The sequence below is a fragment of the Mangifera indica genome, chromosome 12 (assembly GCF_011075055.1).
Source record: "Mangifera indica cultivar Alphonso chromosome 12, CATAS_Mindica_2.1, whole genome shotgun sequence".
Lineage (NCBI taxonomy): Eukaryota > Viridiplantae > Streptophyta > Magnoliopsida > Sapindales > Anacardiaceae > Mangifera > Mangifera indica.
Window position 1 is genome coordinate 8,470,165 of NC_058148.1, and position 140,328 is coordinate 8,610,492.

At 32.4% G+C, this 140,328-nt stretch overlaps 16 protein-coding genes, 1 long non-coding RNA gene, 1 other non-coding gene and 1 pseudogene across 31 annotated transcripts; 15 read left to right on the plus strand and 4 right to left on the minus strand.

Annotated features, from left to right (window-relative positions):
* The first annotated feature begins 469 nt into the window (after positions 1-469).
* On the plus strand, positions 470-5,052 carry LOC123193622 (dolichyl-diphosphooligosaccharide--protein glycosyltransferase subunit 1B-like). The gene is made up of 8 exons (XM_044606681.1): positions 470-715; positions 1,110-1,154; positions 1,538-2,169; positions 2,636-2,783; positions 3,050-3,229; positions 3,345-3,413; positions 4,026-4,115; positions 4,544-5,052. The coding sequence occupies exons 1-8, from the start codon at positions 485-487 to the stop codon at positions 4,664-4,666; spliced, it is 1,518 nt and encodes a 505-aa protein (XP_044462616.1). The 5' UTR covers positions 470-484; the 3' UTR covers positions 4,667-5,052.
* Positions 5,053-10,588: 5,536 nt separating this feature from the next.
* On the plus strand, positions 10,589-16,365 carry LOC123192695 (protein ENHANCED DISEASE RESISTANCE 2-like). Its single transcript, XM_044605339.1, has 20 exons — positions 10,589-11,004; positions 11,931-12,005; positions 12,114-12,167; positions 12,256-12,321; positions 12,395-12,456; positions 12,671-12,789; positions 12,867-12,913; positions 12,997-13,097; positions 13,345-13,440; positions 13,506-13,570; positions 13,661-13,732; positions 14,019-14,165; positions 14,255-14,556; positions 14,675-14,735; positions 14,848-15,023; positions 15,109-15,210; positions 15,309-15,503; positions 15,593-15,688; positions 15,771-15,872; positions 15,958-16,365. The coding sequence occupies exons 1-20, from the start codon at positions 10,849-10,851 to the stop codon at positions 16,048-16,050; spliced, it is 2,187 nt and encodes a 728-aa protein (XP_044461274.1). The 5' UTR covers positions 10,589-10,848; the 3' UTR covers positions 16,051-16,365.
* Positions 16,366-27,002: 10,637 nt separating this feature from the next.
* LOC123193406 (GATA transcription factor 8-like) lies at positions 27,003-29,935 on the plus strand. The gene is made up of 3 exons (XM_044606385.1): positions 27,003-27,223; positions 27,935-28,219; positions 28,706-29,935. Exons 2-3 carry the CDS (start codon positions 27,992-27,994, stop codon positions 29,501-29,503), a joined length of 1,026 nt encoding a protein of 341 aa, XP_044462320.1. The 5' UTR covers positions 27,003-27,223; positions 27,935-27,991; the 3' UTR covers positions 29,504-29,935.
* A 9,939-nt stretch (positions 29,936-39,874) lies between these two features.
* Positions 39,875-43,264, plus strand: LOC123193679 (auxin response factor 16-like). Of its 5 annotated transcripts, none has more exons than XM_044606745.1 (4): positions 39,875-39,973; positions 40,391-41,573; positions 42,022-42,917; positions 43,024-43,264. In XM_044606745.1, the coding sequence occupies exons 2-4, from the start codon at positions 40,461-40,463 to the stop codon at positions 43,091-43,093; spliced, it is 2,079 nt and encodes a 692-aa protein (XP_044462680.1). In that variant the 5' UTR covers positions 39,875-39,973; positions 40,391-40,460; the 3' UTR covers positions 43,094-43,264. The 5 variants fall into 5 exon arrangements, with proteins under 5 accessions (XP_044462680.1, XP_044462678.1, XP_044462676.1 ...); XM_044606743.1 differs by having other exon boundaries at positions 39,889-40,192; positions 40,388-41,573; XM_044606741.1 differs by having other exon boundaries at positions 39,889-40,192.
* Positions 43,265-48,075: 4,811 nt separating this feature from the next.
* LOC123230354 lies at positions 48,076-48,391 on the minus strand. Its single transcript, XR_006505078.1, has 2 exons — positions 48,323-48,391; positions 48,076-48,234 (listed from the first exon to the last, which is right to left on the minus strand). It is a non-coding gene; the product is annotated as an uncharacterized LOC123230354 (long non-coding RNA).
* A 2,013-nt stretch (positions 48,392-50,404) lies between these two features.
* LOC123193324 (ubiquitin-like protein 5) lies at positions 50,405-53,324 on the minus strand. The gene is made up of 2 exons (XM_044606224.1): positions 53,010-53,324; positions 50,405-50,672 (listed from the first exon to the last, which is right to left on the minus strand). The coding sequence occupies exon 1, from the start codon at positions 53,233-53,235 to the stop codon at positions 53,014-53,016; it is 222 nt and encodes a 73-aa protein (XP_044462159.1). The 5' UTR covers positions 53,236-53,324; the 3' UTR covers positions 50,405-50,672; positions 53,010-53,013.
* Positions 53,325-55,802: 2,478 nt separating this feature from the next.
* Positions 55,803-61,461, plus strand: LOC123192916 (phosphomannomutase/phosphoglucomutase-like). The gene is given in 19 exon segments (XM_044605622.1): positions 55,803-55,892; positions 55,895-56,026; positions 56,296-56,359; positions 56,658-56,841; positions 56,993-57,045; positions 57,482-57,570; positions 57,756-57,992; positions 58,129-58,193; positions 58,644-58,704; positions 58,780-58,897; positions 58,976-59,057; positions 59,152-59,224; positions 59,298-59,359; positions 60,203-60,298; positions 60,426-60,580; positions 60,662-60,758; positions 60,927-61,004; positions 61,087-61,193; positions 61,260-61,461. Coding segments are annotated over 19 exon segments (1,845 nt in total). The 5' UTR covers positions 55,803-55,804; the 3' UTR covers positions 61,264-61,461.
* A 622-nt stretch (positions 61,462-62,083) lies between these two features.
* LOC123192917 lies at positions 62,084-65,410 on the minus strand. Its single transcript, XM_044605623.1, has 3 exons — positions 65,172-65,410; positions 64,403-64,796; positions 62,084-62,514 (listed from the first exon to the last, which is right to left on the minus strand). The coding sequence occupies exons 1-3, from the start codon at positions 65,311-65,313 to the stop codon at positions 62,226-62,228; spliced, it is 825 nt and encodes a 274-aa protein (XP_044461558.1). The 5' UTR covers positions 65,314-65,410; the 3' UTR covers positions 62,084-62,225.
* Positions 65,411-68,137: 2,727 nt separating this feature from the next.
* LOC123193276 (mRNA-decapping enzyme subunit 2-like) lies at positions 68,138-75,321 on the plus strand. 4 transcript variants are annotated; one of them, XR_006497042.1, is made up of 10 exons: positions 68,138-68,451; positions 69,102-69,253; positions 70,134-70,261; positions 70,950-71,045; positions 71,703-71,855; positions 72,078-72,181; positions 72,269-72,336; positions 73,229-73,567; positions 73,792-74,016; positions 74,297-75,321. XR_006497042.1 is itself a non-coding variant. In XM_044606152.1 (8 exons), the coding sequence occupies exons 1-8, from the start codon at positions 68,369-68,371 to the stop codon at positions 73,411-73,413; spliced, it is 969 nt and encodes a 322-aa protein (XP_044462087.1). In that variant the 5' UTR covers positions 68,138-68,368; the 3' UTR covers positions 73,414-73,760. The 4 variants fall into 4 exon arrangements, 1 of the variants encoding a protein (XP_044462087.1); XR_006497043.1 differs by having other exon boundaries at positions 73,792-73,877; XR_006497041.1 differs by lacking the exon at positions 74,297-75,321 and having other exon boundaries at positions 73,792-74,112.
* An 8,838-nt stretch (positions 75,322-84,159) lies between these two features.
* LOC123193039 (probable aquaporin PIP2-5) lies at positions 84,160-86,861 on the plus strand. The gene is made up of 4 exons (XM_044605802.1): positions 84,160-84,546; positions 84,651-84,946; positions 86,193-86,333; positions 86,421-86,861. The coding sequence occupies exons 1-4, from the start codon at positions 84,258-84,260 to the stop codon at positions 86,538-86,540; spliced, it is 846 nt and encodes a 281-aa protein (XP_044461737.1). The 5' UTR covers positions 84,160-84,257; the 3' UTR covers positions 86,541-86,861.
* A 3,535-nt stretch (positions 86,862-90,396) lies between these two features.
* On the plus strand, positions 90,397-94,040 carry LOC123192030 (annotated as a pseudogene).
* A 315-nt stretch (positions 94,041-94,355) lies between these two features.
* LOC123192969 (WPP domain-associated protein) lies at positions 94,356-100,302 on the plus strand. 3 transcript variants are annotated; one of them, XM_044605699.1, is made up of 8 exons: positions 94,356-97,006; positions 97,207-97,333; positions 97,436-97,537; positions 97,699-97,803; positions 97,953-98,247; positions 98,527-98,655; positions 99,425-99,571; positions 99,811-100,302. In XM_044605699.1, the coding sequence occupies exons 1-4, from the start codon at positions 94,416-94,418 to the stop codon at positions 97,762-97,764; spliced, it is 2,886 nt and encodes a 961-aa protein (XP_044461634.1). In that variant the 5' UTR covers positions 94,356-94,415; the 3' UTR covers positions 97,765-97,803; positions 97,953-98,247; positions 98,527-98,655; positions 99,425-99,571; positions 99,811-100,302. The 3 variants fall into 3 exon arrangements, with proteins under 3 accessions (XP_044461634.1, XP_044461633.1, XP_044461635.1); XM_044605698.1 differs by having other exon boundaries at positions 98,072-98,247; XM_044605700.1 differs by having other exon boundaries at positions 98,211-98,247.
* A 1,962-nt stretch (positions 100,303-102,264) lies between these two features.
* Positions 102,265-105,064, plus strand: LOC123192031 (protein disulfide isomerase-like 1-4). Its single transcript, XM_044604507.1, has 5 exons — positions 102,265-102,656; positions 104,346-104,475; positions 104,584-104,749; positions 104,834-104,899; positions 105,018-105,064. The coding sequence occupies exons 1-5, from the start codon at positions 102,265-102,267 to the stop codon at positions 105,062-105,064; spliced, it is 801 nt and encodes a 266-aa protein (XP_044460442.1).
* A 3,397-nt stretch (positions 105,065-108,461) lies between these two features.
* Positions 108,462-112,997, plus strand: LOC123193615 (protein disulfide-isomerase A4-like). Its single transcript, XM_044606672.1, has 12 exons — positions 108,462-109,001; positions 109,212-109,341; positions 109,545-109,710; positions 109,806-109,921; positions 110,679-110,986; positions 111,150-111,279; positions 111,442-111,607; positions 111,688-111,803; positions 111,878-111,955; positions 112,178-112,273; positions 112,445-112,519; positions 112,765-112,997. The coding sequence occupies exons 1-12, from the start codon at positions 108,475-108,477 to the stop codon at positions 112,861-112,863; spliced, it is 2,007 nt and encodes a 668-aa protein (XP_044462607.1). The 5' UTR covers positions 108,462-108,474; the 3' UTR covers positions 112,864-112,997.
* A 1,827-nt stretch (positions 112,998-114,824) lies between these two features.
* On the plus strand, positions 114,825-115,642 carry LOC123192032 (protein disulfide isomerase-like 1-4). The gene is made up of 2 exons (XM_044604508.1): positions 114,825-115,351; positions 115,570-115,642. Exons 1-2 carry the CDS (start codon positions 114,825-114,827, stop codon positions 115,640-115,642), a joined length of 600 nt encoding a protein of 199 aa, XP_044460443.1.
* Positions 115,643-122,411: 6,769 nt separating this feature from the next.
* LOC123192470 (V-type proton ATPase subunit G 1-like) lies at positions 122,412-124,569 on the plus strand. Of its 2 annotated transcripts, XM_044605039.1 has the most exons (5): positions 122,536-122,558; positions 123,400-123,515; positions 123,818-123,884; positions 123,985-124,085; positions 124,208-124,569. In XM_044605039.1, the coding sequence occupies exons 3-5, from the start codon at positions 123,836-123,838 to the stop codon at positions 124,349-124,351; spliced, it is 294 nt and encodes a 97-aa protein (XP_044460974.1). In that variant the 5' UTR covers positions 122,536-122,558; positions 123,400-123,515; positions 123,818-123,835; the 3' UTR covers positions 124,352-124,569. The 2 variants fall into 2 exon arrangements, with proteins under 2 accessions (XP_044460973.1, XP_044460974.1); XM_044605038.1 differs by lacking the exon at positions 123,818-123,884 and having other exon boundaries at positions 122,412-122,558.
* Positions 124,570-124,795: 226 nt separating this feature from the next.
* Positions 124,796-127,414, minus strand: LOC123192469 (tyrosine-specific transport protein 2-like). Of its 3 annotated transcripts, none has more exons than XM_044605035.1 (8): positions 127,265-127,414; positions 126,935-127,166; positions 126,456-126,846; positions 126,238-126,375; positions 125,969-126,128; positions 125,567-125,720; positions 125,184-125,324; positions 124,796-125,067 (listed from the first exon to the last, which is right to left on the minus strand). In XM_044605035.1, the coding sequence occupies exons 1-8, from the start codon at positions 127,384-127,386 to the stop codon at positions 124,873-124,875; spliced, it is 1,533 nt and encodes a 510-aa protein (XP_044460970.1). In that variant the 5' UTR covers positions 127,387-127,414; the 3' UTR covers positions 124,796-124,872. The 3 variants fall into 3 exon arrangements, with proteins under 3 accessions (XP_044460970.1, XP_044460971.1, XP_044460972.1); XM_044605036.1 differs by having other exon boundaries at positions 127,258-127,366; XM_044605037.1 differs by having other exon boundaries at positions 124,935-125,067; positions 125,171-125,324.
* Positions 127,415-127,802: 388 nt separating this feature from the next.
* Positions 127,803-128,017, plus strand: LOC123193786. The gene has a single exon (XR_006497148.1). It is a non-coding gene; the product is annotated as a small nucleolar RNA U3 (small nucleolar RNA).
* A 6,633-nt stretch (positions 128,018-134,650) lies between these two features.
* On the plus strand, positions 134,651-140,304 carry LOC123193175 (patatin-like protein 6). Of its 2 annotated transcripts, none has more exons than XM_044605971.1 (3): positions 134,651-136,199; positions 138,009-138,293; positions 139,637-140,304. In XM_044605971.1, the coding sequence occupies exons 1-2, from the start codon at positions 135,072-135,074 to the stop codon at positions 138,276-138,278; spliced, it is 1,398 nt and encodes a 465-aa protein (XP_044461906.1). In that variant the 5' UTR covers positions 134,651-135,071; the 3' UTR covers positions 138,279-138,293; positions 139,637-140,304. The 2 variants fall into 2 exon arrangements, with proteins under 2 accessions (XP_044461906.1, XP_044461905.1); XM_044605970.1 differs by having other exon boundaries at positions 134,652-136,199; positions 139,660-140,304.
* Positions 140,305-140,328: the final 24 nt, after the last annotated feature.

Here is a 140,328-nt window from a genome sequence, read left to right on the forward strand (position 1 = left end):
CTCTGAACGACTCCATTTTGTTCCTCCGTCGTTGGTCAAATATTCATTGAAAAAAGTGGTTAGATTTCAGGTTTAGTATTTTAGGGGAAAAAGTGAATTTTTTAAAACTTAATTAGGAAAAAATGTTATTTTTCCAAACCAATAGAAGAAAATGAAATATAATTTTAACATTACTGATAAAATAATGATTTTACCTTTTAACCCTACCAAAAAAATTGTGTTTGTGTCATAATAAATTAAAACTTAGGTAAGTATTTGAGTTTTTTTATCTCTCACAGGTATATATTTGTTATTTCACCAAAACTTGGGTGGGAATTGTGCTTTTTCCTTTCAAAAAAGAAATAGAAGCATGATCTAAATTCAGCACATAGATCAGCTAGCATGCAATCAAAAGGATAAGTGTAACCTTGTAATACAAAATCTGTGAACACTCAATGGTAATTGAGTGTCGATGAAATGGCCTACAAGCAAATTAAGGCCCAAAATGAAGCCCGCTGGCCATTTCCCAGTCCTCATGTACAAATACAATCGGTCTCCTCTTCGCAGTTACTCGTCAACTACTCGAGAAGGAGAAGAAGAAGAAGAAGAAGAAGAAGCTGCATCAATGGGCTCTCTCTTAATTCTCAGACTGACCCTAGTCTTAACAGTCATATCCCTTTTCTTATTTATCGTTACATCTTCTCAAGAGATCCGTATCAACAGTGCCGAGCGTAGAGTAAGCTCGATTTTTCAAGTTCGCCTTTTCAATTTCGTATTTTTATCTCTATTTTCTGGATACTGATTAGGCTTGTAGTTTTTATCTAAGTGTGTTTTGTATGCGAATTTGTTTATGCTTGATTGTGAAGTACCCGATTAATGTGTGTTATTTATTTGTTCGAGCCAGATAATTCTCTTTTAATCGTGGACTTTAGTTACTAGTTCGTCTTGCGTTTTTTATCTGATGATACGTTTGATCCCCGGTGGCTTTTGATTTAGAGTTGAACATCACAAGACTTATGTATTGTCTTGATTTTTTTGAGGCTTATTTTTTTGTGTAAGGTTTTTCTTCTTGAATTGAGCAATGATTCCTTGTTCTGATTATTGCTATTATACTTTTAATTATTATGCAGATTGATTTGACTACGCACATCGTGAAGGTCTTTTTGACTCTGAAGGTAATTCTTAAGTTACTGCTATACTAAATTTATGTGGATATAAATGCTATTTGAGGTTAAATTTCTTGTTTAGTTTTTATCATGTTGCTTCAAGAGTATTTCCTTGCTGGTATATTTCCTTCTTGAGTAGTTCCAGGCCTGAATCATCTTTCTCAGGTTTTGTTTGGATTATTGAAGCTTCGCTTTGAGTGGTATCCACCAAATTCACTTTCAAATTTTGATGCATTTGTATATTTAATATAGCCATCTTAGTTGCTAAATATCAAAGTTGTTGTCGGGATGATGTTTGACTGATTAAATTTCTCAGTCTATCTCTTTCATAATTTCATCCTACTAATTGCATACAGGTTAACATGTATGTCAAATTTATTGGTCTCTTTCAGGTTGAGAATACTGGGACAGCTGCTGCTTCAGAAATCCTTCTTGCTTTCCCACCTACTCAAGTTAATCACCTAGCATTTGTTGAAGCATTAGCAACTACAGGAAAACGGAAGAAGAAAACTTACATGCCTCTTGTTGTTAAACCCACAGAGCTACCCGATGCACCGAAGGAAACTAAATATTTCAGCATTTCATTGGTTAATCCATTGAATTCAGGTGACACTACAACACTGGAAGTGCTTTATGTATTTACTCACTCTCTAGAGCCTTTCCCAATGGAGATAAGCCAATCAGAATCTCAGTTGGTATATTACCGTGATGGTGCACTAATATTGTCACCCTATAATATTAGGCAACAGACAACTTTTATTAAGACGCCAAGTACTAAGGTGGAATCGTTTACTAGGGTGGATCCTACTAACCGAGCTGGTACTGAAATGAAGTATGGGCCCTATGAGGATCAGCCTCCATATTCATATTCCCCAATTCTTATTCATTTTGAAAATAACAACCCATTTGCTGTTGTTGAGGAGCTTGTACGAGAAGTGGAAATATCTCACTGGGGCAGCATTCAGATTACAGAGCATTACAAGTTGATCCATGCTGGCGCTCGACATAAAGGCATTTTTTCAAGGTACAGTATTATAGTTGGCTGCAGCTTTGTGGTCATATGTGATGTTTTTGATTATTATTCTTCTCTCTTTTCTGTGAGTACTAGGCCCTGAGCTTGGCTCCAGGATATATTATAGTTGTTGCAAATGTCAAGGCCTTAGTATAGTATGTATGAATAAATTTAAAGCCTCACATATTTTATGCTAAAGCTTTGTTAGCTGTTTTATATTTATCCCCAATGGGCGGTTGAGGTGACAACAAGTTATAAGGTGTTCATACTTTATTAAAATTTTCTTGAACTTGGATCTAGGTAACTTGTTGATGAATCTGCCCAAATGCTAAACATTAAGTACTGTGAAGCCATGCTTCAATTCTAGGAATGGGGTATTAGCAGATTGGAACTTTCAGATGCACATTTGTTAGATAATTAAGCAATGCAATTTTTCTTATTAACATTAATATTCATATTTTGAAGTTATTTTTGGCAGGATTGAATATCAATCTAGGCCATCTGTTAGTGGTGTATCCTCCTTCAGACACCTCTTGGCAAGACTACCCCCTAGAGTTCACTCTGTCTACTACCGAGATGGAATAGGAAACATTTCATCGTCACATTTGCGCACTGATTCTCAAAAGGTACTAAATTGTGTTTGCAGGTGTTGAGCTGTGTTGAGCTAAATTTTACTCTGCTTTCACCAGAGCAGTTTTGTCATGATAAAGAACTGCAGAAAGATTTTTGTGAAGTTTCCTTAATGCATGTTCAGTATAATGAAACTATGTTGTATTTTAAGCAAAGGCTAAAATCACTGAGTATCATAGTTTTGAAATTTCTCTCAGTCCATGCTGTGGAAAACTGCTCATTTTAATGTCCATGGATGTTGACCAATGTTTGCTTTTTGCAGTCAGATCTAGAGATAGAACCCCGTTATCCTTTGTTTGGTGGTTGGAAATCCACTTTTGTCATTGGCTATGGGGTTCCATTGCAAGACTTCCTTTTTGAGTCACCTGATGGCAGGCGATACCTGAACTTTACTTTTGGGTGCCCTCTTGCTGAGACAGTGGTTGACAAGTTGACCATCAAAGTAAGTTAATTGCTACTGGGTTGCATACCTATTCGATTGTTCTGCATTGTTGCTTCTGTCCATTCACAGATGCTGGAATGTAAATTTGCTAAAACAGGAACTATGTTGTTTTCAGGTTGTGCTGCCAGAGGGCTCAAAAGATCCTTCTGTTGTTGTTCCCTTTCCAGTGGAGCAGCATCTGGAGGTAATTATTCCTGATACCAAGTTTGAACACAGACAGACTCATGTGTAGGGATGGCAATGGGAAGAGGCAGGGAGGGGATCTCAATCCCCATCCCTACCCTTGTTATGGGGATGACGAAGATTTTTCATCCCCGCAGGGAAATATTCCCTTTCTGTACTCTTGGAAGAAAATTCTCTCTCCATACTTTCTAAACAGAATATAAATACATTAAATAACAAAATTGAATAAAATTAAAATCAACCCACTATTTTAAATATCATATATTAACCGCTTTAATATGTACAATAAAAACATAAATAATCTAAAATTATAAAGATATATAAGTATTTTAAGTAAATATATTAATATAAAAGGATGAAAACTGGGGAGAGGGGGCACACATGTATTTCCATCTTTGATTGCGGGAATTTTTTTTTTGTTTCCTTCCCTGTTAAGGTCGGAGCCCTTAAATTCAAGCCGAAATTTTCATCTCTACTCATGTGCCCAAAATCCTATGTTTTGAATATTGACTATAGTAATTCAATGTGGGATTCTTTTTTTTTTTTTTTCCTTTTGTGTAGTCAATATCATATTTCATGGCTCAGATGTGTCTCTTCATGTCTTTTTTGGCAGACCAAGTATTCTTACCTTGATGTAATAGGGAGGACTGTGGTGGTTCTGGAAAAGGAAAATGTTGTTCCTGTGCACAATGCTCTTTTCCAGGTGATTTCTCAACCCATTGTGTTATGATTGCTCCTTACCAAATATTCATTATTCTGTTGCTATGCCAATTTTCCTTCGCACATGACGTACTGGTGGATTAAATTGATGCAACTTCAACGAATGTTTTAAATTTGTCTTGATCTACTTTATAGGGACTGGTTTTAGGCATTGCAACATTGACATGATTTAACCTTTATTTGTGGTGTTTTAATTAATGGATGCAAACTAGAATATTAGAGTCTACTTGTGGCTTTTGATGATTCAATTTCAAGGATGGGTGGATGGTCTTTCTGGATGCTTGACCGCTTGTGGCTCATGATACTTGTGCTTTAATCCTGATGGACATTCCCAAATTGCTTCCTGCCAGTTTTTTAATATTTCAGGAAAACTGTTGACTTATATTTCTTTTCTCTTTTTCCTTTTGGCAGGTGTATTACACATTCAATCCGATATTCATGCTTGCAGAGCCATTAATGCTGGCATCAGTTTTCTTCCTGTTTTTCGTGGCCTGTGTAGCTTACCTACACATTGATCTTTCTATTCGCAAGTGATTTTACGTAACGGTATATCCCAGGGGTATTCTTATGCAACTTTGTAGTTGCACGTTACACATGATATCTTTTACTCAGTAGCTTGGAGTAGCTGATTTCTTCGATATTGTTAACCCATAGGGAGTGAGCTTATCAGGAACTAGAATACTAAAAAGGATTTTGAGACTGTTACTCATGTAATAGAAATTCTGTGGTATCCACTGTCTCCTTAGCAAGATTCAAGTTTGGCACTTGAGGCCATCTGGGCTTTGGGGATTATACTTCTGCCGCAAGATATAAGAAATATGTAAGGTCGATCTTACATTGAAATAACATATTATAGATTCTTCTGTGGCATAGAACTTAATAAGAGGATCATTGAAATGTTGAGACCTTGAATCTTAAAATGTTTGGGCCTTGAGCTACCAAAACATTCCCTTCTATCCGGAGGAGAGTTAGAAATTACAGTGATATCTGCCTGACAAGTAAATCAGTAACTACTTATTCAACTCTTTCATATGGAAAATAAAAAATGGAAAGAGTAATATTATGTGTACTCATTTTGAGTATACAAAGAGATATATAGTTATATGTGTTATCACGTGATTATGTATTATTTTATTTTTAGATCAAAATTATTCAATCATATGATGATATTTATTAGTGTATATACATTTATATACCGAAAGTGGGTACCCATTTGTGTAAAATAAGTGGGTACCCATTTGTGTAAAATAAGGGGGAAGCTTCTTATGGATGAGAAAAATAATCTAAAATCCAAAATTACAAAATTATTAATAAAATTTTATTTATTAAAATATTTAAAACATTATAGATTAAAGTAGTGTTAGACCCAAATCGAACTGATTCGAGTTTGAAAGTTCGTTAAACTCAATTTAATTCAATTCGATTTGAACCAAGTTTGAGTTAAGATATTTGACTCATTTTGAAATTGAGCTAAATTCAAATTAAAAGGAGTTTAATTTAGTTTAACTCATGAGCTTGGTAGATGGTTTAATTTGGTTATAATTTAACTTGTGGTTTAATTCAAATTATATTGAATAATTATTAAACGATGTCATTTTATTAATGAATTACAAATTCAAACCATAATTTGAGCCATATATTCAAATTATATATTCAAATTAATTTACGGCAAATAAATAGGTACATTCAAGTTATTCAAGTTAAATTCAATCGATATCATATATTCAAATTATTCGAATTAAATTATTTTCATTTAAATCAAATTTGAATTATTTTTAATATTCGTTTGATAAATTTGAGTTAAATCATATTTTATTCAAATCAAACTTTAGTTAATAAAAGATATCTAGGCTTAATTGGATTCAAATCCACACCTTAATTAAAGTCAATATTAAATACGGCTGGCCCAAAGTAGGTCACGGCTTGGCCCAAAGTAGGTTTGTGTGCCCATCCAAAATATTAAATACGGGTGGATAATGGATAATGTCAGACTTGCTCTGCAGATAAAGATATCTCATTCAATTAATTTCATAGCTTCAAAATCTGACAACTGTGTTGACCTGCTACAAATCTACAGAATTGCTAAGTGGCATTGTTGGTCTTCTGCATTCCAGGCATCTTTAGACTCGAGGCTACAGACTAACATCTGGGTTTTCCATTTCAATAAAATTATATATTATATAATTAGATAATTTTAATTTAAAAATAAAATAATATTTAATTATATAAAAACACATATAAATATATACTTATTTATATATAATATTACTTTTTTGCATATCTATAATTAAAGACCATATCTTAACAAAATATATATATATATATAAAATATATTTAAATCGATAATTTCAAGGGATTAGGTCAATTGTAGATGAAAACAATGAAACAAAGGAATTTTTTGTTGGACAGGCACAAATATAATAAGCGAGTGTGAGTGAGACTGACACTACGTAGAAATGACAAATTCTCAGTCCTCTAAGTCCAACAATATATTATTAATTTTTTCATTAATTTCTCACTTTAAAAGATATGCAATGCAGGTTCTAATAAAATTATATATACTTAATTTTAAATATTAAATTAGAACATCAAATAATATATAGTATTATGTTATTTTAAATTTAAGAGTAAAAACCTATTATTTAGATATAATTTAAATAAAAAATAATTATAATATAAACTAAATTAGAGTTAACAGATTTAACTTATTTTAAAATTGAATTGAGTACGAATTAGAGAGAGTTTAGTTCGATTTAGCTTGTGAGCTAGATGAATAACTCAATTCAATTTGAATTTAGCTCATGACTCGGTTTGAATTATATTGAGTAATTATTAAACAATATTATTTTTTCAATAAATTACGAATTCAAATCATAAATTTGAGTCATATGTTCAAGTCATAGATTTAAATTATAAATTTCATTCAAACTCAAACCGAACATGAACCACTTTTAATGTTGACTCAACAGATTCAAACCAAGCTCAAACTTAGCTATTTTTTATTTAAGTTGAACTTGAACTAAAGGGTGTTTGGACTCAGTTTAGTTCATATCTACCCCTAATTTCTTAATTAATTCATCAATTTGACAACATTTTGATACAAGAAAGACCAAGGTCAAGTATATTATTGTTGAACATATTTAACATTAATATAATTGGATATTATTTTATTCATCTAACTTAAATATATTTTCATTGGTATAAATAAAGGCCAAAGGACTTATTTCTACCCAAAGTATCCTCTAATCTCAAGTTTTCATCATTTAACTATGAAAATCTCAAACACTTACCCAATAGGAGTTAAGTCTAATAGTTTCAAGGATAAAATCGTTATTTCATCTATAATATTAAAAAAAAATTTAATCTTCTTCCTCCCCCCCCCCCCCCTCAGGGTTTAGTTTTCAAACTCTTACATCATTGTCGGTGGTCTCTCTCTCCCGAAACTTTCTCTCACCTCGACTATCTCCCTCCACCTAGCTGGATGTTCGATTAGTGTTGAATGAAGCTTAGGAGATGAAAACAAAGATCTCATCTTCGTCTGGAAAGACGATCGTCTTCCTAGACATCTTCTTCTGAGAAGACAAAAAGCTTGTCTTCCAAGTTTCATTCAACGCTGATCAAGTATCTAGCTGAGTTGAGAGAGATCGTTGAAGGGAGAGGTCATCGATAATGACACTAGAGATGACGTCAGAGTTTAAAAACTAAACCTTAGAGGGGAAGTGTCATTTTTGAACACTTGACCTATGAAAGAAATTGTTAATTTTTAAGGTTTAGGAGAGAAAAGAGATACGATTTTAAAATATTAGAGTTTTATTAATTTTAATTGTCTATAAATGGGTAAATAAAATTTTCAAACTTAAAAGATAGAAATTTGATATTAGAGGACTTTGGCCCTATAAAGAAATGTCAAAGTCATGCGCCAAACTGTTTATTAATTTTAATTGTCTATAAATGAGTAAATAAAATTTTCGAACTTAAAAGATTGAAATTTGAGAGTTGAGGACTTTGGCCCTATAAAGAAATGTCAAAGCCATGCGCCAAGCTGTCTCTTTCATGATCTTATAGTATGACTGCGCTTTTGGGTAGGCTTGACTTGACCGAGTGAACCTTAATTGGATTTTGACAAATCAAAAGACAATTATACCCTTTTATTTTTCTTATTGATGGGAAATTAACTACCCTGATTTATTGTTAAAAGATTTGATAATTATTAGTTGGGAAGATTAACAATAACTAATTTGCACTGTTTTTAGTTTACCATATTAATTACTCTACCCAACATTCGTTGACAAAGCATTAATAATTAGTTCAAAGAGTAAATTGCATGTTCCCACCCAAAGTTTGATCTAAGAACTTTTTACACCTTTGATGGCATAAATCATATATTTTTGCCCAAATTCTAACATTGTTAAGGAAAAATGACTTCAACACATACCATGTCTTCATCTTTCTTCTCCTCCACCATTTCCCTTTCTTCTTCTCCTTCCTCCTTGTTCTTCTTTTTCCCTTTCCTCATTTCTCCTCTGACAATGGCTATCAAGAAAGGGGAAAAGTAGCAGCTTCAAGCTATACCTTCCAAGGCGATCTAAACACAAAATGGTGGTGGCCAAAGTCAGCCTGCAATAGCAATTTTCATACTTAAGGAAACAAAATGAAAGCAAATTGATCATAACGTCAAGAAGAAAACACAATTTATTCAATCTCTCTAGGGTATTTGCATGTCACAATATCCATCCCTTTAGGGCATCATCAATCATCGCAACAAGTTAAGATGATCACCCTACCACCTATTCCGTTTCTAATATTTTAGACAATCTTCTTATATCAAGATTATTAATTACAATCACTTGACAATTTTCAATTCTTTTCTTCTTAATTTGATCATGAATTATCTTTATTCTATCAATTTAATCATTAATCTTTATCGTGTCAGTCTTATGACTATCATAATAATAACATTTGAAACCACTAACTTTATTGTCAATTAACATAACTTTGATACCATTATTCTTAAATTTATTTTTTGATCTAACAATCTCCTCTCTTTTGGATGAGCTTACATGTTTATTCAATGACCAATTTTTTAGTAATGAGAAATTTTTATTTAAGTTAGATTGTTTAGATTTGATAACCGGTTTCACAATTACTACATCTGATAAGTTAAAATTTTTATTTTGATATGTTATCAGTGAGTCTCGAACCCATGCTCTCACATTTAAGAATTTCATTTCTTTGTCACTCAAACTACTTTTTAAGAATTTAATGACCTTTTTTGATGAGTCTTATAGTTATCTTCAACAAGCATCACTTAGAACACAAACCACCCATAACTCCAAACAAATAAATAAGTAATAATCGCACAAATAATCAATACTTCATCTTTACAAACAAAAATAATTAGCTGAAATCAATCCTAAACTTGTTAAAACTCTTCCCCTTTTAATCTCCAAAAACAAGAATTAATTCAACACTAATCTTCAATCATACTCTCTTTCATAAAACAATGACTAAATTATAATGAAATTAACATTATTGGTAAAAGAATACTTAATCAACAAGAAAGGGAAAAGGGTTTGTATTTCACTTTAGACAAATAATAATGGGGTTGGAAATTTCTTATACATTATGGAGACAATTTTGCCAGCAAAGTAGATTTTCTCGATCAACATAACAAATCCACTTTCACTCTCTTTATGATCATTTCACTTTGTTTTTCTCTTTTTAGACATAGTTGAAATAACTAATAATGAAACAATCATTATCAACATGTTTAGGGTTCGATGGTGACAGAAATATTAAATGAGAGTTATTTTTTATTTTTTTTATTTTAAAAAATAAAAATGATTATTTTATCTTTTTACCGTAAAATTTTCATCAACAAAGATAGAAATAGGGTGAAATTGCAATTTATGTGATTAAAGAGTTTAAAGCATTTTTAGACCAAAACTAGGGCAAGAAAATTAAATTCACTCTTGTTCAACTTAATTTATTAGATATCTAACCTGTCAATTCTAAAATTAAATTGTTGGTTATAAGTTGGAGTTTAAATTTTTTTTTTTTTAATAAGAAATCCTAATCGAAGCAGACCATTACGTTATATATAATTTTATTATTACAAGAGAATCAGACACAGCTTCAAAATAATTATAGAATATATATATATATATATATATATATATATATATATATATAGCTCACTTAAATTTTATGGAAAAAAGGCATAAGTTTTTATTTTTGACATTTAAATTCCTTCGAATATTAAATTTATTCATTTATTACAAATTATAAATAAATATATTCAGAAATTTAAAAAATGAAAAAAGAGAAATATTTAGTTAAGAGGTGGAGGGTATATAGGTAATTTATTTATTGAAAAACAGGTCCCGAATCTGCGTCATAAAGGCTAAAATAAAAAACTCGAAAATAACAAAAGATTTTCTGCAATTTGGTTCTTTGATTCCCTTTGGTGGGAACAGAGGGCCATTTTGCTTTTTCTTTTAGTCAAAAATCTTTCTTTCTCGATTCAACCCGCATTAAATTAACACAAATATAACATAAATTTTTGTTATATTTGTGTTAATTTGTAAAAGTTTTGAAGAAGAGAAGAAAAGATTCAGGAAACAGAAAAAAAAGCACTGTTATAAATCACTGTTTATGAAAAATTTATAACACGAACCAATAAAGTTTGGTTTTTGTATTCATATATTTATAGATACATGGATGCCACAGGAGAAACTAGTAATAAAATGGAAGGATGGTTGTATTGCATTCTTGTTAATCACTTTGGCCGGAAAATCTCACGTAAAAGATACTTCATTCTTCAAGATAATCACCTCAAATGTCACAAAACAACGCCCCTTTCGAACACAGAGGTATGTGTAATGTAAATTCTTTCTGAATTTATTTTGTTTTTTACATTGCATGCAAATATTTGTGGTGTTGCTTCAATTTTGGCCTCATGGAAGAACTCTTCTGGCAGTTTTCTTTTTTTTTTTTTTTTCATAAATAATTGTGATGCGTTTTGAATTCGAGGTTTGTTTACGGTTGTTTCTTTAAATATTGATCTTTGTAGGAATAATGGGGTTCTGCAATATCTCTTTTCTTCTCTGTTTTTTTGTTTTTTGGCAGATAAATAGGTTTTGTTTTGTTTTGGTGAGAAGTGGTGAGCTGACATATGCATATGAAGATATATATATAGGCCAATTTATGATGTGTTTCGTTTTTGTTTGGAATTGCATTTTATAATAGTTTTGGCCTTTCTGAATTTTTTTTCATGGTTAAAAGTGTAGAACTGACACAAGAAAAACAGGAAAGAGGGAGGAATTACAGGAATTGGGCTCTCTATATTGTATCCAGAGAGAAACTTTTTCCTTTTTTTGTCACAATTATAAGAATATGTTCTTCAAGGTGATCTATATTCATATTTACAGCTGGGTTGTGCTAAACTGGTGTAAGAACATAGATAAGAGCGTCCTGTGGTTTCCTAATTGTAAGATGAGTTCTAGGCTTTCTGTGATACAATCAAAATATGATGTTGCTGTGGAAGAAGTAGTTGCTTTTTAGATCATTTAGGAAATTATGTTTACCACCATCACATCATGAAGCATGTCTAGTATATCCATGATAAACTTGGAAATAATAAATAAATACTAACTTAATGCAGAAATGAATTTGAACTTTTTTACTATACTTTTCAATGGCAATAAGTGGAGCTTTGGTTAATGAGTAAATGAATATTGATGATAATGAATTATGATAATCTCTTTAAATGGAATAACTGAAATGTTTCACCTGCCAGGAACCAGTTAGAAGTGCAAAGATAGACTCCTGCGTTAAGGTTACCGACAATGGAAGAGAGAACATTCATAGAAAAGTATGCTATATAAATCCACTGATTTGTCGATTTTTATAGGGCTCTGTGAAGATTATGTAGGTTTTTTTTTTTTAATTTAAAATCTATAATATTGTTTAAAATTTACAGGTTTTGTTCATTTTCACGATTTATAATACTTCAAATCAGAACGAACAGCTTAAGGTGTGGGGAATGATATTTGAATGATACATATATATGAATGGTATTTGTATATATTGGTTCATAAGCCTTGAAAATAATTTTTTCTTAGTTGGGAGCAAAAAGTTCAGAAGAGGCAGCAAAATGGATTCGCTCCGTAAAGGATGCTGCAATGAAGGTTTAAAAAATTGTATCCTGGCAGTATGTTTAAGTGTAATCGTGCAAAACTTCACATTTAAGTATACTTTCAGGAGTGTCCGAGGCCAACAGGGGATCTTGTAGCTGTTTCTAAAAAGAGATGGCCAACTTTAAGGTATAGCAGTTGGTCAGCAGCATCTTGATTTCTTATCTAGAGGACTTGATTATCTTATTTTATGTTTGAATATGTTCCTAGGCAGAGTTAAACCATTTTTCTCAGGAATGTATGATATTCATCTGCTTTGTATTTGCTTTACTATGTGTGTTACAAGTTCTGGAAATTCATTGGAGTTGTTTAGCCTCTTTTCTTATTAAATTTAGTACTGTAGGCTGCATGTTTTCAAAAGGAGCAAAAGTAACTGGCCGGTTAGCTCATCCATTCACACGGAGGCAATGACATCTGATGTAATTGCACCTTCACCTTGGAAAATTTTTGGCTGTCAAAATGGTAAGACTTTTAACTTCGTTTCCTGCATTCCAAGTGGGCAAGTGCATTCATATTTGATAATTTTGTTTCACATACAGGTCTACGGCTTTTCAAAGAAGCAAAAGATTCTGATTCTGGTGGGAAGGTAGGTTGCTTTCCTGGCTCTAGTCATTGATAGTATACTATGGGATTTTCTTTCGAGAAAATAATAAATTTTTCTTTGATCAGAATTGGGATGATCATCCAGCAATAATGGCAGTTGGTGTGGTTGATGGAAATTCAGAGGCCATATTTCGGACGCTTATGTCACTTGGTTCCTCAAGAACAGAGTAAGATTGTTGATAATCTTGAATTAAAATTATGGTACAACGAAAAAGCCTGGCAACAGTCCAAACTCATTATATTTCTGATAGTTTGTTTACAAATGTTTTATACATTCTTTCTCTCATTCATGTACAGGGTAGTAGGTTCATTAATGTAAGCAATCCAATTGATGAGGTTCTGAAAACCTACGTTGTGCTATGTCTGGTAATGGATTGGTTTTATTCCAGAGGTTGATGTATGAGTATTTTGCAGATGGGACTTCTGTTTGTATCGTGGTACCGTGGTTGAACACCTTGATGGTCATACAGATATTGTTCACAAAGAGTTATACAATGAATGGCTGCCTTGGTAAGGCTCATAACTTCAAGTAGAATCCATTTGTAATATGCTTTTATTAACACATTATTATGCAGGGGGATGAAACGAAGGGATTTACTGGTGCGTCGGTATTGGAGAAGAGAGGAAGATGGCACATATGGTACCAATGTTCTGCAGCCATTTCCATACCATGAAGTGTTGCAATTCATTATTTGCATACTCTAACATGCTCTACTTGTTTATGTTGCAGTAATTCTTTACCATTCTGTGCGTCACAAGAAATGTCCACAACTGAAAGGATATGTTCGTGCCTGCATTAAAAGTAATGTATGCTATGACTTTGGAAATTTGATATGTTCACTCTTAGTTCTGCTAGTTCTTTCAACTTACAGCAGGATATATAAGAAATATGCCTCATCCCTTCAAAATTTTATGAGTTATAGACTGACTCAGACATAGCCCTTAATTATTCATCTTGTTTTGTCAGAACTGCTAGGGATTGAAATGTGAAGAATAATCTGTAGTTTGCATGCTCGATTATACATAAACATTGTTCATTTTATTGTTCAAGTTAATTATGTTTTTCATTTTATTTCCTGTGTATGCAGGTGGCGGATTTGTAGTAACTCCTGTGAACAATGGACAAAAATCGCTTGTAAAACACATGCTTGCTGTTGATTGGAAATTCTGGAAACTGCATATGAGTCTGTCGTCTGCTAGATGCATAACAATTCGTATGCTCGAGAGAGTTGCAGGTACCCTCTAAAAATAAGAGAATTACATGTTCTTTTCATTTTAATTTTTGTAATTTGGAATTCAGCCACCTTTGATTCGCGTTTTGCAGCATTGAGGGAGCTATTCAGAGCGAAAGAAGGAGACAGTCCCTCCGAATATTCACATAGAGAATTTGCAAGAAATATTGAACTCCTTCAAGATACTGAAGCAGCATTGAAAAGTGAAGACGAAAAGGCAGAGAAAGATGTTGCAACCATAGATGAATTGGAAAAAGTGTCTCCTCCTCGTGCAAGTTTGATGAGCATGAATGATAACTCAGATGAGTTTTTTGATGTTCCTGATGCTAGTGAAGCACCATATCAATTGGAAAGTGATTGGTCTTTAGAAGTTAGTCCTGAACCTAGCTCATGGGTACTAAAACTCTTTGCCAAGATTATCTTTCCTCAGCTTTTAGCTGCCACTTTTTTGAAGCAAGAATTGTCAACTGGCAACATTTCCTAAAATTGTTTTATGAAAATGATATGTGCAGCATACGTCCCAGCCTAGATTATCGGCTGCAAATTTTGTGAAAAAGTTGCATGATCTTGCTGGTGAGTCCTGTAAATCCATCTCAAGTCCTCTTAATATGATTTCAGGATGTTATGCATAAAATTAGTTTATTACATTTACTGAGAAATGCTTCGGAACTTTGTCATATGGCAGTTCAGAAAAAGGGTTACACAGACTTGCAAGAGGCGCCTAAGGATGACCTGACGTCATGGTCCTATGGAAGCAGTCTTCAAGAAGACTCTAATTGTAATTTGCCTTGCAGTTGGTCCGCAGGCGATCCTTCTGCATTTTTGATACGCGGGGAAAATTATTTAAAAGATCATCGAAAGGTATACTTCAGTTTTTGATATCATTTCTAAATTTTCTATACATAACAATTTTATTCATTCTTGTTGCTTGATATGTTACCTCCAGATCAAAGCAAAAGGCACATTGATGCAAATGGTGGGTGCTGACTGGATAAGATCGAATGAACGAGAAAATGATCTTGGCAGTCGTCCTGGTGGTCTTGTTCAGGTTTGCTCTAGAATAGTCCATTGTCAACAATCTTCTCTATAAACTTTATGAAAACACTGCTTGTAAATGTGCTCAAACATTGAATTTGATTTATTCAGAGATATGCAGAGCGAGATGGACCAGAATTTTTCTTCATTGTTAATTTTCAAGTTCCGGGCTCAGCCATGTATACATTAGCACTATATTTTATGATGAAAACACCAATCGAGGACAATCCCTTGCTACACAGCTTTGTAAATGGAGATGATGCCTTCAGAAATTCAAGATTTAAGCTGATACCATACATTTCCAAGGTAAATTATACTTTTTTTCAGACCACAGAAAAATAAAAAACACAAGTGCTTTTCAAATGTGACATGTTTGCTGTGTTTTGGTCTATCAGGGATCATGGATAGTGAAGCAGAGTGTAGGAAAATCAGCATGCCTTCTGGGTCAAGCACTCGAAGTAAATTATTCTCGCGGCAAGAATTACTTGGAGGTAGATTATAGACTAATATATATATATTTTATAACAGGATGTTTTCGGTGTTTTAAGATTTGAAACTACTGCAAATTTCCAGGCTCAGGTAGACGCTGGATCATCGACAGTGGCCAGGGGGGTGGTTAGTCTTGTTCTTGGATATCTGAACAATTTAGTTCTAGAAATGGCATTTTTAATACAGGTAAAAATCATTTAGCTTGTTATGCATATAAACTGTAACAATTTTGAAACAGTTTAGTCCTTAAAATCTAAATGACATTTTGCAGGGTAACACAGAGGAGGAGCTCCCAGAATTCCTGCTAGGAACATGTAGATTAAATCATCTTGATGCATCGAAAACCGCCAAAGCAAATCCTTGATTTCAACAGCCAGAAGAAAAAATAATCAATTTGCTAGGTTGAAGTGCAATGCAGAATGAAGTTGAAAAAATACATATATACACAAAGGAGCAGTGCATAAATTACACTGTTGAAGAAATTTGTTTTGTTCCCAGGAAATGAGAGTGAGATTGGAAGTATAATCAGAATGTGATCATCAATCTTTGATGAGAGAAAATAAATTGTATAGAATTTTCTTTGATAATTGTTCATCCTTCTAACAATGGCAAAATTGTATTATTATATCTATATATTTATATATATAAATTAAAGGTGAAGGGAGAATTAGTTTAATTATTTCCTGATTAATTCAGTTAAAATTTTGTTAAAAAATACCATATTTTTTAGAATAATATTATGCATATACACTTTGAATATACAAAATAGTATATAAATGATCTGTTATCATATGATTGATTGTCACTTTATTCTTAATTCAAAATCGCATTATCTGTATATTTATTTGTATACTCAAAAGTGTATTCACATAATTTTGTTACATCTTTTAATACCTTAAATTTTTGTGGGTGTAAAATGTTAATTTTGTTATTATAATACAATACAAAATAATTCTAATATTTAGGTCAGAGAAGACGGCTTTTTGGTCCAATGAAAATAGAATAAAAAAAAGTAATATTATATATACACATATTTTAGTATATAGTTAAATACATTAATGATGTATCATCATATAATTGAATATTATTTTATTTTTAATTCAAAATTATTTAATTATACAATAAAATAGTGTATGTATATCTAATTCTATATTTAAAAGTATGTCTATATAGTTTTATATTTTCAAAAATAATTTTGTTATTTAAAGAATTAATAAAACTGATAGAGTATTAAAACTTTTAAGGTAAAGTTTTGGATTCGAATTTCTGTTATGTTTTTAAAATCTTGTCTTATCTAATAAATAGTTTTGAATCCGATCACTATATTTCAGATTTATTTATTTAATAAATACAGATATAATCTTCGATTATGAAAAAAAAATTATGATAATAACATTCTTTAAAATGCATTTTCTATAGTTGGATTGGACCATTCATGGGCTTAACATTGGGCCTTCTGCGGTGGTAAATAAATTTAGAAAATGGAACTGCTTTCCCAAATATAAGCCAAAAATTTAATTAAAAGGGAACGACATGTCGGTGTTCGTTTCATTTGACACTGGCATCGCTTGCTTCCAGCAATTGCCTTAAAGAAGCGTGGGATGCCATTCTCCATGAGGGAAACATTCCCACTATACCATCCCAAAACACATCCAAATTCATGCATTCCATGCCCAAATTCGTCATTCCATCATTTCCCATAAATTGAATTCTCATCGTCGCGTTGTGACCAATGATTGAGGCACCCACATGTCACGTGGCCTTACTGCAATAAATAATTTCATTTTCAAGGACTTTGTATTATATTAATTAATTATACTCAAATATTTTATTTTGTTTAACTAATCTCACATGTAATGTACCATCGCTTTCATGGCCAAATAACTATTTCCCACCAAAGGTTTGAGATATCATTTTTCTTGTAAGTTTAAAACAATGAATTTTTCATCTATTATCTATTTATGTTAATAAATTCTATTTAGATTTCTAAAAATAACTAACTATTTTACCTTCTCATTTAAATTTCAAAGCTATAAAATTTAATTAAAATCAAATTATTAATATATCTTTATCAATTTAATATTAAAATATTGTGTTTTATTCTTTTGTTTGGAATATAATTATCATTTTGAAACTATTGAGAACATATTAAAATTCTATAAATTTAAAAAACACTCCCAACTTTTTGAGTTGTAAAAAACACTTAAAAGTTTTCATTAACACCTCTAATATTTTCAAATATTACAATTCACCAATTAAACATCCATCATTTTGAAAAAGAAAATGGAATAGAAAAATTTATACATTATGGTTCTTTCACTCTTTCACTTAATTGCATTCACTAACGGAAATAAATGATGGATGAAAATCTAACTTTTAAAACTTAAAGGGTGGAAAGTTTATTTCAGCAAACCTTGGGTGGGAAACAGCGTTTAGGCCCATTTTCATTGTCTTGTCCCTTCCCCGCGCTTCTGACGGGTGGGTCAAACTCCAAACCATCGTCACGATATTATTCGTTAAATATAAAAAGGCCACGTGGCACCATCACATGCTGCTTCTCTACGATACAGCAAGCATGTTACCTGACAGCATGTCGTGAGAATGAAGAATTAGTGCACATTAGATTATTTAAATAAAATTTAAATCCCTTATCTATTTATTAAATAAATAATTAACATGAACAAACCACTCCCTCCCCAGTAGAACTTTCCATTTAAATAAGGTATTTTAATAGTAAAACTATTTCTATTCGGTATTTTTACAGTAAACATTTATATATTTTAAAATAACATTATTATATTTATATATTATTTTATATATAATATTAAATCATATAATTAAATATTAATTTATCTTTAATTTAAAATTATTTAATCATATAAATTAATTTCAAATTCTTTTCAAAAGTCTAATTTTGCATCTTCGTACATAATATTACCGTTGAATTATTAATCATGTGTTTAATTGTATGTTAATCCAATAATTAATGTCAACGGTTGATAATGCAGGGAGGTGGTAACGTAAAACCGTTCTGCGGAGTGAGACAATTAAGAAGAGTAAGAAATTAACGCACCGACGCTGCTTTATATACTGCGCCTTTTTGGGAGTCTGGGTTGGGTTACCTTCCGTAGCCGGTAAATCAATTCAGTGTTAGCCCTTTACATTACACCTGTTACATTCGGTAACTCTGTCGGTGCAGCATAGTGTCGGCACCGACACGCCAGATTTATTCCCGGTTAACATTTTTTTTCTTTTTCTTTTTTTAGTGAAATACATTTTGTCGCGCTTACTTGGCTGAAAACAAATCTCATCCGTTAATTCTACTGGACAACAAATTTTTACTTAGAACTGAACTTTTGACTCGATAATAAACGTAAATTATTATATTTCTTTCTATATATTAAAATTTTAATTTTTTATATTAAATATAATATTACATAGTATCATTTTTAAAAAATAAAATAATAAAAAATATAATTAATATCACTATATATATATCTATATTTTTATTACATTATTTTTTAAAAATATTTTAATTTATATCAATAATATATATCATAAAACATATCTCATATTATAAGATATATTTATTATATTTTATTTTATTAATTTAATATATTTTATGATATATATTATTTTTTATATATATTATATTGTACTATAAAATAAATATCAATAGAATATAATATTGATAACTATAATTATATTATTTAAAGAGTAATACTATACATATTTATTTTAAATACATAAATATATACACATTTATATATATAATATATTATTATATGATTATATATTATTTTATTTTTAATTTAAAATTATTTAATCACATAATTATATATATTTATATATTTAAAATAAATATATATAATTTTATTATTAATTAATAACTGATACCGTCAAAAAAAAAAACCCCTTAAACCCTATCCATCGTAATAATTTAAACCACAGGGTGAGTATTCCTAAATCACAAAAAATAATAATAATAATAATAAATTAAAATTTCACAATACTTAAAATCAAACAAAATCGTCCTTTGAGCAAAATAAATAAATAAAGATGAAAATAAAAAAATTCAACATCGATCCTTGTGACTTTACAACGGCAATCATCAAATACTCAAGAAAATAAATAAATAAAAATTAAGAATAAAAAATAATTGAAGGCTCTTTATGTTGAACTCGTAAAAAGTGACATAAGCAACCGTGATTAGAAGACGTTAATTAAAAGATTCATTAAAATTATTAAACACAAAGAAAGTATGATTGAGTTTTTATTTACAATTTAAAATAATTTTTTATTATATTTTATTGTTGTCCTCGTAAGTGGTACTGATAATGAAAGTGATGACATTAATAGTAGTATCATAATAATACTACTCACGATTCAAGTGATAGTGGTTGAATTTTTTTTTTTAATTTTTTTTAAGAGTTATAATTATGGAGGTTGGCAACGATGTTGATGCCAGAGATAGTGATGGAAATGTGTTGGTGCTAGTAGTGTTAACTATGTTTTGTTTAGTAAAAAGTGTTATTTTATTTTCAATCAAAAGTCTATTTTTTACTCGAATTTTAATACAAAAACAAACACATAGTTGTGAGAGATTACAAATTTAAACACTCATTTATGAACTAATTTTTATTAGATATAAAAATAAAATCATCATTTTATCAATAAATCCTAAAACCTTAAAAATTTATATTATTTTCTTTTTTTAATTTAAAAAAATAACAATTTTTTTCAAAAATTAAGTTTAAAAAATTTTACTTTCTTCCTAAGTTTTTTTTTCTTGCTTTCGTGATCGAAGAAAGTTCCCATTATCAACAAGCCTTCCTATCACGACTTTCTTCTATTATTGATCTTCCAACCATAAAAGTTTCGTTAAATAAAAATAAATCATTTTTATCTAATAAAAAAACAAAAATAATTTATCATTTTTATCATTGTCATTCGACCGATAAACCGACATTAAATGAATCCTCTGCCAACATGGGGTGGAAGAACGTTATTCACTATTTCGCTTATGTAGACACTGAAATATCTTAAGTTCATGACGTAGGTTTTTTGGGCTTGTGCAGGGTGGTGCAGCTGCTTGTGCGAAAGAGCAAGTACACGAGGGAATTAGAATGCCTAGATTGAGAGGTTACTGAACAAGAATACGCATAATTTGCTTGGTTCGGTTTGGGGGTGTGGGACCAGAGTGTCGATTTAGGTTAATTAAGTAGGAGGGGCAGGTGACTTAAATGCCCTGTTAGTGACTTACAAGTATTTCTCCTTCTTGCGATATTCAATGTAGTTCAATAAATAATTAAGTTGAGTAACAATGAAGCCTTGCATTTAAAAATAAAAATTTTCATCTTGATTATTTATTTTTTTGAAACTCCATATTTAATCAACAAACTTTTATTGGAAACCTGGTTCAGCACTGAAAAAGGAGATTTTATAATATATTAAAATTTTAATTTTAATTTACTTAATTCAGTTGTTATAAGGTCGTTTATTGGATTCAGAATTTATTTTGTTCAATATAATTGGTTTTAACCCAATGTGATAGTTCAATTTGAGTGAAGTCGCTCGTTAAAAAAAAAAAACTTAATCTACAAATCAAAATTTATAAGTTATATATTTATAATAAAAATTTTAAAATTTTATAAAATAAAAAAGGGTATAAATTGTAATTTTACTTGATTATTTTTTGAAGATGCCTTATGCCTCTCAAAGATTAAGTTTCTTTCTCTGTATTGTTGAGATTATACTTGAATTTTGTCTCATATATATTTGTTTTTTTGGGCCAAATTTGGTTGGGGTTTTTCCTTAAAAAATTATTTGTTCCAGACTGATTTTCTAATTGATATCTAAGAGAACTTTTCCCTATAAATAGACCATTTTGTTTTAGGCTAGGCTATGTGCGGAAAATAATATGAGACATCAATAAAGACACACCCACTAATTTTTTAAAATTTAAAAGTTTACCCAAAAATTAATTTTTTTTTGTTAGAATTGAGGATTAAATTATCATTTTAATAATATTATTAAAAAATATATCATACTTTATATTTTTTATCCTAAATTTTAAAAATAACAACTTTACCTCTACTTAAAATTTTTAAAATTTGAAAAATAATATTTCTTCTCTAAAACCTGAAATTTAGGTTTTTTTTTTTCTTTGACTATTATCTCTAATGCGACGACATTTTCGACCGATTAAACTCTATCTACCAAATTATTATCTCTCTGATAGACTTTCTCATCAATAAAAATGTGTTAATTCATCTGAATCGATTAATTTATTAATTTATCGCTTTAGTTATACCGAACCAAATATTTAAGTGTTTTGTTTTGGAGTTGCTCTGTGTTACTTATGGGGGGTTCGGGCGTTCTGACTCACTGAGTACTTACCCACACTTCTCATTGCATATATATATATTCAATTTTAAAAGAAATAAATGTTTTTTATTATTTGTGGCGGTTAAGGTGTTGTGGCTCACTAAGCACTTCACCCAAACTTTCCATTGCATTTAAAAATAATATTTCAATTTTGTGAGAAATAATTGCTTCAATTGTATATTTCCCTTCAAAGGTATATTATATCTTTATTTTTCTTTCTTTTTCTTTTAATTAACAAATAACTTAATATTATAATTTGAACAAATTATTACAACCATTCATATATCTTAATTACTTGAAAATAACGTATAATCAAGAGTTACACTTACTATGATACTATAAAAAAAAATTATTAAAATTATATGTATATATTTTTTAATATATAATAATAATAATAATAATAATTATTATTATTATTATATAATTAAATTATTAAATTATTAAAAATAAAAAATAAAAATTTCCAATTATATAATGATATAGTTATATATAGTTATCAATATCCTATTATATGATATATTACATATATAAAATAATATGTATTATGAGATGTATTAAATTAATATGATATAGTGGATATATTATATGATATAACGGATATATTATATGATACATATTATCATATAGATCAATATACTTTTAAAAAAAATAATAATATAATGGAGATGTATATAAAAATTTTTAAATTTTTAAAAATATTTATGATATTTTTTAAATTGGTGATATGTTAATTAGAGTATTTTATTTTTTTATTTTTTAAAAATTATATTATAAAATATGATATAATACATAATATATAATATAAAAAATAAAAATTTTAATATATAATATAATATACTATTTAACTACCAAAAATATATATATACTCAATTATATATTTCGCATGCCATTATGGGAAAAAAAAATTGAATATTCACATTCCAATCACTGTCAATGGCAAAGCATAATCAAAGGCCAACGGATCATTCTAATTCTCCTCCATTGTGGACTCATATTTGGACTAATCTCCCTACGCGCTCTGGCCCCACATAACTCTCACAGATGTACACTAGTCAGCCCCACTTTGCATAATCTGACCGTAGATATTTTTCCTCATCACGGTGGGCGGCAAGATGAGAAGGCAGTAAAAACAATTCCTGCGGGACACTTTCCTCATCCAAAAGTCAGCGATGCTTACGTGTCGGTGGATGATTAGTCCAAACTGGGAAAAAGTAAATAGCGTAATCATCAGTGAATCCCGAGACAAAAGTCACGTGACTATGGCCCCACGTTTCGTGCTGTTCGTCACATGACGGTACTTAGCTGGACCTGAGCAGGTTATGATTCTCTGGCGTGGGCTCCACGCTAACACGGTGAATCAATTCCCGCCACGTTTTTGAACGTGCATCAGTAGGCCCCGCTTTGAACATGGGCTTCGTTCTCCTACTTGCCCGCACGCACGATGCACATGCCAGTCTTCTCCGCTTATTACGCAGGGCTCCGCCACGTCAGCATCACATCGAAATTACCATAATGCCCAACCAATAATATAAACAATTTAGAGGTATCAAAATGGTCAACTTTTCCATGTTTCAGAGTGATTCTTCTTTATTCAAACATCTTTGAAATAATTTCTTTCATGATTTAAAAAAAAAAAATCAAATTTATTTTCAAAAAATGGTTTCTAGAAAGAGCATTTCAAAATTGCAACAGCATGTTTCTTATTTTAGACAAGTATTAAAAGCAGACACGATTTAGTTACCACGCAATTAATATGTAATAAAACTAAACAAGCAAGGGTAAAAATGGAATTAAAGAAACGAAGGTTACAATGTCATTTCTTTCATCAACCTCATAATGTACGTGACAACCAACATGTAAATCAGTGTTTAGTTTGAAGACAGCGAGAGACCAACCAGGCAAATAAATATTTTTAACAATAAAATTATATATATTTATTTCAAATATATTAATAAATATATATTTATATATATCATCTTATGATTAATTGATTAATTTTAAATTAAAAATAAAATAATATTTATTTATACAATGATATATATAAACGAGTATATAATTGTATATTTTAAATGAATACACATAATACTATTTTTATTTAAAATATCAAATCCAATTGATATATGATACTCAAATTACCCAACACCATACTCTAATTAAAATACGAGAAATTTGGCACGATTGAGCTACAGTGACATTCTTAAACAAATTATAATTCTATGTCATGTTTGCCCAAATAGGGCGCATACCCATGTGACATTCCTTCACCGACACTTGCTCCATGCCCGTCAGCCACAAATTTCATCTTATTATAATCAATAATCAAATATTGATTAAGATTTATTGACTATGACCCCCTATGATCCCTGAACACATAATATTCTTGATTGAAAGATGTTATATTTATGATATGTACGGTTTATTTTGAAGGTTCAACTTTTAAATTTAATTTATATATAAAAAAAAAAAAAGAAAAAAGAAAAGAGAATTGTGACCTTATTTATTTGGAAATGTGTCGGTGCTAGTTGTTCACTCTTTTTACTATATAACATGGTTTCCACATATTTTAGGCTGTTATTTATTTATTTATTTATTTTATATAATAAGGTGTCTGTTCAACCATGATAGACACAACACCTTTCATCCACTTAACTTTGAAGGAAAGAAATTTTAAGAAATCATAATAATATGTTTGTTTGTTTCATCATAATATTTATAAATTGCATTAATTTTAAAAATTATTGAGTTTACAAATATCAAAATCAATAAAATTATGTGTATCTACTTTTGATATATAATTCGTATACACGGATAATGTATCACTATGTGATTGAATAATTTTGAATTAAAAATAAAATAATACTCAATCATATAATGATATATCATATATGTATATATAAATTATGCATAAAAAATAAATACACATAGTATTACTCTATTGAAATTGTTTTCACATCAGTAAATTATTGAAAACTACCAAACTTTGGACTCGGATTACTAATTGAATGAAATCGAATTTCTAAAAGTTCCCACAACCCCATAATAGTAAACATTACCCTAGCACACAATTGGGTTTTCCCCAAATAATAACTTTTTCAAAGGATTTTTTAAGAAGTGATTCAAAGTGTACAACCCAAGCAATAAATATAAAAAGAAAAGTTTTCATGAAACCCATAACCCATTTATAAGTATTTTAGAAGGAATTGATACAAAGAGTAAGATTTAAGTTAGTTTGAAAGAAATGTGAGGGAACTCATGAAATTTTTTATAGGCTAAGACCGAACATCGTTCTGGTATGCAATTGCAATCACTTTTGTCAACTTTTAAAACCATTTTTTAACCTTTTGCGGACGAGAAACCCTATACATTTTAGAGTATTATATTGAAACCTAACAAACTATATCAAACAGAACAAATTTTAAATTTAGTGATTAACCTCACAACTATTGAATTAGATAAATCACGAGTTTGATTTTAATATATTTTTAGAAGAAATTTGAATTCATACTCTCTTATTTTTTAAACTTTTTCTTTTGCTATTCAAATTATCTATTGAAATTTGTTTTATACATAATTTGATACTAAGATAATTTGTTATATAATTGAGTAAATTTAAATTAAATATAAATTAATATTTAATTACATAATAATATATTATTTAAATAATTAATTTTATATTCAAAACTGCATGCGTGAGGTTTTTTTATAGTTTAATTTATAATCAAAATAATTTGGTAAATTTAAACAAATTGCGGGAATTAATCTTTTAGTCTGTTTGGCAAAGTGGGGATAGTGATTTTATGATTGGGAAAATGACCCACCAACAATTATTTGTAGTGACCCAAAAAGCAAAAACTTTTAGATTTTAACCACAAAGTGAAGATTGTATGCAGTAAAAATTTAAAATTGTAACCATTAAGAAAAGTTAAGTGGGGCCCTTCTGCTTATTATCAACAAATTGATTAATCAATGATCAATTGAGTGGCTACAATTACAATTACTTTTTCACTCTGTTGCGCTCTTCTACCACTGTAAAAAATAGAGAGAAAAAGTTAAATGCTTAACTTGATTCTATTTATGAGTAAACCCAAATCAAGTTAATTTTTCAAATTAATTTAGATTTAAAAATTAGTTCGGTTTAATTTAAATTAGTCTATTTTAAATATAAGTTTAGTTTAAGTGAAAAAATTTGACTTATTTTAAAACAGAGACAAATTTTAGTTATAGAGAGTTTAATTCGATTTGATTTATAAGATAGATAGATAATTTGATTCGATTTAAATTTAACTTATGACTTAATTCAAATTATATTAAATAATTATTAAATGAAATCATTTAGTTAATAAGTTATAAATTCGAACTATGGATCCGAACCATATATCTGTGTAATAAATTTAAACTATAAATTTCAATTAAACTAGTTTTATTCGAATAAAACTTAAACAATCTTTAATGTTTATTTGACAAATTTAAACTAAACTTAAATCAAACTATTTTTTATTTGAGTTTAGGGTCATTTTAGTTTGATTCGATTCGTATTCACCGTTGATTCCAAGCAGATAAAAACAAAAATAATCAAATTTAAATGCGGAGAGGATAAGGTTAAAGTATATCAATGATATTTGAAAACAAGCAGAATCTTAATTATGAAGGCAAGGTATCAGTAATGTGAAGCAGCGTTTTGCTTTTGACTTTTTTACACGTTTACAGCCGATGGTAACGCTGTACCACTAGTATTCAGATACGCGTATAAAATACGCGGAATCGAGAATTTTAGCAATTTTTTATTTTATTAAAAAAAATAATTTGATCGGCGGTGAGAAATAAAAACGGTGGGGGCAGAATGGGGCCGGGCGAGTAATCAAAGGAAAAGAGAGAGAGAAAGGGCAAACTTCAACATCAAGACAGTGAAGGGATAGTAAAAGACAGCTAGCAGCGAAGGAATAGGTTCACCTACCACACACACACACCATAACACCACCACCACCACCTCCATCTCTTCTATGGCATTTTCTCTCTTTAATTCCATTCCTTTTTAGCCTCCTCTCCTCTTTTGTCGTTTCATTTCACTTCTCTTCAAAAACACCAACAGCTTTCACTACTACTACTACAACGCCAACAACATTTCTCCTCCTCCATCTTCCTTCGTCAAGGTTTGTATCAATTGTCTCTGCAACATGGATTCAGATTTTCAGATTACATTTCTTTTCTTCTATTTCAACTCTACTCTTCTTCCAATTCTTCGTTTATCCTTCAAATTTCAAACCAATTTGTTGATTTTTGCTTTTCAATTTCCTTTTTGTTCCTGCAAACTTCATATTTTTTTAATTAATTTGTTTTTTTTCACAATTCAGCTTGTATTATCTTTTTTTTTTTTTTAATTTTCCTCAATTTGCGTATATTATTCCATTATGGAACTTAATTGGCCTTTGAAAATTGGCCAATTTGCAGTTTCCGTGAATATGAGCTATCTGGGACTATCCTTTGCTATTGTACGCCGAATCCTACTGTCACTTTTTATTTACATTTCACCTCAATTTGCGTACCCGAATTTAAAAGAAATTGATTTTTTTGTGGGCCTGCATTCACCTTTTCAAATACCTCCAAAATGTTCAAAACTGAATTATAAATTACAGTAATTTATTTCTACTTTTTCGGGAAACGAAAAAAAAATCATAATAAATGATATTCACACTTTAACGTACATTATATGATTGCATTGTGCTAACATGCGCCACACGGCTAATGCGCTCTCCTGACTTTCGCTATTTTATTTCTGTATTCATATTTCACAAGCATTGCCGACTGTTAACTCCTATTATTTACAACTTTTCTTCTTTTCTCACTTCCTATCAATTTCTCAGGAAAATTTCTTCGTACAAGTAACAAAGAAAGAGGGAAAAGAAAAAAAAAAAGAAATCATGATTGGACCAAACTTCATGGATGAGATAGACTGCGGGAGCTTCTTTGACCACATTGACGACTTCCTTGATTTCTCTAATGAAGATATCGATGCTGGGTTAGCTGCTGTCGATTCTAAGTCGTTCCCTAGTCTCTGGCCAACTCAGTCCGACTCATTGCCCGCTTCCGACTCGGTTTTCTCAAACAACAGCTCCACGACAGACCTCTCCGCTGAGCTCTCCGTTCCAGTAAGTTCAATTCTCAACCGTTGGATGCGTTCGTCATGACGTTCTATGCTGTATCTCTTAGTTGCCACGTAGAACAGCCTTTTTTGTGACATATTAAAAAAACTGTTTATGGCATGTAGATATATTTTTTTTTTAAAATTGAATTTTGAGATAAGGGTATTTAGGTAATTTGAGATCTTTAGTGTCGGCCTTTGAGTGGAAGCCACATGCGATGAATTATTTGGCAAATAGAATTGTTTTTTTTCATTTCAAGTCACGTGGTTGCCCACGTTACTACTTAAAAGTTAGTCGGTCATATAGTAGGCAAAAAAATTGATGTCTTGATTTTGCTTCATGTTTTCTATGTCATGTAATTGGAATTTGTTCAACCACCCAATTTAATTCTATACACTTAATAATAATAATCATGATTATATATATTAATGTTGTAATTTATTAAAATTTGGGACCTTTAATCTGATTCAATTTTGTTAATTGTTCTTGCAGTATGAAGACATTGTTCAACTTGAATGGCTTTCAAACTTTGTTGAGGATTCCTTCTCTGGTGGAAGCCTTACAATTAATAAACAGGTTTCATCCTCCATTAATAAGGATGAGTCATCCCTTAGTCAGTTCCGGACGTCGAGTCCAGTTTCTGTTCTGGAGAGTAGTAGCTCCTGCTCAGGAGAGAAAACTGTGTTGAGCAGCCCCGAAACACTTGCCCCAGGAAGACATGGACGTGCTCGCAGCAAGCGTCCTCGCCCTGCAACTTTTAATCCTCGCCCTCCTGTTCAACTTATCTCACCGACTTCTTCAGTCACTGAGGCGCACCAGCCCTTTGTTGCCCCTAAGATACCATCCGATTCTGAGAATTTTGCCGAGTCTCGCCTTGTGATCAAGATACCAAAGCAATTTAACTCTGAGCATAAGAAGAGAAAGAAGATCAAATTGACAGATCCCCAAGATTCTACTGAGAACAATCAAAACCATTCAACTCAAGCAGTTAGGAAATGCATGCATTGTGAGATAACAAAGACACCGCAATGGAGGGCAGGACCGTTGGGGCCAAAAACCCTTTGCAATGCGTGTGGTGTTCGTTACAAATCAGGGAGGCTCTTCCCTGAATACAGGCCTGCCGCTAGCCCAACCTTTGTTCCATCCTTGCACTCCAATTCACACAAGAAGGTTCTTGAAATGAGAAGCAAGGGTGACCAGAAGCCTGCAATTGGTGGAATGGAGAAAATGATAACCAATTCTCCAGAGTTGATTCCAAATAACAATAACCTTGCACTGGAGTACATTTGAGGGAAATGATACAGAGGGCAATATTCCTCTTCGACTTCCCTCACTTATTCTGGTCTTAATATGCTATTTGCTTACTGTTATTTCATTTCTTCTTTCATTTGATTTTGTACAGGGATGAAATGGGGGGAATTAGGAAGCCGTAGATGACCAATATTTTAGCTAGTAGAAGGGAAGAGAAGAGAAGAGAAGAGAAGGATTGTAATGAGAGAACTGAAACATAGAGAAAGGAAGATTTAAGGGTAGTAGAGTTTAGACTTAGTGATTTGAGTTAGGCCCTTGAGGTCCCCTTAGATGTTGAGTTATTGTGCTTCCCTTTATTTTTTTCTTGTATTCTTTTTGTTGTTCTTCCTTTTCACTGGGAATTCTTTTTGCAGTTCATTTGTTAGTAGAAATTTCTGAGATCATGAGTAATGCAATTTGAGAAGTTTGTTATATTGGTTACACCTTATAAACCCCATGAAAGATTTTGGTTTCATAGAATTAAAGAAGGGAAATGGGTCCTGGACAATTGGTTGGTGGGGTTGATGATGGGTAGGGAGTTGGCCAAACTTGTCAATCGGACCAAATGAAATCAAGGGAATTATTTTAACTTGATCGTCAATCTTAATAATGACGAGTGTAATGGAGCATCATATCAGTTTTCATTATTATGTTAAATCTGATTGCTGCTTTAATCTTTGGTTATAATTTTCTTTTGAAGGCATGCTTTATGTTAGGTTATACACGCTGTATTGATAGATAGAGACGGTAAACAGCATCCCATTCCCCTCCCTAGCATTGGATTAAATATTTAAAACCCATTCAATTCAAATTTGATTCAGTTGGATCCAATTCATTTCAGGTTCTAAAAGTGGATTTGCAGCTCGAAAAACCTATGTATATTCAATTTTGAATATATGATTGAACACCCAAGATGAATTAAAGAAAAAATAAAATTTAATGACATGATTATATATCATTTGAGTACTTGATACTCCAAATTAGATGTATATAACATTATTCTTTACAAATAATTATGTTTAATATTATAGTCAGACGTAATTCATGTCTAAATTAAAAGTATATATCCGTATTCACGTTTTCAAAAACCCATTTGTATATGAAGTATAGTAATTAGATCTATAACCACTGTATCAAGTGAGTTAAAGTTTCATAGGTGTAATAAAAGTTCAAACTCAAGCTTTTTCCTTGAAAATTCTTATACTCTATCAATTTTGCTAATCTTGATGTCGGTGATAATATATTCCTTAAAAAAATTCAATTAAAATGTAAAATGAGAATGAAAGTTTTAACCTTCGCCTCCCACCAAGCCCATGAGGGCTTCAGAAGTTGACCAAGTGTGGCCACCACACCAGGAGCAGATGGAGAGGGATGCCAGCAGCCTCCGCCTGTATTTGTGTTGAACTTCAACACATGTTCCATTTAAACTATTACCCTTTCGGCCTCCTCCTCCTCCTCCGGTCTCTCCTTTTGTTTTATATTCCGCCAAACCCATATACATAAATTAAATTATACCTTACACAATAAAGGTGTATTGAATTAAAATTATTTCAGTGTATAAACCAACCAACCAAATTATACATATTTATTTTAAATATACAAATAGATATATATTTAACATTTTTTCTTATATGATTAGATAGATATGAATTAAATATAAATTAATAATTAATTATATAATAATACATATAAATATATATATTTATTTATATATTCAAAATAAATATATATAATATTGCTCTCAACCGACCCAAATTGAATGAAGCTATTGCAAATTAAATACCCAAATCACAAACCACTCGTCTTTATTGATTCAATTTTTATTATCATCTGTCCCTGGTTTTAATTTTCTGTGGAAAAAAGGGAGGTACTGGCTGTCATGTAAAATTTGAGGCTAAAAACAAGGGGGATTAATTAGGTATAAATTGACCAGAAATGGTGACAGATGGGGTGGTTTCATAATTGTGTGTCTGGTCTGGTGGGTAGGAAAAAATAAATGGACAAATTGATGATATTGTTTGATTAAATGCCGTGGCTCTGGCAAAACTAGTTATCATAATTTCTCTTACACTTTCCTCATGGGCCTTTATTCTGTCAGTTCATTTCATTGGGTCCATAATCATCAATGTTTTGAATTACCAAACTTTATGTCATGCATATTTGAAAAGAACAATATCCCAGGTGTCTGTTTTAAATACACAAATAAATATATATTTATATATGTTATTATATAATTAAATATTATTTTATCTTTAATTCAAAATCACTCAATCATATAATAATACACATAATTGTATACTTATTTGTATACTCAAAATAGATACGAATAATTTTATTGATTTGAAAATGGGTAATTAAGTGAGAATTAACCTTATTTTAGGGGGTTATTTTAGCCAACACCATGTGTTTATATGAATATGACCATTTGAATATGATTGGTCTTTTACTCTAATATATAAAATAGATTTTGATTGAAGTTAACTCATATTCAAACTGAAAACTGTCAAAGATAGAATTTTCAACCAAGAATATTCTTTGTCAAGGGGTTTTTTTTTTTTTAACATAATGGGTTTAAAAATTAGTCCCAAGTGTTTATTTATTTATTTTTTATTTTAGATTTTTTTGTGTGCTTGTTTTCAATGTTAATGGTTTATTTTATGTGTTACTCTTTCAATTAAATTATTGGTTAGTTAATTTTTGTTGATACATGCAATGTTTTTTATTTAAAATTGATGCACCGTTTGATGAAAAAATGATTTAGAAAGGCTGGATTTTTTTTTCTTTAATGAGATATTTGACATTGAAATGGACAAATCATTCATATATATGTGATTTTGATAAAAGGGGTCAAATACAATTTTTTAGGTAAAGGAATTTAGGGACAAAATATAATTTTATTAGGCGAAATTATGTCTAGAGAGAGGATAAATGATATTTTTTAATAAATGAAATGTGAAAGTTAAATAATATTTTATTAAGAGGTAACAGTGATGTAGATTTTCAAAATTCAGTAAATTTTTTTATAATCTTGGCATTTGAGTTTTAAAGAGATAAATTAATAAAGGGAAGGCCAAAAGACTTATTCCAACTCAAGTTTTCTATTAATTGTAAGAGTAAAAAGATCATTTTATTAATAATATTAAAAAATATATAATTTTATCCTATTTTTTCCAAGGTTTTGAAATTTCACCCTCACATCAACTTTTCTATTTTTGAAAAGCGATTTTTCTCCTCCATCCCAAAGGTGTTTTTTTTATTCTCTCTTTGCTCACCATCTTCGTATTCGATGATTATCTTTTTCCACCTTAAATCATCACTAGCTATCTCTCTCTGTCGTTGCACAAAGTCGAAGATGAATTGTTTTCATCTTCATTGACGAAAACAATTCCTCTTCATCTCTTTGTCAATAGAGAGAGACAAATTGTTCTCATCTCTCTTCATCAACGAAGATGAACAAAGAGACGAAAATGATTTATCTTTGTATGCTAACAAAAAAAGACGACCACTGAAGGTTTAAGGTAGGAAGAGACAGTCGACAAAGACAGAGACGGTGATTGTATAGGGAAGAAAAAAAATCCTAAATATGGAGAGGGAAAGTTGCTTTTCAAAACTGGAAAAGTTGAGACTCATGGGTGAAATTATCAGTTTTCAAAATTTAAAAGAGAAAATAGGATAAATTATATATTTTTTAATATTACTGATGAAATGACTTTTTTACCCTAATAACTAATATAAAACGTTAATAAAAATTGAATAACATGTAAGTATTTAGATTTTTGAAAAGTTACATATATCAATTTGATAATAAACTAAACATTGAATAGGAATAAGTCTTTTGGCCAAGAAAGAAATGGTAAGGAGTAATAGTGATATGGTATTTGGAAGAGTATGGGATCAAATTTGATGTCATGTGATAGTTATGAAAAATGACAATATTATACGTATCTATTTTGAGCATGTAAATAAATATATATTTATATGTATTATCACGTGATTAAATATTATTTATTTTTAATTCAAAATCATTCAATTATATAATGATACATATAAGTGTGTACCTATTTGTATACTTAAAATGAACACGTATAGTTTTATTATATCATAAAATTAAAAAATAATTTACTAATTGCAAGTATATTTTTAGAATTTGACGTTGAATTGACATAGTGAGAACAATTTTCTATGGAATCAACTCTTATCGTAATACAATAGAACAATTATATATGATCCACCATTATGATTTAATTTTTTAATTTAATAAATAATAATGATGATAAATGAAAAAATAATAACTCTTCTATACCCAAAATATTAGATAGTCTCTACTATAATATAAAATAGGGTTAAATTCAAACAAAACTCATTTGAAATAGACTCGAACGAGCCTGAAATGAGTTAATCTCAAGCAAGCTCGAGCCTACAACTTCAAAATTTTCGAGCTTGAGCTTTAGAGTATTTAGCTCGTCAATCTTGCTAAGTAAAAATTTTGATATAAAATAACGTCGTTTTGATCAATATGTATTAAAACGATGTTATTTTAATGAACTAGTTAAAAATTTGAGCTTGAACCAAACTCGAGCTTGAAATGAGCTAAGTTTGAATTTATTTGAAGTGAGCTTGATAAGCCTAAGCTCAAGTTCAAACTCAATTATATGCAAATCAAGGTAAACTCAAACTTAACTTGACTTTAATCTAATCCTAATGAAAAACAAAGGAAATCTTTAATTTCATATATAATAAAACTATTTTTATTACATAATTGAATAATTTTATTATTTAATAAACTAAATAATACAACATAATTAATAGAAAATAGATTAATAGAATAATAAAAATATTTTTGAATCCAATCAACATATTCAATAAGAGAGTGTTGTGTTTGAGAAATGTTTTATTACTTAAAATTAAAAGATTATCTTAAAGATAGATTTGTTTAAAGATTACCGATAATAAATTATTACTATATTTAATAAAAATATATAAATATAAATAATTATTGTATTTAATTAGAGGTAATAAAATAATATTAGTATATTATTTTACTTAAATATCTTTAAATTTAATTATTCTAAAATATTTTTATATTATTTGTTATATTAATTAAAAATGAGATTATTTTTACTTTAAAAAAATTAATAAATAAAAATAAAAATATAATAAAATCTATACTACTTTGATAATCTTTTAATACTTAATATAGAAAAAATAATTAAATAATTTCTTATATTATCTTATCATTTTATCCTTAATAATAAAAAATGTCATAATTTTTATTATTTATAAATTAATCAAAATAATATAAATAATAAAAAATATATTACTGTATTAATCTTTATTTCTTCTAAAATATGTATATTTTTTCAAAAATTATAATTAATTATCCTAAGAGTATTTGTAAAAAGAAACGAATATAAAAATCCAAGGGTAAAGACAGAGATTCGAAGTGGGGCCGAGGGGTAGATGCTACACGTCACATCCTATAATTTTAATCTCAGAGCGGGTAGACTCAAAAGGAACAAAAACAGATGATTCATGACACGTGGACGATTTGATTGGAGTGGTCGTGACAGAGTTGTCTTCTAACTGTCAATTTAGCGTGATTTGTTGGTTTGTCAGTAGCCAACGGTTGCGATTAAATCAAAGACAGACAGAGCTTTCAGTGACGGGTAAATTTACTTTTTGTTTGAGACAAAATGTTAAGTTGGTACTAATGAACAAACAATGCATTATGAGCAAAAGGCCACCCATCCATGTGTCGGCAAATTTCATTTGTGGACAATCACTTAAAGCCACTCTTAATTATCACCCCCCAACTTATTTTGTGCTTTTTAAATTCTAAGTCATTTTCTTAACAGAAAAATTGTCACATCCATAATAAATAACTTTCATATTTGACAAAGACTCCAAAGTTAGAGATAAAAACTCTGGAGAAAACGAAGAAGGGATAAATAGTCGTTTAACAGAGATAAGATCGTCAAAAGAAAAAATGATTAGAGAAACTTGTTGAAAAATATAAAACCTAACAAGAAAAAATGTGATTTTTCAAATTTTAATTTTTGAGAAAAAATTATTAGTTTTTTAAACCCAGAGAGAAAATAGATAATATTTTATTATTTTTAATATATTTCTGATTAAATAATAATTTTATCCATAAAAATAATTGTTTATGTTAATTTTAACACCTTATGAGGTGAAAATTTGAGTTTTTAATACTTAAGGATATCAGTTTGAGTTTGCAATGAACTTTGGGTGGGACAATGTCTTTTGGCCTTTGATTTATAAGTGAAAGATATTAGGGTAAAACTTAATATCAAGCTGAATTTGAAGCCAGTCTTTGGCTTTTTGGCCACGTTTTTGTATAGGTTTACATTTGTGGATTTGTCGGGCTTTAACTTGCTTTTGTTATCCTTCTCTTATTAAGAATGAGTTTAGATTATTCTCGAATTTTTTATAACTCATTGTTTTTGTGTTAATATATACTTAATTATCAGAAAAAGAAAATCCGAATTTAAAGCCATAAAAAAAACTGAAATAACTTCACAAAATAATTTCATTGTGTGAAAATCTAAATTGGTAAAATTTTAAATTTGAAAAAAAACCAAACACAAAAAAATTCTAAAATCATTTAAAAAATGAAAAGTGACGGATTCTTATTAAAAAGTAGAAATTAATATCAAAATTGATCAATCGTTATAATTTTATAACCTATTTAATCGGTTGTAGTGTTAGTTATAATTCCGGTTCCTTCTAGTATTGTTTAAACAAACAATTTTTTTTATTTCTTTCTATCTTCCCCATCTGTGTGTTCTAAATCTATGTTCTTCTTTCTTCTCCTTCATCTTCTCTCTCCCTTACCTTCCTTAGGTAGGTGCTCTTTTTACCTATTTTATTTTTTCTTCTCTGGTTCTTTTCCTTTCCTTCTGGAGCGAGGGTGATGCTGGCTGCTAGCGTCATCATGGTGCTTGTCAGGGTACAACTTGCATGTCTAGAAATCTTTTCTTCCATTCTCTAATCTTCAATCATCAGTGCAAGAACTATTGTTGATGTCACTGAACAAAAATAGTTTTGATGATCAATATCCAATATTTCCGTCACTAAACATTCTTATGGCTGTATTTGTTCTTGAACTTCTTGTAAATCAACATTTGATTTATGTAACCCTAACATTTAATAAAACTGATAGAGTATAAGAATTTTCAGTGGAAAAGTTTGGATTCAAACCTTTGTTTTGCCTGATTTTTGTGGGGTGATTGTAGGAGGCTTGTGACTCGTGAGTGAGAGGATCAATGCCCATTTTTCTTACTTTCTTTTTGATGTGAGTGTTCCAATGGTTCTTGATTTCATTACCAGTTCTCCTAAGAAAATTAGAACCAATCTTAATCCTGTAAATTAAATAACTTGATTAGTATTAATGACACTTAAAAGCCTAGGTTAGAATTAAAAAAACTTAATTAAAATACATATGTTAATTAATGACATTTGAAAGAAGAGGTTGGAGTCAGCCTGATCTGAAACACATTAAAAAAGTACAACCTAAAAGAGCATGACTTGTTATTGTAGTCTCTAGGTTGAAATTTGTTGGGATTTTAGGTGTGGGGGAGGAGTAGGATGTAATTAGATATCCAAGTTTTTAAGTCGTTGAAACTAGAATGGTTGATTCAACAAAAATTCAGTTAAAAGTCTAACAATTTATTTTTCTTTGAAATGATTATCTTTAAATGATACTTTTTTTATCTTATAAGTAATCGTCACATGATAAAAACCCATTTGTGTCATCTTTTCAACAAAATAATAACACCGAAGACATCATTGTCATCCTCAATTTGTACGTCATCCCATTGATGATTTCTCAAACTTCATGGGTATGTAAATACACTTTCACCTTAGGTCTATATGTAAACATGAGCTCAATAACTCTACCAAACTTCAATACGATATATTTTTTTGTTTTTCTCTTGTACTTGTTATCATGTTGTCATCCACTGGGGCTCATTGCCCTCCATACCCAATCAAAACTACAACTTTTTATATTTTTTTAAATTTTGAAACAGTAAAAATTAAATTAAATATGTAAAATTCTAAGTCAATTATATCATTCCAGCCCATAATAGTTTTCGTAAAATACTGTATAAGTATATCCGCATAATTTCATATATCCCCTGTTTACCCATAAGATGTAAACTAGCAAAACACCCCAATTCACGTAACAGAAGGTAAACAATATTTCAGTCCAGTAGACATAAATTTGCTCACTGGGGGAGTTCACAGCTATCTCTTCCATCCATCTGGTTTATATAGTTTCAACATAATTTACCTTAGAATCCTATTAATCATTAATAAAAACAACTAAAAAAACAAATATATAGTTAAATATATGAATTCAAAGAAATTTTCTATTTGATTTTGTGTTTTTCGAGTGAGAGATTAATTATAATCTCGTTAGAAGTGAGAGTCGAATAATGAAGAGTATTTTTCAAAGTGTTAGAACGGGTGAGGACATATTTGTTTTTTATTTGATATATTTGACAAGATTTTATGACTCTCTCTATTGATTAAAATTAGCCGAAAGATTAATTCTCGTTTAAAGAATATTATTTTCTCAAATTTTCATTTTTTAATTTTAAAAATCACATTTAATCCTTTATGATTTATTAAGTTTGTTAGTTTTAAAAGTAAAATTATTATTTTATCTATAATATTAAAAATAAATTAAAATTTTATCTTTTTTTTTAATAATAATTTCTCTTTTAGTCAAATTTTAAAAAATTACTTTCCCTTCAAGGTTTAACTTTAATCTCTGACCACTTCCTCTGATGATTTTTTTCTCTCGACGATTTCTTTTCCTTTGATAGTTTATCTTAACGTTTTTTTTCTCTCTAATAATCGTGTAATGCTCGTTTGAGGAGATAATTTATCTTCCCAAACAAAAACAAAGAGTTTCATTACCAGTAACAGAAGAGTCATGAGTTGACCAGAGTGAATGGAATAATTTGACTTAATCAGGGTTAATAAAGTAAACCATGGTTAGTTTCGAAGAGTCGCAGGATGAACTTACCACGGTCAAATGAATCTGGTTAGGCTCCCTCGATTTCAGCAAAGTACGAAAAAGTCGCGAATTTTTTTTTAAAAATGTCGCGATACGAGTTAAAACCAAAATCTCCTTTTTTGGGGTCATTAAAGTAAATTCCGTGTTCTGTTTTATTTTTACTAATTGGAGACTTCTTGTGTGATTCTGTGGGGATCCGCCCCATCTCTCACCACTACTTTCTTTCCTACCGCGTGATGTTTACACTCTTCCATATACTTTAATTAATTTCTTAATATTATAATTTATGAAGAAATTATTTAGTTATATTACAATTTTAAATATTGATAATAGGAATTTATGAAAATAAAACTTATTTATTTTTATCATTAAAGAATTAATATTTGATTTATTTTATTATGCAATGAGTTAATTGAATAAAATAATGGATGAAAATTAAATATACAGTTAAATAGAAATAAAAATTATAATATCCTATTATTTAAACTACTATTATCATATAGTTAAATTACAATGTCATAAATAAGGGTGAACAGGTTCGGATATTCTGTAAAAATTTATGAAATTGAAATCGAAACTTGAAATTTACAAAATTAATCTTATAAGTTTCAGATAAGTTTTGATTTCTACCCAGAATCTGTATTATATTTCAAATTTTATTTTGCATAATTCTATCAAATGTGCGGCTTTCTTTGATTTCAACTTTGCAATACCCATAATTAAAATAAGACCAGTTCTTATGCCAATTCTAAGCAAAAAAATGAAATAAACTAAAATTTCAAGCAGATAAGAGCAATAATCATATATTAATAGATAGATAAAAATGTATACTATATTGTGTTTATTCTTATCTCCTAGCGATTATGGCACAAGAGAATCAAAGAAAGCTGAATGCACGATTTAAACTTTGATCGTAATATTCTAAATATTCGTATTAAAGCTATTAATTTTATATTTTGACTCTGATTCTTTAGAAAATAGACTCAGAGTTGGAATTGAAAACAACTGATTCCGCAAAATTAAAACAAAAATCTACTTGTAATAAGTCAATTTCAAATAAAAACTGAAATTAAAAGGCAAACATCTATAAATTAGTTTTGTTTCGGTTTCTTTTTTTATCCCTAGTCATAAAACGTCATTACCTTATGGTGGTGTAAGCACGCGCTTAGTGAGGAGGTGGGTGAGAGATAAATCTGGTTACGAAGATCAGGTGAAATCACCTGAACTTGGCTTTAGGCTTTAGCAGTGGACTGAAGGGAAGGGATCCAAAACAAGAAAAAAATTAAAAACAAAAACAGTTTTTGTTTTGGCATTATTTATTTCTTTTTCTCTTTCCTCAACAAGCCTCTCTTTTTAACACTTGGAGTTGAGTCTGGTCGGCAACCCAACGAAACGAAGCTTCACGCCTCTAACACACGCTCACTGTCTCTCTCTCTCTCTCTTGTTTTTCTTTTTTGAACTTTCACTATTGACCCACTTCACGAGAGGCCTCCCTCACTCCCTTTTCACACACAAAAGTGGATTTCTGTTAGGAAAAATTTTGGTTTTGGTTGTTTTTTCATATGAAATACGCTGTTTCTTCTCTGAACATTTTGGTGATTACTTCGGAAGAATTTTCGTTGCAGAGATTGGGTATAGGGATTGTATGACTTACTTTTTTTTTTTTTTTATGGAATTTTCGTTTTGCTTGATGGGTTGTTGCGAAAATTGAAGAAAAAGTTATTATTCTGCTGTTGATTTGATCATTCTTATGATAAAAATCTGATCTTTCTGAATTTTATTATTCTTATTTTTTTTTAGATGTAGCTGACAAATTTTTATATTCATTCGTGTTCTAGCAGTGTCTTGACTGACGGCTAATCTTGAGCGAAGTGGAAAAAATTTTGTATGCTTGAAAGGCTGTAACTAGCAATGGTTACAGTTATGGATGCGGCAAAGGACTCGTTGAACAAGAATACAACAACAGAAAGCTGTTTAGATTCACAACTATGGCATGCTTGTGCTGGTGGTATGGTTCAAATGCCATTAATAAACTCTAAAGTGTTTTATTTTCCTCAGGGTCACTTAGAACATGCTAAAGGGAATATAGAATTGTCAAATCTTAACCTTCCTGCAATGATCCCGTGTCGCGTAACTGCCATAAAGTATATGGCAGATACTGAAACTGATGAGGTTTTTGCGAAAATTAGGATGATTGCTATGAAAAACAATGGGTTAGATGATTTTGAGGATTTGGGGTTTGATGGAAATGGAGGAATTAATCAGTGTAGTGAAAAGCCTGCGTCTTTTGCTAAGACTTTGACACAATCTGATGCAAACAATGGTGGGGGGTTTTCTGTTCCACGTTATTGTGCTGAGACTATATTTCCAAGGTTGGATTATAGTGCAGAACCTCCTGTTCAAGCCATTCTTGCAAAGGATGTGCATGGTGAAGTATGGAAGTTTAGGCATATTTATAGAGGAACACCTCGTCGTCATCTTCTTACGACAGGTTGGAGTAATTTTGTGAATCAGAAGAAGCTTGTTGCAGGAGATTCTATAGTTTTTCTGAGAGCAGAGAATGGGGATCTATATGTGGGGATTAGAAGGGCAAAAAAGGGAGGAATTGGTGGTGGATCTGATTATTCAGTTGGCTGGAACTCAGGAGGTGGAAGCTGTGGCTTTCCTTTTGGGGGATATTCAGGTTATATGAGGGAGGATGAGAATAAATTAAAGAGGAGAAATTCTATTGGTGATTTGAGGGGGAAAGTGAGGGCTGAGTCTGTTGTTGAAGCTGCAACTCTTGCTGCTAATGGACAACCCTTTGAGGTTGTTTACTACCCTCGTGCAAGCACACCAGAGTTTGTTGTGAAGGCCTCAGCTGTGAGAGCTGCAATGCAAATCCAGTGGTGTTCGGGAATGAGATTTAAAATGGCTTTTGAAACTGAGGATTCATCTCGGATCAGCTGGTTTATGGGAACCATCTCTTCTGTGCAGGTTGCTGATCCCGTTCGTTGGCCTAATTCCCCATGGCGGCTTCTGCAGGTACACTTGTCATTATTTCTAGTAGTAATATATATATTTTTCTTTATTTTTAATGATTGTGGTTATGAATTTAATAATTTTCTTTCGTAAGTGTGGGTTTTTTGGGATTGAAAAATTGTTTAATTTAGCATTTCTAGACCTATTTACAGTAGCTTCTTCATTTTTCTAAAAAATAGCTATAAGAAATGAAATCTAGTAAAAGGAAAGGAATTTCACCCATGTCCAGCGCATAAATCGTGGCAAATTACCCTCTGAAGTAAGCAGCATAAGCATGCCTCTAACTAGGTTTTTATTGTATATGATTTCTGAAGCTGTGAATTCCTTAAAGCATCTATATTGCTGAGAATATCTGCCGAATTTTTCATCAAGCATTCATCTATTATCTGGAATCTTTTTCTCTTAAAATATGCTTGATTCTAATATTTTTTTGCAAATAATTATGTTTCAGGTAGCATGGGATGAGCCAGATCTGCTCCAGAATGTGAAGCGAGTTAGCCCATGGTTGGTTGAACTGGTATCAAGCATACCAGCTATCCATCTCTCTCCCTTCTCAACACCAAGAAAGAAATTGCGGCTTCCTGAACACCCTGATTTTTCTTTGATTAACCAACTTCCAATGCCACCATTTTCCAGAAACCCCCTCATGACCAGCAGTCCATTAAGTTGCATTTCAGACAATACTGCTGCAGGCATACAGGGAGCCAGGCATGCCCAATATGGACTATCTTCAAATCTCCACTTAAGCAAGCTGCAGTCAGGTCTATTTCCTGTTGGTTTTCAGCAGCATGATCATGTCGCACGACCTGCTAGAATCTGTGGTGGCAATTTTCTGAGTGACACCAGAAATAATGAGAATGTGTCTTGCTTGCTGAGTATGGGAAATTCCACCCAGAATTTTAAGGACAACAATGAAATAAAAACTCCTCACATCTTATTGTTTGGTCAACTCATTCTCCCCCAGCAACATAGTTCACAAAGTTGCTCTGGTGATACCATTGGAAACAGTTCATCAGATTGCAATCCAGAAAAGACAGCAATGTCTTCTGATGGCTCTGGTTGTGCAGTTCATCAGAATGTTACACTAGAAAACTCTTCTGATGCGGGGTCTTCTTGGTGCAAAGATCACCAAAAATCTGATATTGGTTTGGAGACTGGTCATTGTAAAGTGTTCATGGAATCAGAGGCTGTAGGCCGAACCCTTGATCTGTCCGTACTTGGGTCATACGAAGAACTTTATCAAAAGTTAGCCAACATGTTTGGCATAGGAAGTTCTGTAATGTTTAGTAATGTGTTGTACCGGGATGCTGCAGGTTCTATTAAACACACTGGGGATGAACCCTTCGGGTAATTTCATCTTTACTATCTTGGTCATCTTCCTTATGTCTTACCAATCCTTTTTGTTGGATGTCTTAATTTTCAATTATAATTTATATCTGTTTTGACATTGCAGTGAATTTCTGAAGACGGCGATAAGGCTAACTATTCTGACAGATTCAGGCAGTGACAGTGTGGGCAGATAGAGATGGAGGATGTTTGTCACTTGTGCAGTTACTAAGTACTCTGTTTCAACTTCTGCTTGTTAGTTTTTGCCTTGTGTTTTACCTTTTTGGAGTTGTGGAGAAGTCTACTTCATCCAATTTTGCAATATTGTAGTTCGAATTTTGTTTATACAGATTCAACTTTGCCCTCAATTTTTTTTATTGTTTATCCTATAAATCAGAAGTATTTATCAATAGATAAAGCGTTTCCCAGCATGTATGAATCACAGGGCTGCAAAATGTTGAATACACAACTCTTTCTAGCAAAGTGGCCTTATCCACCTCATGAAATGGTGCTGTGTTGTCAACTTCCAACCGCAAATGTTGTTCCATATTGAGTGGTGCAACAACCCTCAAAACAAACTGCACCTACCATTTTATGTCTTCTGTGGGAATTGCCTTTTTCTGAAGGCTCTCTCATTATCAGCAAACAGTACAGAAGAATGCTTACACCGTGAATCCATTGCCACGTCTTGGAAAATAGCTTATATGCATATAGCAACAAAAACAAATTGATGGTCACTTATGAACTAACAGATTCATTAAAAATAGGAAAGCGAGACGAACTAGGCTATCATAATCCAAACCAAAGCATGTCTAGAGCCTAGGCTGAAACTCAATTTGTTGGCCTTTTTCCTAGATTTTGCACTTCTTCTGCCTACGCACCACTCTACAAAGCTATTTTCTTTCTATTCATGAACAATATAGCACAACCAAATCCAAAACAAACTTTGAAAAAATCTTGGATCTTGTTGCAGAACAGGACCAGAGATTGTGGGATGTTTTTGTTGGGATGATGACAAGATTTGATGCAACAAACAAAAGCCCTATCCGGGTCTAAGGAACTATTCGCTGAAATTTCTCCTAAAAAAAAACAGTTAAAAATCACAGACTGTGTCTCCAATAAGCGCTTATAAATGAAAGAACTTCTCAAATGTAACCATTAATAGCAGCCAGCTCTAACAACGGTGGAGATACATAAAAAATAAGATAAAAGAAAAAGATTATGAATATTAATTTCATGGGGATTTGGAGAGATGAGGGGATTAACCATGGTTAAGAGGGTGGAGGTCAAAGGTTTGAAGTGGGTTTTAATTAAGTTGCACGAGGCAGACAAAGATTCGTGAGTCAAGGGAAGGCAGTATTAGGGTTAGGGTTGTTGGTCCTTGACTTGCATGTATCGTTGCATTACAACAACAAGCTTTTATTGCACATGAACCAAGTAAGGTCGTGCACCATTGTTGCCTCTGTCAACTTACAGAGCATGTACTAAGGATCTTGGTCCCATAATTTTGATCTTCAACATCCCTTTCTTTTTTTTCCCTTTTCCCATCTTATTTGCACAGGAGTAGTAATACGTGCATAGCCAATACTAATATATGTATAAATAATAATATTTTATTATATAATTAAGTATCATTTTATTTTAAATTTAAATAATTTAATTTTATAATAATATATTATCGTTTATATGTATTATTTATGTAAATAATTTTATTATTTATTCAAAACTGTGTCATTTACTTACATTTTCATATTTTTATTTGTTGCAACCAATCTTAATTTTTTTTGGAATGATATTACATTACTCATCTTTTAACATTTAGTTTTGGCCGAAGGACTTATTCCCACCCAAAGTTCATTGTATTCCTAAATTGATATCTTTTAATTATTGAAAACCTAAACACCCACCCATGAACAATTAAAATTAACAGAGTAAATTAATATTATCTATTTCCCTCTTAAGTTTAAAAAATTAATAATTTTTCCTCATATTAAACTTTGAAATATTATATTTTCTCTCTAAGATTTCTTTCTTTTTCTCTCTCCATTTTCCAGCATCATTACTGATTGACATCTCTTTCTTTCCCTTTTTGATCCCATTTTCGACACCTTTTCCTCATCTTCGTCACTAAACGAAGACAAGGAAAAGGTGACAGAAATGGGAACAAAAAGGGAGGGAGAGAGACGCCGGCCAATGCTGATACCAAAAAATGGAGGGAAAAATTATAACGTTTTAAAGTTTGACTCTAAGAGAATTATTAGTTTTTTAAATCTAAGGGGGCAATGGTTAATGTTTTGTTATTTTTAATATACCGCTAGTTAAATTTATGAATTTTCTCTCAAAACTTAACAAATCTAATTAATTTTAACCATTTACAGATGAATATTTGAGTTTTTAATAATTAAATGATACCAATTTGAAAATGGAATGACCTTTGGGTGGGAATAAGTATTTCGGCCATTATTTTTGAGTCCATCCTTCATAATATTTATATATTTTCAAGTGAATGGCACTCTCTCTTCCACGTTTTGAAATATTTTTCCTCTTTTGTGATATAATAACATTTTTTTGACTTGAAAAAAACTTCGCCAATAGAAAATATACAATTAAAAGAGATAAAACATTTAACACATCTCTTCTTCCTTCACCAATCCTTCAACACATCATAAACCGAAACCCCTTTCTGCTTCCTCACCAATCATCTCATCTCTCTTTCTTATACACCACTCGCCATGAAACCTCACCAAAACACCATTACAAGACAACAACTTTAACCCTTGTTTCACCCAAAAGCAACTCGGATGTTGGAGAAAGTTTTCCGTTATCAGAAACTCAGAATTTTTTTTTTTAATAACCATGGACTCCGTCCGTATTTGTTAGACGGATAAATTTATGACACAGTGACTAGACCCATAATTACTATACCAAGCAAATCAAGATTTACTTTAAAAATTCTAATACTCTATTAATTTTGTTAACCTTTAAGATCGCAATTCTAAAATTACAAAATTACAAAAGATAAATAAGTAAATGATGTAATAGATTTTGAGCAACTTTCTAGAATTGAAGGGTGATTCATTTGTCAAATAGATTAAACTAATAGAAAGTTGTTGCTAAAAGCAGTATAGTAAATGTTTGATTTTCTTCATTTCATTCTAAAATTGGAACAAAAATGGTTGTTGCACATGATAGTCGAATTGCGTATCGTATCATATTTCAAAAAACTAATTTTTTATATCGTGTATTGACTATTATATTATATTGTATTATACGACATTTAAAAAATAAAATAGTAAAAAAATCTAATGGATACGCATTATTTTGAAAAATATCACAAAGACTCTTGAAAATTTAAAATTTCTCATATACACTTATATTACATCATCATTTTTTCTAAAAAATGTTTCAATCCATATCGGTGATATATATCGTATCATAGGATACGTATCATATCATACAATCGTCTACTATATTATATTAATGTGATAAATCTCATGATACGTATCATTTTACATTTGTATTATATTGTATCGTAAAATAAATATTATGTATCATAAGACACTGATAACTATAGTGTTTTAACTCAATCATAACCATTACACTAGTATTGCCAAATAAAATAAGATTGAAAAAAAATATATATATCAATGGAGCCGGGAGAAGGTGTATATGTGTGTGTGTGTATATATTTGCATATATATAGTAATTTAAGTTTTTTGTGCTATGTTCCATTATACCTATCGTAGAGGTTATATATTTTGAGGTAAAAAAAATTATTTATACTATAAGTGGCAAAAAACTATTTTTGGATCAACATTGGGTAAAAAAAAATTAATTATTAATTTTTTTACGAAGATTTTGATTTAATTTTTGAGCAGATAATATAATCTGCATATTTTGAAATCAATAAAACTATTTATATCTATTTTAGATATACACATATACACATATTTATATATATTATCATATAATTGAATGATTTTGAATTTCTTAAACATATAATATGGTAATCAAATCATATATTATATTATATATTAAAAACCTCATTTTTTTGTATTATGTCCCATATCATATAGAATAATATAGCTTTAAAGAATAAAAAATTATAGTTAACATATCATTATTTTAAAAAATATCACAAATACCCTATAAATTTAAAATTTTTATATATGCCCATATAACATTATTATTTTCTTAAAAAATGTATATCAATTTATATCAATAATAAATATCATATTATAAAATATATATTGTATCATATGATATATATTATATTATATTAATTTAAAATATTTTATAATATATATTATTTTTTATTTATATTATATCATAAAATATGTATCATATTTTATAATAAGATAAATGAGCTGCGAGTTGCCGTTTTGATGTCGGAGCCTTCTTTCTAAGAATGAATCATCATAACGATCATAATTGTTCAACATTGGCATTAAAAATAATGAAATCAATAATATGAAATGAATGACAATAATAATAACATCCACAATATGGTATAATTACGAATTGAATTCAAAGTATGAATTGTTGAATAATTAGATAAAAAGTTTTTATTAAAAAAATAAAATAAAAAATTGTTGCACGAGATTTTAACGAGATGGGAAAATAGCGTTATGAGAAGAACTCGCAGGTGATTATTAGTTTATTAATTAGAATTATTTTAATGAACAAGATCCAAGAATTTTCGTAAATATGAATGATGGCAAGTCAACTCAGAAAATCAGATTTCCGTTCCGACATGGGAATTGGAAATCTCCAACCTGTTTTTTCACTGGTATAAATTTGAATGTTTCTAGAACGTAACAGGTAATTTTATTAACACATTTTTAATTTAAAAAATATTTTAAATATTTTAAAAAATATAAAAATTTTTATTATATCATATTTTTTTAAAATATATTAATTTATATTAATAATATATATCGTATCATAAAATATGTATTATATCATATTAATTTAATATATTTTATAATATATATTATTTTTTATCTGTATTATATCATACTATAAAATATGTATTGTATATTGTATAATATTTTGATAATTATGCTTCGAAACATGGGGTAACTTAATGTAATTTGTAAAAAAAACATTCACCCTATCATTTTGTAGTTAAAAATTTAATCAGACTACATTATGCATCCTCAACTTAAGGGGAATATGATGAAATGAATTTACCAAGTTCTTAAGTTGAATAGAAATTCACTCATTTATTTGTCATAAAAAAGATGTAAATGAAAAAAGGATTCAGTGTGAATTTGGAAGGATTCAGAGTTGATTAATTTGGAGTACGGTCGGTCAAGATCAACCATAAGTTGAGGACCTGAGTAATCATGAAGAAAATCAAATGGTCATCCACGAATACGGATGTTCAACGCCCACCTAATTTGATTTGACAGAAATCCTCTCACCTTGTCTTGCAATACGTTTATGGAAACAGTAAAAATGTCACAAACAGAAACTAAATGTCCAAAACCTGCGAAGAATGGGTCAAAAAATAAAAAATAAATAATAAACAATCCGTAAGAAATCAATTGACATGAATATTCATTGCAAATCTCGAATTTGTACGGCATCTATGCCTATGCACAAAGCGAATTGAACCTTGCAATGTAGCTTCTACACAAATGCTTTCTAATGTACCACATACATTTATGGTAACCAGAAATCTTATCCAAACTAGATTACTACACCAAATAAAACAAAATCAAAGTTTAATGATCGATTTTATAATCATTAAATTAGATAAGTTAAAAATTTAATCTTAAAAAAACTTAAACTCATATTCTCTTATATATAAAATCTCATCTTTTTTAACTCAAACTATCTCTTAAGAATTTTAATGTACAACATTAATGTAGGTTTGGTATCAAGTTTAAAACATGTCTATGCAAAGGATGAAGCTTCTCTATCGAAGATTTTGACAAGGGAAAAGGATTATTTTTCATTCATTTTTACCTCATTCTCAAACCTATACACACCACAAATCAAAAACCACTTTTCCCATCTATGATCAAACTGTCGTCTATTTTTTTTGTTAAAAGAAGAGGTAAAATACTCATTTTACTGCTTATATTAAAAAATTATAAAATTTATTACTTTTTATCACCCATAGGTTTTACAAACTAACATTTCACCTTTACCTAAAGTTTTTAAACTTTTAAAAGTAACATTTTCACCCACAAACCTAGGGTTTCTATATTTTTCAAAACACAGGCGCCCCCCCAAAACTTTCACAAATAACAGTTTCACCCACATTCTTCAATTTCATCTTCTGACGTCGTCTCCGACATCGTCACCGGCCTCCTTCTTCTCCTGATGCGACGACGGTGGTGCGATGAAGAGATCCACCCAGACGACGAAAGATGACGTTTCGTCGTCCTTTGTCGCGTAGTCCAGACACGACGATGAAGCGTCATCCTTCGTCTGTTTTTTCAGATCTGGACGATACTTTGTTGTCCAGATCTAAGCGTCATCCAGATCTGAGCGAAGAAGGGTCGTCTTTGTTGTCCTTTGCAGTCGGAGATGAGAGATCAGTGGAATTCGTCGACAGTCGGTGGTGGCCCAAGAAGGAAGCAAACCCTAGGAGTAAAATCTAAACTTTTCAAACTTTTAGGATGGATTGAGATGTTAGTTTTTAAAACCTGAAAGGGAGAAATGGTGAAATTTTAAAGTTGTAAGGTTTATAATTAAAATAATGATTTTACCCAAGTTTCTAATTGAAAAAATAGACAACAATTTGATCATAGGTGAAAAAAGTGATTTTTGATCTAGCGTGTGTATAGATTTGAGAATGGGATAAAAAATGGATGGGAAATAGTCCTTTTCCCTTTTGACAACATGTCTACCAAGTTTAAAACATAACTCACTTAACTGTAGAATGGGAAATTAACCAAATTTTAAAGGCTACAATAATGACAACACAAAGAACCAAGCACCGGCCAAATCAAGTCTGCAGCCCAGTCACCACCCAAGGTAAAACATGAAAGGTTCCACCATTCTCAATCCAATCTCAGATCAGGACCTCCTCAACCGTTAAGAAGATATATGGGGTTCCTAGCACCAATAATATTAATAATAAATGTGGGTGTGAGCATGCCTGTGAGAAAAAGATGTACCAACTGTAGAGATTACTTCAACAATGACGCTAAACCTATCTCTTCCGGGCCAAGAGGCAGTTTGTTACAACTTCACAACAGGATTGATCAACCATCACCTCAAACATAGACTATAATCCCCTGGGGTGTAAATACTCCAACTACTAATGAATAAATGATGAAAATACTATCTACTCTTTTGACAGTGAATGTACATGTCAACTGTATAAGGTATCAGGTATGACAAAGTTCAAATCTAAACAAAATCACAGCACAACCAACAAATCAGCCCTACATATTTTGCGATTGATCTGGAACTGGAAGTTGAATAGTTGTTGGTAAGTCATAAGTCAATACACCATAGCAAACAAAAATAAAGCGTGCAAGCATACAACATACCACATAAAGCACCCATACTACTTCAAAATCCCAAATACAGATTGAAGAAAGATCCACATACCAATGAAAACAGATTAATACAGAAAAGAACCATCCACATAAAACAACGTGAACAAGCTATTACAAGTTTTCAGGAGTATAATATGAGCCATCATACAAGACATTAATTATAAAGTTGGCCCTGCTAATATTATTTAACAAGACATTACTAGCAAAGTTGTCCTTCCCACTTCCAACATGCCTTGCTTATTATATCATCAATTACCTGAATATCAAAATTAAAAAGAAAAAAGGCAAATAACAAAGATTAGTTTCAGCTCAAAATGTTTGTCATGCTTGAAAACATCCATATTCTTTAAAACTAGAAGGACGATTTGCACAATGTAACAAAGTTACTCCTGAAGGGAAAGTCCAAAGGTATCAATTCTGTAAAGAAAAGAAACAATTCCTTTATAATCTGTAAAATAACTGTTATGTTTAAGGTTTAATATGCCATACCCAAAAAGAAAGAAAATGAAAATAAAAAATTAGCACCAAAATTTTCTATTCTTTCTTTTCCTTTCCTTTTTAAAATGAAATCATTACTGCTTGCTCAAAGGCATAAAAAAAGATACTCAACCATGTCAATTTGCCCATCTACAGATGAACCAAGAAATTATAATCTACTTAACTGGTGATGATCACCAACTTTATAATCCATTACTTTCTTTCCCCCTCCCTGAAGATCAAGATCATTCACTCAAGTTTGATTTGGTGATAAACAACCTCCTAGATAGAAAGTAGAATTTTTGTGAATAAAATTTAAACTTAGCAATTCTGAAGTTATATAATTTTAAATGATTATCAAAAAGAAATTTTGTGGATAGAGCAGAAACAACAGTGGTACTAGTAATTCACAACCAAAAATAAAAAAATGGTTCAGCTATAGAGGATAAGCATTCATGAATAGAAGTTTCTTCATTATCACTTTTACTTTTGCAATACTCTTAGGATCTAGGGTGCAGGGAAAGAAGCATAGGAGCAAGAGTAGAGAAGAAATGTCTCTTGGCGAGGTGGATCAATCTAAGCACAAAGGAAACATGTGGGGAAGCATGGAAAATGGGTAGAGTGGGGACCAGGCAAGGAATATAAAAAGTCTTGCAAGGAAAGAAAAGGGACAAAGAAAAATCGAGAAGAAATTAGAGAGGGAAGCAAAAGCCTTGGGGGGCCAGAACATTTCTTTTATTTTGTCACTGCCCATTCTCCATTTTTGCTTTTGATTTGGTGGGATTGATTGGTGTTATTTGAATACTGGAAGTATATATACAAAATTTAGTGTTTGTTTCATAAAATCTCTTGACTACATTGAGTAGATCCACCATAAAATTGATTATGTGTTTTGATTTGATTGCGGAATTGAATTGAGTTACCAGGTTTCTATCAAATACAAATCAAAAGTAGATGAATCCCTCATAAGATAGCAATCAATTCAAAACAAAGATGTAGCATACACTACTCTCTTTTCCCAAAATTTTCTTCCTCTTCACACAACTATGTGTTAGACCAAACCACCAATTCAAATAGACCACTAGGATTAGGATAAACCAAAATCATATAAAGTAAAACATACAAGGTGTATTTATCTGAACATCAACTATAAATGTGACAACAACATATGTCCGGCATGTTTTGCTTAAACTAGTCAATGACAGAAAGTAGAATCAGTGTTTTATAAGCTGGACTACTTAACCGAAAGACTGCACAAAATCTGATCTGTCAATAAAGTGTTCCATCAAAATCAAATTTATATCAGACTAAATCCCACTTTCTTTGGCCTGATTGCAGTGGAGTGGTGTGACAACACTTACCCAAAAAAAAAAAAAGTGGACTAATAGTTGTGGCTCTATAAATGACTTCTTTCACTTAACATTAAAAACCATTAATCCACAATCTTCAACAAAAATAACAAGAAGCACAAAAATCACAACCTCAACCAGAACTAACAACGATATAAAGCGAAATACATTAAGCCATGCTTAGATGAATTACAATCTGATCGCTATGGTTCCAAATTCATCAAAAAACTCAGTAGACCAAGTGTACGTTCAAAAAAATCTGATAAGGATTGTTCATTTTGGAAAAGCTCCTCCTAAAGCACCTCCAAACATTCTCTCAAAAACTAATAATTAAATTCTTCGAAAGACCAAAGAAGAGAAATTTCAAACAACCTTTAAAAAAAATTATAATATCTTATTCCAGAGAGTGTTCGTTTAATTGTACATTATAAACTAGACAAAAAGTGTTTTTTGACGTCAAAACACTCCCGAAAAAAACCATAATATCCATAATCCACGCAAGCAAAACAGAAAATTAAACCAAAAAAAATCCAGGAAAAGAAGAATCAAGAGGACAACCACCACTGGTTTCCCAACTTCTTCAGAAACCTACGTTTTCTCGAGTTCAAATCAAGTTAGACATAAGAAGATAAAACATTCCAAATACTACGTAATTCCAATAACTGCTTTATATATTCAAATATCATCAACAATAGGAAACCCTAACAATCCATAATTCAAACAGACAAATAAAAGTTATAAACAATAATCAAGGGAAAAAACTTAACAGGTTTAGCTGTAGTAGAGCTCAAGGCCCATGCCATCATGGATCTCATAGTCCTTAAGCGTGATGTGGTCCTTGTAGATGGTATACCACTTCTGAATCCGAATCTTATCAGCTCGAGTACCGGTTTGAGCGGCCACCAGCTTCTTCAAGTCGCCAATGGTGTCGTCATCGTTGCACTTCACGCGCACCTTCTTCCCCAGGCGATCGTTCAACACCACCTCAATCATCTTCTCTTCACTGTCTTTCTATTTTTCCTTCGTCTCTTCCTCTTGCTTTGTCAGCTCCTTTTATAAAATAAAATTATCTTAGCCGCCCTCGTGCGTAGACATAAAGCGACTGCATTTTTATGTTTGACTCAAGTCAAAAATCAAAATAATCTCAATTATAAATAGAAAATTAAATAAAGGGTATTTCAGTAAATATATATAATGTGTTGTGTTGTTCTAATTTCCTCAAAATTACACGTCATTATACGGAAAATTATCAATAATAACTCTTTTTATACGTGAATAATAATATTTTTGGAGGAAAGTGTTACAAATTTGCCCTCTTAAAATCTTATTAAAGTCATGACCTACGTCAATGACTGAGGCTTAAAAGGCGAAAACTTCTCCTATAATATTTTCCCAATTAACTTTCCTTCTCTAGCAACTATAATGTATAAGCCAATTCGAAACTTTCCTAATTCTTTTCGATACTTCTATATATATCTTGATGTCACATTTTCTTAACAGGTTTTGATGGTAGGAAACTGTGACAATGGGTTTTAATGATGGGATACTTTGGTGGTGGAATTTAATGGTGAAAATAAAAAATATTTTTACCTTATTTATTTTATATTATTCTTTGTTTCCTCCATCTTTCTTTTAGGCCGTGCCCATCATTGTTTTCCTCCAAAATCTCACCATCATCGCATTGATCTTGCCCACCTTTACTCGATGCTATCACCGCCCTTGCATCATGACCCTTATATGTTCATTCCCCATTAAGATTCGTTGACCCTAAGCATCATTTTTGTTATGAACAACTAATTTTGTGATTACTTTCATCTATGTTAATCGTAACCTCACCAATGTCAACATCCATTAACCTTCTCATACGGACTATTTGATGAGTAATTCTTGTTAAGTCATGTCTTCTATCTATGATATGCATAAACTTGCTTGAATGAGATATAACATATTCAGATCAAATTTGTAATAAGTGTAATGGTTACAAAAAGTCATGCACATGGGTGTTACAAAATTTACAATTTTTTTTGTGAAAAAATATTATTTAGTTTAAATAAATTCAGAAAATATTTTTATCTTTTCATAAAATTTATAATAAAAATAATAAATTTAATAAATAGGTAATAAAATAGATTTTTATAACTAACAGAGAAGCTAAAAAGCTTGTTGAGAAATATTATTCAGCCTTTGTATTAAGATATTTTTATAATTTTTTAATTTGGCTATTAGGGATAATAATTTTGACTCAAATTTAGGGTTTTTAACCCTTTTTAACATTAATAAAGATAAAGATAGCAACAAAAAATATTTTTATATTTTTGTTATATAAATCAAAATAATTAATATATATTATTTATAATATTTAAAATAGAATAATTTTAATTTTAATTAATTTTATTATTCAATATATTTATAGAATATAAAAAAATAATTTTTTTTATCATTAATACGTGGAAAAGAAGAAAATTTGTTCTTGTGAGACAGTACGAAGAGACTTCGTTTCCGTAACCGGGATGGCCTGGAGATGAGAAATTCTTATCATCTCTTCATGGGGATAAGATTGAAATCTCCTTTCAGAACAGAGATGGAGAATAGGATACCCGGTCCGGTTCCTCTATATTGTCATTCCAGTTGGATACTATTAGCATAAGCTACTGCTGAACCTGAAATATCTGTTGGTGACTAGGAATAAATAGTGATACCGGTCCGATGCTTACCCAGATTCGTAATTTACAAATTTTAAGCGAATAATTTCTACTGAAAAAGCCCACTGCCACGTGTTCGTTTCAAAGAATATATTTGATCACGACCCCCCTTCGTCTTCTTCCGCAGTGTTCTATCAGTTTCTCCGTCGCACTCTTCTTCAATCTTCGCCCAACACCGATAACATAAAAAGAAATGTCAGGTAAAATTCTAAACTCGCTGTATCATTCATCGTCTGTTAACCATCCTACAGCTTCATGAATTTTGAGCTTGTTAATTGCTTCTAATTATTTTTCATTTGCTTGTGAAATTTGGTAATGTGTGTGTTTTGCAAATGCTTTAATTTTAGAGCCTACGGTAGCACAACAATTTACATTTTATTTTGTTTTAAATGAGCTTTTACGATTAAATTATATGAGCATAAACTGCTGTGAATCAGTGGAGGTAGTAAATGCTTGTTCTACCAAGTTTAGAAAAGGTCCTGTAGCTACAAAAGTAGGAGTCGAGCCAATTATATCAATCATTTCTGGTAGGTAATTGTTAATCTACAATAACTAATTTCAGTATCATATTTATTTATTAATTTTCATCACTTGCTTTTTAGTTGTTATATATTCCTGAATGGAAACCATTAATGTATATCAAGTATTCAGTAATTTTCAATGATTAATATTAATGTTCTAGTAATAATATTTGTAGTTTACCATTCAGCTATTGTTAAGTTTAGTCTGAAATGATCAACTGGAGAAAGAAAAGAGAAATCAAGGGTTTTCTGCGGTAGAAATGACTTTAGTGATTCTAGAAGTTTGATTGACCAATGTTAGACGGTGAATCTGATGAAGGTTTAAATTCTTATGCAGCAATGTCAGGGAAGATTGTTCAAAATGTTTTTGTAGCACAGACCTACCAAAAGAATTGGAAGTTCAGGACCCAATACCGAAGGGACTGTTGTGCCCTTGTTTGTGCAACTTACTTCCCTTTCAACGAGGGAAGTTGGCATGGACTGCCATGTCTTCCATGCAAATGCGCAACCCATCCAAATACCAGAGTGGTTTTAGTAACCGAGGAACTGTTTACTGCAATGGTCCGTTCTAGACTCTCACCACCCAGGTTGATATCAAATGCAATGATTGCATTTGACCATAAAATGAATATTAAATATTTCTGCCATCATCAATATGCATCAAACTTTATGTGTGTTTAAGAATCGAAGTGTGTTTTGTTTTGTTAATATGGGATAATTGTTCTGTTTGTGGGATGATATTGACAACTTTGATTTACTATCAAGCAACTTTTACAGATATATAACTTGTTGCACCTTCTTATGAAATTCTTTTTGGGATTTTGTTGCAGCTTCATCTACTACTGCAGCACCAGCACTTGACAAAGTTGATTTTCTTAGACTTCAAAATGGCAGGTGAAGAATCCTTCCCATTATAGCATGAATTTATGTCTACTGCTGTCTTATTTGGCAGTTCCTGTGATCAGTTCACATATGCTGCTATAGTCCTTTTTTTCTTTTCCCTCATTAGTAATGATGTCTAATCGATTATTAGTTTTATGTTTTAATGTAATCTCTGCATTGATTTTCAACTACTCCCTGAATGTTCCGATCTCAAAGAAAATGTTGTAAAAATATACTCGGGTTTATAAAATTCATTTCAGGCCATGTTGATTATAGAATGTTCCTGCTGATTTTTTTCATGGGAATTCAGTGATATTCGTGGTGTTGCTGTTGCTGGTGTTGAGGGAGAACCTATTACTCTCACTGAACCAGTTACAGAAGCAATAGCAGCTGCTTTTGCTGCATGGTTATTGGACAAGAAAATGGCTGATGCCTCCCAACATTTGTGTATTTCAGTTGGTCATGATTCTCGCATATCTGCACAAATGTTACAGGTAGTCTTTTATTTCCTTGTAAAATTAAGTTTGAGTCTCGTGCAATTCTAGTGAGTAGTTGGAATTTTCTCTTTTACTTGATCGCAACCAAATTATTGGAGCAGCTTTCTCCAGGAAGCCTATGCTGTGCTAATTTCCTTACTGATTTCAGGATGCAGTTTCACAAGGCATTGCTGATGCTGGTCTGGATGTTGTTCAATATGGGTAGGTCATATTTTTCAAATGTTTGTTACATTCTTTGCCCTGTCGGATGATGTTAATGGTGGTAGATATTTTCTAGTGAAGTATATGTCTGGTAAATGTTGAGGCAGGCTTATTTTGCGTAATTGGCTGTAAACAGGTTCTCAATTGAATCGATGCAAATTGCTGTAACTGTAGAGGCTTACATTTTGTCTTGGATATGAAATGGCGGACTGTATTGCGTCGATTAGCGATGCTAAGTTTTTGCTTTTATTATCATCTGATGAAATGCTGCACTTCTGTTGATCAAGCCATTTCTTATATGGATTTATCTTTTCCTTGTCTTGCATATATATAGTATATATACTATGCATTTAGTATTTAGTATCATCTACACACTTGCTTCCATAATGAATACTTGTAATTGGTCATCTTTAATATTGCTATTTGCCCTTTGTAGTTTAGCATCTACACCAGCAATGTTTTATAGCACGCTCACGGAAGATGATGCATTTATATGTCCAGTTGATGGGGCTATTATGATTACAGGTAGAGTATTATGCTTCAATTAGCTTAGAGCGTTTAATCTTAAGAGTAGACATGTGCAAAATTTTCCCAAAGGTTTCCATGGCCAGAGATTTAAGTAATTTTTTTTTTTGGTGGTGTTGGAAGATATATCGTTTTAAGATTAGGTGAAAGTTTTCACCTCTTGAAACTTTTAATCTTGTGAGCAGCTAGTCATCTGCCTTACAACTGAAATGGGTTCAAATTCTTCACAAATGCTGGAGGGCTTGGGAAAGCTGATATCAGAGACATCCTGGAGCGTGCTGCACATATATACAGTAATTTTACTGAAGAAGGTTTATTGAATTCACAGAAGAAAGCCTCCACATCTGTTAAGAAAGTTGATTACATGTCGGTGTATGCATCTGATCTGGTAAAGGCTGTCCGCAAAGCTGCTGGAAATATAGGTAATGATAGCTTACTACTAGTACAATCTTTTGCATATGTTATGTATCTGCTGCTATCACTAGTACTTATTTTGACTTTGCTTTCCATGGTGGTTTATTTATTTTGCTACTTGCTGTTTGGTTTTGACAATTGTAGAGAAGCCGTTGGAGGGATTCCATATTGTTGTTGATGCAGGAAATGGAGCAGGGGGATTTTTTGCTGTAAGTATTATTTTAATCTTATTTTGGGATTGAAATATTATATTGTAGTGTCAGTGCTTAGTTTCTATCAATAAAGCTATAGTTTCTCTCGTATTTGTTTCCAAAATATTAGAATGTAGGGATAGTGTTTCATTTCCGTTATGAGAGCTTTAATTACTTTCATATTTGTTTCCATATGGTCTCATTTCCTGTAGAAACATCTAAAGAGCTTTTCATTAGAATCTCCAAGATTGTGGAATTTGGGAATATAGCAAAGTTCTGCTAGAGATCTCTGGTCATCTGATGTCTAGAGCATTAGTAAAGAAATCTGTTACTAACATAAGCACCTTGGACTTTTGGTTTAATAATGTGAATGCATGTTATTTTGAATGAAGTGTTTTATGCTCTTAGGAATTGTGGAGTTGCATCAATACCACTTCTTGATACTGGAATTTTTTTATGGTCTGTCAGGCTAAGGTTCTTGAGCCTCTGGGTGCTATAACTTCTGGCAGTCAGTTCTTGGAGCCTGATGGTAATATATAATTCTTGAAATTTCTAGTTGGGCTTTGATATTGGAATTTTGAATGAAATTTTTCACAAAAATAAGGTTTGTTTCCTAATCATATTCCCAACCCAGAGGATAAGGTAGCAATGAAAGCTATCATTCAGGCAGTCCTTGATAACAAAGCTGACTTAGGGATCATCTTTGACACTGATGTTGACAGGAATTTTTTTTTTTTAATTTTTCTCTAGTTTTAAAACCTAATATCTTCAATTATTAGTTTTTGATGCTCTTTTGAAAGATCTGCTGCTGTGGACTCAACTGGTCACGAATTTAACAGGAATTGTCTAATAGCCCTTATGTCTGCCATTGTTCTTGAGGAAGTAAGATTTTCTCATTCTAGCATATTTATCTTTTTTCCTACACATGAACTTTTTTGTAATCTTACCCATTTGGTCCTTTTGTTTCTTCGTTCAGCATCCAGGAACAACTATTGTTACAGATAGTGTGACTTCAGATGGGCTGACAACTTTCATTGAAAAGAAACTTGGTATAATGCAAAATGAGGTAGTTTCATGCTTATTTTCTGTAATGAATGTGCTAATGATGTGAGATTTCTATAGGAGGAAAGCACCATCAGTTCAAAAGAGGGTATAAAAATGTCATTGATGAAGCTGTTCGTTTGGTAAGATGGGTTTTGGCTTATCTTGTTTTGGGTTGGTTAGTTACAAATACTTTTGTCTCAAAAGACTTTGAGGACACATTTTTTCCTTTATCCATCTTACTTGGTTAGGGTTAGTGAGATGATTCTTGTTTTTAAGATTTGTCCATACCATAGCACTATTGGGTTTGTTTTTGCACAGGTTCATGGTACTCTATGTAAAGCTTTTAGCCCCTTTTTGGATGGGCTAATTCCATAGTAGTAGATTTTGGATCCACTATCTATTTTTTTTCTTTTCACATTTATATACATTTCAATGTTTCCTATCAAAACAGAAAACAAAAAAATTAATTATAGCAATGTAAGAAGGTGTTAGATGAGAGAAATCTTAGATCTGTCAATGCTTCAACTGGGTTTACATAACATGGTGCCTACATTATATCTTACATTTTTTTTCAGCCCTCAGGGAATAGCTAACTAATAATATCTCTTGTTGCAGAGTAAGAGATCTAGAGATTGATCCTGCTCATGATAGTCTCGAGGAATTAAATTTAGTTTGTGCTTTGTCGCTTGGGAGGTGGAGAGGGGTGTGGTAAAAGAAAAAATATAGTAGTAGAAGTATCCATATAAAGTTTAGCTGAAGTTATCTAACTGAAAACCCAGATAATAGCGTTCTGAACATGCAATTCTTTTCACTCAATTATGAAATATCTAGTTGTTGACATCAGGCTGTTTTGCTATGACAACATTTGATACTTTAGTGATTCTTATTGGAGATTATAACCTGCATGACAAGTTGTTTAGTCAATTTTATTTTGTTTCATTTTTTTAGATATTTGAAACTAACTAATAGCAAAACACTGACAGAATTCTATTGGAGAGGAAACACATCTGGCTATTGAAACCAGTGGCCATGGAGCTCTCAAGGAAAATCACTGGCTTGATGATGGGGCATATCTCATGGTATGCTTTTAAGGCAATATTTTGGTTCGGGTGTTTTATCATGTTAAAGTAGTTATTCATGAATTAATAAAGTAACCTATGTGGCTGGGTATGAATTTCTTCACTGATTTCAATGTTGTGAATGCAGGTTAAACTCTTAAATAAACTTGCTTCAGCCAGAGCTGCTGGAGTTGGTGGTGGTAGCAAAGTTTTGACTGATTTGGTAGAGGGTCTTGAAGAACCTGGATTTGCTGTGGAATTGAGACTGAAAATTGATGAAAATCGTCCAGATCTTAAAGGAGGGTATGTTGCTGTATATGTTCTGTATTAATGGTTGTTCATTTGTCATTGCACTCGAATTGTATGATAAATTGGTATTTGCAGATCTTTCCGTGATTATGGGGAGGCTGCGTTGAAACATTTAGAGAACTGTATAGATTCTGATCCAAAGCTTCAGAAAGCTCCTATTAACTATGAAGGGGTAAGTTTGAATTGACTGTTAGAAACAATGTTATGCAGACTGTATTTGAAGCATTCATATATGTCACCTTAACTAATTGAGTGTACTGTATTGCCAATAAATCCGAATCTTTTTCTTCTAATATATTCCAACAAATTACTAATTTTTTCTTATTTTTCATGTAAACAGGTTAGAGTTTCTGGTTTTGGTGGATGGTTTCTTCTAAGACTCTCTCTTCACGACCCTGTTCTTCCCCTTAACATCGAGGTAGAAAAGTACTATCCAATAATGCAGAAATTATGCAATCATTTGCAAGGTCGAAACTAACATAAAACCACAAAAACTGTAGGCAACTAGCTGTGAAGAGGCTGTGAAACTTGGACTTGCTGTGTCTGCTGCCGTTAAGGAGTTCCAAGCTTTGGAGACATCTGCCTTAGACAAATTCATCCAAGCATCGTAAGTGGTACTGCAGAATGACTACCCTTGAATGTCAGTGTGGCTGATTCACAACTATGGTGGCAGGTAATTTGGAGATGATGCGTGGCACAACTTTTGTAAACTCTTAGTGGGAAGGCACCGAATTTCCCAGGTTCAGATGCAGAGAGATGAGTAACATAATAATACATTTGCAGTATTGTGTTTGATGTACAATTTGAAGTCTATTAACTTGCAACCAGATGCATATGAAATCTGCAGCCACAGCTATAGTCAGATTTCCTCTTAATCGTTTGCTTTTGGCTGCCCATGTGCTGGAGGTTACTCAAAAACAAGTACGCGTAGCATTGTTCAAAAATATATGGAACGACTACTCAGTCAATATCTGAGTACTTGAAAGCAGCAGCAGCCGAAAGATTGTAACGGAAGAAAAAAAAGCCCGAGAACATGGTAAATCTTCTGAAATTCTCATGGGCGACGTTGACAAACAAAGCAATTTAAACTGGGATAAATGATAACGATAATAATGATAGAAATTTTCAAAAATCATTTTATCACCAAAAAAGTTCGAGAAATATTTTTCAGAAATTTAAAGAGCTTTACATAAGTGTCACCTATTGCACAAGAAGTAGGGGATATACCTGCAAGTGCTTATTCGATTAAAACAAAATAATAAAACATAAAAACATAATAAAATAAAAATCATTTTGTTAATAGGGGTTAAAAAATAATCCAAACCGAAGAGTCCAAAAAATCTCATTTTAGACAATTTGAAGAGTTTGGGGTTGGTCATTCGAGATGGTATGACCTATTATAATTAACTAAAGTGGCTGCCCTCAAAACTAAAATGTCTCACTATTTTTTTTTTTTGAAACTAAATTCTTTTTCTATAATAAAAACTATCTTATGAATTGAAGACAAGAATTATAATCCTGACATAATACCATCAAATTTACAAAAATATATACAAGAAACTAGTTTAAATTTCTACATTTCCATTTCTTTTTCTTCATTTTTCTCTCATAAATAATGGCTTTGGTGTTTCCTAAAAAGCTAAGCAGGGGAAGGGGAGTTTAGAAGCTTCATCATGAAGCTGAACTTGATATCTGGAGAGGTCCTTGGCAGAGGCCAGTTCGCTCCTTCCGGAACCTTAATACTTTTGAAACCCTGGCCTTTGTATAGCTTTGTCGCACCAGGGTTGTTCAAATCACAGTGCAGTGCTATTGCTCGGCAGCCCCAGGTCCTGGCTATTGCCTCAGCTTTTGCAATCAGCCTTTTCGCTATTCCCTTCCTCCGAAATTTCTCCCGAACTGCTACATTGGATATGTACGCAATTCCAGTCCTGAAAGCAACATTAACATTTCAATGTCGAAGTCAGAATTTCTGTCTAACCCCTCAGAAGTTTTCGCCTATCTTAGTGATATATCAGAAGGTTGTGAGTAGTGATCCTCAGAAGTTCCACTTCTAACATTTTCATATAAATCTGTTTAGTGCTGGAGATATCTCCGAACACTATGCAGGCGTCACCAGCATTCTCACTTAGTTGTTGATAGGACAATAATAAGACGCTGCAAGTATATCTCATCTATTTCATTTTCAATAATGTGTATCATGAGATCAACAGACAAATAAGTACAGAACTATAGACATAGACATCAATCTGGGCACTTTTTCACCATCAAGTGGCTGAAAAGGGTTCAGGTTCAAATATAGAAACTATGACCTAATTCGGAACATAGAACAAGGACCATTGATCCACGTTTTGAGACCAAATAAGAACATACAGCAAACTATATTGACAGAGAAGCGACACGATTACATAAACAGCAAATCTGACAATGAAGAAGAAGTCTCATGAATATATCTTATAGTACTCTTCAGAATTCAGATTTGTTGCACATAAAGAACTGATGAAAAGCAGGACACAAAATAAAGCATCATCTACACAACAATATATATACAATATACAAATGGACAATGATCAACGTATCTGAAGAGTACTATAAGATATATTCACAGAACTTCTTCCTTTGCTATTTATGTTAACAAGGTTTATGGTTTCTCAAAATAAACCCAATTAAGAATTCTAAAGTTAGGTTTAATGAGGGGCATGTTAGGGTTTAAAGTCCTCATTAAGTTACTACATAAAGTAACTTATGTCATCCTAACGCAAAACATGTATCTCACCACTAAGGAAGAGAAAAACACACAAAATTAACAATCCTAGCCGCAAAATACAAACCTCCCTTACATAACCTTAGCCGTTCAAGCTATCACTTGGTCTTAGAATCCTTGACTTCTTGGCACTTCTTGTTGTCTTTGATGCCTTCGTGTGTGCAATTAGCAACTCCTCTACGCTTAGCGAGATTTGTGGAAATGATTTATAGACTCGAAAGAGTCATCAATGCAAGTATTGTTTCTAAACATCCTTGTTAACATGTATGCATCTGCATCTTAACCCTAATCTTGGAAAGGATTTTGAGAAAATTTTTAATTGTATTCCACTAACCTTAATGCATGTTTGTAATCCAAAATCCCTACATTTTGTGATCTAATACCATCATAATTACACTACTTCTAACAACCGTAAACTGAGTAAGTTTTTATGCAGTAATATGTTAAGCTCGAAGGTGTATGAGAAGAGATATAGGGACTCAACCAGAGGAATTTGCCCTTATGTTGAGGTGGCAAATTCAATTGGAGACGAACACATGGAGAATGAAAAGGGTACTGGCGGAGGGAAACACAACTATAAACAGGGAGATGTGATAGAAGCAAATTATGGATTAAATTGAAAGGTTTTCGAAAAAGGCGTTAGCCTTGTGAAGGATTCTGGCAACCCAGCTGCCAGGGCAATTTGTTATTTACTTTCCTCTTATGTTACTTATGTCCATTTCCAGTTCTTTATTGTCTGTTGTTCTTGCTGGACATTGTTGAACTATGAAGCTTGGTCTAATAATCATATTTCAGATTCTTGAGTTCATATTAATCTGTCATTGTTCGTTTGTGGTGAGATTGGTGGAATTGTTTTTTTAAGTCAACCAGGTAGCTATCATAATCCAAAAGAAATATTATTCCCAGTGTTAAGACCACAGACAGCATGATTCGCATTTCATTAACAATTTGCACCAAGTTAAAAATTATGATAATTTCTAAGATTAGCAGAGATAACCTAAGAAACAAACTTGCGGATTGCCAAGTACTATCCCTAGAGTATATAATCAACTTACCTTCTCAGCCGAAGAGGTCCTTTCCTTGGAAGAAAATCGGCCACTGTATCCACTGTCAATATCCCGGTAACATAACCTCTATTCAGACTGAATATTCTATCAAGACCACCAATTTTGAAATCTTCACTTCCAAAAAAGGTTTGATCAACCGAGCTACCGTCAACGGCTACCAAACAAATTCTCCTACTACCATGCTGCACAGTGAATCCGGATAGCATAGCCAACAACCTGTCGACGCGCAACACCAAATCTAAAGGAAATGAATATTCCGGGAAGAAGCAGCTGCAGTGAGTCTCTGCCACTTCCCAACAATCCTCCAACCTTGCCTCCCTAACAACAATCTCAGGAGACACAGTCGGAAATAGTTCAACCACTTGACTGGCTCTGCATACTCCTGCGATCCAAATTGCCAAATCAATTCAAAGTCTAACGACAACGACGAAACGAGAAGTTTTTGTGCTCCGGGCACCCCCATTTAGACACTAATACACATAATTATCAAAATAATACCCACATCCAGAAATATACAGAATACCAACATTTGACTATCAAAGCAACAACTTTACAAATATCTAAATAGACCCTTCAGATAGAATGAACTTTATTTTTCTGGGTATTACGAAAAGATGATAAATCTAGCTAATAATATATGAGTTCCACTAATGCAGCAGCTACAAAGTGAGAAAATCTAAACTTCATGGATGAAATATTAGATCCAAAGCAGAAATTAAGCTAACTGGGAAATCATAAAGATAGAAAAGAGAAGTACCGAATTTGGAAGGAGAAGAAGAGGTCTGATGAGAAAGAGAAATCCTGGAAGATGAAGAAAAAAAGTAAGAGTGTGTCGATTGTTTCTTGAAATTAAGATTGTTAACGGGGAGAGAAGAGGCTCCCAAAGGTAAGGTTCGCATATTAATGGGAGAGTTTTTGATTTTTTCTCAACTCTGCACGACAATCGGAGGGGGGAGTGGAGTTTCTTTTTGAGTTCTAGTTTGCAATGACAACAAAACTGTGGGAACGTGGACTTGTTTATACTCGGTATATGCACGTGTGTTTTGTGCCCACTGTTTTGTTAACTTGCGGGCCGCCGTTCCTTTTTTATTTTTTATATTTGTTTTAATGGCGAAAGCCTATGTCCCACCCAAATGTTAATAAAAAATAAATGTATATTCATAAAATTTTAAAAATTTAAATACTTACTCATAAATTAATTTATATTAGAGATAAAAATAAAATCATTACTTTACTACTAAACTTCAAAATCCTAAAAATTTATATTATTTTTTTCTTAATTTAAAAAACTAATAATTTCTCTTATGATTAAATTTTGAAAAACTGTATTTCTTCGTAGTTTTTTCTTCCTTCTCTAATGATTTGATGCCATTCTCATCATCGACTGGTTTTCCCACCATCTTCTTTTCCCACTATTGACATTTTCACTAGACCAATTTTGTCAAATGAAAACAAATCGTATTTCTTAGATGAAGAGACGAAAACGACTCATCTAACAAAGTGGTTCATCTTCGTCCGATAAATTGGTCTAGTAAAAATGTTGACGACAAGAGAAAAAAAATGATAGAAAGGTCGACTGACAACGAGAATGACATCTAATTGCCAGATATGGAAGAAAAAACCCTAAGATAAAAATATAATTTTTAAAAATTTAATTATAAGAAGAAATTATTAATTTTTTAAACTAAGGTGATAAGTTATATAAATTTTTAAGGTTTTTAAGTTTAATAATAAAATAATAATTTTACTTTAACGTAAGTTAATTTATAGTAATATTTAAGGTTTTAAACTTTTATAAGTATATATTTATTTTTATATTAAAATTTAGATAAGGAATAGCCCCATGAACTTATTTTAACACTTTAAACTTAAAATTTTGTACTTGTCTGAGCAAAAATTTTATTATTATTATTATTTTCTTTGGTGCCGGCACCACATAATTGGTATCATAGACAAATTGTATTTCGTTTCATTTATGGATCATTAATGGAGTTTGTGGGTTAATTTCCATTATCTTCCCAAAGTGAACTCCCAATCACAGCTGACACCCCATTATTACAGTGAAATGTTGGCTGATTTTATAAAAACCTTTGAAATAGGGAACTTCTTGTTCCATATCTTATGTGTTTCAATTTTCTTTATAAATGTATAATACATTCTAGATATAAAATGGTTCAATTTTTCTAAGATGGGTCTTTAACCATAAACATTACAAGTTATATGAAAAAATTATATACTATATTCATTTTTTATTTTAATAGGACAACTATTATTTTATATATTTTTAAAACTAGTTGATTTTTTTAACTATATCATTAATGTTTAATTTGATCTCATAGAATTGTGACTTTTCTGATGTTTTAAATTAGGTCCGTCGACTCATAAAATAATGTTCATTTTATCTTCAATTAATATTAAAGTTAAGAAAAAATTATTATCATTCAAGTCGTGTATGATGTTATACTATCACCAAACATATGTCCGAATTATCATCTTTTGAATGTTTCAATGTTGAAGGTTATATTATTTTTAGAATGGCCAAAAGACTATTTCCCACCTAAAGTATGCGGTCTTTTTCGAAGTTTTTCCCCATTAAATTTGAAAATCTCATTTACCCACCCATGGACTATTAAAATTAACAAAACTCTAACCCCTGAAAACTTTATCTTATTTTCCCTCCTAACATTTTAAAAACTAACAATTTTTTCCCAACCAAAGTTTTAAAAAACAACATTTTCCCCCTTAGGGTTTTCAATTTTTTAGAGTTAGTTTTCCAACGTTGTTTCTTCCTCTTCGACAACCTTCAGGTGAACCCTCTTCCTCTTTGGCGCGACCTCCTTCTGGCGATTATCTTGGGCGTGTTGGTCTTCGTCAACGACTGTGCCTAAGACAACTGCCAGAAGGAGGTCGCACTGGAGAGGAAGAAATATTGCCTAGATGTCACCAAAGAGGAAGAAATGATGTCGAAAAATTAACTCCAAAAAATTGAAAACCCTAAGAGGGAAAATGCTGTTTTTAAAACCTAGGTTGGGGGAATTGTTAGTTTTTAGCGTTTAGGGGAGAAAATAAAATAAATTTTAAGTTTATTTTTAATAATACAGATAAAATAACGATTTTACTTTTAAACCGTTAATTTTAACTGGCCATAAGTGAATAAATGAGATTTTCAAAGTTAACGGGAGGAAACTTGAAAAAACAACATACTTGGTGGAAAATAGTCCTTTGGGCTTTTTGAATTTGCATATGCATATGCAAATCAATTAAAAAAACAAATATAAATATATGTAATTTACATTTGCAAAAGTAAAAGTAATTATAATAAAAAGGATTATGATTTGTATTTTATAAATAAAATAATAATAATAATAATAATTAAAATATCAATAATTTATATTTTATCTATGAGTAACAATATAATTAAAATATTTTTTACAAATAAGATAATAATATAATTAAAATATTCATAATCTATATGTTATAAATAAAAAAATGAGATTATATAATAAAAGTGTAGTGTTAGTATATAATGTAATATTAGATAATTAAAAATAAAAAATAAATTAATATTAATTCTAAAATAATATAACATTATTTATATATAAAATTAATGTACGTAATTTTATTTTATTGAGAATAAAAACCTCGTTACAGCAAATATTCAGTCAATTTTAGGCCACTTATGTATTGGATTTATTCCGGTTCATCAGTAATCGGGTCAGATATAAAATACAAAATTATAAGAAATGGGAGAGAGAAGGGGCTCTCGAAGTTAAAAGCATCGTTGCGCTGCTTCCTCTTGCTCCCAGATCTTCATTTCACAGAAACGCGCCTTCTCTGCCCTCTTCACCCTCCAAAATTTTCAAATTTCAAAGCAAATAACAGAAACATACAGACAAAAATAGCAAAATCCCTTAGCGTTTATTTTCGATTTTAAGGTGTTTCTTCCTGTAGGCGATGCCAGGTCTCCATCGATCCTCCAGCGCCTCGTATAAGAACGGCGGCCTTCCTCCTCAAGAACTTCTCGACGATCTCTGCAGGTATTTTATGTTCTTCTTTCACGCTTTCATCTTTTGATTAGCTCATATCGACTGCTTCCTTACACAGAATTTCGTTTCCAAAGTGTTTAATGTTGATTTATTCTCGTTTGTCTGTTTTAGTGTGTATAAAATAGCGCTGTTTAATTAATCATTCGTTAGAATAGTGTTGATAACGATAAATTTTATGATAAGCTCTTAAAGCTAAATAGGCATTCTAAATCTTGAATAACAAGCAAGGAACTAAGTTGTTGAAGCTTTGGCTAATGATAGAGCGGTGAATTAGTAATATTTAATTGCACATTTAAGATAATATTCTTCAAAACTACTACCTGATTTGAGTTCTTTCTATGGGTGTTGTATGGTAAAATGAACACTTGAGAATCTTTAAAATACTGGAACAGGTTGGGGATCTGTTGGATTTGCTATGCCAGTGAATTTTTTAACCTCTTTATTATTAGTAAGACATGATGATCATCATATAGTCTTTTCTCTATAATCATCAGAATGGTATCTTAGTTTTGTTGTTGCAATGCACTTATATTATTGTATATATAGAAACTTGTTTATCTCTGCTCTGTTTTCTTTTTATTTTCTTACTTAATTATTTTTTATTCATGTCTAATCTTTTTGGCTAAATGATTTTGCTACAGCCGTTTTGTCTTAAATGTGCCAAAGGAAGATCAACAATCATTTGAGAGGATTTTGTTTCTCGTGGAGTATGCTCATTGGTTCTATGAGGATAATTCAGTAGAAAATAATCCATCGCTGAAGTCATTTACTTTGAAGGAATTCACTTCATTACGTATCCTTTACCATGTGTTTTTGTTTCAAATTTATTTTTAATAATTTGATGTTCATTTGTCACATTAATGCCGTATCTTTTCCACGATTATCTTCAACCAACTTTCACTTTTGTAAGCATATAATGAGCTAGAAACAAAAGCAAGTTGTTTAAGCATCAGATGTCATCACATAATGTACCACTGACCTCTGCATTTAAATGTTTTTGATTACTTGTTTTGATGCTTTCTCTTCTTTGCTTTCTTTTATCTGTTGCACAAGTTTGGAAGTTTAAGGCCAGATTTTGTGTTATATATTTAAGGTTTGTCACAGTATAATAAAGAATAGTAGAATACTTGTCAGGTGTTACTAGACACAGATTTTGACTAAGTTTGAAGTGATGATTCAAAAGGAAAACACCAAAGAAATATGTATTATAGAATTGAGCAAGTGGGTGAAATTTTCTTTCAGTTTCTTGGAATAACAAATAAAATTAAAAACAACTTTACCACTGATGATAGACTGTTTGATTTTCATGTGGATAAAGACAAAGTATTTCATGGTCAAGAAATTACATATCGAAAAGAATGGATTTGAAAGTAGCACAAGATAAGGACAAGATAAAGCCACTTAAGATGGTTTTTCTGCATGCAATTTTGTTAATTTGAAGAGGAAAAATTATATTTTTGCTAATTAAGGATTGGTCTCATTGCACGTGAATTCAGTATGCTATAAAAAGATTGTTGCAGCCAGATCTAAATAGTGTAATATATTTCTTGACATGAGTCATCATCTTTGTTGCTGATTGACCATGTTCTGATCTCCTTCATGTGCTTGTTTCCATTTTCTTCGTGTTGCTATATCTTCAATAAGTTACCCTTTGTTTCCTTAATATATCTCAGTTTTTAACAGTTGTGATGTATTTAGACCTTATGTTGCTCACATAGATGACATATTCAAGGATTTCACTTCATACAAGGTTCGAGTTCCAGTAACTGGGGCAATCATTCTAGATGAAACCTATGAACGGGTAAGGTTTCTTGTCAGTAAGCCAGTTTTTATCAACTTTTGTTCAAAGACTCCTAAATGTTAAGTGATCTTTGATACTCATCCAATCTGATTTTTTTGAATTCGATACTTTATGTTGTTACTGTTCTGTGGTTGTGCCTAAGATGTTTGATTTTGACTATGAACAATGTCCACTTGCCTACATGCATGTTCATTTACCAGAAGTCAGGAAGGATAATGTTGTATTAGACATCAATGTCAGAAAATTTGTTTTTTTATAACTGATTAGTTTAATATGCATCAATTAAGACAAGGGAGATTCTTAGAAATACAAAGAAGAAAGTGGCATTATTGGTGATATTTAATTTACATCTATGTTACAAAAACTTTGCCTTTTTTTCCCTTTACACCTCTTCTTCTACTATTGCACTGACCAAAAATTTGATTCTTAGCAGATTAAAGTCTTTATCCTTACCTGTTCTAGAACCTCTGTTGTTCTTTTCTTTTAGTATAGATTTTGAATGGGAATTGACTTATCAGTGAAACAGTACCTCAAATATTGTTTCTTTCTGTGAGGATATGGACTTTCCTATGATTGAGGGTTTTAAATTTTCCACTGTGTAAAAATACTTGGGTATAGAATGTTTTCTAGTCAAAACTGAAGTTCTGTTTATATTTTTACCTGATATTTTATGTGCTGCACTTGACAGTGCATACTAGTGAAGGGATGGAAAGGATCAAGCTGGAGTTTTCCACGTGGAAAGAAAAACAAAGATGAGGAAGATCATACATGTGCTGTCCGCGAAGTAAGCTAGTCTCTTGTGGCAGTTTTTTGTTGTGCTCTCTTATGTCTGATAAAGTATTCTAGCATCCTCATCAAAATATTAAAATCAGTTTTTCTATACTTGAAGCTATAGACACTTCCAATACGTACATAATGGAAACTGATTTCTTTATTCAAATTGGTGATTGATGCTTCTTTCTGTAGATAATAGACCTAGTATTTATGTTCAGCTGAGTCTTATGTAATACTGTAGATTGGCACCTTCGTCAATAGTGCAAACTCCGATGATGGTTTTGTAGAGAAAGGTTTTTGATATCACCTTCTTGATTATTAGGTTTTTTTTTTTCCTTGTAATTGATTAAAGAAAGTTTTTTGGATGAACATTCTGAAGCCAAAATATGGTCCCATGACCTAGCCTCTAATAATAGAAAGTTCTCTCAGTTTATACTTGTTGAGAGTATAATCTCAATTCAGGATATTCATAAATTGATAGATAAATTGACTGATTCTAACTTGAGGAAACAGACATGATTCTTTCAGTTTTAAGCTTTTTTCAGGAGCACACATATTTGTAGTGTTAAGACTTTTTGAGGAGGGTTTGGGCCAGTCTTGGTTTAACCTGTGGTCACTCTTGCTGCACTCTGAATATTGTTTGACCTACTTACTGCGGCATATGCAGGTCCTGGAGGAAACAGGTTTTGATGTATCAATGCTTCTTAATAAAGATGATTACATTGAAGTGATATTTGGACAGCAGAGGGTGCGGCTCTACATAATTGCTGGTGTCAAAGATAATGCTGCCTTTGCCCCTCAAACAAAAAAGGAGATCAGTGTATGCTGTATTTTTATCAATTAATTTATAATATTTGAAAGTTTCAATCTTAATAGATTTTTATTTTTTTTAAGTGGCTTTCTTGAAAACTTGAGAAAAATTTATATAGTACAGATTTTTTCCTTAACATAGAACTATTTTTCTTCTTTTTAACCATGTAATCCATTTTCTTTTCCAATCTTTGAAGTCTTTCTTCACAGGCATGCCTTCTGTTACTTGCAGGAAATTGCATGGCACCGACTTGATGACCTTCAGCCTGCAAGTGCAGATGTGATATCCCATGGGATCACTGGTCTGAAGCTTTACATGGTGGCTCCTTTTTTGATGTGGGTATCCTGGTATTCAACCTTTTTTTCTTTTCAGACAGGTCAATGCAATTGGCTGTTTCATAGGCTTATGATGTCCTTGTGCAGATCTTTGAAAGAATGGATTTCAGCACATAAGCCCCCAATTTCTCCAAATCCTGATATGCCTCGTAAAGGTATCCCCTTTCCCTGAGAAATTTTGATTTTCGTAGGATTTTTTTTGTAAATAATTCAAATCAAGGTTTCATAAACATAGCAGAGGCTCGAACCTAAGCTTTCTCTTGACAGTTCTAATGTTTCACTAGTTTTGTTAACACTTAATATTTTTTGTAGAATTTTGATATTAGGTTTTATGCCATGGATTGGAAAGATGGCAAAAACTGTTTTGTAATATAACAAGTTGTAAATGCATCTCTCATCTTCTTGAGGGTGAAAACTGTATAATGGTATAACAAATTATAAATTTATCTCTCATATACCTCGGGTACATGTATTAGCTCATTTGAAAAAACTAAGCAGAGTTGTGTCCATCTTTGCTACTAAAATTATGTTAGACTGTCAGATGTCATTGTTTTATTTTTGCTGCAACTTCAAAATTCAAATTACAGATCATTGCTTCTGTTCTAGTGTTGGAATATTGTGTATTTGCTGATGAATTATAAGGAAGGGTGTGAATTTGCAGCCTGTCAAAAGCTGCTCTGAACTCTCTACCTTGTTTTGGGGTTCTGATTACTGATCACTTCTCCTGTGTCTTGGAAACCAAATATAGAAGGTTAAAATTTGGAAGGAGGCTATATTACTTTTTGTCAGAAAGGAGATCAAATACAGAAGATTAAAATTTGAAATGCTAAGCTATATGAATTTATGGTTTTCATGGTTAATGCGTGTTTTGAATTCAGTACAACCTTCTACTTGGCTGATAAGTAAAATCTGATGGCTCTATGCAATTTTATGTTCAGAAGAATTTTAGAGTTGCTTTTAGCCATTTCAAGAAAATTGGCTGGCTTGCTTTTTTTTTTTTTTTTTAAAACAATATAATTAAATGTGTCACTTTTCTATTTTGTGAAGGGATGTGTGTGTGGAAAGCAAAGAGCAGTTCAAATGGGAGTAACACAATTATTCTGGAGAATCAATCAACCAAACCTTCACCTCATTCTCAGCCTCTTGACACGGGCCCGGGCAAAAGCTTCAGGAACTTTAGATTCGATACTGCTGCTATCTTGCAAGCAATGGAAGCTGGTTTCTCAACTTAAAGGTCAAACTTGGTTTTGTCTTTGTAAATTTCAAGTTCATGTAGCTGCTTTGGTTTCTTCTGTTCCAGCTGTATTACCGAAAAGTGTTGACCATCTTTCATGGAGAATTGGTGGCTGTACCAGCTGTATATGTTTGTCAGATTATCAGGTTTGGGTGCGTATATATTCTGTACAGAAATGCTTTGTGAAAATGGTGCTTCCTTATTTTTCATAATTCTGCTAGTTACAGAGCGAGGAATGTAGTCTCGTTAACATTACTCTGAACAGATCCTTGTTGATTGTGAAGTGATTGTTCAGTTTTGTTGATTATTTAGGTCAACACTGAAGTTGGTCTATCTTGCTATCTATTACCTGTGTTGTGCCATTTGTAAATTGCAGTTAACAGGTAAAGCAAAATCTTATCCAGTCAACTGATCATGACTGGAGCTAGATGAATATGCTGTGATGTTCAAAATCTTACCCAGGTAAAGCAAAATCTTTGCATTGACTATTCATCATCATCTGGGAGAGAGAGGTATGGAGGTTGACTAGCTCTAATCACCGAAGGAGTAGCAAGGGAAAACTACTGATCCTAAGGGGGAATATTTGTTTTTCAAACTTTAGGTAGGGAGAATTATTAGATTTTTAAATCTACAGAAAAATATGTAATAAAATTTTAATTGTTTTAAATTTTTTAGTAAAGGATAGTTTTAACCCTAATCTGTGTTTAAATTTTTCAAAGTTTATGGATGGCACTTTGGAATTACATCCAACCTTGGGTGGCAACAATTCTTTTGGCCAAACTCAAAAGTGGATAATTAAAATTTTCGGTTACATAATCTTCTGTTGTCCATGGTAGTACTGTGTTCCCATGTAAAATGAACCAAGCTCCATTCTTCTTTAGGTCCGTGACAGAGTGCAAGAAGGAACGAACGCCGGAGCTTGGCCTCATCTCTCGAACTCGAGTTGCATAATTAACAATATTCTCCGGAAATTCAATAATGTCTGCGCAACGATCAGATTTCGGGACGAGAACGACAGTGCGGAAGGTAGCACTCAAATCTGAGTAGTGAGATGGTGGGAGCATACAAACAAGGTCAGAAGTATGGTGCCAGTTCTCAACTTTCTACGTCCACCACGGGGATCCAGCTTCAATACCAGTGTCCACAGACTTCAATGGAAAGCCGAGCTCTTTAAGAGTTGGGATGTACGATTGGTATTCGGTTAGGCAATAATTAGCCTTTGAGCGGCATTCATTCTGTGTGCCTTCTGGATAAGTAAGCGCAAGAACAAAATCGGTTGCGAGACTCTGCGTCTCAAATGTACCAACATCTTGAATTGCTAAAGCAAAAGGGAGAGGAATCTCGACATCTTTAGTATAACTCGGAGCGGAGGCGTACGAGTGCCGTGTCGGCCGTCTTACTTGGGGATACGGCGAAGCTCAGCATAAAGTGCGGACATACAGATCTCCGCCGTCAGATCGGCGATTTCTGTTGATTCTGCCTCGATTTCAGCCTGGCGCCGAGTTGAATGGGTGTAGTCACTGTAGTATCGGATGGGAAGGGCCTTCCTGAAACACTGATTGAGACAACGACGAAATTCAGCGACATTAATCTCATACGTAACGAGATCCAGTACCGTCTTGCCAAATGGGCGCCGATATCCAAGTATTTTTTGGTCCTTGAGATAACGCAGATACAGAGGATTCACTTCCACTGTAACTCACTTTTGTTCTCGAGCGAATAGCTCAGGTGGTGACCCTGCTTTAGGAGCGGTTCTAGAAGATTTTCCTTCTCCAGACTTATCAAAAGGTAGAGCGGATAAAGGAGTTCCTTCCATCGTCTTCATTTTCTTGCAAGGCTGAATGTTTTCAGTCGGAGTTCCCATTGCAGCGAGCTAAATTTTTGTTTTAATAAAACTTCATGTAAAATCCACAGAAGGAAAGTCGTGCCAGAGAGATACTTTTGAGTTGCAAAAACAGTGAGATTTCTTCAAACAAAACTAAAATTAATGATCTTCCTCGGATAATTATCTCATTTTCCGGCCTTCGGTTACGCACTATTATGGAAAGTGCGGTGAAATGTGTATTATTTTTGGGTATAATAATTTTATATATAAATAATAATATATTATTATGTGATTAATAATTTTATTATTCATAATTATTTAATATTTATTAAAAAAATAATATTTACCTAACTTTTATCTAATACATATTAAAGTTGAAGAAAGAGTAAATTTTACTAAAATTATATTATTTTGATTGGATTACAGTTAAAATTGCATTAGTTATATTAATGTAATTTCAGGTAGAATTATATTCAAATAGCGTAGATTCATATGACAAAATGACACTTGAATAGTGTGATTTAATAGAATTATACTTTTTTGGTGAGATTTCAATATGATTTTAACTATAATTTTAGTTGTAATTGATATGATTATAAATTTGTGACTCATTAAAGCTAGATTTAAAATTTTGATTTTTTTTTTTCAATTGAAGATAGGGATCATAATGATAATTATTAAAGTTGATAGGAGAAAATGAGCATATTTATATTTTTAAAGGTATAACTAGACATGACAATTGACAAGGGATTAGGTTAACCCGCGACCTGACCCTAATCTCTTGTTCTGATACAGTTTATAAAAATTACGAATTGTGTTAGACCGTAGATTATGTGAATTGTATTTGAACTATGACATTAGACTCACAAGCTAACCAACGCCGTATGTCCATGTTTAATGTTTAATTAATATTAAAAATAAGAAATTAATATTTTGCCTATAAAAAACACAAAAAGGTAATGTTTAATTAATATGGTATTCATAAGAACCTAAAATACATTAACAATTAATTAATATAATATCTTGAAAATATAATAATTAATTAATTTTATAAAAATCTAAAATATATTAATAATTAATTAATATTTTTGGAACCCAAAACATTACTTAAAAAATAATTAAAATTTTGAGAAAAATATCAAAATATATAATTTAAAAGATGGATAGTTTGTAAAGACACAACCTAAAAGATCTTATGTCATACAATAAACCCCATCACATTAATGGGTTAGCCCGAGCTACTAGACCAACAAATTGACAGGCCTAAGCATGATCCGATTCCTAGGCACAATAAACTACATTGGAGTTGGTCCTATACGGTCCACTATCATGTCTAAATATAAGTTATATCAATCATATAATGTGCATATATATACACACACAAAAAATAAAACTACATATAGATATTTTGAATACATAAAATAGATATAAAAATAATTATCATTATATGAGTGAATTTATATATTCAATATATATATATATATAATATTGTTTTTATATATATAATAACAGATGAAAATTTACACTTTAATTAATAAAATGGATAGTTGACTTTTGACTAAAAGTGAGAAAAATGTCATTTTTTGACTTTAAAGCTGGAAATTTATTTATTTTTTTACATAGTTCAATTGGGAAATAATCATTCTGGCATTTTTTTTTTTTAATTTCTTCTTTAAAGCATAGAAATTTTAATGATTAAATTTTGATGATACATCAATTCCTACCTATCATTAGAAATGAATTCTCATGCATTTGGAGTATTTATACTAAGTCAAATTTGAAAGTTACTGCATTAACTATGTTATAACATTGAACATTTAAGAAACTATCATCATAAAGTGCAAATTTTTGGGCAATCCCTTATGGGCAGCTACATAGCCGAAGGCCATTATTTCTCGCCAAGATGAAGCCCCACTGGAAAAGTTTCCTCGAGAATTCCAGTTGCAGCTGACTGAGGTAAAGAACAAGTTCTACAGCAAGATTAATTTGCAGCAATTTCTTCAGCCAAAAATTTTCAAAACTGATAAAAAAGACATTGAATGTCATGCCGAAACGAAGTTTATCTCTTTCTTTGTGGTTATCACCTTTATCCTCATCCACGATGCCAACATACTTTATTTAGAGGCCCTCACACTCCATAATTTTTCCCCCGATACACAAGACCATTATGTTGATTCATAACGAGAAAGATTTCTCAAAGAACTCAATAAAAAAAATCTCGCTCTAAGAAGTTCTCGCCTGTCTAACACTTTGTTTAAGTTTATCTTGTTACAACTTTAGAGTTTATGGTTTAAAGTTTAATACTTTGTTAAAAGTTTGTAGTTTTAGCTTATGTTTGACACATGGGTATGTCTTTTATGATGAAAGGAATACTATAATTCAATATGTTATATTGTTTGGCTTCTCTATAAAAACCTCTTTCTCTTGTAAGGGAACGATAATTGGTAAAGAATCTTCTTTTAATAAACATACATTCGAACAATTATTAGACCAAATAAGTTGACGTTGATATGTTTCCAACGAATTTTCCTAACTAAGGATTTGGTATTTGTGAAGTTTATGAGTTCAGTCTCATATGCTGCATCTAAAAATGCTGTCAAACAACTTGTCTGTTTTCTGCTTAGAAAGTTGAAAGCCTCGTGGTCACCAGAAAGAGAGAGGAATGTAAAGAGAAATGAATGGGTTCCAGAATTTGCAGACAATTGGTCTTCAAATTCATCAGTGGTCCTATCCTATTGAAACGAAAGACATGTCATTTTGGTTATTACTGATGACAGTAATTTCCATATGGGTTGCTTGGGATATATGCACATGAATTCGACCAAAGCCGAAACCTTGAACAAAGGAATTATTGCCTTGCTTTTTCTCAATTCTCGAGGGCCTTGTATGGTGGGAGTTGGGGTCCTGTGAATATGAAATGTAAGTCTCTGCTGCTCTTCAGAACCCTTTTTTTTTTTTAATTGGTGACCATCGCAAATATGCAACTTTTTTTTTTAGACGGAAACAGTTAGGTTTTTCGAATTGGTAAACTCTGTAAGATAATGATTAGGTTTACAATTATTACATCAGATTGGTAAAAGATTTGTCTTGTACGATAATTTTTTTCATAAGAGTGTCTTACTTTACTTATATTATTCAAACACAAATATATAAGGGTATTCAAAAATATCTAATAATCGAATCGAATTAATTTTTGAATGAAAAAATAAGTTATTTAAAAAATTGATTCGGATATTAATTAAAAAATATAGAAAAATTAGTTTTTCAATTTAGTTATTAGTTTATCTAGTTTTTAAAATTAGTTAACCAAATTGAGTTAATTTTTAAAAGGTTGAATAAAAAATAAATAAAATATTAAATATATTTTTACAAAAATTGAAAAAATAATAAAATATATTTAAAATTTAATTCAAAAACCGGATAATCAAAAATTTAATTAAGTTAATCAATATTTTAAATTTATTTTAAAATTAATTAACCTTTAAATTAGTTAGATTTTAATTCATAATTTTTTTAAATTAAAAATTTAATTCGATTAAAAAAAGGGCTAACGACTATTTCCCACCCAAGGTTTGCCGTTTTCTCAAGTTTTCATCTTTTAACTATAGAAACATCAAACACTCATCCATAATCGATTAGATTTAACAAAACTCTAACGGTAGTAAGGGTAAAATCGTTATTTTCTCTATAATATTAAAAATAAACTAAAATAGAACCTCTTTTACCCCCCTAAACTTTAAAAACTAAAATTTTCCCCCAACCTAAGTTTTAAAAAATCGTAGTTTCACTTAGGGTTTCGTTTTGAAATCTCTGGCTCTATTACCGACGACCTCTCTCTCCCGAAGCATCCTCTCCTTCTGACGATCTCTTTCCTCTCATTTAGATGTCCAATCGATGTTAGAGAAGCCGTAGAAGACGAAGTTCTTCGTCTTCCCAGTCGTCGTCCTCTAGGAAGACGAGTTGTCTTCATCTGGAAAGACGATCGTCTTCCCAGACGACGAAGATGAGATTGATCGATCTAGTCTTTATTGTCTGGAAAGACGATTTCTCTTCCCAGACAACATCTCTTTATGTCAGATGGGTTGGGGTGGAGTTAAGGGGGACCGTCGGTGGAAGAGAAACAGTCTGGAGGGGGAGACGGCCAGTAATGACACCAGAGAAAGTGAAAGGGTTTGAAAATAAACCCTAGGAGAGGAAATGCGATCTTTTCAAACTTAGCTTAGAAAAAAAATGTTAGTTTTTAAACTTTTAGAGGGGAAAATAAAATTAAATTTATCATCATTAATGTTTTATTAAATCTAATCAACTATGAATGAATATTTAGTATTTCTATAATTAGAGGATGAAAACTTGAGAAAACGGCAAACCTTAGGTGGAAAATAGTCGTTTGGCCTTAAAAAAATCGGTTTTGAACATCCCACAAATATGCCACTTGCTCAGTAATGAAATAAAGTGATACAGACAGACGGGCAAAATTTCTACTTGTTTCGTTTAAATAGTCAAAAATGGTGGCACAGGCAACCGACCACAGTGCGATGCTTTTATGCACGTGGCAAAATCACAGCCATACCATAAAATGATATTGCGGCTGTGCTTGTCGGTGACTTTAATCATCGCCACACTGGGCACGCTTTAATTGCCGGGTGTCTCAAAGGTGTGGGCTGGGCCGCTGGTCGGTTCACCAAATTTCGCTTTGTCTGTCGTCTGCCCATCAAAAAAAACTTCACGTCAATAATTGTTTATTTAATCCAAAAATCATAAGATCGAAAATAAATTAAAGTTTGGTTGAATAATAATTAGGGTTAGATTGGGGCAGGCCAAGCCCGAACACTCTTTATTAGAATTCTATTTAAATAAAAAATAATTTAATTTAAATTTATCGAATCAAAATTAAATTAAATTTAATTTTAATTCATATAAAAATAATTTAATTTGATTCTATTTAAGTTTGGTTTAATTTTGTAACTCAAATCAATAATTCAAATTTATAGTTCAGTCCGGTTTAAATTAATAGTTCGAATTGACGGTTTGAATATATAGCTCAGATTCATAATTTGAGTTCATGATTCATTGATAAAATAACATTATTTTATCAAAATATTATTTAAAATTTTTTATTTAAGCCACAATTTCAAACTATTTAATTCAAGCTAATTTGAATCAAATTGAACTATGAATTTGAACTACTAATTTAAGCCTCAAATTCAAGTCAAATATCTCTTGGCTTGAATTTGACCTAAAGTATATCGAATTAATATAATACAGTAAACGTATTGTATGATACTATACGATATATATTATCAACACAAATCGATACATTTAAAAAAAAAATGATGATATTGTAAATATATATATGAGAAATTTTAATTTTTTAATTACGTTTATAATATTTTTTAAAATGATGACAAATCAATTAAATATTTTATTATTTTATTTTATTTTTTTAAACTATATTATATAATACAAAATTCAATATATAATATAAAAATTAAGTTTTTAATATACAATTGAACTTCTACGGAATGCATGCATTGCTTGCCATTGATCCCAATGTTGTCCAAGTTGACTAAGTCTAATAATTTTGACTGAATTAAAGGCCGTAGTGTTTGAGTTCATTTATTAGGAATGAATAGTTTCTGTTTTGAAATTAATTTTTGTTAAATTTTCAAACAGAAATTAATTTTTGAAAATAACTTTACCTTCCCAACGTACAAAACAGGGGTATGACTTTTGGCTTGCCTGTCAATTTCTCCGAAAGCCCTGAAGGGCAATGCCAAGATTAAGACGTATGGATTACGTGTTGTGTATATTATAGAAAAAAAACTGAAAAAGATTGAAATATAGAAGATTTAGATAAATTGGACTAGAATGAAAAGTTTCAAAGTTACTTTAATCTTTGAAAGTTAGTAAGAACAACAATGTCAAGATTAAGACGTGTTGATAACATGTGTCTCCAACGACTAACTGTAATACCAACGATCAAACACATCTCTTATTTGTCATTCATTCAAAAATGTAGAGAAATCTTTCACTTGATAACAATTAAAATATTATAATAAATTTATAAGTTTTTCGATAATAATGAAAGTTAGATTTTGATATATTTTTTAAAGAGATTTAAATTTATACTCTTTTATATATTAAATTTTCTTTTTTATTACGTAAACTATCCATTTGGGGGGTATATATAACATTTCTCCTTTGGGAGAAAGTGTTGTGAGTTCATTTATTATGAATAAATAGGTTGTGTTTTGAAATAAATTTTTGTTAAATTTTGAAATAGAAATTAATTTTTGAAAAAATCTTTACCTTCCAATCCCAACGTACAAGACGGGTGCGTATGACTTCATGATTTGCCTGTTTCAAGTGAAAGAAAATAAATGCTGATGCTTTGTCAATTCAAATCTTTCGAAAGACCCAAAGGCCAATGCCAAGATCGAAAGCTTCGTTACTTTCCTTTAACCAGCCAACCAACTTTCTCTCTTTTTCCAAGAATCCAAACACAAGCCAAAAGCTGAAGATTGGATTCCTCACTTTAGATAATTCCAGTGGGCTGTGACCCATGAGCAGATTTTTGTTGTTAAATTTATAAACAAGTTGGAATTATAATATAAATTTGTTTAAATTTTGGAATGGATTCCCTCTGAAATTGGTAACTTTATAGTAGAAATAGAGTGTTGGTGACTAGTAAAGTTTGATTGGGGACAAAATGTGCAACGTCTAGCTGAGTGGGTCAGTTTTCAGTGGGCTGCCATGTGATTATTAGCTGGCTGACCAACCCAACCAATCACAGAATGTCCCAAACTTAAATAATACTTAATAATTAGTTTGGTGGGAGTGGCTCCAAAGGGCTAATTTCAAACATGAAAACATGTTAAACTCAAACTATATATATTTATTTTGAGGGTATAAATATACACATATTTATATAAATTATTATATTATTATGTGATTTTATATTAAAAATAATGATTGATTTATAAATTATTGTTTTATAAATAAAGAATTATTAATTAAAATTATATTTAAAAGATATGATTTTATTAAATAACATAAATCAAGGTGTAATCTTATGATATATGATTAGGTTGTATCTTTTTGGTATGATTATAATTATTACTTAATGTGATATGGTGGCCAAAATCACAGCCAATGTTTTGTCTCAGAGTTGCATCCACACGTGATGTGATTATGGCCAAATTGCACCTATTGGGGGTGCTTTTGCAGAAGAATTGCATCAAATAGTTTGGTAATGATTTGCCAATATTTTTTTAACCTTCCATGGTTAAGTCTTTTAATGAAGTTGAGTTTTGGGTGTTATTGTATGATTTCTAAACTCGAAGGTGTGATAATGAAATACCGCCAAACTTTGGATGAAAAATAATTTACCCTAATAAGTAAAAGCCTGTAAGTCCTTGGTGATAACACTTTTCCTTGCAAAACACTCCTTTCTTTCCTTCTTTCTTCTTACTGATAACTGCAAAATCCAAAACAAATTTTTCCACAATTCACCTTGGAAAATGACAATTCATCGGAATGTTTAATGCCTAATACTGTTCACCTGGTCCCACAAACCAAACACGCACCACAATGAAACGAAACGTAACCAGAAGAGCCGAACGGGGTGATTCAAAAGAGTGGATGAAACAAGGACACGTGGAGTACGGTTGATGTCATTTTTTAGTTAGCTGGCCAGCCTGGCCTCGTTTACACGTCGAAACGTGGGTTTGGCCTCCTGAGTCTGAGAGTGAACAGTGAGCCAATGGTGGTTCATTAATGTGATTGTACGGGCTCCAACCAGGTTCTGTGTTTTTGTTTTGACTGATGGATTCCACCATGCTCTAATTCTTCGCATGCATTTTGTCGCTTCAATTGAGCGTCCACGAGGGTTCGAATGAAAATAAATTTGGTTTAAATTTAAAAATTAAAAATTTTTAATTTTAAATTCAAAATTTAAAAATATTTGATTCATTAAATTTTAGGGTTTAAAAATTTTTGATATAAATTTATTAAATAATATTGTTTTGATAATATATAACAAAATTACTGTCATTTTTGTTATTTTTTGATTGAGTATAATATTAAATCAAATTTAAAATTTGGTTTAGATTTAAATTTAAATTTAAATTCTTTTAAACAAGTTAAATTCAAATATTTTAAAAATAAATTTAATGAATTTATACTTAAATTTAAATTAAATTTAATTATATTTAAATCTAATTTGGAATAAATTATCAAGTAATTAATTTTGAAGGGATAATAGCGAATTAATTTTGTAGGATAAGAGAGAGCCGTTGGGAGAGGTGACGTGGCTGGGTTCAGCGCTTTTCGAAGTACAAGCATCTCATGTAAATTTATGAAAGGGTCTTAAGCATATAATTTACCTTGGAAGTAATGGAAAAAGGGAGTGAACTTTAAGAACAAGTGAGAAAATGAAAGAGGGATGGGTGGGAAATACGTGCCAGAAAAAAAAAAAAAAAAACAGATAAAAACATAAATCTATATATATATATATATATTTTAAATATTTAAATAAATAAATATTTAATATATATTATTATATAATTAAATAATTTTAAATTAAAAATAAAATAATATATAATTACGTAAATATTACGTAAATATATATTTATTTGAGTATTTAAACTTCGGACGTAAAGTGCGCGGGTGGTGCTTAGTGCGTAGTAGGGTCGGTGAAAGCGAAACCTACCAAATCTTTATTTGGGTTTTTACTTGTAGTAAAAATTTATGGGCTTACGGTATCAAGTATCAACCCATTCAAATTTATTATCTTTTAACTTATTTCTAATTTACTTTAATACCGATGAGTTAAAAAAAAAAAAAAAACACTTTTCGGAAATAGTAAATTAAAATAGAGAGTCTGAGAAGAAACTCCCACGATCTTCCATTCCTCTCGATATATACCCCTCTGTTCTTTCATTTCTCTCACACCATCGCTGAACTCTCTCTTTGTTTCCTTCTCTCAAATTCCTTTCATTTTGGTTCTGCAAAAATCCATGGCCAAGGACTCAGAGCATGGCTCATTCTCGGCTAAGGACTACACAGACCCACCACCGGCTCCTCTCATCGACCCCGTCGAGCTCATCAAGTGGTCCTTTTACAGAGCTCTGATTGCAGAGTTTGTCGCCACCTTGCTCTTCCTCTACATCACTGTACTGACTGTCATCGGTTACAAGAGCCAGACCGACCACGCCGACCCGTGTGGCGGCGTCGGCATTCTCGGTATCGCTTGGGCTTTCGGTGGCATGATCTTCGTTCTCGTTTACTGCACCGCTGGTATCTCGGGTAAGTCCTCCACCCACATCCAACTTCACTCGAACTTACTGAAGGTTCAATCTTTTCTTCTTTTGCATAACAAGTAAAAATCTTTGACGCATGAAACAATGCAGGGGGCCATATTAACCCAGCAGTGACGTTCGGGCTGTTTTTGGCGCGGAAGGTGTCGCTGGTGAGAGCCGTGATGTACATGATAGCCCAGTGTTTGGGAGCTATTTGCGGAGTTGGGTTGGTGAAGGCTTTCCAAAGCTCGCACTACAAGAGATACGGCGGTGGAGCCAACGAGCTTTCTCAGGGATACAGCACCAGCGTCGGCTTGGGCGCCGAGATAATCGGAACTTTTGTCTTGGTCTATACTGTTTTCTCTGCAACTGATCCCAAAAGAAGTGCCAGAGACTCCCATGTCCCTGTAAGCACCCAAACTTCTGTTATTTTTCTTAAAATTTTTTGGGATAATTTTTTCTTACTAAAGTTTTTGGCTGTAATACACATAACACATGTTCTTTGATAACATTAATATTTTCTTTCAGGATTTTTAGTTAATGTGTCTTTTTCTCAGAAAAGTATACCCAAGATTAGATCTTACATTTATTACAAATCCCCTGCAGTTTGAATTTTATAACAACGATCTTCTGGTACTGATATAATCTTCAGTAAAACTCCAAGAAAGGAGGATAAGTCTTTTTTTTTTTTTCTTAATTATGTATTTTATTCTGTCAGATAGATAATCTTAGTTTAAGTTAGATTAAAATGGTTTTTGATGGTTAGTCCACATTCATATTTCTTTAAACATACTATCTATTTCCTTACTTTTTCTAGACAATTGAAACCAAAGGGTAGTTGTTCTACTGTTTATAAATAAGAAGGCATAAGAGAAGAAAATTAAGAAAGAAAATTTAGAGCATGTTATGTTTAGTAAAAATATTAAAATTTTAATTTTTGTTAGACAAATATAATTAATGAGATGGGAATTGCTTCCTTTTTCTCACTAAAATGACTTATCTTTTATAAAGTTGAAAGGGTAACGTGCCTGATTCTGTGTTGGAAAACAAATGGCTAGTTGAAAGATGCATGGGACCATTCTTATCTTGTTCTCTTCCTCTCTAAATTGAGAGTGGATGCCCAAAGATAATTTGAGTGGTAAAAACGTGAAATTTCGAGCATGGGAGTAGGGGTTAAATCTCTATGAAAAAAAAAAAGAAGGAAAGGATAGATGATTCTTTTGCTTTACCAAGTTTCTTTTGCATTTCTTTTTGTTTATCTCTCTATCTTCAGCGAAAGGCCCCACTTTGGAGTCTAATGGGAGGTAGGCTCTCAAATTATGACAAAAAGAATCACTTGTTTATAGTGTTTTCTCAAAGATGATGTCTTCCTTTTGGGAATTTCGTGAGACTTCAAACAGCTTCTTCTCTGATGATCTCACACTCAGTTTATCTCTTACTTATTCCTCTTTTATCGTTTTGTTTGATCAAATCACGGTATCATATCATCATATAATTAATATATAATTAATATGATTGACAACGAATTATGGGTTTCACGTGTAGATTCTTTGGGATTTGCTCTTTCATGGTATATAGTACAAATTTCGTTGGCTTTGTCTTAACCAAAGCTTTATTAAATGGGGATGATTTAATTTTTATTTTCTATTTCAGGTTTTGGCACCACTCCCAATTGGCTTCGCCGTGTTCATGGTTCATTTGGCCACTATTCCTATCACCGGCACCGGCATCAACCCAGCTAGGAGTCTTGGAGCTGCTGTTATTTACAACGAGGATAAGGCGTGGGATGATCAAGTAACTAACCAAACAAGTCAATGAATTAATCCTTTTCAATGTTTACCAAATATATTTACTGATATTATATTTTTCTGTTGGTTTCAGTGGATCTTCTGGGTTGGACCCTTCATCGGCGCAGCTATTGCCGCATTCTACCATCAGTTCATCTTGAGAGCGGCAGCTGTGAAGGCTCTTGGCTCATTCAGGAGCCAAACTCACGTCTGAGTTTTTAAATTAAAGATTGCCTTCTTCATGGATACATTGGATTAAAAAAGATTGGAAGAAGGGTCTGATGAGTGAATAATGAGGGAAGTTTTTGTGCTTTTGTATGGTGGAATTCTGTATTTGTGTGCTCAAACTGGGGTCTTGGGATTGTAGGTAAAAAGCCTCTCTTTATTAATAATGGGGGCTTTATTTTTTAATATCCCTATTGTACTTTTAAGCACCCTTGCCTTAGAATTCACTTCAATATTTGTCTTTCAATTCCACTACTTTCTATGTGATTATGCTTTAAGAAAAAAGTTGAGTGATGTGGGTTTCTGCTTACTGCTGTTCATTTCTCCATTAGTGCTCAGCTTAATTTACCCTTGCAAGACTGAGTTATCACTTCTTCATTGAACCTGAAACTGCAGTCATGATCACAGAAAGGCTCAAGTCCAATTGAGCATTTAAGCTTTCATTATTTCATCTCCTTGAGTCATCATTGCATGAATACAAAGGGTTTTGAAATAGGTCCATTGCATTCATTACTAAACGTGTACCTTTTATGAAAATGGGTCCATTAATGAGTAAATATTATCATATTTGACATATTGTCTAGCCAATAAAATTAGTAGCTGTAGAATCCAAACTTTATACTAGGGGTGTTTGTTTTTCTATTGTTGGAATCTCACCCAAATTAAACTATCTTTTTAGAATCAAATCAATCATACTTTTTAAGTAAACTCAGATCTAATGATTCTTTTTAGATTTAATGATTGATTGTATAACTATTACATATTACATTAGACAAGTCAATGGGTAATCTTAACATAACACTAATGAATCTCAAACTCAACCCTCTCTTTTAGAGATTTCACATTTTTTGTCATTTAAGGCCAAACTACCTTGAGGGCACTTTGAGTGGATTTTGAAAAATGACTTTAACCTATGATGATTTAGTTGGATTCCTCACTGCAAGTTGGGTTTCTTTTGTACTGTAAAATACTAGCCTTTCAGCTCCCTTCATGGTGTCTCTTTTATCTTCTTTGTATTTTTTCAGTACTTGATTGTTGCTTGACAGAAAAGTGCTTCAAGTTTCAACAAACACTCATAGCTTGAAGCTGAATTAGCATACAGGAGGAATGCCAAAAAAGGCAGACTGATGGACAAGAGATGAACTAAATTAGCAAGCAGTAGTTATTTGGAAGAGCCCAACAACGTGCATCAACTTCTAGTACATTGCTTCTGTCCAATAATTATACATGGAACCAAAATCGTGATAGAGACAGTACACTTCTGGACATGTTTTCAGATAATTCTCTTTGATGGGTAGCATAGCATGGTATGGGATCAGACTGAATTAGACTTCATCAGATGAGATTGTATCATCTGTCTTCTTGTTTCGTGTCTCTTGTCTTGTATATTATGCCTACTAAACATGTTTAAACTTACAAGTGTTAATTTTGAAGCTAAAATTATCGAGTTCAAATCGATGATAAATAAAATCAAGTGTTAATTAATTATCTCCAACAAAGTGTGTCTAGAGAGAGCAATTTTGGCTTGAATGTAAGGTCTTTGACCCTCTTAAATTCTAATGGGGAGTAGATTTCTCTATGGAAATGAGAAAGAGAATAGAGATGAACATAGAAAATATCTTCGTAATTGAAGGCAAGGATATATCTATCCTCTCTCTATCCAGTTATATTTTTTTTATATTAATATATTTACTCAAAATCTTAATATATCTTTATAATTTTAAATTATTTATATTTTTTCAAATATATTTATGTTTTTTCTGTTGTTGTGTATATTATTATTTATAACATTTGAAATAAATATTGGATTGAATTTAGTATATGTTAATTTTGTTGTTTAATATATTTATATTATGTTTATACAGATAGAGACAAGAAGGAGATTTTTTCTCATACATACAAAATGGAGAAGGGATTTATTCCCATAAATAGAGGATAAAAAATCTTTGTTATTCTTTTAATAAAGATAGACTAAAAATAAAGATTAATACCTTCTATAAGGGCAGAAAATAAGGTATTCAATCTCCTATTGCCTTTTTAATTGCCATCCTTGTTATGTCAACTTGATCCATGAGACTTATCTTATAACCCACTGAGTCTGTAAACCTGACACAATCCACTTTTTTTCGTATTGGTTTGATACAAACTATGCCAAATTATTTGCAGCCCAACCCTATGACACCTCAACTTTGAGTATCAATTAATGAAAATAAGGAAACAAATGAGAAATACTGATTATTACATTTACATGACTATAGAATCCAATATCTAATAAATTTACTGCATAAGTAATGCCCTTAAACATCTTTATGATAAGATTAGCAGCAATACTATATTTATTTATTTTAATTATATAAATATAAATAAATAAATAAATATATATATTAAATTTATTTAAGGCCAAACGACTATTTCCCACCCAATGTATGTTGTAATGACAAGTTTTCACTATTTAACTATGAAAACATCAAATACCCACCCATGATCAGTTAAAAATAATTGTGGTAAGGGTAAAATCGTCATTTTCTCTATAATATTAAAAAATAAACTAAAATATAATTTATTTTTATCCCCCTAAACTTTGAAAACTAAAATTTTCCCTTAGCCTAAGTTTTAAAAAATGGTAGTTTCACCATAGGGTTTGGTTTTGAAATCTCCGACGACATTACCGATGACCTCTCCCTCTTGAGACATCCTCTCTTTTCGATGATCTCTTTCCTCCTATTTGGAGAGCCGATCGACGTCGAAGACGTCTTGGGAGACGAAGACGAAGCCGTCGTCTTTGTTTGGGAAGACGATCATCTTCCCAGATGAAGACGACGACTTCGTCTTTGTCTCCCAAGGCATCTCCGACGTCGATCGGCCCTTCAAATGGAGGGAAAGAGATCGCTGGAAGGAGATGATACTTCGGGAGGGAGAGGGCGTCTGCAATGGAGCTGAAGAGGTCGCCGGAGATTTTAAAACCAAACCTTAGGGTGAAACTGTAATTTTTTAAAACTTAGGCTGAGGGAAAATTTTAGTTTTTAAAGTTTAGGGGGGCAAAAATAGATAAAATTTTCAGGCGTTAAGGTTCTGTTAAATTTAACCGGCCATGGGTGGGTACCATTTGGAGGGCCGATCGGCGTCGGAGACGTCTTGGGAGACGAAGACGAGTCGTCTTCGTCTCGGAAGACGATCGTCTTCCCAGAAGAAGACCTCACCGTCTTCCCAGATGAAGACGACGACTTCGTCTTCGTCTCCCAAGGTATCTCCGACGTCGATCGACCCTTCAAATGGGAGGAAAGAGATCATTGGAAGGAGAGGATACTTCAGGAGGGAGAGGGCGTCTGCAATAGAGCTGGAGAGGTCATCGGAGATTTTAAAACCAAACCCTAGGGTGAAACCGCCATTTTTTAAAATTTAAGCTGAGAGAAAATTTTAGTTTTTAAAGTTTAGGGGGGCAAAAAGAGATAAAATTTTCAGACGTTAAGGTTATATTAAATTTAACCGATCATGGGTGAATATTTGATATTTCTATAGTTAAAAAATGAAAACTTGTTATTACAACATACCTTGAGTGGGAAATAGTCGTTTGACCTTTATTTACCATATAATAATATATATAAATACGTAGGCATGAGATTTTCCCCCAGTCCATACACTATAATTACGGGAGCACTCAACACTACATGCGCACATTAGTGAAAGCAAGTCAAAATCGTAGCAGGCTAGCACACAATTTCTTCTGTTATCTTCTTCTCGTCGTTGAATTTTGCGTATCAGAGATGCATCTATGGCCGACGGTAAGAATCCGAGAGTCTTTCAAGATATCATACTTAACGAAACTGGAATGGAACCTCAACAGAATGGACAGCGAGAAGAAACGATGCTCTCAAGAGCAACCTCTCTTGCTCGATAACAATCGAATAAATGCTCAAGTTTCTGAAACACCCAGATTGCAAAATTCTTCTTCAGGGTTTGCTTTTTTGGGTAAAGAGATACTTATGGTTGCCTCTTGCTTTTACTGCTGCTTCTGCTGTGGAGGTAATTTCATTTCTATTTAATTATTTTCAATTATTTTATTGTGTTTTAATTTGGTAATCTCTATGGAAATCGTGAAGTAGACTTAGGTTTTAGGACTATAGACTCCAGGAATTGGGTGAAGCTTTTAATTTAGATTAGGAGGGTTGTGGGTAGCTTGGGAGTATTGTCAATTTGATGCTGGATTAGCTGGTTGGAGATTTAAATACCACTCTAAGTACTTGAGCTATTGGTTTAATTGAAGCTGCTTACTTGTGTTATTGCACCTAGGGTTTTGAGATCAAATGGAATTTACACTAGGGATGAAAAATTGGGGGTCGAGGTTGGGTTAAACGAACCGTATGAAGCCTTTTAAGAAGGTGAAGATATCCATACGAAGACTTTGAACAATTTCATTTAGAAAAATGATATGGGCTTGGTGAAGTTTAAATATGATCAGTCGGAATTGATCAACATTTAGCTTCAATAAGTTTAATGTCCCTTTGAGTGTTGTTGGTAGATTGATGTTTATATCACAGAAATAGGTTTTCTCTTTTGATGGATTGTAGAGTGGTTTTGCTTTTGTTTTTGGAAATCTCTTCCTTATAATTTGACTCCTTCATTACTTATAAGGACATCAAGAGTGTGAATTAAAAATTTGTATCAAGTTGTTGGTGTCCTGCCACTGTCCCCTGTTTATTTGGAGAGGTTGTAATGTGGTTAATTTTGCTCTTCCTCCTTGTTGCTTCTTTTAAATTAATACGTTTAGGGTTAGGCTAGACCCAAATCTAACAGCAAACTGAACACGATCTACAAATCCTAATACAGTCATCCATTCTAGATGTCTGTCTTTTTAATTGTCACTAATGAAAGTAGATCCTAGGTGTGATTAAGTTAACAATGAAATGGTTTTTCGTTTGGGGATGTTATGTATCACTAATATTGAGTTTTGCTATAACTGTGGCATCTGGTCTACCATAGCTGATGGTGATGCAGTTCTTTGTTCTGACTTGTGCCTGTTTTGCTTCTTCATCCATGCATGCTACTTTCTTAGTCGATGATTACTACTATTTCTCTGGTTTCATTTTCTGTAAAATAGTTATTTTTAGATTTTTTTTTTATATGTGTAAATCATAAACTCTTATTAATATTTATTTGTTTTTAAAAAGTATAGACTATACCCTTCCCTTTTTTTAATGCAAGTGGGTTTCAGTCTCAAGATTTGAAGAACTAACCAGATACAAATAATTATAATGACTGGCATCAAAATTTTAATTTAATTAAGAGATTTTATTCTTTCAGCTGGCATGGTTGAAGAATAGTGCTAAAGAAGTACTTAGCAGGGCCAATGCTCCTATGGCGATGATCTGTCCAGCGTACATGCAACAAGATTGTAAAATTAGTCTTTAAAGTCCAAGGTTGAGTACTATTATTGAACCATATTAACAGTAGTATTATGTACTGGAGTGCTTTAACTTAGACTGAAATGCTTTGTTGTTCAAAATCTATACTGGAAATCAGTTCATGTAGCTATGTATATTTGTTATGACAGTGCAACTGAGTAAATAATCTTTTAGTAACATAGTGGACTCATCCATTGATAGAGGAAGTTTGATTAATTGATAGGGGTAGTGTTCCTGAAAAAAAATACTAGACTCAAGGTAGTTTGGCTACTAATTTTCCTTGATTTTTAAACTTTGGATTTTTGTTGTATAGTTTATTTGTACAAAATCCCCTCTGAGCTGGATCAAATCTTTCCAGATCATTAAAAGGTCTGAAAATTGTTGACAGTGTCTAGAATAGATACCAGTCCATTGATTTTGATGTGGTAATGTTATGGCAGTTATTTAAGAAACTTTAGTTCTTAAATTCAAAGGATTAAGCTATCAATGATCATCGACTTATGATTATAAAATATAATTAATCTAGCGTTTGCAATAAAAAAATGATTTTGTAATTATAATTTGCCATGCGTGACACACACGATTTGTATGCAGGTATACTAGAAGTCTTGGGTTGACACCTAGTTGGGTATGCATGATAACTTTTTGTTTGTTTTCTGGCATACATATTATGTGTAAATAATCACATATTTATATAAGAATTCTTACACCCCCCACAAGAGATGACCCTCCTTACCTCCATCTGATTACCGGTCAGTGGAACCCCGCAAAGTGGGCTTGACCCCTTTGATACTTGCAGTGACCCTTTGCTAATCCTATAAAATGTCTATTAAGTATGCTCACACTAACACTTTAATATAGAGGCCATTAAGATATGATAGAAAAGATTTGTGTAAACTTTAACAATTATAAGAAAGAACTTTTAGAAATGCATACTTTCGTGATGATGCTTTGCAATTGTAGAAGAGAGATGACAATGACTTTTGCAAAAAATCGAAAATAAATTGACGTTTTTGTAAACCTAAATGCGTATATGTTTTGTCGGAAAGTTTTATATTGAAATCCATTCTTTAAGTTATGTCTATTAAATAATTTTCATCACTCATAAATCTTGTATACAATTTATTGCCCTATCGATATTAAATGTGGATGGACGGAAAAGAAAAAGAGATAATCAATGCATTGAATCATTAATTGTTTTGTTAATAAAAACAAATGGTGATAAATCAATTACAATTTTGAGTGATACAAGAAAGTTTAGTAGATTTAGATGTGAAGTACCTCTTCTAAATTCGATATTATGATTAGCATTTATCATCTTCTTAAACACAGATTCGGAAATTTTCATTTTATTATCACTATCGAAGTTACCTCAATGTGCCATCGACCATCAAGGTCAAGGCTTCTCTGAAGGGCTCCAGGCACACATTCTCGACATTGGTCCTGGCATTGATGATGCAATTTCCTTCTTCGATTCCTTTCGTACGAACACGCGCCTGACTTGCCGGCGGTTCTCTACGCTGAGTCATTAGGTGGTGCCATCTTTCTTTACATCACGTTGCGGTGGAAGGGCGCGTGGAGTGGTTTGGTTTTGAATGGCGCTATGTGCGGGATAAGCGATAAGTTCAAGCCTCCTTGGCCTCTAGAGCATCTCCTCTCTCCGTAGAAGCATGGCTAATCCCCACTTGGCGTGTGGTACCCGCGCGCGGAACCATAGTGGACGTGTCTTTCAAAGTGGAGTAGAAGAGGAAGCTGGCTGCGGCGAGTCCAAGGAGACCAACGACAAGGCCACGTGCGGGGACAGCACCTGAGTTGATACGTGTGTGCAGAGATCTGCAAGAAAAGTTCGAGGAGTTGAGGTGCCTTTGCTGATATGTCACGGCAGCGAGGACATTGTGTGCGACCCCGCGTGTGTGGAGGAATTGTATAAACGCGCGTCGAGTGTGGACAAGACGCTGAAGATATATCCAGGCATGTTGCACCAGCTGGTTGGTGAGCCGGAGGAGAACGTTGAGCTGGTTTTCGGGAATTTGGTGGAGTGGGTCAGAGCAAGAGCTCAAGGCTCTGCCTCTTGCAATCAGGGGTAAGGTACAAGCGCAGCGCGGTGGCGTTAAAAAGGAATTGTCCGTGTTTCAATAATAAGCGTAGCATTGTCACATAAATGAAAATATATATATATATATATATATATATATATATATGGGACAACAAAAGCAATTATAAACTGTTTTATAGAATCGATGTAGATTAAGCTGCAGGCCATCTTGATCTTGCTGCCTCAATAAAATATGTGGACTTACCTAAAATGTTTGAATGAGTCAGTTGGATCTCCAGTTTTAATGGAAAAACTGCAGAAAACAGAATAGAGATCTCATCCACTTACAGAACCTATATTATAGATCAGACTGCAATTCTATCTTGTTCCAGGATTCTTCATCACAAGCTGTATTTGATTGTTTGAAATGGAAGCTCTTTTCGGATTGCCGGATGGAAGACTCAGAAGCTCCATAATAGACGCAACTATGATGTGGATTGTGTACTATGCCATGGACAGAGCCCATGGGAAGGTTACGTCAAAAGAAGGTGTCATCCAGCGCTTGAACGAGATATCTAAGTTCTATGAATTTGCTGCGATTCTGCTGGAGGGCTGCATAAAATTTGTTCAAGATGAGGCAGATAGCTGCAATGTTGAAACCTACCATGAAATCCTTGCAGACTTGACAGAAATTAGAGACCGCCTTCTGGTGCGTCTGCAGGAAACGGAGCTGGCCATCTGGGAAAAGGACAGAGAGTTGACAGAAAGATTGGAGAATGAGTTGAAGCTTAGGCAAGCGTTGGAACTAAAAGAAAGAGATATTGTTTCTTTGCATGCGAAAGTTGAGGCTGAAAGAAGCAAGAGTGAGAATATTTCAGAGTCCAGTCATAGCAGTACTTCGAGTGGGGATGAGGATAGAGATAGTGAATTTTCTGAGTTGAGGAATTCGGTAGATCAACAGGTGTGGCATATAAAGCAACAGCTTCAGCTTGATTATAGGCTCGACGAGGAAAGAAATAGAGGTATTGATGATAAAAAGATAGAGCAGATGAGCTATGACATTAACTTCTTGAAAGAAACTGTAGATCAGGCTTTTAGTAAAATGCAGAAAGCCATTTTCTTGTCTGAGTTGGGGCCACAAGAGCAGAAATGGAGGTGGAATCTAGAGAGAGATGCAATTTATACATTGATCAAAGGTTTTATGAAGGATTTCAAGGATAAATTTGAGGTTGAAATGAGGAACCAAGAGAAGCAAATTCTTGTTGGATTGAGTGAGCATTTATCAGATTTGATGAAAGAGGTTACATGCCTGCGGGATGAGCTTCAGCATCTTATTAAACAAAATGAGGATCACTCAAAAGCTATAAGAGAAAATGAGAACTTAGTATCTTCAACCCGAATCAATAGTGAGTGCAATTTTCCTTCAAAGCCAGGAAGGTCTTTATCAGAAGGTGATAAAGTCCAGAATGTGAAAATGTTTTCCTCAAATGTTGAGCAAGTGGGACAAATGAAGCTACCCAAAGATGAACCAGAAGAAGATGGTGGTCATTTAGTTGCTAAGATGATAAAGAATCACGAGTCTATTATACGGAAAAAAGCTGAAGAGCTGAATCCATTGAAGCGAGAAAGGTTTTGGGAAATAGGGTGTTTAAACTTCAGGAAAGAAAAAGACCCTGATAGCTTGAGAGGAAGAATTCAAGAACTTATTGAGAGGACGGACAATTTAATCAAATGGAATTTTAGGCTGCTTGAAACTTTTGGAGAGGATGGAAGTGATCATCGGGAGGAAACTTCTCCAGTAAAAAGGATACCGGAATCTGGTGCAGAAAAGAAAGCGAACTTTGACATTGACAGCTTGGAAGAAGTCTGGAAGAAAGCGAATAATCCTTCAGTTTCTCAACATGTAAATGAAGAATTACAAAATGAATTAAGAATGTTGAAAGAGGAAAAGGAAGATGGAAATTTGCTAACCATAATTATGGAAGACACCAATGCAATTATCTTCAAAGGTTTAATAAGTGAGTTTCACTCACAATTGCAGGCTCATGACATTGAGAGAGATGCAAATTTTTGCTCTGCAATGGAGCCGGCATTAGTACAAATAAAAGATGAATTCACTTTAAAGGAGGATGTATGTGCCGTCTTCTTCCGTGAAATGTGCTATGAATGGAATGGGATCATAGAGAATTTCAGCACAGAAAGCCTTCTTGGAGAAGAGATTTCTTGGTTTGTCTTTGATGAGACCATCAGGGATACTGTGAACTTTGTGAACTACATGATAAGGGAACTCCAAGAAGTCAAAGTTTCCAAGAATTTTACAAATGGCTCCTCAGTTTGCTCTTACTGGCAGGACAGTAAAGAGTGTTTGCTTAAGGAGAATGAGTGCAAGATGGAGGTTGATTCTTGTGATATTGAACATCTCATTAGGCAGGAGATACATCAATTTGTTTTTGTTGAGGCTGTGAAAGGCACTTGCCGAAGTTTCGCACCAGCAGCAGCTAAGAAACAAGAGAAAATCCCTGATGCCAAAATTAATGGAAGTGGAGAGGAGAGTATGATTGAAAATTTAGATAAGCTACTGAAGTCTTTTGAAGAGAAGGAAGGGCTAATATTAAGTGCAAATTCCGAAATAAAGGAATACAATGCAGACGTTGATTTGGTGAAATTGGAAACTGAAGAGTTTAATGAGCATGAGATCTTTCATGAACTTCTGAATGAGGATGAAACTACTTTTACTTCAGTGAGAAGCAAACTTGAGCAAGCTCTAGAGCAGTTGTCTATGAGTAAGACAATATTGAGCGAGATCGAATCCAGTGTTGGCCCAGAAGTTAGTGACCAAGAAATTGTTCATCATGAGATAAGTCCAACAGATATCGTAGATGAGGGAAAGTATTCCCTCTGCCAACAAAAGGATAACCAAGAGATATTTAAAATTCGATATGATACTGTATCTACACCTAAAGTATTAATGGATTTTGAGCTCCAAGCACATGAAAAATTAGGGAGCAATATTTTGAGGTACAATAATATATTCCATATGCAATTGCTCTTTAATTCTCATGCTAGTTCATGATTCTGTTATCCTCTGCTTGGCATTGAAAGGATTAAAAATTTTAGTGTTGAAACAACAAAGCTTGTTACCTGGAAAAGTTCAGACAAAACTTTTTTAGGTACCGATTTCCTTGGACTAAGCAGATTGTTGTGCCAATTTCAAACAGGTTAGAAGAAGCAAAACATCAATTAGATTCACTTGTTAAACTTGTAGCCGCAACACGAAAAAGGGAATTGCTCTACAGGAAGGCTTTCATTATTAGATGCCAGAATCTCCAAAAGGCTGAAAATGAGGTTATAAAAAAATTTATTTTACTTAATTGTTGTCAGAAACTTTCTGAAAGTTCCCGTTCTGTATTGTTGTTCTAACAATTTATTATGTTTCTTGAGTTGTAGGTAGATCTACTCGGCGATCAAGTGGATGTATTGTTAAGGCTACTTGAGATGATTTACATGAAACTGCATCCATATTCAATTGTGTTGCAACAATATTTTGATGTGAGCAATGAGATAATTTCAAAAAATTGTTTCATAATAAAGAACTCTGATGCAACTATCAACTTCATCTCATAATATTATGTGCTTGTAGTTGGCCTCTGTTACTTGTTTCTCTGCTAGATTTTTGTTTTAATAGATAGTAGTTCTATTTTACTCTTCAGGTCTCAGAAATATTGAGCTTGATCCAGAGAGAACTAACTGGAGCAGCTCATACTTCCAGCAAGTGATAAAGGCATCCTCATATCACCAAATTAAAGATTTTCAAGGTTATCTTCTTCTTTTACCTCTTATGTTTTTCTCCAACACACCCTTGTCCATTCTGCTTGTTTTCAACATAAAAAATGTCAAGAGCAGAAAAAATTTTCTCCTCAATACAAAGGTGCTTATTGCCTTGACTATTCACTGGCTTTTGCAGTTCAATGTTCATAAAGTAGATTATCCTGGAGTTTATGCTTTACATTTCTCATCCGCTAAGAAACATCCATCCATCTTTTCTAGCTACCGTAATAAATATTCACCTATGTTTCTCAATAGATCAAAAGAAGTACATGCTTCCAGCTTTTGATGAAAAAGACAGTGTGGCATTAAGCAAGGTGAATTTTAGCTCTTCTGTTACTAATAACCAGCATATATGTTGGTGAATTTCATCCTCCATGATGTGCCCCTGGAGCAGGAGACTGAGCCTGGAATATGTGCTGGCTGCCACTGAGGTATTAATTTCTTGCATATCCAACTATATGTGTCTTTGCTAGTGGAGTGAAGGTGGAAATTTATAATGGCGGAAACAAAAGCTGGTGATTCTTTTGATTTGTTTGGTTTCATTATTCTGTTCCTTTAATGATATTCCAAGTTTTTATAATTGATGAGAAAAAGGAAAGTACGTATTTAGCATAAAACATGATTCAGTGGGGAGAAACAATCTGATTTATGAGAATGATTCAAATATTGAATGCTCAAAAATCTGTTTCTGAAATGTTTATATTTTGAAGGGATGCTATTGCAAACTGGACAAGGGTTATGGTGGACCTTGGTATTTGCGCTATACCATCAAGAAAGCAAACAAAAGAGCTACTTAAGGCTGAATCAACAATTGTTTTGGGATTTTTGACCCTTTAGAGGTAAAATTCTACCTATGACATTTGAGCAAGGGTAGATATCATGTCTCAGTAATTTAATTACCATGCTTTATTTTACTAAAGTCTTGAATTTCATCACTTTTTGTGCTTCAAAACTCCTCATCATGAATGACAAAATTTTCCTTGATTACATCATTGTGTAGTATTAAAAGGTTTTATTTCAATGACTATTTAATTTTAGGGATGCAAGAGTGAAGAGCTTGTTGTCGCCTTGAAACTGCATACTGATGTCAGATTCTATCAAATTGATAGTGCTGATGTAGCAAAGACATTTCAGATTGACTTTGAAATCAAAATTTTGTGTTAATCTTGCTGGGAAACGATTTTAAGATTTAATTGATTTATTGATTGATTGATTTATGAGTTGACTGATTAATTGATTGATTAAATGATTAGTGGCGGTAGGTGGACTTTGATTTTAAGAATTCCATCCCCATAAATTGATTGTAAAGTTTCGTTACGAGGCATCAGTAAAAAGTGAAACATTTCCTTTTAATTTTAAGTAGTATCAAAGCCACTCTGTGAAACCTTTGAAAATCATCAAAGTCAATTTTGTCCAATGTGTAATTGTCTAAGATGTAGTCATCCAAGAAAACCCCAATTGCGGCTATTGTTGAAATAAAGTCACGGAAGAGTAAATCCGGAGGAGATGAGTTTGAAGAAGATGAACCTGAGGCCAAAAGATGGTTAATTTAGAAATGATTAATTATGTGGTGAACTTGTTTGAGATGGCAATTAATCTTGATTTCAGGAAAACTGAGGTTGAAAATGAAGGCATTTCATCTCCTGGAAGTAGAACAGTGAGAGAGCCTAGAGTTGTGGTTCAAACAACAAGTGACATTGATATTCTAGATGATGGATACAGATGGAGGAAATATGGACAAAAAGTTGTTCTAAGGTAAATTTCACTTACATTTTATATCATAATGTTTTTCATTCCTTTATGAATCCCTGAAAGTAGATTATATTTAATTTTTCCTTTAAAGGGATTGCTTTAATCTTAAAAGTTACTTATTGTTCTACTTTGAAACAGTTATTATCCCAACTTTTTGGATTCCCTTTCTATACCAAATATAATTATGTAGTTAGCTCTCTTCTTTATCCATTTATAATAATATTGTCGGATTTTGCTCTCAGGAGCTACTGAAGTGTACACATCCAGGATGTCCAGTGAGAAAGCAAGTTGAGGGAGCATCTCATGATCTGAGCGCACTGATCACAACCTATGAGGGGAAACACAACCGCGACATTCCCGCAGCTCCTGCTAGCGGCAGTCGGGCATTGACGGAAAACAATAACAACAACACCACCACCACCAATGCTGCCATGCCCATAAGGGTTCCAACTGTGAGCCATCACACTAATAACTCCATCAGTAACCCTCTTCGCAACTTGAGGCAATCATTGTCAGAAGGCCAACCACCCTTCACCCTGGAAATGTTGCAAACCCCTGGGGGCTTCGGATTTCAGTTTCGGAAATTTCGTGAGTGAGGCACAAGCCACAAAATTTCATTTGTAAGGCACAAGCCACAGACAATTTGATGTCAAGAGCCAAGGATGAACCAAGGCATTTCATAAATAATGTGATTTATAAATTTTAAATTAAAAATAAAATAATATTTAATTATATAGTATTATGTTATTATTTATATATAAAATTATACACATTATTTATGTATATAATTTTATTATTAACTTAATTTGTCTCCCTATTTATAATAATTAAAATCAAAAAAATTTATTAGTATTATTTTTAAATTGTAAATAAAAATTAAAAAATAGATTTATAATATTCAATATTAATAAAAAAAATTCAAATCTTATGATGCATTATACGCAATATTACGTCATAAGTGGTGGGATGACGTGGTCATTAGTTTCCTGGTTTAATTGGTCAAAGTCAACTTGTATTTTATAAGAGAAAAATTCCATGTGGTAGGCCGTCCTTTTGTTATGGTAAAATTAAAGGGCAAAGATTATATCCCAAAATTTTAGTTTAATCTTAAAAATATATTTATAATAGATAAAAAGTTTAAATATTTACGTATAGATTAACTATCACTATAATTTTCAATTAAAAATAAGGGTCAAATCATTATTTTATGCTAAACCCTAAATTTGTAAAAGTTAATATCATTTTCTCCAAGTTTTAAAAACTAATATTTTACTCTATTTTCAAAATTTGAAAAGTTTAAATTTCACTCTTAGAGTTTGTTTAGCTTCTCTGAACACTATCATTTTGGTTATTGATTGACGTTTTTCACCAATCTTCCAAATCCGACAACAAAGGACAACCATCCAACCACTACAAAGGACGACAATCGTTGTCATCGTGTTTGGAAGATGCAAAGAAGGATGTCGTGTTATCATTTGGACAACCCGACGAAGGATGACATCATCCTTCGTCGTCGCATTGTCCTGACGTGTCGAAAGACGACAAAGTATTGTCTTTGTCATATCTTCCAAATGCAATAACAACGGTCATTGTTCTTCTTGGTGATTGGGTGGCTGTTCTTCATCGTTGGACTTGGAAGATAGGTGGAAAGTATCAGCCAAAGGCCAAAATGATGGTGGTCGAAGAAGCTAAACAAATCCTAGAAATAAAATCTAAACTTTTCAAATTTTAAGAATAAGGTAAAATATTGGGTTTTAAAATCTGGGGGGAAAATGATATTAATTTTTAAAAATTTAGGATTTAGTAGTAAAATAACGATTTTATCTTTGTTTCTAACCAAAAATTTTAACAATATTTACCTTATGAGCAAGTGTTTGAATTTTTTATCTATTATAAAAATATTTTTGAGATTTAACTAAAACTTGACCGGAATTATAATATCTTCCTTTATTCACATTATTACGTAATTGATGGCGCACAGACCATGAGGGAGAAGCCTCATTTATTCTGAGGAAAATACTATGATGTCCCCTCATAGTTTTATGATTATAATCAACTCCCTATGCTATTGGATATATTACGAACACCCTTTTCATTGTAGTGAGAATAAAGTAGGTCATTTCTATCAGGGATAATGTTACCAGAAAGACCTTGATATTGGATATATTTGGAACAACCTTGTTTTTTATTACATATGGATAATTGATTATGGAACCACCACAAGCTTTGATAGTAAGTGGCTTTAGGCAAGAAAGATGAAAGTTTAAATTTGTTTATGAAATCAAAGGTCAGGGCGTGCTTCCTTTGGTCATTTAAAGAAATTATTTTTTAGTTTGTTTGCAAAGTATGATTCTTCTAGTTTCCGTCATGATGTTTTTGAACTGGCAAGAAGTCATTGTATTTCGTTTTCATTACTTTTGAATAAAAGTCCAACCTATTTTGAGATTGTTCCTTTGGTGGCGGAGAAGATTTCTTCTTTACATTTTTAATGCTGAATTCTTATGTTTGCAAAGACATTGGTCTTATGGGTAATGCTATATTTTGTCATTATGGGTAATGCTAGTTTAGATAATGCCACCACACCAGGCCGGCTGCTTATATAGTCAACTTCATAGTCATTCTTCTTGTTCTTGTCTTCCACTTCAAGTTCTTCTTCAAAACTCCCCTTGTGAATACTGCTTGGTTTAAACTCAAATATGCCAAGGGCAACAAAAGTGTTTCTCATCCTGTACACAACAGTTCTTCTTATCACCGTTTATTGGTTTTCACCCTTCTATCTTCTAAATTTTGATCAAGTTGAGGAATCTCGTGATGGGGTAGTGCTAAGCGAGAAAAACTTTAGCCATGTTGTTGCCAAGAATCGGCATGTTATGGTGGACTTTTATGCACCATGGAGCTACTATAGTCAGCAATTGGCTCCAGAATATGCACTGGCTGCAAGGGAGCTGAAGGGCAAGGTGGTGCTGGCAAAAGTTAATGCTTATGAGGAAAAAGTGTTGAAAATAAAATATAGAGCTCAGGGACATCCGAATATATTTTTCTTTGTTGGTGGAGTGAAGGTAGATAGTTATACCAATGCAAGGAAGAGGTAAAGTTTTAGATTGGTTTGGTTTTAAGACTCTTTTTTTAAGTTATATTTCAAAATTTGTTAGTGTGGTACCCTTAAACAAATCCCCTATTAACAAAGAATGAGAGAGATGTTAGGATTGTCTTTACTTTGTCTGTATATCTCACATTGGTTAGGAGTGAGAGAATTTGACTGATTAAATAACTTGTGAGCTTTTTAAACTGTTAAGAAGAGTTTTGGGTTATAAAGCCCAGAAATAAAACCATGCTAGACTCTATATTTAAAGTGGACAATATCTTGATAATGAATCGAACTATTGAACTAGAAATGTTAAAAATGGTATCATAACGACTTCATATGTCTTTTTGAACGATGATGGGGTAAACCACAACGAGGACCCTAAGTTCTGTAAGAGGGGGTTTATGTGATACCCTTAGGCAAATCTCACATTGACAAAGCATGAGAGAGATGTTGAGTCTATTTGTATTTTGTCTGTGGATCCCACATTGATTAGGGGTAGGAAGCGAGAGAGATGCTGAGTTTGTCTGTACTCTGTCTATGTATCTCACATCAGTTAGGGGTGAGTCTTATAACAGAGGGTGTATGAGATACTTTTAGGTAAATCTCATATCGATAAAACACAAGAGAGATGTTGAGACTATTTGTGTATCTTATGTCGGTTAAGGGTGGGAGGCAAGAGAGACGCTGAGTTTGTTTGTACTCTATCTGTGATACCCTTAGGTGAATCCCACATCGACAAAGCACAGGAGAGATGTTGGGTCTGTTTGTACTCTGTCTATATATCTCACATCGGTTAGTGGTGGGAGAATTTGACTAGTTAAATAGCCTGTGAGTTTCTTAAACTGTTAAGACGCGTTTTGGATTACAAAGCCCAAAAGCAAAATCATAATGGACTGTGTGTCCAAAGTGGATAATATTTTGACAATGGGTTGGGTTATTAGACTAGAGATGTTACAAATGGTATCAGAGCAGCTCCGCGTGTCCTCTTGAATGATGGTAAGACAAACCTCAGCGAGGACGCTGAGTCCCGTCAGGGGGGGTGTATGTGATACTCTTAGGCGAATCCCACATTGACAAAACACGAGAGAGATGTTGGGTCTGTTTATACTCTATCTATGTATCCCACATCAGTTAGTGGTGGGAGAATTTGACTGGTTAAATAGCCTGTGAGTTCCTTAAACTGTTAAGACACCTTTTGAATTGTAAAACCCAAAAGCAAAACCATGATGGATTGTGTGTCCAAAGTGGACAATATTTTGACAGTGGGCCGAGTTATTGGACCAGGGATGTTACACTATCTATGTACCCCACATCGGTTAGGGGTGAGAGGAAAGAGAGATATTGAGTTTGTTTGTACTTTGCCTATGTATCCCACATCGGTTAGGGGTGGGAATATTTGACTAGTTAAATAGTTTGTGAATTCTTTAAACTATCAAGATACATTTTGGGACTATGCTAAGGGTGGGAGGATTTGATTGGTTAAATAGTTTGTTAATTTCTTAAACTGTTAAGACGTATTTTGGGACTAAGATAGAGTCTGTGTATAGAGTGAACAATATCTTGATAATGGATTGGTTATTGGAGTAGGGATGTTACAGTTTGGTTCTCATGAAAATAATGCACCTATTCAAAAAAAAAATTGTCATGCTAAAATGCATTATTTATAACATGCTTCTGTTTGTTTTGAAGGGATGCTATTGTGAAGTGGACAAAGACTAAGATTTCTCAAGGTGTCTACACTATAAAATCAATAGAGCAAGCAGAACAACTACTGATGGCTCAATTTACAGTAGTTTTGGCTTTCATGGACTCTTTAAAGGTACACATTAACTGGTCAGTTCCACTATTTGCAAAAGGTCTTTCAATACTAAACTTCATCAATTCACATGGCAAGTCTTCTACCTTTTGTTCACTCAATTCATATCAGGGCCCTGACTCCGAGGAAGTTGCTGCTGCCTCAAAACTGCATACAGATGTCATTTTCTATCAAGCAATCAGTGCTGATGTTGCAAAGGCATTTCAGTTTGAGCAAGAAATTGAAAGCCCTGCTCTAATTTTGCGGGAAAAGGAGTCTCAACACCTTAGCCACTTTAGTTAGTTTCCATACCCTTGAGTTTTAAGGGCTTCAAATTAATAATGTACATTTTTAGCTAATTCATCTTTGCCTCATTTCTCAGGTGGTCCATTCATCAAATATGCCATAGCCGACTTTGTATCTGTGAATAAGCTTCCTCCAGAGAGCGGTGACCACATTAACTACTGAAAATGATGGATTGATTCTCAAGCCTTTCATGCAAATAAATCCAGAAAAAATCAATGTCATTAATTTCTGTTGTGCTTCTTACTATTTCTGTCTTGCAGTCATTGGCAGAGAAATTTTCCGGAAGACAGATTTAAAGCTAGTCTGATACAAATTCAGAGACGTTACTTAGACTTTCATGATTGCAACAATGACTAATTGTGATTCTCATCCATCTCATACAAATTCTTCCATGGATTGCAAAAAGCTGGATGCAGAAAGAGTAGTCTTCTGTAATGAACTTTGATGAAAATTCTTCACAATGAGTCAAAACCCAAAAGGATGTTTCTCTTAATTACTTCATCTGCGTTTTTTTTTGATGATCTGATGAATATATCTATTCGGAAAATTGTGGTTAAAACCCAGGATCTTATACACAATAAATCATTCGGTAGACCAGTCAGATCTTCCTCATATTCTTCACCATAAATCAATGAATCCATTAAAATTAGGGTAAATATAATTTAGGCGAATAGAATCCTCCACAACCTAATATGTTCATTAATAATAACTTGGTTTTTGAAGTATCTATATATCCAACCCAAAATTTAAACTGATTAGGCAAAGAGACTCGTTCTTTAGGAACGCGGAGACCTCCCACTAATTGTAAGTGTGTATACCTCCTACTCATCATAAGCGCGTATAGTCTTTTTTAGTCTTCTTTTTTAAACCTTAAACATTCTCTTCTCCATACTCTGCCTCTGGTATCAACTCAAGTTAAGCTTCTTTATACATTAACTCTTTTATCCATCTCTTGCTTTCATCTTATTTAACTAACAAATATTTTGCTTATAGAACACGTTATTATGGAGCATAGACTATATTATGTTAAAATATATTGAGTCTATAAGTGTAATGATTGAAACCTATAATTAGTTTCCAACACTCTCCTTCAAGTTCAAGTACCATAGGCTAGCTGGATGGGTTATAACTTGGTATCCTGGGAGGGTTTTGATACTATTTTGATAGTATGTTGAAATATATTGGTTTTTAGGATATATTAAGCCTATAAATATGGAGATTGAAACTCATATTACAAAAAACTAATTGATTTGTGTTAAGGTCCAATTTATCCCATTTATATATCACTCACTTATATTGTTTTTATATGATATGGTATTATTTTAGTCTCCAACATATCAAACCCGGCAAAGACTCACATTTGTTCTTCAAATCCTGACAAATATTCAGATATCGTTCACAAAGTTCTGGACAATCGAATGAATTGCTTTCCTCCTGTTCTTGAAGAAAAACAAGTGGTGAAACTAAGTGAAGCATTTCACCCAGTTTGTTGCCAATAGCCGGTATCTTATGGTGACATTTTACTTCATGGCTCTCCCTCAGTCCCCAGAATATGCAAAAACTGCCAGGGAGCTGAAGAGTGAGGTGGTGGTAGCTAAAGTCAATGCTGATAAAGAAAAAGAGTTGGTAAATAGGTATGGAGTTATGTGTTTTCCACTTTCCAGCTTGTTGTTTCTTGGTAGGTGGAGTGAATGTGTGTCCTTGTGGTCTTGAAAGGAAGAGGTGAGTCTTTCCATTTGTCAATTCGTTTTTGTTCTACTAACCTTCTAAATCTGTTTTCTTGTTGGGAAGCACATGAAGAAAAAAGTCTGTTTAGTTTTTAGTCTAGTTCCTCACATCTTGTAATTTTTTCTTCTGAGGGATGATATTGTGAAGTGTACAAAGATTAAGATGGTTCTTGGGGTCCATCCTATGACAACACCAGAGCAATTAGAAGAAGTATTCATGGCTGAATCTGCACTAGTTTTGGCATTCCTCGACTCTTTAAAGGTACTCACCATTTAGCTCCTTCATTTGCAAGGCAAGTTCTTGATTTCCTGAGATTCTTGAATTGCTTGAGTGTTGCTCCATCACTTTTGTTATAAGTTGAAGCGATTTTTAGATGTTTTGGAACTAAATTTTCTCAAGTATTCATAAAGTCTGCATGATTCTCTTTGCTCATATTGTGAGGAATCCGGGCTTGGAGCTTTTACAGGCCAAATTTTAATTTCCATCTAGAGTAAAAACTGTATGAATGCAAAGAGTTCAATCATTTAGTCTCTAAATTCTATTGCTTATGACCATAATCTTAGGCCCTGGAAGCTGAGGAGCTTGGTGCCACCTTGAAACAGCATCCTGATGTCATACTGCTAGTGCTATCAAACTGACATCATAATGAGGAGCTTATCAAACTGCTAGCACTAATCTTTCAAGGAGATTTCAGGATAACCCAGAAATCAAACGTCCTACTCTAATCTTCTTGGAAAAGGACTCTCAACATATTAGCCACATCAGTTAGTGCTTTTTTTTTCAATCTTCAGGTTAATAGTTTGAGCGTTGAGGGCTTCATTACAACTTTAATAATCTATTTCTTCTCTGCATAATTTCTCAGATGGACCATTCACCAAATTAGAAATAGCTTACTTCATATCCTTGAATGAGATTCCTCCGGTGAACCTTTTCACTATGGTATAAGTTCCTGTGATTCTCAAATTCTTCATGAAGCAGGTGCTCGTTTTGTCAAGAGCAATACTATATGTACACACTTTTAGTAAATAATTTAGGTATATAGATAATGTGTCATCATATGATCTGAGTGTTATTTTATTTTTGATTAAAAATCATTTAATCATATGATAACATGCTATTTGTATACTCAAATTGTGCAAAAAAAATATGTACCCCAATATATAGATTTCTAATACATGCTTATAAATAATCGCTCTCATAACTACTCTGTGCTGCAGTCATTTGGGGGGATTTCATTGATGACAAGCTTTCAAGGCAGACTGTTACAGTTTCAGAGACATAGTTCATTCTGTCTATTTGAACAGTGACTAACGCTCACTCTTTTGTAACTATAAATTGGCTTCACTTATTTGAGGGGAGTTTTCTTCTGTAATGCTTGATGCCTTTGATATTGCATGGAATTGCGATCATACTTGATTTAAGAGATTTCAGAATCTTATATAGTATGTCTTTTCACTCTATTTTTTTGCATTGATGTCTTACATAGTCCTTTATTTAGAATAACAAAAACATATAGAACTTGCCCTGATAATTGTGTTGATTTGATCTAAGAACTTTCTTATCTTCGTATTAATTGAGACAATTTAAGATGCTCTGTGCCCAATTACAACCCATTGAAAGTGAATAATTTGGCTTCAAAAGCTAAGCTTGTATTGATTTTGTCTGCTGCCAATTTGCATACTTACAAAGCATCCATGTTTGTGTCAGAATTCAAATCTCTCTCTGGCTACATACTTAACAATCACGGACTCTCCATGAATGAATCCATTAGAGTTACAGTATAGACAATTTAGGAGTAAACAAGAATAACTTCATTATTTAACAAAATTGATCGATTTTACGGGCCACAACGATGGATTTGTCATTATGGAAAATAGGGCATACGTTTCCAGGCCGGCTGCTGATATAACTAGGCAATTTTATTGTCTTCCTTAATAAGTTCTTCTCAAATATCCCCTTTTCTCCATACTGTCTGGTTTCAACTCAACAATGCCAACAAAAACAGAAGCTTTCCTCTACACAATTGTTCTTCTTCTCTTCATCATTCACTTGCTTTCACCTTATTTAACTGACATATATTTTGCTTATCAATCACATAGCTATGGATCAGAGGCTATAGCAATCCCAGCGGCTTATACTCACATCTTTTCCCAGAATCCTGACAAACGTTCAGATGTTGTTCGTAATTTTCTTGACGATCAAATGAAGAACTTTCCTGCAATTATTGAAGAAAAACAAGTGGTAAAAGTACTAAGTGAGGAGAGTTTTAGCCTTTTTGTTGCCAATAATCGGTATGTTATGGTGGTGTTTCATGCATCATGGTCCCCTTTGTGCCGAAAATTAGCCCCAGAATATGCAGAAGCTGCCAGAGAGCTGAAGGGTGAGGTTGTGCTAGCAAAAGTCTATGCTGACAAAGAAAAAGGATTGGAGAAGAAGTATGGAATCAAGGGGTATCCAACTTGTTATTTCTTCGTTGGTGGAGTGAATGCTCATCCTTGTAATTTTGTTAGGAAGAGGTGAGTTTTTCATTAGCTTGATTCTTTTGGATTTTCCAGGTCAGGGAATTCTCGTTTGTTTTTGTTCTATGATTAAACTTCTAACTTTGTTTTGAAAATAAAATGATTTTTCCTGGAGTCACTGGAAAGGAACCAATCTGTATTCAATATTCAAGCAAGTTCCTGAAATGCTTGTAGATGTAATCATTTTATTTTTTTTATTTTCTAAAGGGATGCCATTGTGAAGTGGGCAAAGAGTCATATGGGTCTTGGTGTCTACACTATAATGACAACAGAGCAATTTGAAGAAGTATTCACGTCTAATTCCACAATAGTTTTGTCATTTCTTGACTCTTTACAGGTATGCAGTCACCATTTAGCTCCATTATTTGCAAACATGCTCTTAGATTATTTTTTTTTTTAAATAAAAATGTTCTTCAGTTATTCATAAACTTCACACATATTGTGTAAAACACTATAATCGCAGAGACTTTTTTTTTTTGAGAAGAAAATGCACAGATTTTTATCATTAGGTCACTAAAATTCTGTTGCTTATAATGTTAGGGCCCGGAAACTGAGGAGCTTCTTGCCGCCTCGATGCTGCATCCTGATGTTATATTTTATCAAACTGCTAGTGCCAATCTTGCAAGGAGATTTCATAATAACTCAGAAATCAAACTCCCTGCTTTAATCATGCAGCAAAAGGAGTCTCAACATCTTAGCTACTTTAGTTAGTTTTACCTGATGATCATTTTGGTTTATAGTTCGAGGTCTTCCAATTTGTCATTCAAAATAATGTATTTCATCATTGCATTATTTCTCCAGATGGACCATTCACTGAATCAGAAATAGCTTACTTCATATCTGTGAATAAGATTCCTCCAATGAATACACTTACTATGGTGAAGTTTCCTGAGATTTTCAAGCGCTGCACAAAACAGGTACTAGTTTTGTTACATCCATCTTGCCTGTGAAATTTTCAATATGACGATTTCTGATATTTGCTTATCGATATAAGCTCATAACCCTTATCTGATGCATTATATCTGACCTTATTCATCTTTGCATTATATCTCAGATGGTCCATTTTCTAAATCAGCAATAGCCGACATTTTAGCAGAATTTTTTTTTTTCCTGTGACCACTTTAACTGATCAAAATGCACTCTTTATTAAACAGGTGCTTATGTTGGTTTATATCTCCTTGGAAAATTTCAAAATTTTATGGTCTACTTAACTCATCTATAAATTTTCCTCAGCTATGGCTGTTGGTCCTAACAAATGATTGAAGGTTATATCAATGTTTCCCAAGGCAGCCAAAGGTTTCAAAGGAAATGAAATTATAGAGATTATAATAAATCATGATGAAAGTAATTTAACTTTTAATAAAAGATATATGCATCAACATATTTGATTTGTCATTTTGGATAATTCTTTTGTGAGGCCAGCGGCTCATTTTGCCAACTTCACTAGTCTTTTTCTTCATCCTGCCTTTCTTTTTAAGTTACTTTCCAAAAATACTTTGTCCATACTTATTTTCAACTAAAAAAATGTCAACAGAAAAGGCTTTAATCCTTTTCCATACAACAGTTATTCTTCTTTTCACCATTCACGTGCTTTTGACCATCTACATTTACTACATTTACAAATTTAATCATACTAAAAGTCTACATACTCATCGGAATGTTTCAAAATTAAAGGAGATGTCACCTCCAGCTATTGATGAGAAAGCTGTTGTCGTATTAAGTGCGAAGAATTTCGCCCATGTTGTTGCCAAGAATCGGTATGTGATGGTGGCATTTTATGCACCATGGTGCTACTGGAGCCGGCAGTTGGATCCTGAATATGAAAAAGCTGCGATGGAACTGAAGGCTGAATTAGTGCTAGCAAAAGTTGATGCTGCTCAGGAAACATTTTTGGCAAACAAGTATGCAATTGATGGGTATCCAACCATATCTTTCTTTGTTGGTGGAGTGAAGGTGTACAATTATTACCATGAAAGGAAGAGGTGAGTCTTTTGAATATTGGTTTGGTTTCAGAATTCTCTCTATTTTTTGGTAACATCTTGATTAAATCTGTTTGGTTGTTGAGAAAGACATGAAAAATTAGAAGAAAATATATGAAAAAAGAATCATGGGATGTTTAATACTTTATTTTTTTTAATGTCAAAGCGATGATATTGTGAGGTGGGCAAGGAAAAAGATGGACCTTGGTATATACACTATAAAGACAACAGAGCAAGCAGAACAATTATTGATGGCAGAATATACAATAGTTTTGGCGTTTCTTGAATCTTTACAGGTACGCTTTAACTCATTTTTTATTAACTTATTTAATTGCATGAGTATTATTTTGGTGGAACATTCCTGACTAGTTAGTCAATGTTACATGTTTTCTTGATTATACCATTGTGTATAGTATGCACCGTTTGAACTTTTAATCACCTGATAGCCCTATTCTTAGGGCTTGGAAAGCAAAGATCTTGCAGCTGTATCAAATCTTCATGGTGATGTCATATTCTATCAAACTACTAGTGCTGATGTCGCAAAGATATTTCATATTGACCCAGACATCAAACGCCCTGCTATAGTCTTGCTGGAAAGAGAGGCTCAAAAACTTAACCACTTTAGTTAGTTTTCCCAACATCTCAAATCTAAATCATTTGAGGGCTTTAGTTTATAATTTAACACTACCTTATTCATTTCTCAGATGGGACATTCACCAAAAATGCAATAGCTGATTTTGTATTTGTAAACAAGCTCCCTCCTGTGACCACTTTCACTAATGAAAATGCTCTCCAGATTCTTAAGTCCCCAGTGAAGCAGGTATTTATGATTGTATCTATTCTTATGATATGTCAAGACATATGGTTTTAACAATTCTATAAACTCGTTCTCAGTTATGGCTTTTTGCCCTTACGCATGATTTTGAGGTGAGATCAATATTTCAAGAGGTAGCCGAAGCTTTCAAAGGAAAGGTAATTGTAGATACTACATTAATTTGTTAGGGGAGATAATTTTCTTACATTCTCAAACTTACAAAGATTTCTCCGAGACAAATCTTCAGCTTGTCCATTTCAAAAATTTCTGACATCTATGCTATTGAAATTATAATCTGTCCATCCTGAAAATTCCTCCTGCTCCTTTTCTATCTACAAGATGTAAATAATGGCTGTAAAGGCAAATATTTTCTCCTGCAGCTTCTGTTTGTGTATATGCAAATGGATTGCCAAAGTGCTAGTAGACAAATTGCTCAAGATTTTGGTAGTACAGGTCATGCTTCAGCAGGACCAATAGTGAGTATCTGTCTTTTACCTTGGTTCCTTTTCATTATTATTACTGTTTCTTAGTACATTTAAGTTCTTATTTCGTGTGTTTGATAAATTCATTCTTTTCTCTCCTAAGGTTGCAAGAACTAAGTAAAGATGAATATTAGGATTTAAGATGGTTTTATATATGATGTACAGATTGTATCTTACTCTGGCAACTCCAATGGCAAGAAGTATGTACTATATGATGAACTGAGTATAGGCAATATAAAGGTTAGCATTCTATTTTACATTTCAAGAAAAAGAAGGGTGTGTTGGGGAAACTTCTTGTGGAAATTGTTCTTGCTTAGAAGCAGTTTCATCAAACTACTGGAAAATTTTTCTGGGCTTCCTTGTCTCAAACAATCGTTTTTTGTCTAGTCAATAATTTGCTTCAATTTTTGTTTTCTCCAATTTAGCCTGGAAGATTTCTGAGACATGAATGCAATTAATATTGACATTGCTTCTTTCTCCTGCAGTCATTTGCAGAGAATTTCATGGAAAATAAGCTTCCAAGCTTGTCCAATTCAGTGTCGAAAACATTTCTTACGCCTCCATACAGTGATCGATTCTTGTGATTTGATCGAACAACCCACGTTGGACTGCAAAATGGCTGATTGTAAAAAAGGTTGTCTCCTTTAGTGAACTTTAATGAAATATTCATATCAAATCATGTAATAACAACAATATTCCTGATTAGATAATTTAATTATGTTTCAAGTTCCATAACTATATTAGTATAGCATATGGTCTCATCCATGTCATAGCCAAGGGAGTCTGAGAGCCTTGTGAGACTGAGGGTGTGTTTGGTTAAAGGGGAGTAAAAATTATTCTGGTACTCTATCTTTTATCACTTACATTACTTTGTTTAATTCATAAATAATAAAATATTTTAATAATCTTCTATTACTAACGACAATGCGACAGGTAATATAAAAAGTAATCTGATTAGCATCTTTACTTTAAATATTAAAATATTATCAATATAATCTTGATTTTATTATAACATAACATTTATTTATTAATTTTTTTATGGCAAAAATAATCTCATTTTCAATTAATATAATAAACAACATAAAAAAATATTTTAGAATAATTATACCTACAGTAATTTAAGTAAAGTAATATACATGTATTTTTTTACTACTTCTAACCAAACACAATAATTATTTATATCTATATATTTTTATTAAATTTTATCAAATATAGTAATAATTTATACTCAATAATCCTTAAGATAATCTTTCAATTTTGATAATAAAATATTCTCAAAACCAAACTCCTCCTGAATGGAAAAAAAAAGGAACCCCGAGATAAAAATAGTCAACAAACATTGATGTTGCAACAGAAGTTCCTTATGCTCTTAATGTGATCAAGCGTTTCCACTTGATGTCAAGACTACAAGTGAAAACCAAATAAGAAGTGTATTTAACAGAACAGAGGAATCCATTGCTTATAAGATTCTTGAGTCCTTCATGAAACAGGTACTAGTTCTGTTTTGTCATAGCAATACTATGGATACACACTTTTGATACATAGATAATGTATACTCATATGATTGAATGATACTTTATCTTTAATTCATAATCATCTAATTACATGATTTCACGTAATATGTGTATTCAAATTATAAATCAATAGTATCTATATATAGTTTTATTGTTTTGTTAAATTTCTCTTTCCTGCAAATCTTTTTTTTTTTCCCAATATATAGATTTCTAATGCATGCTTATAAATAAATCGCTCATAACTATTCTGTGATGCAGTCATTCGGGGGAATTTCATTGAAGACAAGCTTTCAAGGCATACTGTTACAGTTTCATAGACAGAGTCCATTCTGTCTATTTGAACAGTGACTAACCTCACTCTCTTTTAACCATAAATTGGCTTCATTTATTTCAGAAGAGTTCTCTTCTGGAATACTTTATGCCTTTGATATTTCATGTAATTGCGATCATACTTGAATTATGAGATTTCAGTATCTTATTTTGCATGTCTTTTCACTCTATTTTTATGCATTGATGTCTTATACAGTTCTTTATTTAGAATAACAAAAACTTGTACAAAACCAGCCCGGATTATTGTGTTGACCTGATCCAAGAACTTTATGATCTTCGTATTAATTGAGAAAATTTATGATGCTTTGCGCCCAATTACAACCCATTGAAAGTGAATAATTTGGCTTCAAAAACTTGACTTGTATTGATTTGGTCTGCTGCCATTTATATACTTACAAAGCATCCATGTTTGTGTCAGAATTCAAATTTCCTCTTTGGCTATATATTTCACAATCGCAGACTCCACAAATGAATCCATTAGAGTTAAGGTAAAGACAATTTAGGAGTAAGCATTAATAACATCATTATTTTAATAAAAATGATCGATTTTATGGGCAAGAACTGTGGATTTGTCATTATGGAAAATAGACCATACGTTTCCAGGCCGGCTGCTGATGTAACTAGGCAATTTTATCGTATTACTTTATATGCTCTTTTAAAACTTCCCCTTTTTCTCCATACTGCCTGGTTTCAACTCAACAATGCCAACGAAAACAGATGCTTTGCTCTATACAATAGCTCTTCTTCTCTTCATCATTCACTTGCTTTCACCTCATTTAGCTGAAATATATTTTGCTTATCAAGCGCGTAACTATGGATCAGAGGCTATATTAATCCCGGCAGCTAATACTCGAATCTTTTCCCGAAATCCTGGCAAATGTTCAGATGTTGTTCAGAATGTTCTCGATGTTCAAATGAAGAGATTTTCTCCAGTTACTGAAGAAAAACAAGTGGTAAAAGTACTAAGTGAGGAGAGTTTTAGCCATTTTGTTGCCAATAATCGGTATGTTATGGTGGTGTTTCATGCATCATGGTCCCCTTTGTGCCGAAAATTAGCCCCAGAATATGCAGAAGCTGCCAGAGAGCTGAAGGGTGAGGTTGTGCTAGCAAAAGTGTATGCTGATAAAGAAAAAGGATTGGAGAAGAAGTATGGAATTAAGTGGTATCCAACTTGTTATTTCTTCGTTGGTGGAGTGAATGTTCATCCTTGTAATTTTGTAAGGAAGAGGTGAGTTTTTCATTGGCTTGATTCTTTTGGATTTTTCAGGTCAGGGAATTCTTGTTTGTTTTTGTTCTCTGATTGAACTTTAAAATTTATTTACAAAATAAACTGATTTTTCGTGGAGTCACTGGAAAGGAATCAATCTGTTTTTAATATTCAAGCAAATTCCTGATATGCTTGCAGATGTATTCATTCGTGTTTTTTTTTTTTTTTTTTTTCTGAAGGGATGCCAATGTGAAGTGGGCAAAAACTCAGATGGGTCTTGGTGTCTACAATATAACGACAGGAGCAATTTGAAGAAGTATTCTTGTCTAAATCCAGAATAGTTTTGTCATGTCTTGAATCTTTACAGGTATACAGTCACCATTTATTCATAATTCAATAATTCATAAACTTTGCACCATATAGTATAAAACACTATAATTGCAGAGACCTTTTTTTCAGAAGAAATTGCACAACCTTTTATCATTAAGTCACTAAAATTCTATTGCCTAAAATGTTAGGGCCTGGAAACTGAGGAGCTTCTTGCCGCCTCCAAGCTGCATCCTGATGTTATATTTTATCAAACTAACAGTATTAATCTTGCAAGGAGATTTTATTACTCAGGAATCAAACTCCCTGCTCTAATCATGCTGGAAAAGGAGTCTCAACAGCTTACCTACTTTCGTAAGTTTTCCCTGATGATCTTTTCAATTTATAGTTTGAGGTCTTCCAATTTGTCATTCAAATAATGTATTTCAGCATTGCACAATTTCTCCAGATGGACCATTCACTGAATCAGAAATAGCTTACTTCATATCCGTGAATAAGATTCCTCCAATGAATGCTTTTACTTTGGTAAAGTTTCCTGTGATTCTCCAGACCTCCACAAAACAGGTAGTAGTTTTGCTACATCCATCTTGCCTGTGAAATTTTCAATGTGAGGATTTCTGATATTTGCTTATAGATAAAAGCTCATGACCCTTTTCTGATGCAGTCATTTGGGGAGAATTTCATAGAAGACAAACTTTCAAGCCAATCTGTTACAATTTCAGAGACAGAAATCATTCTGGCCATTGAAGAACAGTGACTAACATTAGTTCCTTTGTAACTATAAATTGGCTGGATTTATTGGAAAATAGTTTTCTTCTGTAATATTTTTTCAGATTAAGAAGAATCCCGAAATTTCATTCACTGAATTTGTTGACATCATAAAAGTTTACTTGGAGACTCATCAGCAGCAATCATAGGCAATGTAATTTTTAGTAAGTATAGGCAAAGAAATATGTGATGTCGTTAACTAGTACACTGTTAAGTAGAAATTGAGTAGTGATCCATGTTTTTTTCTTAAATTATGGAAAAGAAGACTTATGCTAATTAAGAAAAATATGGATAAGTGAATGGTTGATGGTTGATGCTTTGTGTGTACATGAGTAGAGATGGAAAAATTTCTCTTTGCATTCTTCGTCTCATGAACTTTATGCCTAGTGAGCACACACAAACTCTATGTAAACATACACAATTGGCATTAGAACATCTTTTTCTTGAGGGACTGTGAGAGTCTTATTTTCTATTTCAAGCACTTTTAAAAAATGTCCACGGGCAATGTTAGTCTGCCTGCACCTCTCATGTTTTCAAGGGAAATCTGTAACTCTTGGGTTGTAAAGATGAGAGCCTTTCTTACGGCATATGATTTATGGGAAATTGTTGAGAAAATGAAGAAACCACCATCTAGCAAGTCAAGCAACATATTGAGCCTTACACACAAAAAACTTTAAAGCTTTTTCTTTCATTCATTCAAAAATTTCTAAAGCTGTCTTTCCAAGAATAGTAGCTGCTACTAGAACAAAAAAAAAGCATCAATAGTACTATCTTTCAAGAGGAGTTCAAGGGGAGTGAAAGAGTAAAAGCTGTCAAACTCTTAACTCTCAAGAGATAATTTGATATGTTAAGAATGAAGGATGGGAAAGCTGTCAAAGGCTACTTTGCAAAGTTAATGGAATTAATTAATTAAATGATGCTACATGGTGAGGAGTATATTGATGAGAAGATTGTGGAGAAGATCATGATTAGCTTATCAGGCAAGTTTGTGTCCAAGATCTCTGCAATAGAAGAATCTTGTGACTTAGAGAAGACATGAAGTTTGGAGGGAAGCAATGCTAGAAGAATTTGAAATGACTGGAAAGAATGGAACCTAGAAGACAATGGGAAGTTCATTGGTGTGAAATGGATTTACAGAATCAAGTTAAATCACATTGGTTCAATATTTACGCATAAAGTAAGGTTAGTGGTGAAACACTATGTTCAGACGGAAGGGGTCGATTATAGGGATACATTTTCTCTTGTTGATAGACATGATACAATTAGATTCTTATAGCCTTAGCAGCTCAAATAGGATGGAATACACATCATCTTGATGTAAAATCAACCTTACTAAATGGCTTGTTACATGAGGAGATTTATGTTCAACAATCTAAAGGTTTTGAGGTTGCAAGAGAATAAAGTAGAGTGTACACATTGAATAAAGCACTTTATGGGTTGAAACATGTACCAAGAGCCTGATATAGCAGAATGGATTCACACTTGATCCAACAAGGATTCAAGAGAAGTTTTAATAAAGCTATTTTTATGTAAAATATTGTGAAGATGTAAAATAGTTGCTGGTCTCTTTATATGTTGATGATTTATTAGTTAGTTACAAAAAATGATTTAGATTTGGTGTAAGAGTTTATATAGGAGATGAAACTGCAGGTTGAAATGTTAGACTTGGGGCTGATGAAATACTTTCTATAGGATTAAAAATATACCAATGCTCCTATGATATTTTTCATTCCCAAAAAAAGTATACTTTGGATGTCCCTATTAAATTCCAAATGGACCAAAGCAAATGTGTGGCCACTCCTTTGGTGCTAAATGAAAAATTATCCAAGGATGATGGAGGAAAGAAATGTAATGCACTAGCTTAAAGAAGCCTAATTGAGACTTTAACTTTATTGTATTTAACCGCCACGAGGCCAAACTTGATGTTCTCAGCAAGTTTCCTGTCTAGGTTCATGAATTCTCCAAGTCAGTCTCATTGTGGAGCTACAAAAAGGGTCCTGAGATACTTAAAAGGCATAACAAATTATGGACTATGGTTTAAGAAGAAAGGAGAAGCTAAGCTAGTAGGATATGCTGGCAGTGATAAGGCAAGGCGTATTGATGACTCTAAGAGCACTTCAGAATTTTTTTTTTTTTTTCCCTCTTGTATTAGGAGTACTTTCTTTAAATTCAAAGAAGCAGGATGTGGTTGCTCAATCCACAACTGAGGCCAAATATATTTCAGATTCTGTTGCTCCAAATCGAGCCATTTAACTTCGAAAAGTATTGACGGATTTGGGGCATGAACAAGATGACTTCACTGTAATGTAGTGTGATAATAAGTTACATTTTACCTTCATTATTATTTATACCTTGATGTCTTATTATAGTTTTTGAGCTGATCCCAGAAGAAAGTTTTGGAGATTTCTGGTCCTAGTCTCCTTGTATGATTCACTTCGTGGTATTATAGAATGGTTACAAAATTTCATAATAAAATTCTCTCTTCTTCCACCCTGTATCTGATCTTCATCAGCTAAATTTGATCTCAATTTCCCTCTTCTGAGTCGATCAAATTTCAGAGAACAGGTCAATGCAACAAGCAGCAGCATTCCTATTTGAGTATGCTAAATTGCCAGGAACAAAAAGATATACAAGACCTTGTGTTTGTCACCACCAGAGAATGTAAATAATATTCTCTGAAAAACCAACAATCGATTCAGTATTATTTTGTCTTATCGATTATTACTGAGATGACTGCTTTGATTAAATCACCAGAGTTCGAGTATTTCAAATCATCTTTAAAAAAAAAAAAAAAAATCAATTTATTAATATTTTCAAGCTCAACTAAGGATCATAATCCATTACTACATATATCCTTTCACTAGTGTTTAATTTTAATTAACAATGGCATCAAGAAGACATCTTCTCTTTCTCTACATTTCAATTCTTCTCCTCTTATGTCTTATCAAATTTACACCTCTCTGTCAATACATGGTTTCACCCAACCAAGCCAATACAATTCTTCTGCTAAATCTCTCCTTCTACGGATCCAAACGTTACAACGAGGATGTATTTCCTGCTGTCGGCTTAACTAAAAACTTCAATCGCAAAAATTGGCCCCCAACCGGGGTGCTTACCAGTGAACAGCAGAAAATGGTGGTTTTGACTGAAAAAAATTTCAGCAACTTCATCACTCAGAATCAGCATGTCATGGTGGTTTTTTACTCGTCAAAATACTTCTGGAGAGAGAGACTTTCACCAGAGTCTTCAGCGGTGGCAGTTAAACGTAAGGGAAATCTGGTGATTGCCAAAGTGGATGCTGAAAAAGAAAAGCTGCTAGCAAAGACGTTTAGGATTGGGAATTATCCGACTATATATTTCTTCCACTACGGTTTTATAGAAGAGTTTTATGTTGATCAACAAATTTGGATACCTGCAGAAACTGGAAAGAGTGAGGAAATAAAGCCGACGAAGTGCCAAGAAGATGAAGAGAAGACAAACTTTGATGCTCCATTAAAAGAAATTCAAGAGCGTGTAGAGGAAGAGGCCCCAAGAATATCGGACGAGAAGATTGCAAATATGTATCCATTTCGAACTTCCGGGCAGTCTACGGAGATTGCTCTGGACACAACATCTGATGCGGAAAGTGAAATGAAATTTCTCAATCGGCTGCAGGAGCTTCGGGAGCCTGTAAAATCACACGAAAGGGTGTGGCAAACAGGAACTTATCAGAATGATACTGGTGGGATGATCGAAGAAGTTGGGGTATTTATGGAAGATGACAAGAATTTGAAGAGTTCGACAGATGATAAAATAAAGAGCGGTTCCACGAGCTTAAGTTGGATCCCCTCGGAAACAGAAAATAGTGCGAAAGAAGAAAACTTTGACGAGCCTGCAACTAAGAATTCAGATAAGCGTACTGATTTCAGTCGGACTTGGACAGCTTGGTAGAGTCATTAAATTTGCAAGCTGATCGTAGAAAACTGAAAAAGCGAATTCGGGAGATCTTGTTGACTGTAATTTCTAGAATTTTATGGCAATGGAATAAGAAACTTATATAATAATTGAATAAAATTATACAAACGCGCTATATATATATATATATATATATATATATATATATATATATATGTGGCTTGTGGTTGTTAAATCCGATGCAACTTCCTTTCATTGGCAAATGTATGTAAAACTATAAATAATACCATTTATAAACAAACATTATGTTCGAATTTTTACACAAATAATAATGTGTTATTATATAATTCGATGATTTTAAATTAGAAATAATATAACACTAAATCATATAGTAATATATTATTATTTATACATAAGTTTGTATTTATTATTTATTCAAATATATCCCCTTTTAAAGCTAACAGAGAAAAATTGAATTACAATAAGAAGGGGATAAAAAGAAGATGGGAAAAGACTTATTCCCGCCCAAGGTTTGATATATTTTCAAAACTCCTATCCGTACAATTTTAAAACTTCAAATACTTATCATTCTATTAACATTACTTGTTATAATTAAAGGTAAAAATGTTATTTAGATAAAAATATTTTAAAAATTAAAATTTTATCATATTTTCATCATTTTTCTCAAAACCTAGGTTTAAAAAAGTTGCATTTTCCTACTAGGGTTTCAATCCTTTCCTTCTTCTCTAGCGACTGGCCAAGAATCGAGGACGCTCTCTTTTCTTTCTTTGTTGACGCTATCTCTCAATCCTCGAAGACGATGAATCAACAAAAACAATGAAGAAGACAAAGGGCGTTCGATGGAGACAACGAATCAATGCATGCTCTTCGAGCATCAATTGGCTCCATCGAGTTCTTCAACGCATTCTAGAGATGTCTTCATCGTTTGAGCACCATCTTTTCATCGTTTGAGTGCCATCTTATCATTGTTTAAGCTTGACAAAGTGAGATGTCAATGGAAGCAAGTGCGACCCCTCCTCATTTGATTTGTTACGTGACGGGATGATAATAGGTCGCCAAAAAGATGTGCGGATCTATCACCTTTCTTTCTTCTTCGATCATTAACGAAAGATGGGTTGGAAGTCAACTTCAATAGCGAAAGAAGAAAATGGAAAAGATACAAACCCTAAAGGGAAAATAGTTACTCTTCAAACTTTGGTGAGAAAATTGTTATAATTTTAAATTAAGGAGGAAAATATGACATTTTTATTTTTAACCTGAAAATTTTAATAAAAAGGCAAGTATTTGAGTCTTCCTGACAAAGCTCTTCTTCTCTTTGGCTTGATTTGATGCGGATCGTGCATCTTACTTAGAGAAGAGAGATTGTCAGAGGGAGAGGAAGCTTTGGAGAGAGAGATGGCTGACAATAGTATCAGAGATAGTGCCAGAATTTGAAAACTAAACCCTAGAGGGGAAAATATCAATTTTTAAAACTTTGCCCATAAGAGAAATAGTTAGTTTTTAGGGTTTTGAGAGAAAAAGACGATTAAATTTTAATTTATTTTTAATATTACAGATAAAATAATAATTTTATTCTTGAAACTAACAGACTTAACTAACTATGAGTAAGTATTTAAGATTTTTATAGTTAAATAATAAAAACTTGAGATTAGATGAGAATAAGTACATTAACCTAAAAAGAGTGCATGTTTCATATTGATATGGTCTATAATTTTGTAGGTCATACAAAGACTCATTGGTTGTATGAGTTGTATTAAAAGCCTTTAAGTACGGCTCATGGGTCACATCGATATGATGAATGCAAAAACAAAAAATTAAAAATATAAAAGTAATAAATTATATAATATAATAGGCCGCCACAATTTATCTTTTGATAGAACTTAGCACGATGGGTTGAACTAAATTCGATCATATATGGCTAGTGTCTTATACTATCTAAAATCTTGTAAATTATAAAAGCCCCTTTTACCCCTTTTATCGTTTGTGACATGACTTGCATTTAACCAGATCTGCCTTTTTTTTTTTTTCTTCAAATTAATAAAAAATTATGATTAATCGAGAATTACCTTAAAGTTTGGGGGGTTGAAGATATTTTCCAAAAAACTGAAACAAACAAATTCTTGGTTTCTCATGACAGTACATATAATTCAGGGTGCCGAACTCAAACGCACCTCATTTCACGTTAAATCGTAACTGCGCACGAATACCGCTTCCTCAGGTACGTCCATCTGCTTCGTTAAAGTTGTTGTCTTTGTTTATTTTCACAGCATCTGCAATCCTAAATCTGTAGTTTTCTGTTTTTATTTTTCAACTCACTCGCGTAAATCTTCTGTTAAGTGCCATTAACTCGTGATATATTTTGTTGTCTGGCATTGTATAATTAAGACGAAAGTATTGATTTTCATTCTTGATTGAAAATGTATATGGGTTCTGCTGTTTATGCCGTGATTTAGCTGTTTAGTTTTTCAAATTGATGGATATGCTAATGGGGTTCCTTTAATGTTGAACATTTATGGGAATTTTGTTTTTCTGTTTGTAATGAAGGCATGCGATTTTGTAATATCTAGTGATCTGATTTGGTTTATACTTGATCAATACTTTGTGTGGTTTGATATCAAACAGCTTTATGACCAATGTGCATGATGGATGTTTGGGAATATTCTTGATTTTTATGTTTTGCTTTAATTGGTTCTGATATGAACCTACAATCTTTCTTTTTTTTTTTTTGGCTTTGATTATTTTGTAAATTTAATGTCTGTGTTTAGGTGCTGTTGTTCCTAGAGTACTTGCCACTCTTTTTTTGGCTGCCGAGAAAGAAATTGTTTTGAATGGGATATTATTCATTTTAGTTTGTGCAATTCCTTTTATTTGCAAACTAATGATTGAAATGGTCTTCATATCTATTTATTGTGTTAAATGAAGAACTTTCCTTTAATGTGCAAACTAATAATTGAAATGGTCTTCATATCTATTTGTTGTGTTAGATGAACTTTAGTTCTTATCTCTATTAAAACTCTTAAATTTTAACGTATTTCTGTTGATTGTATTTTGTATTTCAGTGTAGCTGTCTTAGGAACTATAGCAAGTATGGAAGCCGGCAGGGGACAGAATGGAATCCAACTGCTTCTAGCTGCAGAACAAGAAGCTCAGCACATTGTTAATACGGCCAGAAACAGTAAGCCTTATCTTTTTCCCTACTTTTTTATGTCTTTGGAAAACGTTATTTCTATAAAGCTTTACATACTGTACTTAAAACACTCATACTTGTCAGACATAATGTTATTTCACTTACCTTTGCACATTAACATGGTTGCTTAAAAATCGTCCACACTAATAAAGCAAATCAAGGAAAAGTTAATAAAAACATCAGTATGCAATGAAGTAAAGAATGTTATAATATAGTTTTTGTGATATATCTTGTTTTTCACAATCACACTAGCCATTTCTTATTTATGATTCCTGGCCATATGATCCTAGAGGACATGTTAGCTCTGAATGGTTTTCACTGGGATGTTAGCTCCTAAAAGGATAAATTTTGTAAAGAGTAAGTACATTCTCCATGAAAGCTAAATCTCCCAGTTGGGTTAGATAATTGAGTACTGTGTCAGTGTTGGCCTCAATGCTTGCTTCTGCTTCTTTTTCAGAAAAACTGGCTAGATTAAAACAGGCCAAGGACGAGGCAGAGAAGGAGGTTGCTCAATTTCGTGCTCAAATGGAAGTCGACTTTAAGAAAAAGCTTTCAGAGGTATGAGATGGTTAAGGAAAGATAGTTGATTCTAAATATTGTAAATGAGAAAGGCCAAAATCATCTGACAATTTGATCTTATTCTTCTGTCATACAAATGCTAAACATGTGTTATTGAACAGAGTAGTGGGGACTCAGGAGCTAATGTGAAGCGACTTGAGAAAGAAACAGATACGAAGATCCAAAACCTGAAAACCGAAGCCAATAAAATATCCCAGGCTGTTATTCAGCTGCTGCTGAAGTATGTGACTACTGTGAAGAACTAGGATCTTGTCTGAAGCTTTGATGGACGAAGTGACCTAAATGCTTCATCACATCTGCATATCTTCATTCAATTTTTGTTTCCCAATCCACATTAACTTAGTTTCTTTTTGTCTCTTTTCTATCGTTTCTGTCTCAATTCAACTGTATTTGTGAGGCAAATTTGGTTGGTTGGATCTGCATCTTTTATGAAATAAAAAATACTGATAGCTGCTTCTTGATACCAAATCTCAACAATGACAGAATTTTCATCAAAACTATAAATAGCACCCATTATCTATGATCAAAGACTGCGGGAACTTGGAGTTGGAGGCTTGGAGCAACATATTAGATTCACCCTGATTCGCGATTCTGATGTGTATTAAATTTTGATTTCTATACAGCTATGTTCGAACGCAGTATACTTTGAACTTATGATTTTCCCATCTGATCTCATCAAATAACAGGACTCATACAATCTGCAGTGCCATTCTTTAATCAGTTTCGTAGTCACCTTACATTTAATATTTTCATTAGTTTATCCTTTCTACGAATGAAATGCAGAAAAATCCCGAAAGATTTGTTCCACCATAATACAACATGCTAGTAGTCCTGCGCCAAAAACTAAAGGCTTTACACTTGATAATGTCTTTCTATCAGCATCCTGTGGTTGCTCACTATGCAATGCCCATGCCATTGCCGGAGGTAGAACTCCATATAGCATTGTCATACAGTAGCCCCCCTACAGAAAAGTGTGAGTTATCAGAAAGGCTATGGCTGAATTCAATCTTTCAGATGATGGCATTAAGTAAAACAACTAGAATGATGCTTTTTGTTGCCTGCACCTTAAAAACTTACAGCAATGTCTGTGGCAGCTGAGAATGCATCGGGAACAGTTGTTGAGATGAAGAGCGTTGGAGCAATAACCATTGCCATTGCAGTGAAGCTGATTTCATTCCTCCCCCACCAGTTCCTCAGCCCAGTGAAGGCCTCTGACTCCTGGTAGAATTAAACATAATATGAAAGGATATTAGACCAGTAAACAAATGTAAAGACTGAGAAGGAAATGGTATTAGAACCAATAAATCTATGCGTACCCATTTTAAGTATACAAATTGGTACTTATTTTGATGATTTTGAATTAAGAATAAAGTAATATTCAATCATGTGATGACACATATAAATGTATACCTATTTTGTACTCAAAGTGGGTAAGCATAGTTTTTCTATATTATAACTACCTTTGGCACTTGTGGAAAGGGAGAATGCCAGGAGAGTCTCTTTAATTGCTCCTTGAAGAACTCTGAGAAACTAAGGAGAGTCCCTATTATTGATGTTCCTACTGCCAGAAGTGAAAAGGCTTCTACCATGAATGAAATACCACTCCATTTCGCCCTGAACCAAGTTTATTATGGGACTTTAGTTTTCTGAAGTCAAAATTATCTGAAAAATGCAGAAGCAGTGACTGAAAAGCAGAAGCACTTCAGCAAAATTCAAACTCTTTTTAGGGGACTCGAGCAATCTGAAGTTTAGCAGTTTTCCTCCAAGAAAACTTTCTTTTGCATTTGCTATGATTTTAACCTTATTGGAGAATTCCCCAGTATTTAGTAATTCATTGACAGAATCAGCAGTCATCAACTAACCTCATAAGCAATTCAACAGGATCAACAAATTGGTTAGTCTGAGCTGAGAGGCCGAGTGCAATGGCATCCCAAATGAGCAATGCTAGCAATGGTACTAGGCTACCAAGCAAAACTGAAGCCCTCAATCGTGCAAGGTCACCACCCAAATAAGCACAAAGAGCTGTCCAAAAAGCCAAAAAATAAAACTAAAAGCATCAACCAGGGCCAGGAGTCACATTCCATTTTTCAAACAGACTTAAAATTGTAATTACAAGAGTAGTGATTTTTACGTGGTGCTAGATCATGATAAACCAGAGAAAAAATTATCACAGGAATTACAGCTAGAACTTTTCCCCAATCCCCTCTTCCATCCAATCCTGACCATCCTCCAAAAGCAACTGCCACCACCTCAATTGCTAATAACAAACCTGTGTGTAAATTTCTTCACATGGTTAACATTGCATTAATTTTAACACTCACAAATTAGATGAACACTGCAAGAATTCACCTATCATGGAAGCAGTGAGCCACTGATTAACTTGATCGGTTGTTTGCGTCCCACCAATGGAGATAAGCAGAGTGAAGAGTGCAGTGAATAAGAAGCCTGAGGCTGATTCAGGAAGATTGATGAGATGAAAAAGGATCTCACCAGACTTGGAACAATATGCAATCATGGAAGTGTAACCCAAGAAAACATAGGTAATGGTGGCTAAAGTTCCACCCGAGTCTCCCAGTGTCTCTTGAGCCATAGTCCTTATAGAGATGACTTCTAATTCATTCTCTTGCTCTTTTTTCCTCATCTTTCTACGCAAATTCACATTGATTTCGATAAGTATAAGGGCTTCAATTAGGAGAAATCCCCAGCATACTATCAACAATATCGAACTTGGAAGAATTCCCTGCAGTGTAAAGTAGGACTAAGCATCCTTGACCAGTGTGTCAATGAGACTAAATTTTTGTGCAAAAGAGAAAGAGGGTGTCATTTACAGCAGGAGAAGCTTTCTGTGGAAGAGCAAGAATCCCTGAACCGATACTAGTACAGATAACAAGAGCAACTGCGCCTGCAACAGTTCCCTTCTCATTCTCAACAACTTTGATGGGCTCTTCTTCTTCTTCCAATTGAATAAGACTTTTCTTAGCCTTTTTTGCATAGCATTTTCTAGAAATCAACAACTGATGCTTTTGATTATATCCTTGGCACACACAAGGAAAGTATTTTCTGGTAAGAAGAAAAGAAACTAATGCATAGTTATATCATTAGAAATACAAGAAGTAAATTGCCAGAGAGAACAAGAGAAAAGGAAAGTTACATCATACAATCTAAGTTTGAAGCAATTTGTTGTAAACTTTTGATGAGTCTGTGTCCATGGTGGAGTGATCTTAATGTTTCTTTGAGTTTTGGTTTGCAAGGAGGAAGAAACAATGCACTGTAAATCCATTAATAGATATGAAAAATGAATGGACTGTAAATGCAAATTCCCCAAATATCTGGGAAATGGACCCAGAGAGAATCAATATTATTGGACAATCAAATATGGACCACCACACAAGATACTTTATTTATCATGTGAGTAATGCATCAAACATTGATTGTAAACTTAAAAACTGAACTTATTTGAAGTCAGACTGTCACCATTTTTATTGATTATAAATACAAAATGAAACTCATTTGTTCTTCGAAGTGAATTATGAACGCTTGGAAATCCTTTTGTACAGAAAGCTGGGGCAAGTGGGCATAGAAACATGGTTCCGGGTGTCAGAGACTGACAGAGTTCTCGTGAGAAACAGAGTCCCACATTGCTAACGCACAACAAAATCAAAGTGATTTTATATATTGATGTGAGGCTTCATGGATACGACCTTACTTGAACAGGATCTGTTCTATAGGCTCGTACCTCTGTGTCCTTGAGTTCTAAGGAGACAGGATATCAAGTCTGGTGGATGAACTATGACCGTCTGATCAGAGCGTGATTAACAGCCTCTTTGGTTCTCCGATCACTGGGGCAGTAGAGGATCGTTCTCAGCTAGATAGACTCTGGCTGGGGTGGTCAAACGGTTATCTGACAGACTCCCACATCACTTTTTCTTGCTTTTTTCTTCTGGGATTCTCATGTTAAATATTTCAGAGTTGTGATGAGGATTTAAGTAACAATGTTTTTTAACCAAACCGGACGTCAACCCGTGGTCCCGACGGAGGGGGCATTTTTACTCCACAAACAATTTTCAAATAAACTATAACCTTTTTTACTGGCAAATGACAATAATCCATTGGTAAATATTTCAGAATCGTGATGAAGATTCAAGCTTTATAACAATGTTTTTTAGTTAGACTGGACATCAACCCGATGGAGGGGCATTTTGGTTCAATTGTCAGTTAAACTGTTTGATCAATGGTCTTTTTTTTGGGTTCAACCATTTAACCTATTCGATTCAATTTGTTTTTACTCTAAAAATAAATTTTAAATAAATCGAAAGCTTTTTGACTAACGGATGATAATCCAACCATTTAAACCGATCAGTTTGATCTAATTTGTAAATTTATATTATATGATAACTGAAGTTACCGAATCATTGATGTTGTATTTCTGGAAATTTTATCTATTTTATATCATTGAGCCTTCCGTGAAAAAACCATTGATGTTGTGTTCTGGAAATTTAAGCCTCAGTAAATCTGTTTAGGAATGAACTATCTTAAATGTTTTTCTACTGGGATTCCCGTAGTAAGAATTCTAAATCATAGTGAAATTATGAAGAACATTTTAATCATTAAAAGGCCCGAAACATTTTATATATATAAATTTATATATATTTTTTATGTTATTATTTAATTAGATATTATTTTATTATTAATTTAAAATTATTTAATATATATTTATATATTAAATAAATAAATAAATAAAATTTATGTTGTGCTATTGGGAATTTAAGTCTCAATGAAAATGTCAAAAGGGTCGCAAATGAACCCATTTAAGCCCATTTTGGCAGGAAAAAAGAGCAGCCCATCACCCCAAACAATTGTCAATCAATGGCTGTAAAATGTGAAGAATGGTTTGTCTTATTTGGGGAACAAAAAGGTCAAAAGGGTGTAAGATTTGGAGATTAATGAAAAAGGGGCATGCGAGTTCTGGAGGGAGGATGAAAGAAAGGCAAATGGCAAAAATAATATTGAAGGTAATGAGGTTATCATATTTATTTTAAATATTAAAAAATTATTAAGATAATTTTAATTTTATTTATATTTAATTTTTTAAAAATGAAAATATTCTTATTTTTCAATTCATATTACATCTAACCAAAAATAATATTCATTAATATCAATCAATTTTTATCAAATATAATAATAATTTATATATAATAATTTTTTAAATAATTTATCTATTTTTATAATAATATTTTATTTTTAATAAAAAATATTATCTAAACAGAACCTACTCTAAATGTTTCTCTATTTAATAAAAACTCTACTCTTGAATATTTGTAATTTTACATTTTTTTTATATTATTTATCAATTTATCGATTTTTTCTCAAGTTTAGGGACCAGGATTAACTACTATTTTCTTTTTTCCTTTTATTTATAATAGAGTTAATTAAAGTTTCTAGAACTCCCTTTACCTCGGTAAGTCATTAAGAATTATACCGTAATGAGACAACAGACAATTAATTAATTACCCTCTGGCCGTTTATTTAACAAATAAAGTCTAGAGCTTAACTGTAGGGAGATATTTGTCATTTAATCAAAATTAAGGGAAATTTTTAAGCCCTAAATAAAGTATAATCAAACCACAAAATCTCCTTATAGTTCTAATGATAACCAAAAAGTTTCTGAGAGTTTTTGGCCAAAACACTTATTCCCACCCAAGGTTTGTTGAATCTCCAACTAGTACTTACTGGATATTAAAAATTCAAACTCTCTCCCATGAGCAGTTAAAATTTACATAATCAGTTAGTTTTAAAGATAAAATTGTTATTTAATTAGTAATATATTAAAAATAATAAAATTTTATCTATCTTTCTTATAGGTTTAGAAAATGTCGACTCAAGGTTTGCTGGGGGAGAATGTTGCTAGGGGAGAAGGTCACCAAGGGGAGAAATGAAAACCTCGCAGGGGAAATTGTTAGTTTTATCTTAGGGAAAAATTATTCGTTTTCTAAATCATAAAGTTCTATTATTTTAAATATATTACTAGTTAAATGATAATTTTACCTTTATAACTAACTAATTCTGTTAATTTTAATAGTTTATGGGTGAAAATTTAAATTTTTAATATTTAATGGATACCAATTTCGAGGTTCAACAAACTTGAGGTGGAAATAAGTCTTTTGGCCAAAGCTTTTTAGTTAAAATAAACAATACAAGTAACTTAACCGTTGATTAGAATTATAGATTATTGTTTCTGTCAAAAACTTTTTTTAATTCAAAGTTATTTAAAGGTTTAGGTTGGCAATCACGTAATCATGGTGATTTAAATTTTAAGTAATATTATATGTATATATTTTTATATATAATTTAAATAAAAATAAAATAATATATATATAATAATATATTTATATATATAATATATTATTATATGATAAAATATTATTTTATTTTTAATTTAAAATTATTAAATTATATAAAAATATATATATATAATATTACGGTTAAATTTTATGCAATAATTATGTATTAATAATTTTAATAAAAATCATAAGCTGTATACTACTAAACAAGTACACGTATTTATAGAAAAAGTGAAAACACCATTAAGAGAAACCTATTCCATCTTGCAACAACTTAAACAATTTTTATTACAAATTTTGTCCTTTCTTCCAAATTTAACATTCTTTAAAACTTTTTATTTATTTTGTTGAAAAGAAAATACATGTGTAACTCTTATTGCACATGTTATAAAGTATAGTAACCCTAACATGGAAAGTGAGTATTCGAAAAGTAATGTTATGTGTATATATTTTTTGTATATAATTTAATTATTAATATCACGTATTATTCGTGTTCCTATTTAATTTGCATATTAAACATGTCATTTTGAATTTTTAAATCCAAAACGTGTTAACCCCGTATTTTTACAATTTTAATCATTTTCCTTTTTTAAAAAAATTTTAAAGTACGAAAATGTCTCTTATATTTTTAATTAATTACCATAATACTATAATTATATAAAACAGAAAACTCAATTTCTTGTTATCTAAATCCCTAACGCATATTTCGAATTTTCAACGACATTATGAAGGTATTCTATAGATCTCATATACATGTTTAATTTTCATAACTCAAACATCAACAAATCATAATATTTTAGTGATGATTGAATTTCGATTATATATTATGTTATGTTATGTTTAATAGTCAATTAGATATTTTATATTTAAACTTTTATTTAGAAGATTTATGAAAAGTGTTAAAATTATAATTGATATTGTCATTTTTTAAAAACGTATTATTGATAATGTATCATATTAAACTCGTATATACATATCTCGTTTCTTTTTCATATCCAAATTTGTTGATTAATTTTTTACAAACGTATTTTTTTCATTTGTCGTATTATATCTATATAATTTTTATACTATTTTTTTCTCGCTCCCACATTTGCTAACTAAGGGGCACATAGATAATATGATATCATGTGATTGAGTATTGTTTTATCTTTAATTTAAAATTATTTAATTATATATAAAAATATTACATATTTAAATTATGTACTACAAATATGTATGTATCATTTTATCGATATTCGAATGGTTGAGACATTCTGTCATTCAATAAATTCATTTATTCCTGAAATTGAAAGGCTCTAATGAGACAACTTTTGTATGCACTACAACTTTATTGCTTTATTTACACTTTTGTCTTTGCAAAGAGCACTTAAATCTCAATTACAAGCAATTGATTCGTTATTAATGATGTTAATTTGATGAGAAATGACAACACTAGGTATCTTAGAGTTGTCGTAATCACGCTCTATTATTGGCGATTTGATCTGGAAAAATCAAGGTTAAAATAGTAAACTCACTAATCCACAAATTGGAATCATAATAGAGATGGCTTATCATTTTATCAACTAAACTACTGGTTGAGATTTGAGATAAGGTGATCAATGTCTCAATCAATTTATTTCTGAAATTCTAATTATTTCATCATTTGGGTTCAGCAACGCTCCATTGATCAACCCCCAGGGCCTCCTCTTTAAAGTCGATATATCAAAATCAAACTCTTAATTTATCTGATTTAATAATTATAAAATTAGTTATTAAATCTAGAATTTGTAATATTCAATAAGATTAGTTCAATCTTAAAAATGATAATTCAATTAGGATAATATTCTTCATTACAAAAAAAAAAACTATTCATAAATTAAAAAAAAAAGAAGTTTAAGCTTCCATTTTTCATATGAACAGTTCATCAAGATTATAAAAAAATTAGTGCAGAACATTATTAGGGGCTTTCTTTTTAGTAATAAAAATAAATTAAAATTTGAAGTTTATTTCATAAAAATTTATAGATTTTTGAAAACTACTAAAATCTGTTTGAAATTGTTACATATATTTTTATTTTTTATAAGGGTTTGAGTCGTTTGTTTGACAAATGTAATAAATCCCATAAAATTATTTTAAATCCCCTATTTATTATTATTATTATTTTTGTTTTATTAATATAACTATGAGGATCTTTTTTTATATATATTTTAAAGAATGGGGATATTCTCAAATTAAATAATTAATATATAAAAAATATATTAATTAATAATTATTTTATTATTAATTTAAAACTATTTAATCATATAATACATCATTATTAAAAACTAAATCAATATTTATTTAACACAAGTAATATTATATATATTTTAATTACATACAAATTAATATATAAATTATATATATAATTAATACCCTTTGAAATAGAATAGGGAGAAAATAGTTTGACGGTGCCGCCGACTGTTTTTTCACACAAAATTAGGACTTTTGATTATGAATAGGCATTCTCATTCTCTATTCCAACCAGAGACCTTTCTCCACAGTGTTGCGGATTTCATTTTGATTTTGTTTTCGTTTTATTTTTGTTTTGTCCCTTTAATAGACCAACAAAACGGTCAATTGAAATTCCATGTCATCTGTTCCAGACATAGTCAATAATGCCTCCGCTTCCATGCCAACTACCACCAACATTTGAGATGTTAATTAAAATAATTATATATAAAAAATTTATTTTATTATATAAATATAATTATTTTTAATTTAATTTAATTTTTAAAAAAAGATATTCAAAGAATTAGAGTTGACAGGCTATAATCAACTAACTGAGTATCTAATAAATTAATTTTTAAAAATAAATTAATTAATTAGATGTTTAGATAATTGGTTAACCACTTGATCAATTAGTTTTTTTAAAATAAATTGGTTAAATAAGTGCTTAGTCGGTTCGGTCAACCTTTCTACAGTTAAAATCATGAAAAATTTTCATATTTTTATCTTATATGTTAGTTTTAATTGGGTAAATAAATAAGTTTTATATCTTAATTGGTGAATTTATATTTGACTAAGTGAATACAGAACGTAAAAATAAATATAATTTTTCTTTATTTTTAGTTTTGGTCAGCGTATAAGTTTAAAGATTTTATCTTTTGGTGTATGAAGAGAGAGCAATTTTGTGACTTAAGGTACGATAGATTTAAGTAATTTTTTATTATATTACTGTAAAAATAGATATTATTTTATTTAAATATTATAATTATTTTATAATATTTTTTATTATATTTGTTATATCTATTAAAATAATATTATTTTATCTTATAAAATTAATCAATAATGATATCATTATAATATTAATATTAGAAGATAAGCTACCAAAATAACAATAGATGAACTTGAACGAAACGACCGTAATTTTAAGGGAACATTTGTTCAAGTAGTAAAAAATTATTTTGATAATTTATCTTTAGATAATATAAGTGATAATTTTCAAGTATTCAGATAATAAATTAATATCACATTAAGTATTAAAAAATTATTAAAATAATCATAATTTTATTATAATTATTTCTTATTTATTAATTTTTAAGAAAAAAATAATCTTATTTTTAATTAATATAACAATTTTAAATAATTATACGCATAAGTATTTAAGTAAAATAATATTTGAATATTTTTTATTATATTTTATTAAATATAATAATTATTTATATATATATTTTTATTAAATTTTATTAAATATAATAATAATTTATTAATAATAATATTTTAAATAATTTATTTTTAAAATAGTTTTTTATTTTCAATAATAAAATATTATCATAATTAAAAGTTACGTAATTGTTTAGATTTCTAATGCCACTTATTTATGACCTTGTATACAAGACCCCACCTACGCTACGCTCAATCTAATCAACAACACCACCAATATGTTCACAGAATAAATTAATTAATAATCACTAAATCAACACAATTAGTGCGCCCCCAGTCATTCGCCGACGGTCCCTGTTACGGGGTCCACGCGTAACCACAACCCCCTCATTCTATCTTTCAATGCCCAATTAGATTGTCCATCACGGACCAATAGTATTTTTACAATCCATTCCAGCCCTCCGATCCACAGCCCTCTGTCACAGACTGGCCACCGTTAATTTTGAAATAAACGCTGTCAAATTGCAACGCCGTAAAAAATATATATTAATTTTTTAATAATAGTAATACTAATATTAATACGGCCGAATGGCTATTTTCCGGTTATATAAAAACAGAAGTCCTCTGCAGAAACTGCTGAGTTTTTGCCTCCTCTGCTTCTTGTTTTATTTTCTTTTGAACTTTCGGTTGTGAGCGCAGGTTTTGGTTTGTCTGATGAACAATATAGCTCAGTTATCTCGCGTTTGCGTTGGCGTGCTCTGGTAAAAGGAAGGATTGTTTCACCAAAACATTAAAAAATATATATATATACTACTTGTGTTCCTTTTCTTTCTTTCGCTTTTTGTTGCTTCAACTCAACTGAATCCTTGAACTTTACTTTCTCAAATGGATGGACAACTTCCTGTTCTTGAATTTGTATTAATGGAAATGGGCATGTAATTTTGTGTGAAAAAGAAATTTGAGGAGTTTTTTTATCAAGGAAATTTGCAGAGGACTCTTGACAATGGATGGTAATCTTTTATCAGACATTCAAGAACCTAGCATCGACACGGATAAGTTGAGCTACGAGATATTTTCAATCTTGGAAAGCAAGTTTCTGTTTGGTTACGACGATCAAAAGGTTTGGCTTCCCAAACAGATATCCTCGACGCCTTTGGAGGCCAAAACCGACACCTTAAACACGCAACAAAGTTCTGAATTAAACGGCATCTCCTCTGTCAAAAACCAGCGAGGAAAAATTTGTATACTCAGCATTGACGGAGGCGGCATGCGTGGCATTCTTCCCGGTAAGGCTTTAGCTTATCTTGAACACGCGCTCAAGTCCAGGTCCGGCAATCCAAACGCCAGAATCGCCGATTATTTCGACGTTGCGGCCGGTACTGGCGTGGGCGGTATCTTCACGGCCATGCTATTCGCCACCAACGACAACAGTCGCCCGATTTTCAAAGCTGAAGACACGTGGCAGTTTCTTGCCAACCAGGGCAAAAGAATTTACCGGTCATCCTCTGGTTCTAATTCTGGATATTTTATTACACGAATGTTTAGAGGCGGTTCAACTTCCTGTTCGGCCTCCGCCGGTATGGAGAAAGCCATGAAAGAGATGTTCATTGATAACGGCCGTGACTTAACTCTAAGGGATACGTTAAAACCGGTTCTCATCCCGTGTTATGATCTTTCCAGTACGGCGCCGTTCTTATTTTCCAGAGCGGACGCGCTCGAAACCGAGAGTTTTGATTTCAGACTTTGGGAAGTATGCAACGCCACGTCGGCTGAACCAGGCTTGTTCGAGCCGGTTTTAATGCGGTCCGTTGATGGCCAGACGAGGTGTGTTGCGGTTGACGGCAGTTTAGCCATGAGCAACCCAACGGCGGCGGCGATCACGCACGTGTTACACAATAAACAAGAGTTTCCATTCGTGCGAGGCGTAGAGGACCTGCTGGTGTTATCATTGGGCATGGGTCAGCTCCTTGATGTTAGTTACGACTATGATCAGGTCAAGTATTGGAAGGTCAAAGATTGGTCTAGACCCATGGCTCGAATTTCTGGTGATGGCTTGGCGGACTCGGTGGACCAGGCTGTGGCCATGGCGTTTAGCCAGTCTACCAGCAGTGGTAATTACGTTCGTATTCAGGTACAGTTTAATTTTTACTATTACCGAAGCATAGTTTAATTTAGATTCCAAAATTTACTAAAATATGTTTAGCAATGAGTATTTAGAAAACGTTTATGAAATGTAAGCTCAAAAACTTCTTTTGTATAAAGTGGGTTTGATTAATTATTGTTTTAACCTTTTTCTAAAATCATACCAATTGTGTTTTTGTTGTTTTAATCAAATTCCTTGTGTTTACATTGATTTGGATCATTTTGTGGTCAATTTTTACGGAGTGAAGACAATATATATGTTGGGTAAAACTTTGGTATAATGTGTCAGTCTCTTTTCATCATTAAATCAGTGGATCGAGTTACAAGGATTGTAGTTTAACCATTAGTGCAACTGTGCAAGTGGCAATAAGAGCCAGGCTGGTGGGGTTCTATGGCAATTGTCTTAGCTTGTGGATTGAAGATATGTAATGTAGATACATACATACATAGATATGAGTCATTGGTGCTGTAGGATGATGGAATTGAATTAGGCATGTAGCTATGCTACAAAAACTTAACGTTGGCCTCGTATGATGGGGGGGTCATTGGTACAAGTGTGGGCGCTTTTTTGTGGCGTGTGTAAAGCAGGCACGTACAATCAAAACTCAGAAACCTAAAACCCTGCAGACAGTAAGCCAGTTAAGGGTAATGGTGGACCTGCGTCTGTGGTGTCGGGTTGCATGAAATGGTTTTTGGGGTTAACTTTTGGGGCTGTTTTTGTTGCAAACTGTGTTTTTGTCTTCTTGGTTGGCTCGAGACTTGAGGTTGAGATTGCGAGAGGTCTCTGTGTTCGAGTTTACCAAAGTTAACATCAGGTGCATTTTAGCATGCTCCATTCTTTAAGGATTTGTGAGCCTTTTGGTCAAATTGTCAGTTAACGCCTTAATTCGAGGTAAGCAAGGGTGGTTTTGTGTCTTTCACTTCAGCCTTTAAATTCCAACTTTTGGTCAATATTTCTTCTGTGTCTCCTTTTTTGTCTTCTGACCATGACTTTTTATTCGTGGGGGTAAACTTTAAAGTCCATCTTTTCCGTGAATCCCATATTCATTTTCTATAATTGACTGGGGGAAAATAATTGTGGTCTCAAATGTTAGGAAAGCCAATTTTGAGCCATAGTTTCAGTAACAGCCCCAAGGTTGGGATAGTGTATCAAAAAGTTTGCAAATACAACGTTGTATTTTTGTAGTGGGGCAAGTTTGAAAGAAAAATTATTTTAGGTGATATTTTGGCTAGGTGTCTTTGCAGTAAGTGGGTAGGATTGGCTGGAAAGCTGCAGTTTTGGACCTGCTAAGAATTACGACAAGGGAAAGCAAAGCGTCATACAGTGTCATTCATGATCGATCTTGTTATTTTGAGGCAAAGCCTTTCTATAATTAGCTTTTAGACTTCATCATTAGAGCTGCCTATGGTGTACTTTATGCGCTGTCAGTGTACCAGAATGTGATCTTTAATTTTGCTGTTCTTGTTCACCATAATTTGAGTTGAGACACCTAAAAGTAATAGAAAGGAGCAATTTCCCTTCAATTTGATATGTGTTATGGCCTCTTAATATGGAATATTCTGTAAAAATTCTGTAACGGATAGTGCTGTATTTTCAGTTCTCCTTCTCTAACAATGGTCCACAAGAATTGTTTTGGCTAAGTTAAAATAGTTTTGATCCAAGTCTTTAGTCTTGGTGGTGGACCAACCAGACTTAAAAGGTCAATTTGTTTGAAATGTGGATACAATATTTTTCAATCCATACGTTTGTGTATACGCAAGATTGACGTTAATTTCCTATTAATTTTTTATGTCTCAGGCAAATGCGTCTAATGTAGCCCGGTGTGGATCCAATGTTGATACAGACCCTAGTCCCAGCAACGTAAATATGCTGATGGGAATAGCAGAGGAACTGCTGAAGCAGAAAAATGTTGAATCAGTGCTCTTTGGAGGTAAAAGGATTGCTGAGCAAAGCAATTTTGAAAAACTCGATTGGTTCGCCAATGAACTTGTGCTTGAGCATCAGAGGAGGAGTTGCAGAATAGCTCCCACTGTTGCTTTGAAGCAAGCCAGTCCCAAACCCACCTAGAATTTATTGCAGAAGGTAACTTGTTTCCTTTCAATTAAAATTTTAATTGTTTACTTGATCCATCTATACCACCTAAAGTTGAAACATGAGATGAATTCTAAAAGCATCTTTTTTTTTAAAGAAAAAAAAAAGGCACTAGAAGTTTGCAGACCTGAGCTAAAAACCATGATTTAATTTTCTGTAGACGATGAATTGTCACAAGCAGGTATTAGAATTGTCATCTTCTGTATCGTGTACCCTCGTGGGCTTGTCATATCACTTTCTTTGATTCAAGAGATCAATCTTTATGTTATGTAGTAGTTGTTCTTACTTAACAGAATAAGTTAGGTCATTCATGAAATAGTTTATGTGGGGAAGATTGTTTGAATTGTGGTCCTTCTACCGACACTTATTGGTCATTGTTTTTATTATCATAATAAACCTTCAAAAATCTTTAAGAGGGTATTTTGGTCATTCAAATAGAGACAAACCATCCCTGGTCCGGAATAAAGTTTCCTCTAGTGACCCCCTTTTACCTTTTTCAATCACAAAGTTCTGCATAGATCAGTGACAATTTTGCAATAATAAATTGTCAAATGAAATTCGTTTTTCTCAAATTACTTCTATGTCCTTGTGTTCTTAAATGCATCCATCATGATTTGATTGATCTAATTAATATATACAAGTAGCTTGTGCTCCTCCATATAGAGTCTTATTCTTGCTTGAGGTAGATGAGAATGGTCCCCTTTATTCAATTCTCTTTTTACTCAGAGAAGTAAACTCCTGATATTTTGCCATGTCAGTTATACAAATTATGAAGATTAGATTCCAAACATTGGATCTTATTTAGTGGGACCAAGGTGTTCATGAAGATCATCTTAAAGAGATTAAGTTTCCATTTTTTATTATGAGGTTGGATTATTTATTGGTTCCTAGTACAAATCATTCTCCTAAGCTTCCTAATCATAGGAAAAATTATATTATTAATTTGTGTTTTTACCGATACTAGAGAATTAAATGAAAAGTATAAGGAGGAGCAAAGCTATTTTTTCTTTTCTTTTGTTTTTTTGTAATTGAAAGCCCCGTTCATATTAGTTAGACGAATAAATTTAGGGTACAGTGATTGAATCTATAACCATTATATTAAATAAGTTAAAGTTTTACAAACGTGATAGAGATTCGAATCCAAATCTACTCCTTAAAAAATCTAATACTTTATCGTAAAACTACTATTCATTTGTTCAAAAAGAAGAGAAAGTGATAACAATGACTAGATTCTAAGGATTTCTTATTAATTGTTGAATTATATTCCCTCTTAGAGTTTTGTGCAAATATAATTTTTTACATCTCTACAAAGTGTTTTAATACAAGTTTGACAGTGAATTCTGTCTTTGAATTGCAGGGTAAAAAAAAAAAAAGAAAGAAAAAAGTTGAAGAAGAAAAAGTAAAAATATAGCAGCTTTTACTATTGAAAGAGATGATAGACAGAGAAGAAGAGTTCCAAGAGTTGGGTGAAAAGGACAGGTAGTAATGTAAAAAGGGGGAAAGATCTGAGTGGGATACTTTGGCTGGCATAGGACAAGCATGGTGGTGTCCACTTATTCACCTTTTGAGAATGGCAAAGAAGCAAGAAACAAAAGCAAAGTTATTCAAGTTGATCAATCAGCTTTTAAAGGTCAAACAAACAAATACCCAGGTCAGGTGTGACTTTTAATTTATCATTTCAATTCAACCATGCATTATTTTTAGGGTGGGAAATAATTGAATTAAACTGTTTCTATTACTTCCCATTCCCTACCTTTTTTTTCTTTTTCTTTCTTTCATAATTCAGTTGGATAATGAAAAAATTATTTAAAAGTTGTTTGGAAGAGGGGTTCTTTTTGTTCCCTTGAATTTAGAAAATGTGGCTATAATTTATGCAAAATGGCCGGTATTGGAGATTGAGGTGTGGTGTATGTACTGTATACAAAAAATTCGTTTTTTGTAATTTGAAATTGAAGCCCCATTGTAATTGGGTTGAAATTGGAATTGAAATTATTTGAAAATATTTCATGATGATGATGATGATGAT

What these genes read in the sequence shown, in the direction of transcription:
- LOC123192469 (XM_044605035.1), bottom strand. Translation starts at nt 127,386, where the DNA reads ATGGATTTACAGTGCATTGTTTCTTCCTCCTTGCAAACCAAAACTCAA. An exon ending in CACAGAAAGCTTCTCCTGCT is followed by an intron (nt 126,847 to 126,934) that starts GTAAATGACACC and finishes TTTACACTGCAG; the next exon opens with GGAATTCTTCCAAGTTCGAT. An exon ending in CCTTTCCACAAGTGCCAAAG is followed by an intron (nt 125,325 to 125,566) that starts GTAGTTATAATA and finishes TAATTCTACCAG; the next exon opens with GAGTCAGAGGCCTTCACTGG.
- LOC123192917 (XM_044605623.1), bottom strand. Translation starts at nt 65,313, where the DNA reads ATGCGAACCTTACCTTTGGGAGCCTCTTCTCTCCCCGTTAACAATCTT. An exon ending in TTCTTCTCCTTCCAAATTCG is followed by an intron (nt 64,797 to 65,171) that starts GTACTTCTCTTT and finishes TTTGGATCGCAG; the next exon opens with GAGTATGCAGAGCCAGTCAA. An exon ending in GGACCTCTTCGGCTGAGAAG is followed by an intron (nt 62,515 to 64,402) that starts GTAAGTTGATTA and finishes TGTTGCTTTCAG; the next exon opens with GACTGGAATTGCGTACATAT.
- LOC123193615 (XM_044606672.1), top strand. Translation starts at nt 108,475, where the DNA reads ATGCCAACAAAAACAGAAGCTTTCCTCTACACAATTGTTCTTCTTCTC. An exon ending in CATTTCTTGACTCTTTACAG is followed by an intron (nt 109,342 to 109,544) that starts GTATGCAGTCAC and finishes TTATAATGTTAG; the next exon opens with GGCCCGGAAACTGAGGAGCT. An exon ending in TCAAAAACTTAACCACTTTA is followed by an intron (nt 111,608 to 111,687) that starts GTTAGTTTTCCC and finishes TTCATTTCTCAG; the next exon opens with ATGGGACATTCACCAAAAAT.
- LOC123193039 (XM_044605802.1), top strand. Translation starts at nt 84,258, where the DNA reads ATGGCCAAGGACTCAGAGCATGGCTCATTCTCGGCTAAGGACTACACA. An exon ending in CTGCACCGCTGGTATCTCGG is followed by an intron (nt 84,547 to 84,650) that starts GTAAGTCCTCCA and finishes GAAACAATGCAG; the next exon opens with GGGGCCATATTAACCCAGCA. An exon ending in CCAGAGACTCCCATGTCCCT is followed by an intron (nt 84,947 to 86,192) that starts GTAAGCACCCAA and finishes TTTCTATTTCAG; the next exon opens with GTTTTGGCACCACTCCCAAT.
- LOC123192695 (XM_044605339.1), top strand. Translation starts at nt 10,849, where the DNA reads ATGGATGCCACAGGAGAAACTAGTAATAAAATGGAAGGATGGTTGTAT. An exon ending in ATCAGAACGAACAGCTTAAG is followed by an intron (nt 12,168 to 12,255) that starts GTGTGGGGAATG and finishes ATTTTTTCTTAG; the next exon opens with TTGGGAGCAAAAAGTTCAGA. An exon ending in AAGAGATGGCCAACTTTAAG is followed by an intron (nt 12,457 to 12,670) that starts GTATAGCAGTTG and finishes TTAGTACTGTAG; the next exon opens with GCTGCATGTTTTCAAAAGGA.
- LOC123193679 (XM_044606745.1), top strand. Translation starts at nt 40,461, where the DNA reads ATGGTTACAGTTATGGATGCGGCAAAGGACTCGTTGAACAAGAATACA. An exon ending in CCCCATGGCGGCTTCTGCAG is followed by an intron (nt 41,574 to 42,021) that starts GTACACTTGTCA and finishes ATTATGTTTCAG; the next exon opens with GTAGCATGGGATGAGCCAGA. An exon ending in ACTGGGGATGAACCCTTCGG is followed by an intron (nt 42,918 to 43,023) that starts GTAATTTCATCT and finishes TTGACATTGCAG; the next exon opens with TGAATTTCTGAAGACGGCGA.
- LOC123193406 (XM_044606385.1), top strand. Translation starts at nt 27,992, where the DNA reads ATGATTGGACCAAACTTCATGGATGAGATAGACTGCGGGAGCTTCTTT. An exon ending in CCGCTGAGCTCTCCGTTCCA is followed by an intron (nt 28,220 to 28,705) that starts GTAAGTTCAATT and finishes TTGTTCTTGCAG; the next exon opens with TATGAAGACATTGTTCAACT.
- LOC123193622 (XM_044606681.1), top strand. Translation starts at nt 485, where the DNA reads ATGAAGCCCGCTGGCCATTTCCCAGTCCTCATGTACAAATACAATCGG. An exon ending in TCAACAGTGCCGAGCGTAGA is followed by an intron (nt 716 to 1,109) that starts GTAAGCTCGATT and finishes ATTATTATGCAG; the next exon opens with ATTGATTTGACTACGCACAT. An exon ending in TGCACAATGCTCTTTTCCAG is followed by an intron (nt 4,116 to 4,543) that starts GTGATTTCTCAA and finishes TCCTTTTGGCAG; the next exon opens with GTGTATTACACATTCAATCC.
- LOC123193276 (XM_044606152.1), top strand. Translation starts at nt 68,369, where the DNA reads ATGCCAGGTCTCCATCGATCCTCCAGCGCCTCGTATAAGAACGGCGGC. An exon ending in ATACATGTGCTGTCCGCGAA is followed by an intron (nt 71,046 to 71,702) that starts GTAAGCTAGTCT and finishes CGGCATATGCAG; the next exon opens with GTCCTGGAGGAAACAGGTTT. An exon ending in ATGGTGGCTCCTTTTTTGAT is followed by an intron (nt 72,182 to 72,268) that starts GTGGGTATCCTG and finishes GTCCTTGTGCAG; the next exon opens with ATCTTTGAAAGAATGGATTT.
- LOC123192969 (XM_044605699.1), top strand. Translation starts at nt 94,416, where the DNA reads ATGGAAGCTCTTTTCGGATTGCCGGATGGAAGACTCAGAAGCTCCATA. An exon ending in TCCAAAAGGCTGAAAATGAG is followed by an intron (nt 97,334 to 97,435) that starts GTTATAAAAAAA and finishes CTTGAGTTGTAG; the next exon opens with GTAGATCTACTCGGCGATCA. An exon ending in TGTTGCAACAATATTTTGAT is followed by an intron (nt 97,538 to 97,698) that starts GTGAGCAATGAG and finishes TTTACTCTTCAG; the next exon opens with GTCTCAGAAATATTGAGCTT.
- LOC123192032 (XM_044604508.1), top strand. Translation starts at nt 114,825, where the DNA reads ATGCCAACGAAAACAGATGCTTTGCTCTATACAATAGCTCTTCTTCTC. An exon ending in TGTAATTTTGTAAGGAAGAG is followed by an intron (nt 115,352 to 115,569) that starts GTGAGTTTTTCA and finishes TTTTTTCTGAAG; the next exon opens with GGATGCCAATGTGAAGTGGG.
- LOC123193175 (XM_044605971.1), top strand. Translation starts at nt 135,072, where the DNA reads ATGGATGGTAATCTTTTATCAGACATTCAAGAACCTAGCATCGACACG. An exon ending in GTAATTACGTTCGTATTCAG is followed by an intron (nt 136,200 to 138,008) that starts GTACAGTTTAAT and finishes TTTATGTCTCAG; the next exon opens with GCAAATGCGTCTAATGTAGC.
- LOC123192470 (XM_044605038.1), top strand. Translation starts at nt 123,428, where the DNA reads ATGGAAGCCGGCAGGGGACAGAATGGAATCCAACTGCTTCTAGCTGCA. An exon ending in TGTTAATACGGCCAGAAACA is followed by an intron (nt 123,516 to 123,984) that starts GTAAGCCTTATC and finishes CTTCTTTTTCAG; the next exon opens with AAAAACTGGCTAGATTAAAA. An exon ending in TTAAGAAAAAGCTTTCAGAG is followed by an intron (nt 124,086 to 124,207) that starts GTATGAGATGGT and finishes GTTATTGAACAG; the next exon opens with AGTAGTGGGGACTCAGGAGC.
- LOC123193324 (XM_044606224.1), bottom strand. Translation starts at nt 53,235, where the DNA reads ATGATTGAGGTGGTGTTGAACGATCGCCTGGGGAAGAAGGTGCGCGTG.
- LOC123192031 (XM_044604507.1), top strand. Translation starts at nt 102,265, where the DNA reads ATGCCAAGGGCAACAAAAGTGTTTCTCATCCTGTACACAACAGTTCTT. An exon ending in TATACCAATGCAAGGAAGAG is followed by an intron (nt 102,657 to 104,345) that starts GTAAAGTTTTAG and finishes TTTGTTTTGAAG; the next exon opens with GGATGCTATTGTGAAGTGGA. An exon ending in TCAACACCTTAGCCACTTTA is followed by an intron (nt 104,750 to 104,833) that starts GTTAGTTTCCAT and finishes CTCATTTCTCAG; the next exon opens with GTGGTCCATTCATCAAATAT.